Source organism: Eublepharis macularius, chromosome 1 (assembly GCF_028583425.1).
Source record: "Eublepharis macularius isolate TG4126 chromosome 1, MPM_Emac_v1.0, whole genome shotgun sequence".
In the NCBI taxonomy this organism is placed as follows: Eukaryota; Metazoa; Chordata; class Lepidosauria; order Squamata; family Eublepharidae; genus Eublepharis; species Eublepharis macularius.
In genome coordinates this window covers 177,817,727-177,922,197 of record NC_072790.1, presented here as the reverse complement: position 1 = coordinate 177,922,197, position 104,471 = coordinate 177,817,727, and the positions used below count along the sequence as shown (strand labels likewise).

The window sequence follows — 104,471 nt, the reverse complement described above, 5'->3', positions numbered from 1 at the left end:
CACATGCTTATAACATATCTATGTAAGGGATGATTTTTAAAAAAAAAATCAAAAATGAACACTTGAAGAATTTCTTGCATGGGGAAGCCTAAAAGAAGAGCAGGTCTACCACCTATACCTAAGCCGGGAATTCAGAGAATCTGGTGCATGAATTGTTACAATGGAAGTCAAATGAAAATAATGATTTTTAAAAAGATAGAAAACAAAACCAGGAGGGGGGAAAGGAATGTGGGAGGGAGTGGTTCAATGATTATGAAGATCCAGTCATTGAGAAGTGGGCTGGAGTTCGGTAGGAGTGGGCAGGATGAACAAAACTGACACATATTACGCACAAGAAAAAATAGACTCAAAATTGGCTTCCAAAAAAAGATGGGGGTAAAAGTGGCCTCAAAAGAACCAGGAAAAAAAGGGGTGGGGGAAAACCAAAAAACCTGAAACGAAAACTAAAGCCAAAAAAGTGCAGAAATCATGGGATAAATTGTAGCAATATGAGGTCAGAACCAACGGGGAAAAAACCCATGTGGAAAACCCCTTGGCTACATCTCAGTATATACAAATTGTTCCTGAAATTTACTTCTTCAGTGGCTTTACTACATGATTGGTGGGCCTGTAGGAGAAGGAAGATCAAGTAGCCAATGAAAAACAATATCAATTAAATTTAATAATTGTTAGATGTGATTCTCTTTACAAGGTCCAGTTTGTCTGATGAGTGTAACCGTAGCCACTGTGTAATTTCTTTCCTTTCCCATTTCAGAGTATGAAGTTTTATCCTGATTACATCAAACATGTGCCAAATCAGGCCATTTTTGGAAGCATTCAGAAACTTGTGCATCTGCATATTTCACAAAATGGACTTAGAGTACAAGTAACTTAGCACTTCTCTCATAGTGTTAATATTCATTCTGTTCATAATATGGTGAAGTAGAAAGAACTTCTGAATTGTATTGTCGAAGGCTTTCACGGCCGGAGAACGATGGTTGTTGGGGGTTTTCCGGGCTGTATTGCCGTGGTCTTGGCATTGTAGTTCCTGACGTTTCGCCAGCAGCTGTGGCTGGCATCTTCAGAGGTGTAGCACCAAAAGACAGAGATCTCTCAGTGTCGAGAGATCTCGACACTGAGAGATCTCTGTCTTTTGGTGCTACACCTCTGAAGATGCCAGCCACAGCTGCTGGCGAAACGTCAGGAACTACAATGCCAAGACCACGGCAATACAGCCCGGAAAACCCCCAACAACCAACTTCTGAATTGCTGCATGAATTTTTAAAGCTGCAGCTTAAAGTATAAGTATAGAAATGAGGGTAGAGGCATGCTGTAGATTTGTTAATGGTAATTGGGGGGAAACAGTTGCATAAACACATACATTCCCCACTTGTGGTATTAGCTGTTTTATAAGACTCTATTGTTTTCTGGCTTTTTAAATTTCTGTAAAATAACATGTATATTTATGTAAATACCACTTCCATTTTGCACCAGCTTTGTATATTTGTGAATACAAATTGCTTAATATTTATAGGAAAATATATTTCTTGCTTTATCAATCCACTATGAAAAAACTGACTTTTTTTTAAGTTGCAAAGATTTGCCTTTGCAATTGTATAGTTTTTATACCAAGGGATCATTAAAGGAAATATAGCCTTGAGTAAAAGACATTAAACAAACTACCCTCTTCTCAGCATTGATATAGTAATATCTTGTTCACCTATGCTTGGCTCAGTTTGATTTCTCAAGCCCATGCTAAAATGATGGTACCATTATTTCACAAATATTCATGTAATCTATTTGGTCCTTTTCTTTTTGCTGTTCATATGACTGGGTATGAAAAACAGTCAGAAGTACAGTTCAGTGTCCTAGACACACTGTTGCAGTTCTAAAAGTCACCAGATCTTCAGATGTGTTATTAACAATTACCCACTATTGTGGATAGTCTTTGCACCTTTCTTCACTACATTTGAACTTTAATTACCTCTTACCTTGAACGACTTGCTTTTAGTGACTTTTTATTCACAACTTTTTTCTTCACAGTTTTGTGCATGCTCATGCATGCCTGCTTGTCTGCCTAGTGAAGACCCTATCGTTGCATCTGACAAAGTGGACTCTTGTCCACAAAAGCTTATTCTAGAATAAAATCTTGTTATTCTTTAACTGGCATAAGATCCCTGTTTGTTTGTGCTGCAACAGACTAACACAGTTATCCCACTGGAATTACTGTTTCTGCAGTGACTTGAGCCAAAGGGTCCAAACCAGATTATTAGTAGATCTAGTTTGAAGGGACTAGCAGGCTTAGCTTGTATGCACAGACAATATCCTAGAGGGAAACATTTAATGCACAGTGAAACTGCTCAGACAGTTCTCATCACATTTCACTTACCTTGCAAGAAAGTTCAAGGAGTGTCAGCTTCCTAGGCAGCAGTTACTGTTGGCACCATCACAAGGGTTTCATACAGCCCTTCATCTGCAAGCCTTTACTTGAACAATAGCTAAGATAACCCTGAGATCATGGGTACCTCTTAAGTTCTGAATGGCATGAAATCTACATTCCCTGGTATGTAGGAATGCCAAATATACAATTCATCTGTACGCTGTTTTTGTTTGTTTGTTTGTTTGGTTTTTTAAAAAAAAATAAAAATAAAAAGATGGACTAAAAATATATATATATACAATTCATCTGCAAGATCTTTGCCCTCAAAACTGTGGATAAGCTGCTCCCTCTGTAAATGCACATTGCATACAGGATCCTAACATTGGAAGGAACTTGTTCAATGTTGTACAATACTGCAGACTAGGAACTTCCATCACCTCTGCCACCGTCACCCCACTCCATTTTTGTACTGAACATGCAAGCCTGATGAAACCTAAAAACTTTCTCACTATTTTGTGATGTTTTGGTTGGTCCTAATAAAAAGGTATATTTCTGTTCTTGTTTTTCAATTTTTTTCTATGAATCAACACAGCTACCTGCAATCCTTCTCATCACATTATTTAGAGCTATGAGAGTCTGCTGTTCCTAAGAATATCCCAGACACACATAGGCTTGAATCCTATAGAAGATGTCTGGTGCAGACAGAAAGCATTCCCACATTGGGATTTCTTCACTCCCCGTTCCTGCGACAGCCCACAATCCTATTCCTGAGGGGGAAGGGGGACCTCAAGGATGAGGGGAGAGTCAGCAAAAATCATCCCCTTCCCCTTCATTAGTGATTTAATTACTAGAAGATGTTAGTTCTACACAGGATTAAAGCCTAGCAAGACACTTTAAAAATGTCTTTAGAGAAATTGTCCTTTGTAAGCTATAGTTATAAAGAAGGAAAATATACATCCTCTGAGCTCCTAATCCTTATGTCAAATTAACTCTGACCGTGGGTTGGCCTGCACAGTCATACTTCTTTCACAAGGAGAAACCTGGGGCTGCCTTTGCATAATAGATTTGGGGTTTGTGTTGTTACACATAGTACACGTAGTTACATGTAGTTGTGTTGTTACAACATGTTGGTTGGGTGAGTCTTGCACTTGTCATGTAAGAGTCCTTTACCATCACCAGCCCTGGCCACAAAAGGAAACTCCAAGCCAAGGGAAAATGAGGTAAGTTGCTTTGTGTCCCCATTGGGGAGAAAGGTGGTTTATAAATACAGTAAATTAATAAGTAGACAAATGGCACGATGGCTGGTACTATATACTTCCATACTGGTGTGATTATTCCATACCATGAAGGCAATTTCCATCTTCTTCACAAGACGAAGGTAACATATAGGCCTGCCATATATTGCCTCTTCTTCAACTACTTTCTACTCTTTCAGTTCCGCACAAACTCATCCATTACAAGGCTCCATTGCCTCTTTTTGTAATTGTGCCTTTTGCCATGCAGCTCCCCACAGCCAGTGTCCCCAAGTACAACCGTATTTGGGGAAGGCACAGAGCTCAATGGTAGAAAGAGCAGCATCTCTACTTAAAAGCATCAAGTTATAAGTGATGTGATATATCTCCTGGAGAACCACTGCCAGTCACAGTAGGCCATACTGACCTTGCAAGACTAATGGTCTAATAGTAAGTATAAAGTAGCTAATTGTTCAGTACCTGGGGACCCCTGGATATGGATGTTACCTGAATGGAACTCCTTGTGTTGCGAGTAAGAGGGGGGAATTAGCAGCAAGGAGCAGACTGTGTGAGAAGGGTAACAAAGCGGGATACTCCACCAATTTTTACGGGGTCCCCTCCTTAAGGAGCCTAATGAGATGGGTGTTCTTCAAAGTCAAAGTAATTTTATTTAAAGGGGAAAATACACACAGGAAGTAACTCACAAGCATACAAGATTCCTAGACAGAGATTACAGGAGATAATTACCTATCCAGGAAGCGGAGGTGTTCCACAGAGGAAGAAGGCTTCAAACATCCTGCGTCTTTGGCCAGGGAGGAGGGCTCAGAGAGAGAGAGAGACTCTGAGGGCATTACTCTTGGGTCCCAATAAGCGTGTATGATTTGAATGGGGCAAAGCCCAGGTTCTTATAGGATAGTTCATGTCCTAAGGCTGGGGAGCCCCCTCAGCCATTAGGACAAAGACCTTAAAGGTCACCTCCTGGGAATGACAAAGGTTTGAGAACCTTGGGTTGGTGCTACCAGGGTGGGACAAAGAAATCAGAGTGGGTTCTCCTGGTGCTTCACAAAGAAACAGTTGCTAGTTAATGTTCCCGGAGCTCAGCTAATGAATTTAGACGCTTGATTAAATGTTCCCAGGCAGGAGGTACAAACTTATCAAAGCTGATTGATAACCCTCAATCATAGAATAGGATTCAATCACGGGAAAAAGGGGAGATTGGAATGTTTGAGTGTACCCTTATTGTCTCAACTGCACATTCCACAGCTTGGAGGGGCAGGAGTCAATCATGCCCAGTCCTCGGCATTTGCATTTACATTACAGGTATGACTCACTCTCCTGGGCAGGACTCAGCAATGCTTTGCTCAGCCAGCAGGGACTCTAATGCAAATTAAAGCACATCAGATCCAATTGACTTGTGATTTTTATATCACAAGCAGCTCTTAAAATGGCAGAGGCCGGGGTCGACTGCTCACACAGAGACCTAAGAGGCAGAGAAGCAACTTTTTTTTTCATCTTGTCATGCTATGGAACAAAAGCTGAGGAAAGCAGAAACACAAAATTAGTACAGTAACTGTAAACTAATTAGGTCTTGAGGTGTGGCATTCAATTTTTCTGAATAAATAAATACACGTGCCTTGCGTAAATCTGCCCAAATTAGCAGGCTGTACTCAATATTAAAGTTATGGGGAAACGGGGGTATCTGGAAAGCAGAATAATAATAGGAAAGGTGCTGGTTACAGCTTTGACTGATGTGGCAAGTCCAGGGTAGGAGGTAGGAGGGCATGGAAGAGATTGAATGCCACTGGAAAGCATGAAGTAAAACAGGTTAAGGTCTGGCTGAGCACAGAAATGCTGCTCTGTTTCACATGCTGCCTGCAAGCTTCCCAATTCATCTCCATATTGTTGAGGTTGAAAAGAAATGTGCTTTTTTAAAAAAATGTAAAAATCAAATATTATCTTTCAGTTCTCAGGAAGGCAAACTGTCCCAAATGTGAGACGAGCCATGTGTCGAGTTCTGTGTTTGTAGCAGATGCTGGACAGCTGAAACAAAGTGACCAGATGCAAAAGGGTTCCAGCCTCTTTAACAACTCTGCAGAATATTTCAAACTACGCATAATATTGAATTGCCTTTTCTCTGGGAAGTGGGGCTGCATAAAATGCAGCCACAGAGACTGCAATTGAAAGCAGAAAATTGGCAGAATCTAGTGACTCCAGGGTGAAAATTATTCCCCCACATAAAAACCCCCTGCTTATTACCCTGCAGAAGAAAACACAGATATCTTCCCCTCTGATTTTAGGGCAGAAATGGGGAGGGAAGGGGAGGGAGGTATTACAGAAAAACTATTGGGAAGGAAGTAGTAAGCTGTTTCGCTTGTACTGGTCTTTCTTTCTGATTGCAACCTTCCTGGCGGATTTTGTTATTTAAAAGAAGAAGAAACGGGGCAGGGGTTGTAACTGAGCATCTTGTTTATTTTGGCCCTGGGCAGATACAACTATTTTCACGCCTGCATAAAGACCTGGCACCTACATCAGCTGAAATTCCTTCCTCTATACAACTCTTCAAGGTACAGCAGCCCTGTCCTTCTCCGCTCTCTGTGGATCCCTAAGCTGAGAGTTGGCTGGGAATATAGTAACAGGTGGGGAAGGATTGTTCAGCTCTATTTATATCCAACCCCTTCTCAAATGGCTCTGCTTAGCTCAGAGGTAAATGATCACGGGTGGAGCTAAGCTGCTATGTCCTTTTCTGGCACTACCTTTCTGTTTGGACTCAGCTAACATATTTGTATATAGAGCAGATCAACTGTTTGCCTGATTTCCTTTGACATTTAATTTCAGAATTCGTATTTCTGAGCTGGGGATATCAGATTGGCTCCCCCTCTAATATGAATACATAAGTGTAGCTAGTCCTTAATATTGTACAGAGATATTTCTCTATGATGGAAGTTTTAAATGTGCTGCTGTTTGATTATCTTCCTCAAAAGGAGGGGGAGGTAGACAAAGGGTGAGCAGCAGCAGCCCAAAGTAAGTCTTGGGGAGAACTGGTTTCTGTGCTTCCACAGAAACCACCTTGATCGTAATGGGCTGCCTCAGTTACCTGAGGCGCATTTTCATCCCCTCCTTTCTCCAAGGAGCTCAGAATGGTACATACAGTTCTTTCTTCTTCATTTTATTCTCACACAACCACCCTGGGAGACAAATTAGGCTGAAAGGGTGATTGGCCAAAGGTCACCTATTGAACTTCCCTGGAAGAGTGAGGATTTGAACCTATTCCATCACAGAAACCACTACACCACATTATCTTTCAGCACGAGAAGGAAAAAAAATATGAATGCGTTTGAATCCCATTTTCTGCTGGTATATAGGAACAAAATTATGGAGGCTATCATAGTATTCAAACATCCTGAACAGTACTGAACTTCAAGCCAAAGAAGTACAAAGCAGACAATGTTCAAAAAGCAAAATTTATATGGGGCAAAACTCACAGTTAACTTTAAAAGTATGGGCACACTGAAAACAGCCATTAAGTCTCTTTGAACAGAGCCAGATCACATCACAGCATCAAATTCCCGTACAAGACTATGTACCTAGGTGTATGCCAACAGGTACAAAGGCTGGTGTGACTCCACTCCATTGATGGAGAAGGTTGGGACACTTCGCCACAGAACTACATGCAATGTTTCTGTGGAATTTCTAAAATCTTTCTATTCAGTGTTTAAAGAAATAAACAAAGTATATAGTTCACCTAACTCATGTAATCTATTGGGATGGTATAGTTAAACCCTACAGAAGGTTTTTGTATTTTCTATTTTTATCCATCCCTTCAAAAAGGAATGTTTAAATCACTGATTCCTGAGTGCAGAAAGAACAAATGATGTAGGGGAAGCCCCCCCCCCCAAATCTCAGAGAAAGCAAAGTGAATTTTGGGCTGCCTGATTAAGTGCCTTCTCATTTCTCTGCTGTGGGTTTTCACATCGTCCAGTACGTAAAAGCCTAGTGTAGCTCTTCAGGTCTTGTGAAGGTCAAGCTGAGTGGAAACTAGAACCCTCCCGTTTGTCAACAGAGTGAGCCTAATAGAGGCAGACCACGCAACTTGAGCAGGCTCAGAACCCATGCCAAATCTCTACTGACCTGACACTGACCGATCTTTTTGCGTACTAGGTAAATGGGATCATGATTTGGACTCTCTCTGCTTTAGCAGAAAGTGCAGATTATGCCTATACTAGAGATGGTTTCCATAAGACGGAAAATGATCTATGAATGTGAAATAAAAAATCCTTTTAAATTTATTGAACTTTAAAATGTGTAAGCTGTATGGATGTGTATGGATTTATCCATATAAATCTGCAAGAAAAAGGTCTAGAGACTTTTTAAAAAAGAAACCTGGGAACTAGTAGGTTGTGGCAATCAATTGCTATAAGCTAATGCTGTACTTATCGAGCAATTCCCATTTTTTAAAGACCTCTTGTGGGGGTGGGGGGGAGATAGAAAATGGTGGCTGCGAGGCTGTGTGGTTGTTCCCTTGCTACTGCAAGTGCCTCTGCATTCACAGCAGAGTTTCATGGAGAATAATCTCTGTGCAGAAGCAGCCCAAATAAATAGCCTAGGCTGAATTGAGTGAATCCATTCCACGAATGTGCAGCTCAGGTTGTGGCATCAGAGGAAGGTGCTGGTGTCAGAGGAACAGATCTGTGGAATCCAACCACTATTTATATGTTATTTACTAGATATTTGAACACAATAGTTATTTCAAACACAAAAAGCATTTACAAACAAATTTTGTAATAACCCATATTAATACACAGTATAATGTAATGGCTAATGCATGAGACACAGATCAGAGCAGCTCACGATCAAATTGCCATTTTGCCATGAACCTCACTAGGTAACTTTAAACAGTCACTGCCACTTCTTCCCTCCAGCTGCAGTCTGCATGTCACATCCCATGCCATTCTCAATGCTCCCCTTCCCCCCAGGTGCCAAGGGGGTACAAAGGGGATCAAAGTAGGAGGTGGCAATGATTCCTTCTATGAACTGTGCTATTCACTGCTCATGGTATTACGTGCAACCTTCTTCAAGTGGTGAGACGTACCAAGAGTTAGCACTTACCCAGATTGGTTCCCTTTGAAAAAGTGAATGAGCACTGAACTTAGTATTTGCTTTATTTACAAATATATAGGTAGAGCACAAGTGGAGGCACAAAGACACCTATAGGACATCTGATCAACTATTTCATATCATATCAACAGAGAAAGAGATCTTGCATCGCCAAGACACTTCAGCTAACTCCAGCAATCAGTGTCTTCCCGCCTCTAAACACCCATCTGCTCCCTCCCCCTCCAGGGATGTGGAAAACTCATCTCTTCCTTCAACAAACTTGATATTCAAGACCCATCTACAGTCTTTAAGTGACAATGCCCTCTGTGGTAATTTTGGGAGCTGTTGCACTGATTCTGACCTTCCTGCCCCTCTATCCAGTCAGCCAGGGCTTAGGGTTATAAGGCATGATGATAATTTAAGTTCTTTACCATGTTCCCTTCCCCCTTTTTTGCAGCTGCCTTGCACTGAGAGAGAGAGAGAGAGAGAGAGAGAGAGAGAGAGAGAGAGAGAGAGAAGCTGTCTGCTTTTTCCCAGATGGGAGCCAGAAAACGCAGCCAGCTTGGAAGGGGTGGATGAGGCAGGGCAGGCAAAGAATTTCACCAAGTGAGAAAAGGGAAGCTTCATCTCCCCCTGCTCCCAGGTAGAAAACAATGGAAATCCACCAGCTACAGTTTGCCTTCCACCAGCCCACCCTCCAGAGCCAAGCCGTAGGGTTTGATTTCTTTTTTTTTGCTCCTTTATTTTTTCACTTGCTTTCTATTTTAACCCTTGAGATTCCCCTCCTCCCCATGCCTTTGGAACAGTTAAAAGTTCCAAGAATCAGGGCTGTTCCGTTAAGCCTTATACATTTGTTGATTACTAAGGCCATGGCCAGTTGGTTTTTCCCTCCCTCACCTCTAAAACCTCTAGCTGTGCTGGTGAAAGAAGTAGGGTGTTTTGTGAAGGAGTTTTAATGAAACATCTGCACACACAGCAGAAGCCCAGAGTTGTGAGAGCAAGCCTGATGAAGACTTATGCGGTTCATAAGCAAACACACTCACATGCACACACACACACACACACACACACACACACACACACCTTATTGCACAAGTATAGTCCACTAGAGTGCATTAAGTTGCCCATCATGTAAAGTTCATCTCTGCCATCTTCTTCCCTCCCTCCTTTGACACATGTGTATTACATAAATAAATTTCTCATTTTTATATACAGATACAAATTATAACAGTACATACATTATTGTTTTAAAATAATCTAAGTCTGTAGGACACAAAAGCTGAGGAAATTAAACCTTATAAAAATATGTGATTTAATTCTACAGCAAAATACATTATATACACTTTTCAGAGTAGATTATGACTATAAGCTCTCCATGGTGCGTTATTACATTGAAAAAGAGCATAATTACGTAAGGACAAGCTCCGTATCATTGTTTATCACCTCATTTCTGCTCCTCTGTTGAAGTGGCACACTGTATATAGTACCAAAAACTGTCACTGGAGTTCCAGGCTGAGAAGGTCCTGGAGGTTTTTGATTGCATGTTGAGACTGGCTGGAAGCATATTCCTCCAGTCTGGGTCCCATTTGCATGTGCAGGCTCTTAGTAAGTTTAGCAACTACAGTTCTGACATTTCCACTCTTTCCTGGTAACACCCCATTGCCAATCATGTTGCTTAGGAAGTACCAAAGAACAGGAAGGACATGACGCTCCACAACCTGAAGTTTCCGTGGGTAAACTAATGCCACAAGAACTGCAAGACAGAAAACAGAAGGCCTTTACAAATTCAAAATTTATTCCACATAATCAATTTTCAGAGGTTTGTTATGTGATGCTCTGTGTCTGCACCAACATTTCAGTCACCTACTCTCCATAACTGTCTATTCATGGGGGCCCAGGACCAGTACTTCCTAGTTACTCTGAGTAGTATAGCTGTGCTAATCAAAGTGTATTTTGAGAGCATGAGAGGGCTTAGTAATAGAAGTATGGCCATTAATGGCTGTACTGGCAGAATCTTTTGTGCTGATGCTCATCAACCTTGGGGCCAGGAATGGCAGCAAAAAACAGACCCTGCTTCTTGCCCAAGTAAAGCAAGCTGGAAGAAACATAAAGCCTTTGTGTCCCACCAAAGACTGAAATTATAAAATGTGACTAGCTAATCCACCAACTACTCCGTGCACTCCCGCAGCTACAGCTCCATTCCTTGCAGAGGGCTGCCTAACAGAGAATTGTCCTCATGAAATCAGCTGCTTCAGATCTTAGATCACCTGCACACTCCATAATCTGCCAACCTCAGAGGTTCAGCAGATTGTTAATGTGCTGAAATGTCTTACACCCCAGAAATTACACCCCCCCCCCAAATGTGTACCAACAAGGTCTATTATAATTGGGTTTGCACACTGTACTGGCTCAGGGGTTACAAAGTGTCTTTTTCTGGTTAGCAAGAGGGAATGGAAAAGCAGGGTGGGAATGACTCACATCCCAGACATAAAGCCACTCAGTGCCATAGAAGCACAAAGGCCTAGCCAGGAAAAGGACAGTTGGCAACATCACACCTCTAACAGTCACCACTAAAACTACAGAGCTTGGGAGGCCTAAAGGCAAGAACAGATCTTCCTTCTGGGACAGGAAAAGAAAGAAGGTATGCAGAGGGAGAGGCAAAGCTCTCGTAAGCATTTTGTTGCTTAGCCATATATTGACTGCAAACCACCCAAAGCAGTCTCCATGTTAACCTGGATTCCATTATGAGCACATGTTGCTGTGACAGAGGAAGAGCCCCAACCACTAAACTAAAGTACTGGAGGATTTCTAAATGTTTTGTAATTTCAAGGATCAATTGCCTATCCTAATTTTCCATCATTTAGATTATGTAGAGTTAGGTTCAGAGGATCACAGTTTTATCACTTTTTCTTTTGTCCTTGCTCAGTCCATTGCATCTGCTTATGATGTCTGCAGTTTTATTTATTAAAAATTCTTTACATTTTGAATGCAGTTTGTTTGATCTCTATGACAACATTAAGTCCTATTCAGCCACGCTTATCAAGGAGTAGTGGGAGAAGGGCAGCAAGTGATCCATTCATTCACATAGTGTACAAGTGAGAGCTTGGTCTAGCTCCTGCAGTAGCTAGATCAAGTGAAGCAGGAGACACAAAAACGAGGTGAATTATTTAAGTGGAAACACTGCACTGAGAGCCTGGATTCAGACCACAATGGGGGGAAATTCCTCTAAATTCATGGTCTGTGTTGGAAGTTTTACCCACAGAGAAAGAGTGAACTGGAAATGGAGCAAGCAGGACCGGGCTGGACAGGGGATCCAGGCAGGCCAATTAATTTCCCATGTGGGCAGAAAAGGGGACTTGTTAGTGCTGTTTTCTCCACCTTGATTGATGGATTGATTTGATTCGATTTTTAGCCTGCCATCCCCATGAGCAGACTCAGGGTGGGTTACAACAGTAATAAAAATACAAGGAATAAAATAATAAAATTAGAAATCTCAAAACAGCATAACTTTCAGTAATTGAAAATACCAACACACATACATTCTGACATCCCAAGACAGGATTACAGGGTCCTTTCAGCTGCAGCATCAAGACCGTGGGACTCCATCTCCAAAGGGATATTTTCAGCATCCCCTCTAAGTTTAAGAAGTTTGGTGATGTTACAGTTGAGTTGGTTAATTCCTTACTATTTGGGGCTTGAGTTTTTAAAAAGCTGAATATGGTAATTTATTTGATGATGGCATACCTTGCAAGTGGCTTTTATTTACTGATGCCTTGCCAATTGTTTTATTTGTTGCCTTTTATCTCCTGGTATTTTACTTGCTTATGGCTCTCAGTGCTTCCAAATTTTGTTTGTTATAAATTGTTGTTTTTCACACTCTACTGTAAGTTGTTTTGGGAGGTTTTCTGAAAGGTGGGTTATGCATTTTTAAACTAAATGAATAAACAGAGAGATAAAAATGCTTTTATTTGTTAATTACATTGCAATTATTCCCTAGAGATAAATAAGCTCACACTGTGATATACAAGTAAAGGCAATTTTCTGTTTGTTTACCACACTGCACAGGAAAATAAATATGATAAAGTGCTGCTTGGTTAAAGAAAGAACTGCACTGAAAGATTTCCCGTTCTGATTTCCAGGAGGAAAAAAACAGTTTCACAGGGCATAAAAAGAGGAAATGTTGTTCATCTGTAACAAGATAAGTCTTCTCTACAGAAGCCTACAAGCTGTTGAATTAACTCTCTAATAAAGTATGCAAAAGCACATCTTTCTAGTATTTACTAAGGTTTGCTTCTTTTAGCAGACTTTGCTGGGTTATATATACCTGTAAGGTACTGCTGATATTACTGCTGGGAGATTTAATTGCTATTTTGTTGTTATGCTATAATATGAGCCTTTCATTTCAGACCTACTTTGTTGTAAGCATTCAGATAGTATATGTGAAGAGCTTTGAAACTTCTGAGCACTAGGCAAATCCTCAGTATTATTAGAAGGTAATATTAGATGGCAATTAATATTCGATATTGATTGATCATATTATTATTGACTAAAGATAATAATATGTAGAAATGTCTTGCTAAGCTATTTTTAACAAACAGCATTATCACTGCACTAACGATATGGCTGTGATTTTCTTTCTGATATATTTTATACATCACATGATAAAAAGGTATGCATAGTTCATACTGTCTGCTGCTGTGAGTAGGATACTACTATGCAAATTTTGCAATCTTTAATGTATTGTTGATACTTATGCTTTATTTCAGGTGTCTGGTTTGTTCCAGTCAAAAGAAACAGTCAATTTTTGTTTTGTAGGGTCCATGAGAAATGGTTGGAAGTGTCACATGTAAGCCACCATTCTTTCAGAGCAGTAACGAAAAAAAGGTTAGGAAAGAGCTGACTTCAATCTTCAGTTCCCGTGCATTTATTCAGAGCCTAAATACAGTGCCTTTAGGAATAGGTAGGTTAAAACTTACATTTCTTTCTTTATTATTTCTTGGATAAATTTTAGTGAATGGAGGAGCAACTGATCTTAAGTGACCTTAATTCTGCCAAACTAGAGCTTTCAACACTTCATTTCAACACAAAAATATTGTTCTTGAATGCTGTTGGGTTTTAGCAACCTATGCCATGATAGATGGCTTGGTTATTTAGTTCATGTATTGAGCTGTCTAAAGTGGCCATATCAAATTCTAAGGCTGCAGCTCTAAAGGGTATGTAGGGGGTCAAACTCCAGTGACACCACTGACCTTCTGGTGACATCTGATGAGAAAGTGACAAGTGCAATTCAGGTCTCCCTCTGCGGCTAGCAGCTCATAAAGAATGATTATAACAGGTTTCAGCATCAAAGATGAATTACAAAACTAAAATGTCTGGCAGAAAATTTACTGGTACTTTTTATCCTGGAGGAGGAAGCTTCAGGTGTGGTGGCTTTTGTCAGCATTATGGGTTAGAATCTCCAGTGTGATCTCAAGTTTAGTTTCAGGAACAGACTGGGCACGTAGTCAACAACTGCTGCTTCTCTTCTCCAAAAGATTACAGAGATGATGACATCTGGTTTTTTATGTTGCTTTTATTTTTTTTTATTTTTTTTTTAAATCCTCCTTTTCTCCTCAGGGGGACTCAGCACAGCTTACAAAAAACATCAAAATACAGTTTTAAACATACTGTAATCTGCTCTGAGCCCGCTGATGTGGGGAGGGCGGAGTATAAATCCAATAAATTAAATTAAATACACTCTCAGAAATCATCCTCATGTTATGAATTTTCATAGAGGTTAGCAGCTGAAAGTGTGCTCAAACACCTAAATAGGCATGTGAGAAGCAGAAATGAAGGCCAAATATGCCGAAGGCACTCTTGAGACTATGCTGGCCCATATACTTTAGAAGTAAGATGAAAAACAGCTCTCAGATCCACTCTGAATAGGTGTAAATGTCACTATGCTGTGCCCTCTGTGGTAATCTGAACAACTCTTTTGTTTGTTGTGGGGGAAATACCTAACCATGTGCTCTCATTTCCCATGGGCATCTCAATATAGCAAAGCTATTTGTTACCTGACAGGCGGTCCGTGATATCCTGCAGAGCTCGGCCACTGATGAAACGCACCCTGCTGGCAAACATTTGAAGCAAAAGAACATTATCTGCAAGGGACAAAAGATAATTTTGAAAAACATACCATGGAAGAAGTAGGGGGGATTGTTTCATAAAGTTGATATTTTTTTATTTAAAATTTTTCTTTAAGCATAGAGAATATCTCAGCTTTTCAGAATACTTGAATCCCACATGAATATTTATTTGATTTCCCTTCATTGCATTACTGTACATTCAAGACTTGGAGCTGCATATGTGCACCAACTCCAATGAGAGCATTATGCTTGAAGATCAAGCAAAATATCACATTTCCATCTGTGCTATAAGATCTGTGATGGCCCAGTCATACATGCATACCAGGGGTACTGTAATCGTCAAGAGGAACCTTGCACAGTACCTTCTGCCTGCCTGGGGCCTTATCAGGCCACAGACCTGTACATCCACTTACTAGACCAGGCATCGGTTTACCCACCATGACCTTGACTCATCTCCACCATTTTTCACCTTAAAATGAACCCTACATAGAAAGGGCATTGTGCTAAATGTAAAATATTTCATAAAATGTAACAATAGTTCATAGATTCCCCACCACCACCACCACCACAGGAAAAATACAGATATCTATACGTTGATATTTGTAATAAAGAGAAGCAGCCTGCTGACTGCATCATGAGGAACTAGTAAAGGAAACTAGAATCCTGGAGGGACTGGAAGCAGGTGATCTCATTGGAGCAAGAGACTGTAACCAAAGGCAGACGGCAGCTAGGGCAGGTCCTTGGCTGCAGTGAAGGAGAGCAAGTTTCAACAGTTGTTTGAATCAATGGCAGATCAATGGCAGACACCACTGCAGATTTACAACTGTTATTGGGGTATTTAGTGATAGACACACATTTTGAGTTGGGATTGCTTTGCCTTATTCATATTCAGGTGTTCAAAATCATTAAACAATTTGGTTAGTTTATTTTGATTAGTTTTAGTGACTTTTGATTAGTTTTGATTAGTTTCAGTGACTGCCAGGCCATGTAATTGGTGAAATAAAATGTACAGAAGCCCTCAGCTCCACTCTGAATTGGTGTAAAATGACATCATGCTGTCTGATGTGAACACAGCTGAGTGTCCTGAGTGGCACAAGATCATATTTACTGAGTCACTTTCTCCCCTCACTGCTCCTCCGTCACCACAATGTGGTAACAGGAACTTGAATATGGGAACAGGGGAAAGCAGAGTGCACCCGCAGATACCACAGCACAGGGTTACCCCAACCACAAGGTGGAGCCTAGTGTTCCCCTGGAATAACAACTGACTGCCAGACCAGTTTCCCAGGGGGGAATGGCAGCACTAAAGAGTGGTCTTCATGGCATCACATCCTTGCTGAGCTCCCTCCCCTCCCCGAACTCTGCCTTCCCCAGGTATGGGCCCCAGATCTCCAGGAATTTCCAAGGCTGAACTTGCCAACCCTATCACAGAAACTAGAGAATCAATGTGGCTGGAGAGCCAGAATTGTGTAATGTTAGACTAGAATCTGGAAGATCCAGATTTAGGCCAGTCACACACTCTGAGCCTAACCAATCTCACAGGGTTGTTGTGAGGAAAAAATAGAGGAGAGGAGAATGATGCAAGCTGCTTTGGGTCCTCCACTGAGGAATAAAGTGGGGTATAAACAAAGTAAATAAATAAATAAATGCTATCAGGAAAATGGCCTAGTTTGTTCAGGTCTGAAAGTCAAAGGAAATTTCATTAGGATTCCTTTCCCTTCCAAGGTTATTAAACAAAGCACAGTCTACTCTTTTTCTGATTTGTTGTTATCCAAATGTACATCCCTAGCGGTATGCCATATGGTTGTGGAAGCGGTACAATTTACAAAGGAATGTACAACAAAGCAGCTGCTCAACCTTGACACGCTTTGCCATTCAGGGCGGCCTGCAGCTCTTAAGCCCCCTGGATCTTATAATTGCCAATCAGCCTGAAAACTACCTCTACAAATATTCTCTTTGCCTCACACAAGTATCACATAGAAGAGGAGAGTAGTAAGGAAAAAGTCCTAATATTGAAGGACAAATGAGAAGGTAATGGCCAGAACAAGAGCAAAGGACACTGTGCAAGGTCTCTTCAAACAAGCGTAAGAAGGGTCACAAAAAGGATAATTCTGTTTAATGAAGAATTAATTTTCACACTGGAGGGAAAACTGAAACGGAGTTTCAATCAGAACATGACACAGGATAAAGAGTGATCAGCACTCTGTGGAACAGTAAGGAATAAATCATGTCAAATACAACCAGTGCAGACATGTACTTAGTAAAGCAAATGCTAGTTTCACCCTGCAATCTACCCCACCAAGTGTAGCTTATTAACAAATTTGAGGTAAATCTTTAACAACTATGACAAAACAGCTCAAATGGGTGACAATGGTTCTCCAAAATGTTCTGATGTTGCCCATTCTGAGAAGCCTATCTGTGACGCCAATATATACAAGACAAATGTGCTCAAGCAAGGTTTAATCTACTGGTCCACTTAGCCCAATACAGTCTTCTAACACTGATGGGCATCTTCCCATCAGAACATCATCTTAATTAGTGCATCTATGTGACAAAATCAAATAGTGATGGTGCACAGAAAAGTATTATCGGATCTTTGAATTTACTATCCATCCCAAGCATCCCAAACAGAGTGAAATAGAACTGCCAACAAATACATATAAATGGAAATAGATCTGGGAAAACGTTACCTCAAAATTAATCTTGATGAATCTGAAAGAAAATTTTTGTAAAATATTTTTCCAATGGTATCTTATACGTCATAAAGTATCAATTATATACAGAACTGTATCAGATGCTGGAGATATAGCTGGGGTCATGCAGATTTGATAAATGTGTTTTGGGCTTGTCCAAAACTTAACCTATTTTGGCAAAATGTGATTCAGTTTGTTAATGACATCTAATGCAATAATATACCACCAGATCCTAAGATCACTCTATTAGCGTATATAAAATCATTTGTATCTTCTTCAGACATTTAGTCTCAACTCTGCTTACAACTACTCAACTACTGAGACAAAATAGTGAAAATGAAGCCCCTTCTATCAAAGATCAGTTTAACAGCATTTGGAATGTAGCCTTATCAATTAATTTATTATCAAAGGATACAAAAAATAATTTCCAGTGTACAGATGAGTTTTGTGAACATTGGGCGATTTTTATTACGTACTGTAATGAAAAGGTCTGAGATAAAACATACCTTTTGCAGTATAGCATCAAGGGGCGGAGGAGGGGAAGGAAGCATGGCGACAAAGACCATTTGACAAAGGTGAATGGAATAAAGGAAGGCCATAACTTCATTGACTAACAGCTTATGGAGCATTGGCAATGTATGTGGGTCGGATCCTGATCATCGGCTGGCCCACCTGCGAGCCAATGGAACGCAGTGATTCTTCAGCCTATTGCTGAGGGGGGGAAACCAAGGAGTGGCAGCCAAGTGGGATACCATGTGGGCGTATACCCCTGTGTGGATCCCCTGCCACCTGGGAGTGAGCCTGGCCCGGTAGCCCCCACTGGGCATGCCCCACTGCAACTCACTCCCAAGATTCCTTAGGGGAACCCCTTTACTGGGAAGACTGGGCATGCAGGTCCCCATCTCCCCAAAAGGATCAGATACTCATGCCCAAACTGCCACAAGAGCCCCAAAACAGCTCCCAACAATGCTTCTATAGCTGTAGCCAGGACTTTTTTTCAGGGGGAACGTGGGGGAACGGAGTTCCGGAACCTCTTGAAAATGGTCACGTGGCTGGTGGCCCCGCCCCCTGATCTCCAGAAAGAGGGGAGTTTAGATTGCCCTCCGCGCTGCTCAGCGGCGCGGAGGGCAATCTCAACTCCCCTCTGTCTGGAGATCAGGGGGCAGGGCCACCAGCCATATGACCATTTTCGCCAAGGGCAACCCACTGAGTTCCACTACCTCTTTTCCCAGAAAAAAGCCCTGGCTGTAGCCAACCCAGAAGACCATGCCTAATGTCCTGTAACCATAACTTGCCCCCAGCTGGACAGGTGCACCCCATCTAGGTGGTACAGGGCCTCTAACCAATGAGAAATGTCTAGGTGCAGAATGAGTGAGCCCCTAGCAGCCACCACATGCTCACCCAGTACTCTCGCCAACTTCTGCCTGACTAATTCCACCCTGTCTGGGTGGATTGCCCAGTGCCAGTGACATCTCTGAAGCAAATCTGACCAGCAGAAATTAGTTTGCAGAAAGTGCTCAAACAGGTGTTCCAAGTCCTCCACCATGGTGCACTTCAAGTCCAGACCATGCTGCTTGCCAGGGTAGCTCTCGCCAAGCTGTAAAACCAGGGCATCAGGTGGACCTCAACACCTGGCATGATGACACAAGTAACGCCCATAGCATCCCTTTGACACCCAGGAATGTAATCTTGATGCGGACACTCCAGCCCATCTAAATGATACTGTATAACTGCCAGCCCACTGCACAATGCTGTGCCCACATATCCAGATAGATTTGCATGGACTTGAAGTGGCTAACAAAAATGCATGACATTAGTGGGAGTGCCCAACTGCCGGGCGGATGGAGGACCAGAAGGCACAGGAACTTCAGCAACCGATGGCCTGGATCTGAGATGAGAGGAGGCCCAGGCCAGAGGCCACGGTAGTGGCACTGATCCTGAAGGAATGAGTTCCATATTCTGCAGGCGGCAGGCTAGCCGCAGCCAAACAAGACCTGAGAAGGCAAGTGAACTGGTACCATGTCACAGGGGATAGATCAGTAAGAAGCAGGAAGGGATCATGGCACTGCGGGTGAACTGCAAAGTAGTCACTGATGGCCTGGACTGGGCAGACAGGGTCGCTGGCCATGGCCCGCAGGAAGATCAGCTCGCCCCAGCCCCTCTGGTCAGTCTTGGAGCACCAGATCATGATGGTGGCCCTGTGAGTTGAAAGGACGACATCCCGGTGTGCCAAGGCCTGCCCTAAGTGTCGGCGTGGGAGTGCATGACTAACTCACCCACGCAAAAGGCCTCAAAAATGCCAGCAGGAAGGCTGTTCAGAAAAGCTGAGCTTCAAATGAGGACTGGCATATGGCCGAGAACCGACAGATGATTCCATGCAATATTGGCAGGGTGGTGAGGCGGCGCCTATCAGGGAAAGTGGGTGTTAAGCGTCTCCATTCCTCAATGGCCCACCAGGTGGCAAAGGTGTTGCAGGGGACAGGGAAACCTGTGCCTTGCTAAAGAAAGAGATGGCTGCCAGATGTGTGCCCATGGTCCTGGGGGCCAGGCACCACTCCCGAAGATGGGTCAGATCCTGCAGAACCATGGTCTGTGATGTGGGCCAGCACGCAGCACCCCCCCCCCATGCTGGCTGCAAAAGACAAGAACTTGGCACAGGCCACTGAGTGGGCCCGCAGAGTACACAGGGTGACCTAGCTGAGTACTCCCTGTATTATGGATTGCTCCCAAGCCGCGACAAATCCTCTGGAAAGAATTCTGAAATGTAACTAGCAGATGGTACCAGGCTGAAGAATCTCTCCATCTGGAATCAAGACAGGGCATCCACCACACTTTTATCTGCACCTGCTACATACCAAGCTGAGAACAAGATGTTAGCAAAGAGACAAACCAGCACAATTTGATGAAGAAGATGCATGATCCACTCAGACCGAGAAGGCTGACGGTTCAGAACATGCACCACAGCCTGGTTGTCGCACCAGAAGTGCACCCACTTGTCCTTGAGCTGCTCCCACCAAAACACCACCACAACCAGGATGGAAAAGAGCTCTAAGGACGTAAGATCCCGCAGGCACAGCCAGGAAACACAACCTAGCATGCAAGTGCCCTATGATGGATTGAAGCTCCCTCAGGGTGCATTTCTAATGGGACAAGGCAAGGGAGATGAGATCCTGCAAGCAACCCAACTTATCAGCAGGGAGGTGGGACAGCCCAGCCATGGAGTCTAGCTCTATGCCCAAGTAAACAAGGCATGAAGCTGACCCCTCAGTCTTTTTCTCAGCAAGGGGAACCCTCAAGTCACAGGCCAAGGCCTGAAACACACACAGTCTCTGCAAGCTGTGCCTTGTCCACATACCATTTGTCCCTGAATTTAAACCCAAGCAGACAGAAATCATCAGGAAGCAGGCAAAAGGCCAACTGCACATCGCACTTGGCCATAAGGGCCTCAGTGCCACCAGACGAAACAACTGTGCGATCAAAGGACATGTATTTTACCGAGCAGTGCTCAGGGGGTATGGCCTCATTGATGGAGGAACCATTGCTGAAGGAGCATTCTGCAGCCTCCTTCTTGGACCCTTTCCTGTCCCTTTTTGAGGGAGAAGGGGAACCTCTTCCATCCTCACCCTCTGAGTTTATCAAAGTGAAAACATCCATCTCTGTCTTTTGGTGCTACACCTCTGAAGATGCCAGCCACAGCTGCTGGCGAAACGTCAGGAACTTCAATGCCAAGACCACAGCTATACAGCCCGGAAAACCCACAACAACCATCGTTCTCCGGCCGTGAAAGCCTTCGACAATACATCATCCATGTAATGGTAGTCCAAAATGCGTTCCCAAATCTTGTGGGTGAGGTGGATCCGGGAAGGGGGGTTCTCATCATCTGTGAAGGATGAAACCATTGGGAGGGAATCTTCCATGTCCCCCGTGGCCCATACCCTCCTGGAGTCCGCTCCCCTCTTTGACTGTTTAGCCTGCCAATGCAACTCCCAGGCCAGAAGGCTAGGCATTTGGACTGCAGTGGCCCAATAATCCTGCCCCAGGTTCCCGGCCTCATCCAAGGAAGATGACTCACTTGTAGATCCCCTGTTGTCTGAGTCCTCATTGCAGTGATGGGACTGCTGTAACCTCCAGAGGCCTTTCTTGGCCTTCTTCCTAGCTGGCAAGTATGGCTCTGGGCTGCTAGAGCCACTGCTTGGAGAATGTGCAGCCTTGCAGCTCCTGGTTGGCCTGCCACCTGGGAGGGGCCTGTAACAGGTTGAGGAGGAGCCGAAATTGCTGACCCAGAGGCCCTTAACTACTCCACTCACTCCAAGCGGAGCTCCAATGCCCTAGAAATCCTCTGCAGTGTGGCATGCCTCAGCACCACCTCAGCTTCCCCCCCATTCCTGGCTGCCCCTGCATGCCCACCCAACCCGCCAAGAGCCATGTGGCCCTGCAGAGCCACCATGGGGCCTTTGCAGCCCCCAGGCTTAAACAGGTGGCACGTCATGAGCACAGCCCAAGCCTGCCCAGGCCGAGGGGAGTCCTCCAACCATTCGCCAGTTTGTGTGGTCCAACCGGAAGGCTTTGACACAGAACATGCCTTCAAAGGAGCAGCCCTCACCTTCTTTGTTGCCAGCAGTCACTTCCTTTCTCTATTTTTCCCTTTCTTTTTTTATTAAAAGGAGGCAGGAGAAAAAGAGAGGCCCACAGGGCTAAAACTCAACCCACAGAAGCTGCCAAAGAGTGTTCTTGGGACAACTGAGGCACTGCCTGGAACAAGTCGCAGCCACATGTGAGAGAGCCACTGCCGCTCTGCCACATCTGCAGGAGCTACCGCCACAGCACTGAGCAGCCACAGGGGTTTCCACCGCTGATGGAGGTGAGCCACCCATGGAGGCAAGCCTGCAGAAGCTGCCGCCACAGCAAGCTGGAGCTGGAGCCGCACAGCCACTGGGGCCAAGCCAAACTGCTAAGTTGCGAAATGAAGACACTGACGTGGCCGCAACTCCATGCTCCCTCTGCCTCACCAGATGAATAAGGTGTGAAGAGGAGAGGAGGTGACAGCCCCTTTATCCTATGCTGCTGGATCTGAGAGGAACCTGCGCCACTCAGGTCTGGCACCTGTTCCCAATCTAGCGGGCCTTGATTGGCTGACCAGGGTTCAATAGGATGCCGAAGTGGCAAAAAATGGTGGCCGCCATGCCTCCACACCCCTCCCTCCGTCCCAGGTGCCACAACTCAGCCCTCAGGTAAGTCTGAGGGCCTATACTTTGCTTTTTATGAATTTTTGTAAACACCCTTTCCCTTTTTTTCCCTTCTTCGTATTTAGCTATGATGTAATGTAACATATGCAATAATACATAAAAGAAATAATTTAAATAATCCTTTGTGTGTGTGTTTTTTTAAACAACGAGTTTCCTCCCATTTAAACTGCTTTACCTTTTGCAATTTATGCAGCTAAGAATTGGCTACAGCAAAGCTGAGAAAACAGAGAACAGAAAATCAATCTTCGGTTTGGCACTCACTGTTTTCGGATGGTAATGATGTATGTGCTCTGAGCTAGACAACACTGTTATTTCAGTGATGAATAAAAAAAGATAACTGCTTACTTCAGCAGGATGAACAAATGCTTTGAAATGCTAATAAGGAGGAGGATAGGAGCTGTTCAGGGTATTAATTATTGATGATCATTTCCTATATCAGTACCTATAAAGATTTTAGTTCATCTTTAAAGCAGCCTTTGAAACTTGTTTTTAAAGAAACCATCATACACGTGTTCCACTCTCTTTTTCGTCATTCTTAGATGTGATATGTATGTTAAAACATCTGCTACTTACAAAAGCACCAATAAATAGCTGGTGTGAGTTTAACTTCAGAGCAACTTTTAGAGGAACCAAGTGATGTGCAACAGTAATGCTTTTCTTTACCTGCCCAAAATATGGTCCAATTAATGATAAATTAGTTTAGCAGTTACTAAACAACAAGCTCAGCTTTCAAAACACAATGGAAAGGACTCCTCTGAATTAATCTTGTGTAAATGAGCCCTACCTTACTAGTAATTGTAAAGGGATTTATGTAAATCCACTTTAGATTACACAAAGAATATGTAAACAGAGGTCAGAAGTATTTGATGAAAGTAACACCCGAGACCAGTTCTGACTTATAACTATGTAAGTGAATCAAAATGGAGGCGATCTGGTTTCTCTGTTAAAAAATCCCTTAACAGTAATGCATCCTAAGCAAGCAAACCTGCTATTAGATCATATAATGCATTACTAATATTTTGAGTTGTCTTTATTATTTACTCAGCAGGGTGTTTTTGAATAGCCTAATATACAGATTCCCATTTGCCTAAGCAAAGGACTAAGGGCAACTTCACACACATTTTTTCGTACTGAAAGGACATCTTCATACAGTAAAAAGTGTGTTTGCTGCAAAAAAAGTAGGACAGCGTGGTGAGTCAGATCATTGCAGCAGGGTTTGGTTTCAAGAATTTTTCCATTCAGTCATTCAGAGCTCAAGGAATCTGTTCATGGTTTGTGATTTCTAGAGATTATGAGAACAAACAGTGGGTGAATCTCCATAGAAGATATCAAGCCCATGACTGGAAAGGGGCCATGGCTCAGAGCATCAGCTTTGTATTCAGAAGTTCAATCCCAAATTCAATCACCAGTATCTTTCAGGTAATCTGAAATTTTAGTTCACCTTTAAAGCAGGCTTTAAAACTTGTTTTTAAAGCAACTAAAATACTTCGTATATTTATTCTGTTGATGTAGACCATACAGGAGGGCAAACTGGTTCATAACCCACTTAGGCAAGTCACAGAACTTAGGACACACACAATGCATCCCACATTCCCAGCATCAGTGGCTCCAATCCATACAAGGTTCATCATATACATTAATAGAGATTAAGCCAATCATGGTGTCCAGTGTCAAATAATTGATGATTCCAGATGGTTTAAGCAACTGAGCCAAAGTATAGTACTATCTACACACTTCATGGTCATTAGATGATCAGAAGAGTGAGTGAGCGAGTGTGTAAATTCTTACCAATTCCAAATACAGTAATCATTCTCCAGAGAGACATTTTGTCCTTACAAATCTAATGGAGTATAAATAATAATAACTCCATTGACTCCTCAACATTCTATGGTATTTCTGACACATCCACTGAAAGCAGTATTTCTACCACTGACATAAATCCATGTGACATGGGATTTACAGCAGTCCTTGGTTATGCAGTTATTGGCAACAGCAATTTCAGCCTATGAAGAACAACGTTTGGAACAAGCTGTCATTTAGATCTGAATTTATGCTTGTTTGTTCTTCAGAAATGAACTCAGTAAACGATAAATTTCCTTTTAAAAAAGAATACAGATTGGAAATATTTATGAACTGGAGACAGGAGAAGAAGCTGCTCAAGCCCATAATTTAGGACTTCCACAGAGTCAGCCTAGTTTAGGAAAAGGTCCCCTGAAATCAAGAGCAAGACAACTCACTAGGAAGCCCAAGTAGATGCAAACAAGGCTACCAGAAGGTTTCTTTGGATGGATACATACGACAATTCATCACAAGGAAACTGCTTGTAAAATTACCGTAATACATAACAGCTATCCTTTATTTCTGATAGCTGTGGGGGCTTGGTAAAATTCACCAGCATGTGGCCTTCAATTACACCCCAAGAACAGTTGGGCCCCATGTACACCTCTGCATCTGATGAGTTTGCAAATGACAAATGGTCATCCACGTTCAACTCTTTGACCCCAAACTCTGGGCAAGACTTACAACTTAGATGTGTCCCAATTATGAATCAGAATAGCAATGCATTTGTAACATGAAACTACCTTACTGAATCAGACCATTGGTCCATCAAGGTCAGTACTGTCTAAGACTGGAAGCCATTCTCCAGAGACTCAGGCAGAGGTTTTTCACATCACCTACTACTTATCTTTGTACCTGGAGATGCTGGGGACTGAACCTGGGACCTTCTGTATAACCAAGAGATGCTCAGCCACTGAGCCACAGCTCCTCTCTTGCATGATTGCTTTAGAGGAAAACATCACTATGAATTGAACTTTTTAAAAGAATCTTAGAAATCTTCACATTCAGACTTCTTTGGAAAAGTTGCAATGCAATTCACAGTCTCAACATACGTCACCTTTCACAAAACTGATTCAACAAGCCAAAATCTGGTTCAACAAGTGGAGTCATATTAACCATTACTAACATAGAAAGATCTGAACCACACCTCTCTCATTGCTTTAATCTAAAGCCATTCCACTTTCTTCTGCAAAGTCTACATACTTCAACTATACTCCATCAAGCATGCTTACTGAGCTGTGGCTCAGTGGCTGAGCATCTCTTGGTTATACAGAAGGTCCCAGGTTAAAGCTTCCTAAAACTCTTCTCAGTGTGGACATGTCACGTGCTACAGAATAAACTGCAAATGAAGAGGTAGAGACAAGAGAATGAGCTGTACTTCCTGCAAGCAGAAAATTAGCAAAGTAGTAAAACAGATAAGGTAGAACTTTTCTTCTTAATGTGCTATTTCTCTACATGCAGGACTTCTTTGGAGGAGGGGGGATAAATTGAAAAATGTTGCCCATGTGTATATCTGGCCTCAGCCATCTCCCCTGAAAAAAGGATTTTCAGAATACCCAAAATTCTACTTGAAATGTTCTGAACACCCCCTCCCCCCCCCACACAAAGCAATACATAAATCTCTCAGTTACCACTGAACACAGGTCTAGATAGGACATGCTTTCAATGCACTTATATCAACTTGTAATGATTCGTGATCCCCTGCCAGCCTGCAACATTTTCCCCGAGTGACCCTCTCCACAAAGGTCATCTCTCATTTCAGATCCAAGTTGGTGTCCATTCCATTTATATGACATATCATTTCTTGTAAGAATTTAGCACAGGTGAAAAGGTGGCAGATTTACAGCCCTGGAGACTGGTTTGCTCTATGTGCAGAATATATAGATCCTATGTAGCACAGTATTAAACAAAGTTATTTCCTTCTTTTACTTACTGCTAGTATATTGCTCTTAATAAAAAATAATCTGATGGATAACAGGGACATATGACTGTGGTTTTAAGCCAGCTGTATTTGAATTAGCCATACTGACATACTGACACTCCAGAATAGGAGTGGGGTCCAGATGAGTAGCAATGTTAGTCTGCCTGTAGCTGTGGAAAAGGAGTGGGTTCTCTCTCTCTAGCTTCATTAGACCAAAGCTCATGTTACAAAACAAACTTTGATATAGTCTACCCTTCAATCTACAGCATGTCAAACCTAGATCCTTTTTAACTACATCAGTCACCTCATTGTGTTTTACAAGAATAGGGAGAACAGTTGGATAATACAGACCCAACCATCTTGATTACCCAAACTCAACAGCACATTTAAGGAGGCATTACATATCTGGGTAGGGTAACTTATGGCTCTTATAGCTCTTTGATCAGATCGATCAAATAGGAGCTGCCATTTCACTGCAGCTAAAACAGAGGGGAAAGTTTTTAAGGGAGCTGGCCAGTCTTGGCTTATCGCCAACTTCTGTGATAATCACAGAAATCCTATATTAGGCTAGATGAGGCTAGCTGATGAGTCATTTCACCAGAGAACAATCCATGGAGGCATATATGGCCCTACCTTGAGGGGCATTTGGTAAGCTGAAAGATGGAATACATAGGTTATAATTTTTTAAAAAATGGAGGGCTGGGGGAGGAAATAACCATTACCTAGACTAATGATCATTTGGTCCAGAACCTTCACTGCCGCACTGTAAATCCCAGAATTCTTTGAATTTAGATTGTCAGTGACTACAGTCACTACAGAGACCATGACTGGATTTAGACCATCTTTAAGGATGGAGATCATGGAGGTGATAGATTCTAATGCATACTGGTTCACTTTCTTGTTGGAGTCCTGAAGCCTCGGGATAAATGCATCAAAGATCTGTTCATGTGAGAAAAGACAGGTAAATTTTGATATGACTAGCATAGCATGTATACAAAGAAAGTTGGGAACAGAGGTTTCCATCAAATAAATATTGGCTCATACATGACAGCACTCTTTTCCAAAGGTTTAGAGCCAAAGTACAGCAAGCAAAGCTCACGGAATAGAAATCTCTTGCCCAGCCCCGCTCCAATTTTGCTTGGGGAAGGGGGTCAGAGGGCCCTCATGAACAGTATTTGGGGTGAAATGGGGGTCTTGGATCCAACCCCCTTTCTAAAACAGTTTTCAAGGAGAAAAAGAGAGATATCATGCTACTATTAAACACATTTTATTTGTAGCATGTAGCTTAGCCCTCAGATAAACTAGTAAAGCTAAAATGGAGATCTGAATCCACCAGTCCTGGATTCTGTGCATTAAAAAGCCTCTGGCCTGGTTTTCACATGGATGTATACGTCAAGAATGGCAGTTGAAAATGTGACTTGATTCCATTGAAAAACGTTGCATATAAGATGGTACAACAGTTCCCTCTCTGGGACTGTCTCTTATGGCTCATTCACACATGCAAATTATCAAATGATATGCATGCATGTATAAATCTGCCCTAAGAATATGCCTTCTAAGTACATTTTGATTATCCAGATATAGATTAGTTTGAAGATTATAGATACAGCTGTGTGTCTCTGACCAAGGAAATCAGCAGCTGCCAAAGATCTGTGCTCTGTGGCCGAGGAGAAGTAAGGTTAATTTGCCACCATATAAAGAAATGGCACAGTTTGTTTTAAGAGAAAAAAGTGAGCCAGTTCTGCCTCATGGGTGAGCTGGCTCTAGGAAAGCATGGAAGACATTTAAGGAGTGGTATGTTATTTGGGATATGAAGCCACCATCTCAAATGGAAATAACTACTAGAACAGATTGCTGTCATATTCTTTAGAGTAATGGATTCTGTCAATCCTGCCACTGTGCTGCATCCTCAGGTGAGGCAGAACAGGGGGGAAAATAGCATTAACAACAGCTGCTGCTGTGTAGGAGGGAAATAAGGACCTCTCTGCAAGTCTTTTCAGCATCTCTGGACTGCCTCCTTAAGAAGCAAAGATAGAGATGAAGAAGGGAAAGAGGTTACAGTCAGCAATTAGGTTTTTTACAAAGATAGTTGTAGGATATGGGGGGAATACCCAGAAAGGAGTTAGCAGGGTATAGCCCATAATAAAAACTAGGAAGCAGTGACAAAATGGTGACCATTTGGGATCTGGATAAGATAGGATATTCTACAGCTGCTCCTCTGCTCTCTGAAGGCATCCCATGAGAGCCAGTGTGGTGTAGTAGTTATAGTGCTGGATCAGGATCTGGGACATCCAGGTTCGAACTCCTACTCTGCCATGGAAGCTCACTGGATGACCTTTGGCCAGTCTGTACCTCTCTCAGCCAAAACTACCTCTTAAGGTTCTTATGAGGATAAGACAGAGGAGGGAGGAATGCGGATGTAAGGCCATTTTGGGTTCCCCCATTTGGAAGAGAAGCAGCGTTTAAATAATAAAACATAAATACATTTTTCATTATTCTAGTAAATTTCTTGGTAAACAGTGATCTAGTTTGAGCAACTGGGATCTCAATTTTTCCTTGCTCCTATGAACAAAAGGGCCAAGGAACACCGATTGATATGGAGGTTTCCTCCAAAACAGCAGCAAAGTGGAACACAGCAAGAACTAACTTAAATGATTTAAACTGGATGACCTATATTAAGGCTACTGGAATGGCATGAAAATAGTCTCTGTACCTGGATGACATTTGAGGAGACAAGCTGGGGGTTGTTCTTGCAATGCTCCATCAGCAACATGATCCCTTCCATGCGTTTCTGAAATTCCTTGGCCACAAGCATCTTATTGAGCTCTTTGAGTTGTTCCATTACTTCTAAGCTGCGCAGGGATGAATGGCGAGCCATGGGTTGTGGCAGGGCTAGGGTACTGGAGATGGACCTGGTGCTGAGGAGTACAGGCTTTTTAATGCTGTTACACCTCAATGATCGATAAATGATGTTATCCAACGCTACTGTACATAGCGGGCATCAAAAGAAGTAAAAGAAACATAACATCTGAAACATAACATCTAAGTATGAATATTAAGCACAACCTTTTAATTTTATTTAATTTGCATAACCTGCTCTGTCTGCAAGGTTGTAAGAACATGTGTGCATTGTATGTGGTAACATGTAGCTAGTGATGGCCATGTGAGGTAGAAGATATTACAACAGGATAAGTGTTGAGGATTTTAACCTTAAATCACAGCTTAGGACGTTTGGACAGAGTAGGTTCTTGTGTAAATCCGCAAATATGCATTTTTTTTCACTTATAGCTAACTCACAGTTTTTCAGCCTTGAAGGATATGAATAAACAGCCTTATCTACTAAACCACTGGACTGACCATTCAATACCAAAGATTAGAATTAATCTTATATTGGTGTTATTGCCAATAGTCAAGTCTGACATTGCCTCCAAATGGAAACCAAAAACCCCACCAACAATAGCAAATTGGTATAGCCGTATATGGGACTATTTTATAATCGAGAAACTGGCAGACCACGTAGCTCAGTACAAAAATCATAATTACAAATCTTAGTTCTTGGAACAGTGGTTTCCAATCCTGGAATACTTCACGTGTAATGATACAATGTTACAGACAATTCCTAAAAGGGAATATTATAGCTTATTAATAAGTTATTAATGAAGCAAAAAGATAAATTCTTCTCTTCTTGATAATTTTGTTGATTGTAAATATTGTTAAGGGTAAGAACAGGAATGATACTAGTATAGAATTGACTGTGGAAATGTCTACTTTAATTGATAGTGTTAACGTTTGCAAAACATGTTGCTGAGTTAAAATTGAATGTTCATAAGTTGCATGTTTGTAATGTAAAAATAAATAAAAATAGTAATATAAAAAAACAGCTTTATGCTCAGAATAAATTCCAGAACAAATAGACCAGAGTTTGCAACCATTATTCTTTGGGATGCTCAAAGGTATCTTACATCATGCCTTCAGATAGCATGAATCAGAAGGTTTAGTAAAGTCATGTGTTGGCTTCTGTAATTGTTTCTATATAAACTGGCCACATCCTGTAACCTCTGAATCTTGTGGATTTGGAATTCAGAGAAATCTCCCCCCACCCCACCCTTTTCTTTTGCAAAGCTCTGAGGGTCACTCTAAACATTACTTCTTCACAAGTTCTCCATGGAGCCAACCCAGGCTTATGCAGACACACAGCAGCTTTGGGGAATGGCTTGTAAAAAAAAAGAGAGCCTAAAAGAGCTTGGAAAGCTGCTGTACTTTCTCCCAAGCTTTCCCCTCCCCATGCAAAAAGAGTGGGGAGGGAGAGAGTTTTTTGTTCTGTCTAGTCCATGTGGAGGTATTTTATGCGTGTGAGGCAGCAGAAGTGGGAAAACAGTCCCCTCCCTCACTGTTTTTGCATGGGGGAAGAGTTTGGGAGAAAGGCAGCTTTCCAAGCCCATTTGGGCTCTCCTTTTTTTATGCAAGCCATTCTCCAAAGCAGCTGTGTGTCTGCGCGAGCCCAAGGTGGCTTCATGGAGAACTCATGAAGGAAGTAACATTTAGAGCAACCCTGATTTCCAAGTTTTGAAACGTAACCTGTTTCCTTAGAGACAGGTTCTACTTGCTTACATAAGACTGATTTTTATAGGATATGCCAGTGTCCTGTGTATCCATGCAATAATGTTTTGTTTAATCCGATCTTAAGTGGTCAGGTTATTTTAAAATAAACGTTGTAATTAATACACTATTTATTGGCTGTAAAATACAGGGTTTCCCTTTGAACCTGAAACAAACAAATAAACCTCAATATCTCACTTAGAGACTGAGGGCTGTGCCCTGTCTCCAAGAACAGTATTTTGGGCTGCAGCAGAAAGGAAGAGGTGAGGAAATCCTGCTCTGCTGACAGAAATCTCTTAAGTCAGTGGAGATTTACTGCAGAATCCAAGCCTTTGTTTTGAATCCACCTGAGATATATCTTCATGGTCAACAGAAAAGCAAGCTAATGCTTCATACCCTTCATCTGAAGGCAGGCTGTCCAATGAGGTTGTCAAGCTACCACTTTTTGACCTTCTCTGGCTTTTTGCGGAAGGAGCTTGGGGTGGCTGGTCTTCCATTCCCTATGTAAACAACAAAAAAGAAAAAAGTAAGCATCTTAATTAAAATGGCTGTCTCACACATCCCAGAAAAGAATGGTTCCCAGTGTTTTCATAGCATATTGACCTTTGTAATATTTGAACAGAAGATTTGGGTACACAAACACGTACTTAATTCCCATGTAACAAAAGGATGAAAAAGAGGGTGTATATGAACATCTGATTGGACTTTTACTGCAAATATTTTTTGTGCCCTCATACTTACTTTCTGCTTAATTGTAGCCATGACATCACGCAAGTCATGTGATGGCAGACATTGCTTCAAATAGCCATCAAACTTTGAATGGGACATAAGTATGTTCAGCATCTTCCGGCCATAAAATCTAGCATAGGAAAGAGAAAGTTAATTACCAGCATTTGATAGTAAAATCATCTGCAGATCGCAATGAACCATTCAGAACCTAGGCAACAGCTCCTGTTGAAATTTGTATTGCTATTGAAATGCAATACAAATTGACATATGGTTTGCAGGTTTTTTTATTTTTTTCAAACATAAATTGTTGTAATATCCTATCATCCTTCCAGTCTTTACAGATAATAAAGTTCCCAATAACGAGATAACCAGCGTACAATTTATAAATATTAACTGATTTAATGTAGTTATTTATTTTTAAAGTCTCTATTTCCTACTTTTCATTTCAGAAGATAGCCCAAGGCATTGTCTTGGTTCTATATATGCCTATGATTTATTAAATGATATGGGTTCTGCTTTGTAGAATAGGCCCAGGGCTTTTTTTCAGGGGGAACGCGGGGGAACGGAGTTCTGGAACCTCTTGAAAATGATCACATGGCTGGTAGCCCCGCCCTCTGATCGCCAGACAGAGAGGAGTTTAGATTGCCCTCCGTGCCGCCAAGTGGCGCGGAGGGCAATCTAAACTCCCCTCTGTCTGGAGATCAGGGGGCGGGGCCACCAGCCTCATGACCATTTTCTCTGAGGGCAACCCACCGAGTTCCACCACCTCTTTTCCCAGAAAAAAAGCCCTGAATAGGCCTAAAGTAACATGGATATTAATCAGAATGAGAGCACCTTTTCATGCTATAAGATGTTCTCGGTACTCTCTGTAATATATTCGTAAACAGGAAAATTTCAGTTCCAGCCACTATTATGGTGCAGTTATCTCTTTAGAAGAACACAGCTGCAATCACCCAGCATCTTCTATGATAATGTCCCTCATGTCTATAAATAAGTTTTTCTGATAACTTCCTTCTCTTGACCTGCTTTGCCAGTACACGCAAGAGAGTTAGTCAGAAATTTAAATGCCCCTCAATTTTACTGAATTTGCATACTGCCTGCTATTTGACAGAAGAATACAGGCAACAGCAAATTGTATGAAATATGACTGTCCTAAATGTCAACTACCAAAAGTCAAAAAATCCAAATTGTTAGGCCTCCTGAAATGTATACTGAAGACATATTTCATTTATTGTGTTATGTGCCGTCAAGTTGCCTCTATAGCGACCCTATGAATGAAAGACTTCCAAAACATCCTATCATTAACAGACTTGCTTGTCTTCAATAGCTGATTTCATGCCAGGTACATTTTTACTGACTGGTTAACATATGCTTTAATTAATTTCCATGTGTCCTGACCATTATTGAAAGCCTGTGCAACATATTAAAGTTCATTGTTAATGCAAACTTTGAACTACTATAAAAATAACTCCTTTCCCCAGTTGTCATAATGGCATTGCTCTACAGCAAATGACTTGCTAAATTTTTCTAGCAAAGAAATATAGTTTTAAAAAGCAAGTCCGCTCCTTATTTGGCCAACATCATACACGCATGCTGCATGTCATGCTCTCTGCGGCAAGGACTTTATGCTTTCTAGAATGTCTTATGTCCAGCTATGAATTCTGGCTACGGCATTTGACATCTCAAGGAACTGGTTAAAATGTTATTTGATATTTCTGTATTATAAGCCTAGATTTCAAAGTAAATTTACTTTTGAAAAAATAAAAATATATATTAATGTTCTGTTCGTTGGGGGAAACAACACAGCCCAGTGGTCCATGCAACACTTATGTGGTCAGAGGGAACCAAAAATATCATACCTTAGACCGACACTTAAAAGACTTCTTATATACCCCACTCTTTATTATACACTAGAATGTTCTATCTTTCCGGAGCTGGAAAGGACACTGTTACCGTGTGTCTTGATTGCAGTCCTGAGCAAGTTTGACCAGCGTCTGCACCAGCACCTCCATACTCTCTCGGCTGCCTGAGAGCAGCTTTTCTGCCCCAATCTGTTCCAAAACTGTCAATAAGTGCTCAGCAGCACATTTTCGAACAAGGGGATTACGATGGCTGCAAAGAAATGATATCAAAGCAATCAGAGAGATGAAGCTCTTTGACCCAAAAGTAATAAAAGCTGGGTCCTGGAAAACGTGAATGGCTGGTAGCAGGAAGCACTCTACTTTGATTAGAGTAGAGGGTTTCAACCTATTTTTCCATACTGTGTCAACTTCCCTTAAAGTAGATCATCACTCAGGTGACTTAACAGGCCCTTTAAGGGTCCCCAGTGTAGTTGCCAGCAACTCTACCACAGAACAAACATATTACTTATAGCTAAGAAGCCAATTACCTTAATAGAAACACAGAGCAGCTGACTCAGTGGTAGTATAAGAATCTATCCCAATTCCCTCTAAATTTGCAATGCGGGTAATCATGGAGCACACTAAATACAAGAGGGTGAGCTGAAGGACAATGCAGCACAGCAGAGCGGAATCTGAAATTTGACAGTATTTGCAGCTACGGGGGTACACAAAGTGCTGGTCTGAGTTCACAATTTTGTTTTACATTCAACATATCATTAAGGAAATATAAATGTATGTTCATGTTAAGGGGCTACACTATATGCAGCGACACTACAACCAACACTTCACACATGTTACAGCCACATTTTAGTTGGTACATGTGAAAAAGGAAGAGACAAAGTGGGGCAAATACATATTACTTATCTGACTGGGTTCCAAAGTTATGTCCTGTAATCTAGCAGAGTTCAGAAAGCTTGATGCCATTCATACACATCCCCCAAAGAACGATATTCCCAGGACTCTGCAGTCCTAATAACCGGTCAATAACTGGGTAGCCAACAGACGTTGATGTTTTCTCTGCCTCTCCCCTCTGTTTCCATGGGGGTATGGGCATCTGGCCTCCTGCAGATGTCCCCTTTTATCTTGCACAATGCCCTGCAAGCTCTAAAGCTTCCTACCCATGCTCAGGTATTCATGATGCTTTGACAATGTGTAGGAGAAAAGGCAATTACATACTTCACTCCATTGGCCATGAGGGCTGCTAATGCTCGCAAAGGAGTCACACTTTGTGCCATGACTCCTAAGGATTGGTCAGCTGCTTTCTGGATGAATTCACTAGAATCTCCCGTCTTCTGAAGGAGGACTCGAGCAATCTCTTCAACCTCCTGATCCATGTGCTTCTTCAAGGTCTTGAACAGTTCAGAAAGGGTCCCAATAGCAAACCGAGACACTTTTGACCGCAGGTTACTAACCTGGCAAAGGAAACATTATTGAGTGAAGTATTTAAAGCCACAATATCACATTTGCAAATTCTCATACTACTACCAGAGATGTGTAACTGAACACATTAGCTGAACAACGAACAGAGCCAGAGCAATGTAGTAGTTAGAGTTGGGCATCCTGCAAGATGCTGCTGTTACAGAAGACTGCTCCATAATATTTCTCAGAGAGTAAGCTCCCAATAACGAAACAGGACTCAATTCCACAGCAGATCCTGAACTTGATACCTGAGGGATTCAGCCTATCCACCACCACTCGACTGGGCAAACAAGTAAGTCAAACAAGTAAGAAAATATTTTAACAACTATAGGCCAGAGTGGATCATGTGGTATACTTTCTTCTAAGGCCTCAGAAAGCTCCCAAGTCGAGTTTCGTTGCTGGTCCGAGCATCATTCTGCTGTTATGTTTCCTGTGAGAGACTGTCCTTCTCTTTGCCTTTAAAACACACATCTTGATAGGTTTGACAGATGGGTTGTGCTGCCAATGATCAGGAAGTGCCTGATGGATCCCTCTTTCTTATATCATTTTAGAAAATAGATAACAAAAATGCATCACCTCGTCTGTGAAAGATAAAACTGGGCAAGGGATAAAATGAAAGATGTGGCTACAGCTCTTAGCAAGAATGTCTGTAGAAGAAAATAATCCATATGCCTTTTATACACACACACACACACACACACACACACACAACACGCAAGGGACCCATAAGAACTTGTGGGAGGCATCTCATTTTCCCCTCCTCTTTCCATTTCCTGAAAGCCCCCCCAGACTCTTCCTTTTCCCCACTTCCTTCTCTCCTTCCCACCCACCAGCCCACCTACATTTTCTATGCCCTCCATCTTCAGCTATATTTATTATTTGTACCTTGCCTTTCTTCACAATGGGAAACCAAAGCAGCTCACATAATTCTCCTTTCCTCCATTTTATCCTCACAAGAATCCTGTGAGTTATGTTAAGCTGAGAGTGTATGACTGGTCCAAAGTCACCCAATGAGCTTCCATGACAGAGTGGGGATTCAAATCTGGGTCTCCCAGATACCAACCACTCTACATCTTGCTGGCTTTTGTGGAATGCCTACTGTTGAACACTAGGAAGCAGCTGGGCCTCCATATGCCGTGCAAATTGTATGGTTGCAATTAGCCTAAAGTACTCTGTTACCCTTGTGAGTTGTGGGAATTAATGTACAAAGGAGGGGCAGTGAGAGGGAGTAACTAGCAGGATCTCCACCTATGTACACAAGGATCATTCCCTTAGAGAATTCTCTGAAAGAAAGAGGCAGAAGTTCAACATGAATGGTTTTTATTAAAGGGGTAGCAAAAGTAAACACACAAGAAATTCCACACAACATACACGCAGAGCTAACTAGAAAACAGGGAGGAAGATGGAGAGGAGTTCAGAGTTGGGTGATATTTACCAGCCTAGAAGGTAGGGGACATCTGTGGGATAGCAGCTTGAGCAACCAGAAGTTTGCAGCAGGAAGAAAAAGGCTCAGACACATGTCTGAGGGTGGGTATAGGATCCAAGAACACATGCACACAGCTCTGGCCAAGGGCAGTGTAAATATACATACCCTGAGGCAGGACTGGGTGTCTCTGCCCCAAAACAATAGCTTAATGCTTAGTCCAGAGATGACAACAATAACATGGGAAAGGTTTGATTAAACCTTCCTGGGTGTTACTAAAAGTTAAAAAAGGTGATTGATGACCTATGATGGGTGGACACGAGGGGCTTTCACGTCCCTGAATAGCCCAGATTGGGAGAGTGAATAAGGGGATATCAGCAGGGTATGGATGTGATTAATTCCAGAACTCCTGGAAGATTTTTTGTCTTTACGTCTTTGCACATCTCCAGGGTGTGGGACTGATAGCCAGTCCTGCCTATGACTCACATGCCAGTAATTTTCCAACTCCTGGCCAGGGGTTGGCAACTATTTCTTGCCTTGCCAGGCAGGGTTTCTGTGTTTAAAACATCTGAGAAGAGGGGCTTATGATATAGCCATATTAATAAGCTTCCCTATTAGCGTGAGGGTCAGGGTTGACTTCTAACACTACCAGGCCTGGCCCATTAAGTCCTCCCTCAAATGCCAAAATAGCACTGGAAAGGACCCTGCCTTCTACTGACAGAAACCAAGAGTTGAAGTTGGAAATGCTGTTGTGGTTGCCTAACAATAGCCAATGAGGGCAGGGCTGGCCAATGAGGGCACATCAGTGAGATGGGGCAGCTGCCAGGGCCCATGGCTTCTGGTGAGGCCCAGTGCTTATGACTCCTTACTCATGCATCTCCTCTGATGCCTGCACTTACCCCTTCCACTGCCTCCTTGTGAGTGCTTTGTCACCTCTGCTCCCAACTGCATCAACTGCCCAGTGCTGTTTGAGAAGAGCAATTGGGTCGTGCAGAAAGTACCAGCATTCCTGGTGGCCATGACAGTGGCACTTTTAGCTGCACCTACCACCCAGCAGCATCAGGGAGAGGGTGTGTAGGCAGCTGGGTGCATATGAATAAGAGGGCAAGAAGGAGCGCCTAGGGGGACCTCTGAACACACTCTGCCCAGGGCCCCCCAAAACCTGGAACTGGCCCTTACTGAAGGCATTCATTTCTTAAAGCTACAGGCACTATTTCTATCATTTTGGAGGTCTAGCTCCTCCCCCCACCCCACCTTTTCTTTTTTTAAGATTTCACATTTTTCTGCAAACTTGGGACATTTTTCAAGTTTGTAAAAAGATCTCTCTTGTCTGTTCATGGACCCAGTTTCTGGATTTAAATATCCACATATCTAGCCACATTAAAAATTAGATAGATTATGATTATAAACAGATATTCTGAACAACTTTCTCTGTCCTCATATTTTCAAAGCATGTTTTGAGTTTACTGGGTGGGAATGTTTGAATTCTACCTACCAACAATCAAAGCTTTCATTTCCCAGAAATCAATTCTATATTCATAAGTCTGGAAAGAAAAACTGGAGTGGAGACTACAAATTACTCAAGTGGTCAAAATGCCATTATTTGCTGCAGATGACAGAAGGCTTAATAGACTTGCCAACTCCGCTATGTTAATAGTCCAACTGAACAAGCGTAGAGATGGCCCCTGTGGTTTGTTTTACCTCCTGCTTTTTTATGAGAAGGGTTTAAATGAAAGCAATGAAATCTCTCCATTAAGTGGTCAAATAAATAGCAAGGCTGTTCAGAGCAACCATGGGTGAATAAGCACCCTAGGATCCAAACACTGGCCAGCTCAGCACAGGCTCTCTAGGCATGCCACTTCCAAAGTGGGCTAAAGAAAGCAGCACTGGTGCCTGGAATTGGGAATAATTAGGCACCAAATGGGAAATTTGCAGTTCTTTCCATTTATTGTGTTGGAAACATAGGTGACATTCCAGGCAATGATATGCTATTGATAGAATACAGAGAAGAGACATGGGAAAAAAGTATTTTGAAATATGTTACACTCGGGCTTTGAAAGCCAAAAGCAAAATACACATGCATCAGTTATAAAAGATAAATGAATGCAGACAAACACACAGGACAGACTGTGAGATGCCCTTCTTAACCAAGCAATGCTTCTTAACAAGCCTTTTGAACTCTGAATGAGAATAGAAAGCAAATAAATAAATAGAAATAAATTGGTAGACAGGTAGTTAAGAGAAATATACATTGTCCAATAGATGTACTATAAAAAATCATGCTAATGACCAGAAGGGCAATCCTAAACAGAGTTACTCCCTTCTAAATGCATTGATTTCAACAGATTTAGAATGCTACAACTCTGCTTAGGATTGTACAAGTCAGCTAGACAAAGGATTGCTTTACACATACTGAGGCCATAGCTCAAAAGTTACAAAAAATAAATACATGCTTTGCTTACAGAAGGTCCCCCATCTCTAATCAAAAGATTTTAAGGCCATTTCCACACACTTTGAATAATGCACTTTCAATGCACTTTAGCAATCCTTTGGAAGTGGATTTTTTGTTCCACACATGGAAAAGCAGTTCCAAATGTTCACTAAAGAGTATTGAAAGTGGATTAGCCAACATGTGTGGAAGCAGCCTAAGTAGAAGGGTTTGGAAGACCCTCTGTATTGGTCCTTGGAAAATGGCTTGCCACCTGATTCAATGCTAGATGGACCATCAATCTGCCTGAATATAAGGCAGTGCCTTCTACCCCATCTTTATAGTTTAGATATATAACTGAAGAGGAAACATGTATACCCAAGTATGTCATAATTTTGTTTTTCTGTTGTGAACCCACTCTCAGTTACTGGCAGAACTCCTATCTTCTCGGAGATTTCTAGCCACAGCCCAGAGGATGTCTAGGTATGGCCAAATCCCAAAAGATGTTCTATGTAGATATTGTAATAGATTTCTGGAGCCTGTGTGAGTGTGTGTGCATGCGTGCACACATGTACATGTTCAAAGCACTGGATATGATATCTGACATTTAAGTAGACATCTTGAGAATCTTCCCTAAATGTTTTTTAAAGTGAATTTATGAGTGAAAGAGGTATGGAGAACAACTATTAAATGGGGGGGAGGGGTCAGCTCAAATACAGGAAGCAGAACTTCAACTTCCTGTACTTCCTGTTCTGTTTTGCCTCCCTTTTCCCATGAATAATATTCCCTGACCTACTTGGAAGCCATCTCTAATCCATATTCCATTTTTATCTTTTTCTGCCAGCACCACAGTCCTAGCCAAAAGAGAGTACCAAATTTCTAAAAGCATTAACTTTCTGAAACAGCTTCATACAAATTGAGTAAATAGATGCACATCTAATGGGTTTTCATGATCTGTTCTGTACAAAACTGGGATTTTTCTGGGCTGGTTATACACAGTGTATCATTAATCACGTCTTTTGGGTACAGGTAAATAGGATACTAAGCAGATATAAGTCTAGAGAGGTATAAAAGCTGCTCAGAGACACATTGTCTTAACAGAAACAGACTGGAACACATCAGGTAACATGCAGAAAAAGTCGATTGGGCATATGTTAAATACACATTTCCCACCTCTTTTGTAGCTGCCAAGGAAACATCATGAAGCCTACACAGAAGAAGTTCTGAATGGCAGTTTGCCAAGCATCTGATGCTGAAGAGACCTTTCTCCTTTAGCTGCCTGAGAGGCAATTATCAGAAAAATGGAGGGAGAGAAGGAAAATTATTAGTCTTGCCTGGCATTTTACAGACACAGGATTTCTAGCAGCAGCCAAAGCGTCTGAAAATAAGATGTGTCATACAAGTTACACATTGGGAATACAAAAAAGCAAAATGATGCTGAACCTCTTACATACCATGGTTTTAAAATTTGGGTGGTGGGGGGGAATCTTTTGCCAGCCAATGTGCTTGATAGAGTCTCCTATGAATTAACCTGAATAAAAGACTGTGATTTACTAGTTCCGCATGATATGCTGCATCCTTGGGAAGGGGCTGAGACTTGCCCAGCAGATTTCCTCTTGTGAGGCCCAGGAGACAACACTTGCATTTCCTGCCCTCTTCTTGCCAACAATCTCTTCTAACTCTGCCTTGCTGAATTAACAGCACCATCTCTTGGTGAATGACAAAAGGCACAGGAGGATTTTTTCTTGCTTGCTCGTGTTTCTTCAGGAATGTTCACAAGTGCAGCTTAAATCAGCATTTTTAAAAAATCAGTCTCACAGAATATAACTAGCAACAATGTGCGTTCAGTTCCTGCATATTCATACATGCCTCAGTCAAACAGCATCAGAGACACACAAGCTTGTTACCATTGGGTAGCCATAGTGGTCTGCCAGTAGAAAGCAAGATTCAAATCAGTAGCACCTTACCTTATACCCAGGAAAATATTGTTGGCCTTTAAGGTGCTACTGGACTCAAAAGTAATAAGAGGCTGTACTTTAGGGACACTATTTACTGGTGTACAGGTGACAGTATCCTAAGAGGAAAAGATTCTAGAGCAACTTCTCTCTAAATTCTACCCAAAAAAGTACAAGTAGGGTAACTAATTCATCCCAATAGAGGGATGAGAGCCAGTTTGGTGTAGTGGTTAAGAGCGTGGGACTCTAATCTGGAGAGCCGGGTTTGATTCCCCACTCTTCCACTTGAAGCCCCCTGGGTGACCTTGGGTCAGTCACAGCTTCTAGGAGCTCTCTCAGCCCCACCCACCTCACAGGGTGTTTTGTTGTGGAGATGATAATGGCATACTTTGTAAACCACTCTGAGTGGGCATTAAGTTGTCCTGAAGGGCGGTATATAAATCAAATGTTGTTATTATTATTAATAGTGTTTTAGTGTAATTGGACTCCTGATTAACTTTGCTGCTACAGACTAACAGTTTTCCCTCTGGAATTTTTGGTTTGTACCTGTTTGCAATATAAGCACCACATCAAACCCATATCCAAGCCACTGCCACTGAGAATCTTCCATATATTTTTGCAACCCCCCCCCCCCCACAACCTAGTGACTGGTTTGTACCTGGAAGTGACAATGGGGAGCTCTAGAAAACACTGCAACTTTATGGTTTTACCATAGAGTTTCTTGTAGTTCCTATAGCCCCCCCCCATTGTCACTTCCAGGTATAACCCAGAAACTATGCAGAAGCCTTTTTTCGTTTATTTTTTCTCCTACCAGTACTTGGAGCTATAGAAGACAACAGAGCAAATCCCCAGGCACATGGGAAGCCTACACAGACAGCCAGTTTGGTGTAGTGATTAAGAGCACGGGACTCTAATCTGGAGAACCGGGTTTGATTCCCCACTCCTTCATTTGAAGCCAGCTGGGTGACCTTGGGTCAGTCACAGCTTCTAGAAGCTCTCTCAGCCCTACCCACTTTACAGGGTGTTTGTTGTGGGAATAATTATAACATACTTTATAAAACGCTCTGCGTAGGTGTTAAGTTGTCCTGAAGGGTGGTATATAAATTGAATGTTGTTGTTGTTGTTGTTGTTGTTACATGAATCTAATCTGGATGTAATCAGAGCATGGATCACGATGTTCAAATCACACTTTTCAAGGAACAGTTATAGCTGGTGTATCAACCAAAGGTGATAAAAGGCACTATGTGTCACAGAGGAGATCTGGGCCTCAGCCTCTATGCCAGCATCCAACAGTACCCCCAAAGCTACAAACCTGTTCCTTAAGAGAGAGTGCAACTCTCTCCAGTACAGGCTGAGTCCTCAGTCCTCAAGCATTATGACATAACAGCAAAGGGACTGGGTGGAAGTAGGACTGACAACTTACAGGTGGGTCCTGGAGATATCCTGCGATTACAACTGAATTCCAGACTACAGAGACCAGTTCCCCTGGAGAAAATGGGTGCTTTGGAGAGTGGACTGTATGGCATTCTACCCCACTGGGGAGGAGAGGTCCCTTTCTTCCCCAAACCTCACCTTCCCCAGGATCCACCCCAAATCTCCTGGAATTTCGCAACTCAGAGCTGGCAATCATAAGCAGAAGTCACAGTTCATTCCCTTTTTCCTTACCAGTCATTACTGTTCAGCCACTTCAAAGCATCAACCAACCCCTGCTCTGGATGAGACAAGGGACGGACTTCTAAGATTTCTCTGTTTACAAGGTCTTCTTCCCATTCTGGAGAATTCAGATTTGCTGGCAAGGAGTTTGCTGTAATTTTTTTAATTTAAAAATACCCAAAACAAAAATTAATATATTGACACTAATAGTAAAGAAATTAAAATTTAAGCTACAAAAAAAGTTGTATTATATGAAGTGTACCTTCAGCTCTTCTCAGTTTCCTTATAACTGCAATTGCTCATGGACATGGTTTAAATTAGCCAAAATAATGTGTTCAGTTTTAGACATAAAGTTTTGAACTCAATTACACTTTTAACACCAGACAGATAGGTGTCCGGTATAAGGAGTGGATGAAAGGGTTATGCCCTGATCTTCAGCACATTTATTTGGAAGTAAAGGCCACGTCCTCTGTTACTAAATTGGTGGGTTGGGAATGGAGACAGAATGGATGTGTTCCGCACACAGAGATGCAAGTACATGGCCTTTCTACCAGGTGCATAGGTTGCAGATCTACCCAGATATACTCAACCCTGACATTTTTAATCTTCCAATTAGATGACACTATTTGACCTCAAACCTTAGTGTTTTCATTTAAAGGTGCTTCCAAGTAAGCAGAACCAGAATGCAAATCATCTTCATTTATTGTGAGTAGACAGCAACCTGGTCCGAGAACCTCTTTGTAATGAATAAATATATATATAAATGAAAGTACATAGTTGGATGAGCAGGTATTTAGCTGATGTCAGTCAATGCAAGTACAGTCACTTTCTTGACATTTAAATTATATGATCTTTTTCCTTCTGTGCAATATTCGCTTGACTCTCCAACATGACAGGCAGACAATGACCTCCTAAAGAGTTGTAACATTCACAACCCCTTGTACAATAGTCAGGAAAAGAGAGAGCTCCATTAGTTTTTGAAATAGTTTTATTTTGCAGAAAGCTTGCAATGCTTCCATTTTGGAACTATGCAGTAATTTGGAGATCAGGGATGCCATTTTGGACACATTTGTCCCAGGTTCCTATCTGAGAAAAAGTTAAGTTGCTAGTCCTTACGAACACAAAAAAAGTTTTTCAAAAACAAAATTATGTTCTTTTGATAGATATAATTAATGATTAACTAGAACTTCAAACAATGCAAATATGAACAACTATAGAGGATTAATATATATTTTGTAACAGGTGATGTTTCAGAGCACAAATGTTACTACTTAAGATGCAGCTTAAAAGTGAGTTTTATTTTATAAAGTTTTAAAACTATATGTTTTCTAGTAAATTAGACAGATGGCCCATTCAGCCCAGGTGATAACTGCTGTGATTGACAGTAGTGGCTTCTTTTCACCAGCTGTTACCTCAGGTCATTTTATATGGAGATGCTAGAGACTGAAAGCATACGTTCACCTACTGTCTGACTGTGCAGTCCCCTTCTAAAGAATGTTATATATCACACTCTATATGTTCACACACTTCTATCAGATTCTCAAGGCCTTTGGATTATCATGCCTCAAAGCCATCGCTCCTATTACTGCAACAAATAACTCCTCATGCAAATGATTTACTAATGTGAGCAGTGGACCACTGAAGAAGATGTCACAAAGAAGAGTACAGCTTCTGCTGTGAAATGTGATCTCCCATAAGGCCTCTCCTCCTACTTTATAATGCTTCACACTCAGTAGACAATTCATACTAGTGATTATTTTCAAATCTAAGACAGTTTTAGTAACGTCAGCCCTGGGTCTTACTTTTCTACTTGGGTCAAGGATCAAAGAAAATTCTTAACCCTGGTTTTAAAAACAGAGTCAAGATAATCACATTACTATGATTGACAGGTACTTGACAACTTCCAGTTCCACACTCTCCAATAGCAGAACCAGGATTACTGATTACTGAGCCCCTGAGAGATTGCTGTTTGGTCTGCCAAGCCACAAATTATTCTACCTTGTGTTTAGAAAGCAACTCCTATGAAGAAAGGCTTAAGATGCTGTGCAGAAGAGAAGTCTAAGATCAGATTCCTACTAACGTGTTGTAATGTGCTTTTGGAGATGTTCTCCAGGTTCCAAAGAGAGATATCATGAGGTATGAAGAACTGGCCCTGCATTTATTAATAGACTCATGGAAAAGAGCATACAGACATGCATATGAGTGTGAATGCTTTGATGAGCTGGTAAGCATGCTCATCTGATGATGTGTATCCATGCTGCATGGGCTATATCTCTGAGTTCATATTCCATTGATGGTAATGCAGTGTGGATAGACAGGATTCACACTTGTATGCACACTTGTATGCACAGCATTCACATTTGTATGCACACTTCTAGACAGACCACAAACTTCCCCATCAATCGGTCTACTAATAAACAGGTATAACATTTACAGTGAAATTCTAAGCAGAGTTACTCCAGTCTAAACCCATTGAAATCGATGGACCTAGACTGCTTAGGATTTCACTGTTAGTTGAAAGGAGAGGCTACCCAGCATTTCTGGACCCAGTGGGTAAGAGAGACTGATATACTACTTTAGTATACCACAGACTCATGAATCCTCTGTAATCTTACTTTGCCCGGCACGTACTGTTGACATCTGGCTATGAACCATTTGCAGGGTTGAAGGGGTATCTCATAGTCAGGTTCAGTATTGTCTAACAATGTTAGTGTAATGCACCTGAATGGTACAGATTTCCTTACTATCAAGACAGCAGTAGCAAGAGAAGTGCAAGCATGGCGTTAATATCTAATCACCTGGGCAGCCTTCTTTCTGCAAAGTCTAGCCATTTCGAGAGACAAGCTGCAGTCAAAGCAAAACTGAAAACTTTATTGAGATGTAAAAGTTACATTCTATTTGCAGATCATGCTGGATCTATGCCAGGGGTCAGCAGCTTCTGATACAATCATTTGAGGTATCTTTCTAGATCATCTGCCTGCATTGGGAGTTGGGGCACCATACTTTGATGGTTCTGGTGTTCACTGAGTCTAAACCCAAGTGTAGCAATGGGTGTCCTTAACAAGTGTTGGATGTAGCCACCAGACCCTCACCTCATGGGGACCCCTATTTTGATCCCCCATTTTGGTTCTAACATGGGCTTAGGGCTAGAAAATTGAGTCTGTGTCCTGCTGAAGTTAAGCTAATAGCAGTGGCAGTGAGCCATGCCAAGCACAAGGGGGTGAGTCGTTAAGCAGAAATGCAATGCAGACCATCTCCTCCCTAAAGCTCACCTCAGGCTGATTAAACTGGAGGGCTATTCTCCCCAAGGACTTTGAATAATTTGACCCTAATGAATGACCTGGGTCTCCAAGACAATGAGCAATGGACTGGCCTCAGCTAGTTCCTTCCCTTATCATAGTGATCGTACAGAAAGATTCTTGCCCTCTCCTTAATCTTCTTATTCACCCAGTCTTAGGGCTGTGTTTCTCCAAACCTCCTCTAGGAAGTATTTTTGACTTTTATGCAAACCAGGAAAACTCTCCTTTTCAATATCAGCCTCCTCCTCACTTTAAACTTGGGTGATTCTCCAGAATTAGGTTTTCTGAAAGCCTTAATAAAGGGCAGGATCTAGCAGGTGACAGAATCTTCCCAGAGACAGCCATCTGCCTGTCTTTTGTTCACATCACTGCCCCACCTTATGACTGGCATATGCCAGATCGTGAACATCAGTACTACAAGTATAGCCCACAAATTACCAATACTTCACAGCATTGTTTCCAGTTGCTGCCCCTGTGTGGCACAGGTTCCTTGGAGACACAAGCTGGTCTCTTTCTCTACACTCCACCCTTCTATTCTTCACATCAGGACTCTACAGGATTTCCACACTCTACAAGACAGGTTGCATGTTCCCTCTGCTCCCATTTTGTTTTCCCTTATATACAGGTAGCTGTGAGGTAAAGATTTTGATGTGCTGCTTTGCAATCTCTCTCTCTCTCTCTCTCTCTCTCATTTCTTGTAACAACTGTTTAATTTAGCTTATGTTATCTTAATAAAACCCATTTTCATTTTAAGAGTGGTTATTTCCCCTCATTATTCTGAGTGTTTTGCTGAATCTGGACCTTGGTATACACTGGTTAAAGATCCCCAAAATATTGCTTTTAAATACCTTACAACACACGTTTGTTCTGGGCCAGTGAGGGGACACCTCTGCTTGTTACAGGGCCTCCATGTGTAGAGCAATTCAGGTAACATGGGGTCAGTAATGGACTGGATAGCAATATAGAGGGACTGTTGTTCAAGGATTTATCAAACTGCTCACAAGTGACATCTGTAGCTCATAGTGCCACAGCTTCGGTTGAGCTCAATCTGTCTGCTCACAGAGAAAGATGATTGGGCCATAATTACCGATGCTCTAGTAACATCCAGGTTAAATTACTCCAAAGTGTTACACATGAGGCTGCCTTTGAAAAGGGTGTGGAAACTTCAACTGATAGAAAATACAGCAGATAGGTTGTTAATTTGGACTGACTGCCATGTTGCACTGAGATTATAACATTTGGAACTGCTAGGATCCTCTTTATTGCTTTATGCTTTATTGTGAAGCCTTTGCTTGTGACTGGCCTTTCTACCCAAGGCCAAGACCAATCTCAAAGTAGTAATTAGAACAGGCAGGCAGCATGAAAGCTTCGTGTCTCACCTGAAGCATGTCTCAGGAAGCTACTGTCATGGTTGATGACAGGGATGCTAGGCAGAGAGGGCCTGTTCACCCTTTTCTTTAAGGCTATTCCAACAGGAGCTCTGGATGGGTTGCTCAGGCTGAATGGAACAGGGATGGTGGCCTCACTGCTATTAAGTGGACCAGAACCTGTAGAGAATAATTTGGAAAGGTAAGCTTTACTCTTTAGTAAAGGACACATCAGCTGAAAGAACAAGCCACAGAAGCAGACATTGTTTGTTAAATGGGATGTATCCATACAGCATTAGGGCCAATATCAGTAGTTAAAACTACAGCATTAGGAACAATGGAACACAATACTTCCTCCAGTGGGTGGGAGAACTTTTATCTTCCATTATCTCTGTTTCAGAAGTAAGGTCCTGATTGTAGTATGTTGCTTGATTTTCCCAAGTTGATTTTTAATATGACCACCCAGGAGTGCATACGTGTGGAAAGTGCTCTTCATAATTGTTTATTCACATAACTTTTTGACAAAATGGTTCTTGTGAGCAGAATCCTATTGGATCCCTAGTCTCAGAATTATCTCCAGAAAAGTTACCTGGATAATGAACTCCAAATACTGCTGTCCCCTGACTATAGATATCTTTGTGGATTAAATGTATATCTTTGAATCCATTAACTGTTCAAGCAAATCTGCATATTAGTAACATAAATACATCTGAAGGGGGGAAAATATACTTCTGTTTGCTCATAGATTATGAACATATGTAGCAAGCACCATCTTAGAAGAGGCATTCCCACTCATTTGAATTAAGGAGGGGAAATGTCACTTCTCAGATGGCATCTGGCATCCAAAGTCATTTTAAAAAATAATCTGAGGTTTTTGGATGAACCAGTTATCAATCTTATTTCCAACAAAGATTTTCTACATAATAACATAATAATAACATTCAATTTATATACCACCCCTTCAGGGCAACTTAACACCCACTCAGAGCAGTTTACAAAGTATGTTATTATTATCCTCACAACAATCACCCTGTGAGGTGGGTGGGGCTGAGAGAGCTCCTAGAAGCTGAGGCTGACCCAAGATCACCCAGCTGGCTTTAAGTGGAGGAGCGGGGAATCAAACCCGATTTTCCAGATTAGAGTCCTGCCATTCTTTTTTTTTTATATATAATTTTTTTATTTTTAATTACTAACCTCAAAAACTACAAAAAAGGGAAAAAGGGAACAGGGGGAAAGGGAAGAAACAACATATGAAAAACACACACTACATCTACGAGTATTGCATTCCCTTCATAATACAATTATTTAAAGTTAAACTTTCTAATATGCTCTTAGATTGGTAGATCTTATAAAATACGAACTACAGTCAGGATCAGGTCTTCTTCCCCTCCCTGCGTCTCGGTCGCAGCTCTCTCTGAACAGCTACAATAGCTGCGCTCACTCCCTCCTCCCCATTCCCCCCTTCAGATTTTAAATCCTCTCCTTGCTGGAGCTCTTGATGATTAAACACAAAGTCCCTCAGCTGTACTTCCGATGTTATCTTGTAGGCTTGGTCTTTATAACTGAACCAGATACCTTCCGGAAATAACCATTTGTATTTTATTTCACGCTTCCTCAGAAGAGCTGCAAACCTTTTATATTTGAATCTTCTTTTCCGAGCTAAAAATGGAACGTCCTTCGATATCTTAACCTTGTTACCCAGAAAGTCCAAGTCCACATTGTAGGAATTATATAAGATGGTGTCCCGAGTCTTCTTAGATGAAAAATCGATAATAATCTCGCGAGGCAGCTGACGCTTCGTTGCATATTTTGAAGATGTCCGGCAGACTTCCAGAATATCGCTTTTTAACTCTTCTTTAGTTGCCTTTGCGGATGACGCCAAAAGTTCCGACACCAAATCCTTTAAGTTTTCACTTTCCTCCTCCTTCACATTCTGAAGACGCAATACCGTCTGAGCACGATCCACTTGTAACCCTATCAATTGATTCTCCAAAAGCTTTACTTCTTTGTTTGTTGCTTTCATGAGTACTGCGTTTTCCCGAGCAGACTGCTCTGCCCCAGACGCTACGTCTTTAATGGTTTTCACTTCGTTCTCAACTGAGCCAACCCTTTGACCGATTTCATTTAGCTTATCAACAAAGGGCTTCATAGCTTCAACGACCAACCGTTTAACCACCTCTTCAAGAGACTCTCCTTTCCCCTGCAAAGCAGTCGAAACAGATTTTCCCACAGCAGGGCTCTGCTTTTTCATCGCCATTTTAGGGGGGGGGGAGTCCGCCAACTAAGTTCCAAAACTCAATGAAGGGGAAGATGTCCGAACCTTCTTAGCTTCAACTCCCACCAATCCTTCGCATACGCTTGGAATGACAGAAGGGATTCGCTTACTTACAGGTTTTCACCTTAATTCTGCTTGTTGCCGTTCTCCATGGCCCGGCAGCACGCGATGTGCTGCGCAAGTCTGCCGGCCTCCGTAGGAGCAAACAGGCAATTTACCCCCTGCATCGACTTCAGGGGGCTCTTCCCGCAGCACTCCGGACCCTGACCCCCTCACTGGGAGTCCTGGGGGTTAACCCTCACAGGTCAACCACCCGGTCAGGCTGCTCGGGCGCTTCCTCCCGGACCTGCGGAAAGGAGCGTCCGACATGGCCGGGAAAACGAAACCAAATCGAGTCCTGCCATTCTTAACTACTACACCAAATTGGCTCTACATGGATTCACCATAGGATCGCTTTAAAAGGACACGGAAAGAAAGATGTAAGAAGAGGCCCAAATACACACAGCTCTGAGGCCAGACATTTAAGCACCTCCCACCAGCACTAAAGATGACTTGACTTTGCATCATAACCTTGTTCTGGCAGAGTGCTGACTTGCAACTTTCCCTCTGCTGCAGCCGCCCTTCTTGGTGTTTCTACTGCAGTATGATCAGTGCATGACAATTGCAATCAGATTAACTGGTGACCGAGGCCCTGTGCCTTTTATTCTTCATTTGGAGTATGCACGACTTCACAAGTTACACCCTTCAAAACCTTCAGTGAATTTAGAAAGGTGTAAATCTGTTCAGCATTGCAGTGTCAGCTTTTTCTCTGAAATAACTGCTTTCAAAAAATATGGGTGAGTGTTTAAAACAGCAGATTTCTTACTACATGAGTAAGCGTCCCCTCTGCATGAAAATTTCCTCCAGGCTATACTTTAGTTAAAATTAACTATTATGAGGGAAGCATCTCTTTTCTCTGACTGCTGGTTTTGAAGTATATGTGGGTTTGATGACAATGATAAAGTGAGATTTAGAATTCAATAATGTCCAAGGCCATCTTATGATTCAATTCATCTATTGCTAAAATAGCTCTAATCATTTTTAAAACTTTCTTTTTGTAAAGTATAGGAAAATCTTTGATGAAACATTCTGAACCAGTACCAATGATTACAGGAACAAAAACACATGATGTTAAAATACTTTGGTGAGGAATTTTTCAGCCATGAGTGTCTTATTTCAATACTATTCAGACACATTTAAGGACATGAAGGCACATTCTGCTTTTTTGCTAGAAGGATTATCAAGTTCCCTGAAAATAAGGCAGAATATTTCAGAGTTTTTCACTAAATGATCTGGAAGTATCAGTTCCTGCAACATTGACATAGGCTGTTTCCACAAGGGACTGGGAAAAACTGCCCTCACTGTGGCAGCAACAGCAAATGGGAAGGAGGGGAGTGGGGATGTGCAGCACACCATGTCCCCATGATACTTACTGCTGCCTGCACCCTTTGGTCATGTCAGTACAGAAGTACCAATGCGACAAGAGCCCTGCCCCCCCCATGACCCAGAAATCCCTCTTGCATTTGCAGCTGAGCTATACTTCACAAATGGCTTCGGTTGACAGAACCTTCTTAGTTGTGGATAAAGAATTATTACAACCACTGGCAAAGAGGTCACCTCAGAGATAACTCTAGCTACCTGAGCAATAGTAGATATTGCCTGGACAGAAAGTTCCAGTGTAAAGAAAATAGTATTTTTGCAAAGAACCATTTTTGGTTTTGCTGTTCCTTTAATAATATTTAGACTATGCTGTACTTAAGATTCACCGCCATCTTTTAGCGAATGTTCTTTACCTTTAACGGCTGCGTGACAGCATGAAATTCAACAGGTATTATTTCCTTTTCCTCTTTAAGCCTTCATACTGGGAAAGGAAGGACCTATTGCATATCAACCTGTCATGCAACAGTCAATCCAAGAATTTTTGTCGGGGGAAAAAAATAGCAACCCTGAGATTACCTGATCTCATGGCCTGATTATTTTCCCCTTTCCACAATTTACACTCTAATCTCTTCAAAGGATAAATTTGAAATCCAGGCTGACATTTCCCCCATTTAAGTAGCCACATACCTTCCTGAGCAGTTCTCTGTAGCTGGTCAGATCTATCCTTTTCTCTTTCTTTGCGCAAAAGTTCTATCTCCCTTAACTGCTTCTGACGCATTTTCTCCTGAGCAGACTTGGATATGGTCACAAGGATCTGAAGACAGAAAGGAGACGCACAGTAGTGCATGAAACAGACCTAACCCTTGCTATGTGCAAGAGTTACTGAAAAATTACTTCCATGAGAAACTGACACTGTAGCGTGACTAGGGCCTAATAACTCATTGCCTGCAAGCATGTGCAATGAAATCCCAATGGTCATTTTTTTTTTAAAAAAAGGAAAAACAAAAATGCGTAATTTGAGTGGTAAAATAGTGGGCTGGGAAAGGGTTAAGCAGCCCTTTTAAATGACCACCATTTCTCCACCTCCTCAGGAAGCAGCTTTTCCTTTAGAAAAAGTCAGTCAGGCTTCTATTATCCGCACTTGTTATTTAATGGACAGCTAGGCTCTGAGGATGCTCACAAGTAGACATGGGCATAAACTGAAAAAATTTAACGAACCAGCAGTTCGTGGTTTGGTGCCAACGACGAACTCAAACCAGTGAACCACAACGAACTTTTCCCGTTGCCGAACCGGTTCGAGGTTCGTGGGCGTCAGAACGGCCCCCATTGGAATTAGAGAGCCCATATTCCTGGGGAGTGTTTAACAAGCTCTCCTCCAGCCATTACCCAAGTTTGGTCAAGATTGCAATAGGGATCTAAGCTCCAATTAAACTCTCTCTGTCTCTCTCCCCAAAGGCTAGCAAGTAGCAAGCAACAGCTCTGTCACACTCCACTGCTTTTTATAAGCTGAGGTCCCATTGAGCAACACAGGAGGTCTGTGGTTGGCCGTCAGAGCTACCTATCAGGGTTTGCAGGGATGATATCGGAGTGCCCATGGCTACAGAACACCCCCTCCCTCCCCCAGGTGTCTTCTCTCAACCTGTAACTGCTTTGCAGCTCCGTGGTTGGAAGGAAGACCTGCCGATCAAGGTAAGCTGGGCTTCCATTCACGTTTCCAGGGCGACAGAAGGAGTGCAAACAGAGATCAGGCATTCCCCCGGCTCCATTTCCAAGGGAATTGATTGATGGTGCCTGACTGTCTGGCTTCACGAACCGTGGAAGAACGCACCAAACTGCGCCTCTAACAAACACTGGTTCGTTAGCCATGGACGCTTACGAACCGCCAGATCGCAAACGGAAGATTGAGCGGTTCGTGGTTTTTTTTGGTTCATAATGCAGTTCATGCCCATGTCTACTCACAAGTAAAGAATTATTCTTATGTCAGTATCACTAAGGCCTGTGACCTGAAGCCACACAGGGCCAAACTAAATGTGATGGTGTCCTTGTGTCAGATCCATGGGTGATGATGTCATTTTAAAGTCTGGTGAGGCAATTTAAAAATGCCACAAAAGAATGATCCTGATTTGGCCTGCAGCATGGTGGAAAGAGGTGTTCTTGTCCCACTCCAACCCCACATGCCTTTTCAAGTGCCAAAGCAGGAGCAGTAGGAAAAAAGAACAATTGATTATGCTGTGCTGCCTTGCAGCATTTTTGAATCACGTAATTAGGCTTTAAATTTATTTATTTATTTAATTCAATTTATATTCCACTCACACCAGAAGCAGGCTCAGAGTGGATCACAAGAATAAAAATCAACAGGGTAGCATAATAGTGTAAACGCATCAATAACAATTCATTAAAACAGCAGCAGTAGCATCCATGGGTCATACTTGTGGACACCATCATATCTAGTTTGGCCCACAAATACAATGGTCATCCCTGTTACTCCCATTGGCAAACCATGGATCAGCACTGAGGAAATGAGTTACACATAATGATACAGCTAAGAAAGAATTAGTGTGTGGAGGAAAGGCCATTTGCCTCCTAGTGGTGTCTAGAAAGAAGCAATAGCAATGTGTTTGTTAAGATGGCTGCTTAGGATTGCCAGGCTGTGTCTGGAACCGAGCAAGAGGGTTGGAGGCAGAGAAATGTGGGAGGGGGGCACAGCATCATTTGTACTATTATGTTACTTCTAGGAAAAACACAGAAGTGTTATAGGGTCGTTCTAAGAAATGCTGGAAACTCTATGGTAAAAACCAAGAGTTTCCGGTGATTTCCAGAGATATCCTAAGTCACTCCTGGGTTTTCCCCTGAATTGATGCTGGGTCGCAGAAATTAGTTGCCGGTAGGTAACTAAGGCTGGAAGAGGGAATAAACCTATGGCTACTGGAGTTGTTGCAGTTAGGACCACTCGGCCAAGTGCCTCTGACAGAGCAGATGTGGGGGTGCCATGCCAAAGCCATTGCGATTGAGGCGAATGCTCATAAATGGTGGTTTAAACTGTAAGTGTGAAAAGGTTCAGTCTTTCATAAGCATCTGGAATCAGTTCTTTGTGGAACCTGGAGGGATCTGCTTAAAGTCTCATTATAACAGGCGTGATCAACCAAAGAGACAACAGACCTAATGCTGAAATTGTCACACGTGTACCTCACTAACTGATTTTTTTTCTTGTCATACTTTTCTTTCCCACTGCTGTTAAATCAAGTGCTAAAAGGCATTTCCACGATCCCACCAAAAGGCCCTTATTAGAATAGGAAGGGGGAAATCAGCACATACCCTTCCATTGTTCTCCTTCCACTCATCCTCTTTTACAAGGTGAGTACTGGAGAGCTGGCAACCTTCTTTCAACAGCCCCAGACTGAGAGAGTGGGTAGTTAAAGGTAGTAAGGGTTCAGCAGATGCAGCAGCCTTCAAGGAGGTAGACAGGCTACGTCTGAAAGCAGGCAAAGAAGATTCCAGCATTCTGGTTTCTAAGGAGCAAAACAACCAACATGTTAGCATGGACAAAAATGAAACAAAAAGCATTACTGTAGACAACATAAGCCCAGAAATTATACAATATATTAATGTATATGAATGATATAAACCAGGAAGATACGGCAACAGATTGAAATAGTTCTTTATGGATGAACACAAAAAATAACGGGAGTGATTGATACCATGAAAAAAGCAAACTTTTCTACTTCTGACTAAGGGTGATGATATTAGGGGTGTGTGCATCAGGGTATCTGGAATACTTTCTGTATTTGGTATTCCAAATATTAGGGCCCAAAAGTACCAATTTAGTATTTGGATCCAGACTTTATTCAGCAATCTGGATCCATTATTCTCTATGGGATAACCTATTGGGGGCTGGGTGGCATTTTTCAAGCGAACTCCACCAAAATTGCAAGGAAGCTAATGTCCACTGTAGACAAGTTTCAAGAATACTGAACCCAGGGATCCAATTTTATGGGCCCCTGAACAAGCTGCCCCCACCCTAAGGGAGGAAAAAAATCCAAGCTGACTTTCCAGCAAAAACAAAAGAAAACACCCCGTTAATCAAAAAGGCAGGGCAAGGCAACCATTAGCCAAAGGCTCAGTCCCAACATATCAACGCACAGCAGCAGAACCACCACTTGTAGTAGTAGTATTCTTTATTACAGCACTTAGCCAGTACAGAACCACCACCTGGCACAATGTACTGGCAATGGCAAACAAATGCACACAGTAGTAACTTAGTATAAGATCTCCCTCCCAAGAAAGGCCTCGGAAAGTGAGAGGAAAGGGTAACTTTGGGTAACCCTAGTTCTCCTCTCTCAGCAGTCTACAATCTACACTTCCATTTTCTGGCTTTGAGGAACCTAGAGACACAGCTGTAGAAGCTGCCTTTCATCACTGGCCCTCCTGTTCCACCCCTGTGCAAAAGAAAGTTTAGTTAACACAACAACAACACAACAGCATGCTGCACTAGATTCATTTTGGGTCCTTCTGTGGGTGTTTCTACTTGTTTTAATTTAACATTGGCATGTATGTGGTGTGAATTCTTTAATTTCCCTAGCATCTCTCTTCCTCTTCCAATGGCAAGAGAACATTTTTGGTGCTGCTTTTCTTAACTTTCTTTCCCCCACCTTCTCAACACAGACTGGCAGACAAGTCAGGCATAAGAAGGACGTGTTCGTGTCAATCACTCTCAAAGCCCAGAGTCGGGTAACTGAAAAAGCAGCAAGTTGACCTTCAGAAAGACCAGCAGCTCAACTCTCCAGGGAAGGTGGGAAGTACGATGAGGGTTGACCATGTTCCCACATGGGAGAAGACAGACTTGTTCTGCATGCTCATCAGAGGACACATGAGAGGCCTCTGAGCCACAAGAGAAGTCTGGCCAGACTGCCTCTTTCTTGGCCCAGTAACAAGTGGCATGCAACTTGCAGGGCTCTGAAAAGTTGTCCCTGACTAAGTAGTCCCTGACTGTTGCCTTTGCCAAATCCTGGTTCATGTGCCTCACATTCCCAGAGGGCCCAAGCGCCTCCTCAATGGCCAACATTTTGCATCAACATCTCAGGAGTGGCTATGGGTGAATCCTGCACAGAAGAGGAGGTGCAACAGTAAAGCAGCCCTCCCTCTCCTCCCCTTCTGCTGGCAAGATGCACCTCTTGGCCTGTACATACTGCTCCTGCCAATAGAGCTCATCTCTGAAACTGGAGAACTTCCTGGCCCACTTGGTGATACTGCCCTTGACACATGGTCACCAACATGTATGGTTCCTTCTCAGTGAAAGGTTGCAGGTGGGACGTGATGCCCTCTTGCAGCCTTATAACAAGCACGCACACTGCTGGGACAAGGTCTGCATGTCTTGTGTCTGTGTCAGAAGGCCATTTTCCTCTAAAGCATTTGCTTCAAAGGAATGATCAGACCCAGGGTGGCTGTGTCAGACGAGACCATGATGGTGAAGTCCTTAAAGGTTTAGCAAGTGATATGCATGCTGCAATGAGAGCAGGTCCAAATGTCTGGTGTGAAATGCACACTTCTCCCAGCACCGTAAGACAACTGTGCCTTCACATGGTCCCTGGCAGTCCTTTACCATGACCTTATTCAGTGTGGTACAAGCAAGGAGTGTGTACCAAGGACAGACTTCTTGGCGCACCCTGTGGAAGTTGACATCCTCGACAATGAAAAAGGGAGTTTGTCAAGAGTGAGCATCTTGCCAATGAGTCAAGTGACCCTCTTCCCTGCCCTCTGGATCCCCCTTCTTGGCACACTACTGTCACCCCACCAAACCTTTCTGTCAGTGATGCTTGGCATCTCTTCCCTACAGGAACCATGAGAGGGACAGTGCTAGAGATGGTCATGGGACACACACACACCTCTCAGACTGCTGGCGACCGTGTGAAAGCAGCGCTCTCTCCCTTCAAAGAAGTGCCATCTGGTGGTGCTTCTTCAAGTGGTTCTTGAGACTGGTAGTTGAGAGATGAGCCAGATCTTTCCCTCTACTGATCCAGGCCCTACACAGCTGGCATAGCATGGGATCCTTCGTCTTCTGGAAGTGATCCCAGATGGCAGAAGTGTAGGGAGACCCATGTTTCCCTGCAGCAGTGGGCACTAAGGGTGTGCAGAAAAAAAAATCGGGTTTCCCGCTTTGGGAACCCCAAAGTGGGAAAAAATTGTAAATAAGGGATTTCCGAAGCGGCACACCACTCCAGGAATCACTTATTTAACCCACTTCGGTGTGCTCTGTAAATATTTGGAGCACACTGACAAACTTCCCTGCCCAGCTGCTTATTTCACCCGATGGGAGGGGCAGGAGGGGATTCCCTCCTGCTCCTCCCATCAGGAGAAATAAGCGGCGGGGGGGGCAGTTTAAATCCCACCAGCTTCAGCTGCCTGGCGGGGTACTCCCTGCCAAACTGTTGATTTGGGGGTTAAAATGCCCCTTTCCGTGCCACTGCATGTGGAAATCCTGAATCTTTGTGAATCGGGTCCGATTTGGGTATTTTTCCTGAACTGGAAATCCAAATTGCACACCCCTAGTGGGCACCCCAGGAGCCACCTCCTGTGAGGCGCTCGGAGCAAACACACTATATCTAGGGGGAGGGGGCAGAAGGAGATGGCCGAGGGCAAAGGGGTTGCGATGGCAGCACCCTGCGGGGGGGGTACTCCCTATATTTCTTCCTCTTTTGCCACCTCCATCTTGTCCTCATGCTTCTCCTTGTAAATCATACTGTTGGCCTCAGAGGAAACTAGAGAAAGCTCACTGGTAGTGATCCTCTTTTCTAATTCCTCCAGCAACCTCTGGGTCCCTGGGGTGAGCTAAAGCACCAGAAGACTCACAACCCCCAAATCCACCCCAAGGACACCTTATGATGCTGCAAGAGGACGGGCTGGTGGAAGGCAGCATCCGGTAGGGTTGCCAGCCTCCAGGTAGTAGCTGGAGATCCCCCGGAATTACAACTGGTCTCCAGGCCACAGAGATCAGTTCACCTGGAGAAAATGGCTACTTTGGGGGTGGACTCTATGGAATTATGCCATGCCAAGGTCCTTTCCCTCCCCAACTCCCTCTTTCTCCAGGTTTCTCCAGGTTTCACCCCCTAGATCTCCAGGAATTTCCCAACTTGGAGCTGGCAATCATAGCATTGGGGCAAGCCTCTTGTGCAGGTGGGGAGAAAGCTGTAGCTCTCTCTCTCCTCTCCACTCCACTACTCTTCTCCTTCATATTTCCTCCAGGGCCCCACTGGACTCCTCTCCTTTCACCCATTCTGTCTCCTCACTAGTAATACTGATACTTTCGGAGTAGGCCTACCTGAACTGTGCTACATTCCCTAACACAGCAGTAACCCACAAAATTCCCCCCCCCACACACACAATTTTGGGGTTTTTTCAATACCAAGTCAAATATCAGAAGAATTTTTAAAAAGTCTACTAGAGTCTACACCCCAAAAGTCTACTAGAGACAAAAAAATAAACAACTGCAATGTAAAACAAGAAACACCTCTTTAATAGAGGTAAAGAGCAAGTTGCCCACCCACCCCCCAAAACAGCAAGCAACTCTTAACATATTAACAATGAACAGTAGCTAACCTTTAAATCAACAAGAAAAAGCACTCCCTCCCACAAGAAAAGCAACTCTTAATAATAACACCAAGCAACTATCAAGCAAAAGCAATCTCCCCCCACAACAGCAGCAAGCAACAACCACCTGAAAACAAGCAAAAGCAATTATTAAATAAACTGAAAAGAAACTCAAGAAATTGTCGAAGGCTTTCACGGCCGGAGAACGATGGTTGTTGTGGGTTTTCCGGGCTGTATTGCCGTGGTCTTGGCATTGTAGTTCCTGACGTTTCGCCAGCAGCTGTGGCTGGCATCTTCAGAGGTGTAGCACCAAAAGACAGAGATCTCTCAGTGTCAGTGAGAGATCTCTGTCTTTTGGTGCTACACCTCTGAAGAGGTGTAGCTGCTGGCGAAACGTCAGGAACTACAATGCCAAGACCACGGCAATACAGCCCGGAAAACCCATAACAACCAAACTCAAGAAAACTTGCCCCTTTCCCCACCCTTACTCTACCTCTCCCCAACCCAACTCCAGGCCAATCCCCTCCCCCCCAAAAAAGGGTTGTGAGATGGAGTCCAGACTAATTCCGGACCTGGGGAAAAGCAGAGGGGACTTACTTTTAATGCACACTCCTGGGGCAGCATGATGACATCACTGCAGAAAATGACATCATCACGCCAATCCCCCTTCCACTTCTAGGTGCCACTCCTGTGCAGCCGCAGGCCACCTGGGCCCTCAGACTTGCTGGCTGCTCCTGAGCACTGCCGCACAGTCGCAGGAGGCCACTTGGGCACTGGGCTGACTGGTTGCTTCTGACTGGTGCCTTGCAACCAAAGGAGGGGAGAGGGAAGGGAGAAAGAGGATGTTTTCCCCAGATAGTCCCCCCAAAATACTAGACTGTCTGGGTAAATACTGGACACCTGGCAATCCTACCTGCAAATCAGGAAAAAAATGAGTCTATGACTCTCAAACCAAGCAGCAGTTCTTCAGGTGGTTCTCCAGACAAGCAGCAGCATTAATCCAAATTGCAGATCCAAAATGCAGAGGTAAATCCAAAAGACAGACTCCCAGAACAGCCAGAGGCTAAGACCCCTGATAGCACGGTCTCTGGAAATCTTACTCAAAATGGAGTCTGCTCTGAGCAAGACCTGCTTTTATGTTCTTGCAAGAATTCGAAAAAGGCTCTCCCATCAAATATTCCCTAATTGGCCAGACAAGTAGAGCTCCTTCACTAACTGGTCACTCACTCTCTGTCTCTCTTCCTCCTGCCTTTCTCCCCTCTCTGTCCTACCACCTGGGGATAAAAGCCTGGGAAAGAACAGAAGGGATAAGCCAGTTAGTTTTAAAATTTGGAATATTTGTACAATTCTAAAAACAATTCTGAGTACAAATATGAGTACAATTCTGGTTGTTCCACTTCAAAAAAGGAAATCATAGAGCTTGAGGAGCAGAAAGGGGCAATCAATATGAAGAAAAGGTAGGAAGATCTTTCCAATTACTAAAAGGCTGGAATTGAGGGCAATTTGCATTAGAAAAAGAGCCGACTAACAAACTGCATAGAAGTTATAAAATTATGTATAGTGAGGAGTGCATACAGAAAAGTATTTTGTCTCATAAAACTAGAATTCAGGCTCACTGAATGAAAATGATTGGCAAAAGATTAACAGGAATAAGAAAGGACTCCTTCGCAAAACAGAATTCACTGTGACAAAATGTTGTGAGGCTACTTCAAAGTGAGAAATTGCTGAATTATATTTTATCAGAAAGGTAAATAGTATTCATTATGTTTGTATCAAGAGGAGCTTTTCTCATTCGTTGCGGTAATTGTATTAGTTCAATAAAACTTGAAAGACTGTGTAATTGCCAGTTACTGCTACTGTGAATGGTCACTGTACTCATCTTTTATATATCTGATATTTGCATAGAAATGTTTGTTTGCAGCTCTTACATTTCATGATGGTTGCCAACCTCCAGGTGGGGCTTGGAGATCTCCCAGAATCACAGCTGCTCTCCAGAGAAAATGCTGCTGTGGGGGGGCAGACTGTATGGCATCCCATTCCTGCTGAGCTCTCTCCCCTTCCCAAACCCCACCCTCCCCTGGCTCATCCCCCAATGCCCAGTAATTTCCATATTCAGAGTTGGCAACCCTACATTTCATTGTCTTTAGGGTAAAAATCCCACTGTTTAAAATTTTTCTGTCTGCAGCCAAGGAGGACTCAGTTAACAATCAGATTAAGTGGATTCTATTTCATATAAGCTAATGCCACAGCATGTCTTCTAGTCTTTATTGTGCCACAAAGCTCCTTTTTTTGGCTGCAACAAGCATGTCTACTTCTCTGGATAATCTGAAATGGTGACTCTTGAGCTTTATGGAAAATCTAGGTAAACTGGATATCATTCTTCCTGAGAAAGAGTATCCAACTCACACCTCTTGACTGTCATTCTTTCTGAGGATAATAATTTCCACCATCTCTCCCTGCCTCTAGAAATAACCTGCATGAAACGATAGTGTTGATGACACTTCTGCCTGTATGTTCTTCATTCTTTTCTCCAGTGAGGATAGAACTTCCTGGCACTGATACAGACTGATTATCAGCAGTGCAGTTCTACACAGTTACTCCAGTCTAAATTCATTGACATCCGCTGGTTTAATCTGGAGTAACTCTCCATACGATTGCACCACAAAACTTGAGGGAAGCTGACAAGTGTCCAACCTGTGTCAGGCGTCACTTGTAGCTTGGCTCTTAGAGAGGTAGCTTGCCATTGCCTACCTTTGCACAGTAGCCCTTGTCTTCCTTGGTGGTCTCCCATCAAGGTACTAATCAATGCCAACCCTACTTAGCTTCCAACATCTGACAAGACTGGGGTGGCTTGCCCCCTCTCCAATTCCATACTGTTTTTACTTCTGTGTATTGGTGTTGCCTGCTGTTCTGTCTATTGGAATGTAGCCTATGAGCATTCTGCAGCCAGAAGCAGATCTTTCCCTGCCTTCTCTTTCTCCAGCAGCTTACCATGCCCCCCATGGCATTGCTTAGGGTTGGGGGGGCATCACTGTCCAAAAGCCATGCAAGTCCAGCATCTGCAACAAGGACAAGAAATTGAATAAGATTGTCCCATCAGCAGAGCATGCAAAGAACGTGCACCCATTAGTGATTTACTTTGTTGCTAATGTATTTTTCATGCCATTTACAGTGCTGTTTTAGTTATTTTTATCTTATTGTTTTAAGCCTCCTTGGACATATCTGGAAAGCTGGGACAAATACTTTTAATAAATATTCAGAGTGCTCTCTCACACATACCTTTGCAGAGGAGTAAGTATATTCTCAAGTGTCTCTCTCATTAAGAGGTTTGCCCCTTAGCTTCTGTGCCTGTTATAAAGCTGGATTTTACAAAAAAATAAAAAACCTGCTCCCCAAGAATCCCATTTGAACTTGGTACAGCACATCCAAATGCCAGTTTGAAAAGGGATTAGATGTGCCTCCAATGTGTAGGAGCCATACAGACTGTGCATTTGTTTTATTATTTATTTGTGTTATTTATAATCTGCCTTTCTCACTGAGACTCAAGGTAGATTACATAATGTGAGTCAGTACAGTCAATATCAGATACATTTCAATAAACTTGTAATAGGGTATATACATGCAAATTTGTAAAGATCTAAAACCAACAAAAATCCAATACAGAGCTGAAGAAATGCTGAAACAGAGCACAAGCAATCCTACAACAGACATATTAAACAACATGGGATCAGTTGCTGGCTTCCAGGTGTTAATGCAGGGGCAAAAACAGGCCTTCCTTTTCACAGAATACCTCCTGAACCAAAAGTACAAACAGTTACTGTAGTGGACAGGCCATTAAAATCCAAAGCATTCCCCAGGAGGTAGGGCAGGAGTCAGACTAAATGTAGTTATTCGCTTCATTTATACCCTGCTTTTCTCCCCAATAGGGACCCAAAACAGTTTACTTCATTCTCCTGTCCTCCCATTTTATCCTCACAACAATCGTGTAAGGCAAGTTAAGCTGAGAGTGTGTAACTGGCCATAGGTCACCAGCAAGATTCCATTGCAGAATGGGGGTTTGAACTTAAATCAGGGACATGGGCAAATTAAACGAAGGAGGTACAGAGACCCAGGCGAAAATAAAGGAAGGACTGGCAGGTTTACACCACAGGTCTGAGGCATCACTTCTTACCACTGACCTCAGTTTGCATATTGTATGCTCTTCCACTCATTTCAGACCTGTATTACATTCCTCACTTCATTGATTGAAAAGGGATTTTGTTTAAGTGATGGCATATTCTTGTGCTTTATTGTAACAGACAAGTATTTACAGCCAAGGCAAAATAAATGTCCTCCTCTTTAAAAGCAAATTAAACACCGCTTTAAAAGAATATATCTGCTGAAGTGGTTGCCACAATAAATCCCTTTCTGAGGCATTCCCTATAGTGGGCTCATTATCAGAGCTAGCAGTGTAGCCCCCTTGAAATTAGCACCTTTGACCAGGCAGTCACCCTTCAGACAGTGAGTGAAATCTCATTTTCACACACAAAGCAAGACGTGCTCACCAGCAGAGGCACAGAGAACTAACAATGCTATGGCTTAAAAGTGTTAAAGCCACACCGGAAAGTAATCTTAGTTTACACAACAATGCTATTTAAAAACCAATAGCATATTTTCTATTATTAAATGACGAGATACGAGTGCTGTTACAGGATTAGCCTAAAAAAGTGTTTTATCATTAAAACTCCCACATTAAAAGCTATCCTTTTTCTCATTCAGTAGACCAGAATTACAGGTTCATATTGTCACATACTACAGTGAACAGCACTGTGGCAACAGAAATAGATCCTGCCAGCTTCAAAACTTGTGCTCTTACCCCAAAACGTTAGCCAGGTAACAAGTGTAGGTTAACTTGTAGCCTGGTTCATGTTATCCAAGTGTTATAAGTGAAACTTTGCTCGAGTTGCATCTTACTTTCTCTTGGAAATCTGAAATTAAATTGGAGAGGTGGATCATGTGGTAAATTCCTACAATATTGCCTCTCTCCTTTTCCCTTACTTCCCTTAACTGAGGCCAATAGCGTTAACATGGAAGCTTCTCCCATGTTCTTCCACAGCCTGTGATTTCCAAATTTCAAGTATTATTGGTATGTCTGGGAGTCTAATCAATGCAAAGCTTTCCAGCTCACACATAGTTTTTGACCAGGCAGTCACCCTTGAGACAGTGAGTGAAATCTCATTTTCACACACAAGGCAGAACTTGCTCGCCAGCAGAGGCAAAGTTTGGTGTAGCGGTTAAGAGCGTGGGACTCTAATCTGGAGAGCTGGGTTTGATTCCCCACTCCTCCACTTGAAGCCAGCTGGGTGACCTTGGGCTAGTCACAGTTCTCTGGAGCTCTCTCAGCCCCACCTACCTCACAAGGTGTTTTGTTGTGGGGATAATAACATACTTTGTAAACCGCTCTGAGTGGGCATTAAGTTGTCCTGAAGAGTGGTATATAAATCAAATATTATTATTATTATTTATTTATTAATTTATTTATTTAAAGTCTATTCATCTCATCTTTCATTGCAGTTAAGTCAGCTCTCTTTATACTAAAAGGTTAAAATGCTTACACCAGTATTCTAAGAAACAGTATCCAAAATGGTTTCATAGTGTATACTAGTTCCTAAACAGATCTCTGGGTATTCACTCCAACATGTGTGCCTTGTTTCCTGGTCTCCAGACATTGATCACTCTGGTTCACATATTATTTAAAATCTTTATATGCCACCTATTCAACATGCCATACAAGAAGCCACCCAATATAGTAACAAGAAAAATAATAAAATCTTAACATTTTAAAGCAAAATAAAACAATGTAAAATAGCAGAATTGCAGTAAAAATAACAATATGATATAAAGTACAAAATAAAAACATCAAAAAGTCAGCTTCTAATACAATACACAATTTTAAGGATGATATGAAGATATAGAAATTGCTTAAGATTTTTTATTTCTTGGCTCAATCATCAGCCAAAAGGGAGACCGTGACTAAGAAATCAGAAGGATATTGACACTTGGAAGGGCAGCCATGAAGGAACTAAAAAAGATCCTTAAGGACTAGGATTTGTTACTGGAGACCAAGATAATTCATACTATGGTATTCCCTATTACTATGTATGGATGTGAAAGTTGGACAGTGAAAAAAGCTTAAATGACTAAACTGAGACTATTGTACTTTGTTCACTTCATGAGAAGACAAGACTTACTAGAAAACACAATTCTAGGAAAGGTGGAAGGCAGTAGGGAAAAAGTAAGTCCTAACGTGAGATAGATTGATGCAATAAAGGAAGCCACGGCCTTCAGTTTGCAAGACCTGAGCAAGGCTGTTAGGGATAGGATGTATCAGAGGTCACTAATTCTTAGAATCGCCATAAGTCAGAAGCCACTCACCTTACCTCTGAAGTGGAAGGAGACACAAAGCATTGCCTGAACTGACAATTGTAACATTCAGGGAGGTCACACAGATGAAGGTGGTCCCTAATATACTCTGGTCCCAGGCCACTTTGAACTTCAACAATCCAAATCAGCAGCTTAAATTGAGTAATAACAATAATAATAATAATAATATTCTATTTATATACCACCCTTCAGGACAACTTAATGCTCACTCAGAGTGGTTTACAAAGCATGTCATTATTATGGGTGGGGCTGAGAGAGCTCCAGAGAACTGTGACTAGCCCAAGGTCACCCAGCTGGCTTCAAGTGGAGGAGTGGGGAATCAAACCCAGCTCTCCAGATTAGAGTCCCGTGCTCTTAACCACTATACCAAACTATATATTGTCGAAGGCTTTCACGGCCGGAGAACAATGGTTGTTGTTAATTTTCCGGGCTGTATAGCCGTGGTCTTGGCATTGTAGTTTCTGACGTTTCACCAGCAGCTGTGGCTGGCATCTTCTCTGCAGGGCTATTGTCAGGTATAGAGTGTATCCTATTCCAGGACACTAAAATACTTGACAACACTTCCAACTACTTTGTCAGACTGCACAGGGAAGCCATCGAAATTCATAAGCATAAGCACAATTTCAACAGGAAAGAAGAGACTTTAAGAATGAATAGAGCATGGTTTCCAGTCCTGAAAAACACCAGGCTAACAAAACACTCTATACCCGACAATAGCCCTGCAGAGAAGATTAGCACATCAAGCACCAATCCATACGCAAAAGAAACTCCTCAGGATACAGTGAAGCCTCCCTCCATTAGCATTCCACACCCTGGGAAACTCTTACAGGATGACTCAGTTCAACCCCACCCCTCCTGAGGAGATATAAATGACCTGCCAACATCTTTTCCACACTGTGACACTGAGAGATCTCTGTCTTTTGGTGCTACACCTCTGAAGATGCCAGCCACAGCTGCTGGCAAAACATCACGAACTACAATGCCAAGACCACGCTATACAGCCCAGAAAATTCACAACAACCACTATACCAAACTGGCTGGTAGAGATAATAATAATAATAATAAATTTATATACCGCCCTTCAGGACAACTTAATGTCCACTCAGAGCGGTTTACAAAGTATGCTATTATTACCCCACAACAATCACCCTGTGAGGTGGGTGGGACTGAGAGAGCTCCAGAGAACTGTAAGTAGCCTAATGTCACCCAGCTGGCTTCAAGTGGAGGAGTGGGGAATCAAACCCGGCTCTCCAGATTAGAGTCCTGTGCTCTTAACCACTACATCAGATGTGTCTATATTTGCCTTTGTCTGGTTACCATACAGCAACTTTGCTTCAGCATATTGAACCTGTTGAAGTTTCCATACTATTTTCAATGATAGCCCTACATTGAGAGCACCTACTCTGGTGTAACCTGGAGCTGACAAGAGCATGGCCAGACAACCCCTTTTGAGGAAGGGCTGCAGCTGATGAACAGACTCAGCTGGTTAAATACATTACAAACTACACATCTGCAGATCAGGACCTAACATCACCTCTTGTTCTTTCCACAGGAGTAATTTGAATCTCATCTCCATGATAATTGTTAACACCAACCAAGAGATGTCTGAATTCACATTGGATTTCATTCAGTCCTTTACATCTCCATTCACCAAGAGGTCTTTGAAGACTCTTGCCTCATCATCAGTCTAATGAAACAGCCCCTTGTGGGCTTAGCCTTGCCTTCCCCGCTTTCTAGTGCCACGATTCAATTTTCCTTCTTGATTAATTACATGCTTTCAGTGGTTACCCTTACTTTGCCCTGTCTACAAATTTTGCCTGGGAGAAATGACTGTCTGTCTTTCTAGATAAAGATTTGCCAGAGAAGCTTAAGACTAGTGACTACTATGACAACACACAACTGTGAGACTCAACAACCATGAACAACTCCAGCCAGTCCTTGTGATTATTTTTCATCATCCCATCAATGGACACTTCAATTCCTTTTTCTCTCAGTGGACAGATGAACTCATGAGGCATTGTATCTGCTCACAAGTGACAAGACCTCATCACTCTGAATGCATTTGTTGTGCTTCAGTGCTTTCTTCCAGCATTACTTAAAAGGCACATAAAAGTCATACTGGAAAGGTAAAATACACTGATGTTTCTCTGCAAAGATGTGAATTCTTCAGCCTGATTAGCAGAAGGTTGCTGAGCATGCACTCTACTGGGAAACAGATACATATCTAAGCTTTCTTGTATGCATTGTAAGGCATGGATATACCCACCCATGTCTAATAAAAGTAACACCAAAGGCATCCCTGATAACAAAACATTGTGGATTATCTGAGAAAGATATTCCATATTAATTTAGCCTTCTAATAGCAACACAACCTATACTTACCTGGAACTTTGAGGGAGTTCTCTTCAGCACTGCTCACTGGATCTGACCTTAAAGCAAATGGAAGTAAAAAAGAAATATGAAGATACAGGAGAATTGAAATGGGCTTTCTAACAACTTGCTATACCAGTGAGCCACAATCCTGCAACAAGGAGCTGCAATTCACATTTCTGTTGCAAGAAGCAAGTCTTTAAAGCAGGCATGTATCATGGCCTTTTTGCTATAGGGCAAGCTGTTTTCTTTTGAAATCTGCAGGTGAGATCTTTCAACTGTGCATTGAAGAGGTAGGAGAAGGAGTTACCTAGAGTCAGAGGACTCCTCCACAGCTACAGAAGTTGAATCAAACTGTGATGAACTTAAAAGAGGTTCCTGAAAGTTCTGAGAACTTCCTCCATGTGCCTTTGCTGATTTGGGTATGGGTGGAATTAAAGCAGCACCTAAACATTTCCTGACATTCTCATTATTGCCACATAGGTCCTACAGAGAAGCACAATAGGAAAGATTAAAATTAAAACAAAAATAGAATACTTCAGTCATTAATGTTGAGTTTTATGGCCCCAACCAAGAATTCAAAAACTGACTTGAAGGAAAATGTTGTCACACCACTAAACAGTGGGAAGCCAAGACACAGAGGATGAAGAAATACAGAACTCACAGGACCACAAGACATCAGAAGCCCCATCAGCCAATGAATAGAAGGTGCTGTTTGTTTGAAGCAATCAAGGAGGCCACAACGCCATGCTTCCTGGACAGTCAGCCCAAGCCACACAAATCTTCAATTATATAGCCCACAGGAGGCTGTTCCGTGTGGTAGCACAGGAATCTGTTCTCTATGTAACAAGTGTACCCTGGGCAAATATGCAGCCAAATTTTCTGTGTCTTCTCTTCCTTTTGCCTTCTAAGAGCAAAAAATGTAATATGGTGGTTAGAAGTGCCTTTGGTGAAAAAGAAATGGATTGCTGATGACGCAAGTAGCAGCATAGTGCAAACAGAGGGAAGGTAGTACAAGGAAGAAAAAAAAATGTATCTAGCCTCGCACTCCACTTTTCATCTCTTTATAGACAATAACTGATGTATCTGCTCCAGAGAAGGGGAGACACAAATTGGTTCAATTGAATACATGTTACCTAAACTCTATTGGGGTAGAACACAAACTTTTGAGTTTCATAGAAGCAGAAATATGAGGAGCTGTGTGGCATAAAAGCGCCACTATTTCAGCAAAAGTACTTCATTTGTCTAGCTCATGACAGTGTTTGGACTGACAGTGATGTGTGAGCTCCCTCTCCTTGTCTTTCCTTCCTCCATCAGTGGAATTTCAACACTCCTTTTCTTTTGAAAATGTTATTGGAGTGAATTTATATTAGACTCTCCAAGATGTATCTATTATTCCTGCCAGACAGCCTTGAATTCCAGCCAGTTTTGTAACTCCTTTGACCTTCCATCAAAATCTGCTTCTTAGGAGTTAATTAATTTTTTTGCATTAGTGCTCCTCTTATAGGCCCTCATCAGCTCCCCAGCCTAGATGATAAGGTGTGATCACTGGATCCTTGGTTCTCTCCAAGTGCTATTTAATAATTTGTCATATCTTGCTAACTGCAAGTTATTAACTCCAAAGCAACTTCATATCTCATTGGCTGTTCATATGATCTTCTCAAGTAAGGATTTTTTTTATTCTGGAATAGATGGTTAAAGCAGTATATTTCACTTAGCTGACATGTCCATTAAATAGTTCTGGGGTAATCTGGCATGAAACAGTCTTTGTAGATGTTGGCTGGTGTTACTTCACTATCTCAATTAGAGATGGGCATGAACCAGGAAAAAAATATGAATCGTGCGGTTCGTGGTTCGTCACATTTCACACATCATGAACCACGGACTTTCACAAACCTGCCCCAGTTCGTGAACTGGTTCATTTGGTTCATGAAAACGTCCCTTCCGGGTCAGCAGAAGGTCACTTCCAGGTCAGTGAAGGTCTGCAGGAAGTCCACCCCCTGTTGCCTAGGAAAGTGATTGATTGGCGCCAGGCTGTCTGCAGCGATGAACCAAAAAACAAACCAAATGAACCAGCATAAAGTTTGTGGCGGTTCATCAGAAATGGGCTCTGACGAACTGCCGGTTCATGAACCACGCACTGGCCCGGTTTGTCACAAACGTTGGTTCATATTTCAGTTCATGCATGCCCATCTCTAATTTCAATGATACTCCTTTAGTAAACAGTGCCAGAAAGGAACAGAGCAGAGTCTTAGACAAAAATAGTAAATAAAAGCCTGCTTTTTCTTTCCTGTCAATCATTTCTAGATAGGTAAGTAGATTAGATTCTTTTTGGCATCACAACACTTAGAATTCATGAATATGTTTGGGATGCCAAACTAGTGGAGAGCTGCAGTGTTTGTGTTAAAGAAAACTCTCTTCTGTCAGTACTTCCAGTAGATTCACTGGAATCTAATGAGTTTACACATGGAGCTATGTTATATCAAGTCAGAACCTTTATCTACTGAGACCTGTACCCTCTACTTTGTCAGGCATTGGATCTACAGAGTCTCAGGAGGTCTTTCACATCACCTACTATCTCATTCTTTCAGCTGGAGATGCCAGGGACTGAGCCTTCTCCATGCAAAATGGATGCTCTACCGCTGACCTATGGCCCCTCATTTTAAAAATAGGAAAGCTGGTGAATTTATTTTAAAATATTTTTAAAAGTCATGGAAAGTAACATCTTCACTCAGAAACAAAGGTAGGCCCTCAAGGTGCAGATTAGAAGTTTGGGAAGCACTTAGAATTCATGAATATGTTTGGGATGCCAAACTAGTGGAGAGCTGCAGTGTGGGCAGGGGCAATTGGAGGGGCTTCTTGTCCCATGCTACTGCACTCAGATCCAAAGTGGATACAGTTCAGAATTAGGGTGCTTGGAGCAGCAAAATACCTTGACTACATGATCACCAAAATTAACAGTAAGAGGAACATTGTAAGGTATAAACATTGCCAGGTACACACACTCCTTCAGCACCTACTGGTGTGTATGAACCCCATATGGTTGATCTGATGGGTCATTAAGATGAATCCAACAACTTCTTAAGTTTCCCAGTGGAGCAAACAGCAGATCCCCAAGACTGTTTCAGGACACAAACTTGGGGCGGCGGGGACTGAAGGCTCTTCTCCATGTGTGCTGAAGAGCAGCTTCCAGTCAGAGTAGACTGTACTGGGCTTGACAGACCAATGATTCAGTATAAGGCAGCATCATACGTATAATTTCTAACCGATCACTCATTTTTCTACTATGTGAATATTTCATTTTTTCCTGATGCTTCTGCTGAAGACTGTGCATTAAGGCTAAATCAAACGCAACTCAGGCCAATCAGCTCGGATAATAAACTTGTCGTGTAGGCAAACTCGAGTGTCTTACTTTTTCATAACAAAAACATAATTAATTCAAATCTTTGACCCTCTTAAGTGTACAATCTTCTCATGACAAATCAATTATCTTTAGTTGACTGTACCTGCTGATGGGCTGCTGTTGATTCCAGATGATCCCCTCCACTTTTCAAGTGGCATGTGCCATTCTGCAACTCTCGATGCTCATCTGTCACCTCTGGGGAGGTGGGGATGCTCTGAATAGGAGGCATGGGTTTAGAAGTGATTAGCAGCCTTTGAGAGGCCGATCTGGAAATGGCTGGTTTCAGAGCAAGTCCCTTGGGCCCAGAGGGGTCAGCCAAGCCTGCCAATACAGAACAGAGTAGGTCATAAGAAACAGGAAACACTGGCAGGCTAATTCTTCATGGGGTAGGTTGCACAAAGGATGTTCATCTCTCTGAACTTAAGATGTAGTGAGCTACACACCATATCCTTAATAAAGGCCTTTTCATCCCAGCAAACTGCACATCCCATACTCATCTTTGCAATGATCTCCATCATCCATGATGATAGGCTGAGCACTAGCATAGGCTACAACTATAAATATGAACTGGCTGTAGGAATCGGATCCACTGCACAAGTGTATCCGATCCCTGAAACAGGCGGCAAGTAGGCATGTCCCTAGTTGATATGGGAGAGGAACAATAGTTTTTAAATCAGGCTTGTGATAAACTATACCTACTATAGCAAGATGATGTCCAAAAAAAAGAAGTAGAAAGCAAGTGTAGCTTGCATTACACCTTACACTGTTAGGTGAACTCATAAAACATTTTCATTTATTTACTTCATTTATAGACCACCTTTCTTGCTAAAACTCAAGGTGGATTATAAAAAATAAAAAACATGCTTTCAGAGAGCATAAGAGACCCAACAAACAATGCAAGAAAATTAGACGACAGTGTAGCAACCCCCCCCCCCACATTAACACATGATATACCATAAACAATGGATTATAAAAATAAAAGACAAGGCAACAAAAGCAAGAAATACATACAATCAACACTGCCATAGACTACAATCCTATTCCCTTTATGAAAGCACCCTCCTGAACCATTCTATTTATAGTACAGCTGTATTCCCTTCATTTTACATGGGTGCAATTGAATGACATGCAGAGCAAGGAATGAAGATTGGTAATGGTACTCCAACTGTATATACATTTCTTAACAAACAAGAATTTCATTGTTGCATAGTATATGAAGCACTCCTGAGTGGGAGAGGGTGGTAGAAAATGGCGTGGAGTTGCATACATCAAAGGTAAAGTCATCATACTACCCACTAGGAGCTAAGCTTGTACTCCCACAACACATTTATTCCAGTACAATGTTCTGGACTTGGACTGTACTTCTAACAAGCCTACTACAGTTTGCAATACCAACTTCTTGCACAGAGCCAGTTTGGTGTACTGGTTAAGAACAGCAGGACTCTAACCTGGAGAACTGGGTTTAATTCCCCACTCCTCCACTTGATTCCCCACTCCTCCACTTGAGGCCAGCTGGGTGACCTTGGGTCAGTCACAGCTCTTCCACAGCTCTCTCAGCTCCTCCCACCTCACAGGATGATTGTTGTGGGGAAAATAATAACATATTTTGTAAACCACTCTGAGTGGGCGTTAAATTGTCCTAAAGGGCAATATATAAATCGAACGTTGTTGTATACAATAGGCTGGTTAGCAGTTGCTTTTGCACTAGCAGCATAGTCTAACCTCTCTGCATTGGTTAAGTTTATCATTATGGTTAACAGTTGGCATACATCTAGATTTAGACTTAGAAAACAATTGAAATTCTATGTTCCCTGGGCCACATACCATAGCTCAATTTCTGTCTTCCAGGAAAAAAAATCTGTTTAAGTATCTCAATAATATGGTATTAATAAGGTTGAAGGCTCTAAGATTTAATATTCTTTGCACAAAGGATAGCTCCATATCATAATAATTGTATCAGAAATCAGCAGGCAAGAACGTGCCTTACCTTTGTTTGATGCAAGGATACCTTCGGACATCCTCCTCTTTTTCAGCTTGTCCTTGATTTGAGCAGTTTCCACGGCTGCACTGCTCGCATCCAGCTCACCAGGATTTTGTTTTGGTAGGGAGCTGGGCAGCTGAGAGAAGTCACCTAGAATTATACTATCCATTTTCTTCTTCTGAAAGCCATTCTTAGTGTCCCAACTTTCCAAAGGGGAAATGTCCAGAGGTTCCCCTTTGCCTCTCCGCAAACATGTCTGCTGCTTGAACACTGAATGAAGAGAGGCTGCAGGGCAATTTAATGAAAGAGGCTCAGTTACTCCAACTGGCTACTGAATGATCCGTTTAAGCCATTATCCATTATAGAGAATTAAAGATCCATGGTTCTTGACTGAGAGCAGAACCACAAGTGACAAAAGGCACAGGTTGGACACTTGTCATCTTCCCTCAAGTTTTGATGGGAAATGTAGGCAGCTTGGCGGAATGTTGGACAAGTGACAGTTGAAAACTCCATTGGACAGCAGTCAGAGAGCCAAGCTGCAAGACTAGGATGCCTACATTTCCCATCAAAACTTGAGGGAAGCGGACAAGTGTCCAATCTGTGCCTTTTGTCACTTGTGGTTCTGCTCTGAGGTGGTCAAAATCATGGGTGGAGTGAGGACACTGGTTACAAAAAAAAGAAGGGGCTCCTGTACCCTTACTCATCAAATAGAAAAGGGTATTTTGGCGGTGCCAAATTGAGAATTCCACATTGAGGGGGACGCGTTCTAATTTACTGAGACATCTGCATTTGAACTCACAGCAAACTGCAGCTTGACTGAAGCCTTCCCAATCTAGAAAGCTTTCGATCATGCTTTACACGGAAGGAAGAGGAAGGTTTTGATAGAAATCCACACATGAGCACAGCAACATGTGTATCAAGTGCTCTTGAAGGCCAAATCTGTTTGTCTGAATGCGGCCATAAACAGACCAACAAACCTTGTACCTAAGAAGCACCTTCTTTAGCAATGACTATAGGAGGGAAGAAAGGACCCTTACCTTAAGGGAATAATAGCCATTTAAGAATTGTTGGCAGCTAAGTATGTCTGTAGATGAGCCCAGAGGTAACATTCTTTGTCTGAATCAAGAAGACCAAGTATAAATTTATCTGCTGGATGCCAGACTAAATTTGAAAGGACCTCACTTCCCCAGTTACAAGAGTCGCAAATATCCCCCAGTCTATCCCATTCTTACCCTCATCTGCTGACATCCAGCCGTTCCCACACAGCTGCAAATTCGAATCAATGCTCCCTCCTTTCAGTGATCTGCATCCAGATTTCACTTTTGGGGCACTCCCACAATGCATTGCACAAGGGGCTTGATACTTTGCTTTAAAATAAGAGCAGCATGGATGAAATTTAAAAAAAGAAAGAATAACAACTTTGTGAGGCTCCTTCCTCACTGGCGCCCTCTCTGCCTGCCATCCCACCACTGGCGCCCCACTGCCTGCCATCCCACCAGCTCTCCAGGCAGGTGTCCTCCGGCCTCAGATGGGCAGGGAAGGGGGGTTGGCACCACCTTGTTCCTTCTCCTGCCCTGGAGCAGCACGCTCCAGCTGTCTCTCCCTGCAAAATCCTCCTCGGCCTTCACAGGAACCTGAATTTAAAGGCCTCCCCTGCCCCACCTCCCTGGCTCTGCCCCCAATCACCACCCAGTCTCCCTGACTGGCCCTGCTCCCAGCCTATCTGATAGGAGGGCTGGGTAGACTCTGCAGTCTCCTGGCCCCACCCACTCCATCCCCGCCTAGGGCAGGGTATTTGGTCTGCTCTCTGCCTGGCTCAGCCCTGCTGCTTCTGAACCTTCCCCAGTGGCTCCCTTGGCCGCTTGGGGCCTGGGCCTGCCTGGCTTGTGGTGATGGCAACCTCCTGTGGGCCTGGATGAGGTGGAGCTGTCTGGGCAACTGCAGGAGAAGACTGAGTCTGCTGAGTGGCTGCAGGCTGTTCCCCAGAGTTGTGCCTGGGCGTCGGCTGCAACTGGCCAAAGGGTGAGAGAGGCCTGTAGGGGCTCCTGCAACTGAGGTACTGCTAGAGGCTGCACTGCAGGGCCTGAAGATGGTGTCTGCTGCTGCAGGGCTGGTGGGGTGGGTGGACAGAAGGCCGGTGTCACCAGACAAACTTGTTAACTCTCCTTGTCTGAAGGCCTATCTAAATGTTTAGAATGTCAAGAACTGTTGGTCGTTTCCTGCAGGGAGTTCAGACATCTGTCCTTATAAAAGCATTTCTAGATTGATATTGCATTCCTTGAAAATCATACTGCAGTATATCGTTCCTGAGAAAATACTGGAACAGTCAAGCATGAGGGCATTCATATAGTCTTTTAAAAAAGACTATACCAGCAAGGTTATATGTCAAATAAGACGTGCTCCCATTTTCATGAATGTCACTCTCACACAATTTTTGTTCCTGGACTATTCACAAGGAATGCATAATGGCTGAATCCACACTTACCAGCATAGCGCTAAACAGTCGGAATGATAGTGTCTTCCTGGCGCTTTTTCTGGCGTCATCACGCCATGAGAGCGGCATCGTGACGCGATGATGTCATAAGACGCACCAGGAAGATGCTATCATTCCGACTGTTTAGCGCTATGCTGGTAAGTTTGGATTTGGCCAATTACTATGTGTGTGAACACACACAAGCCCTTTGTACCCCAAGGGCAATCTAGTCAATAAAACCAAATACAAAGTGTATAAACAGGTTTACTAGAGAAAGTATTTCCTCATAATTAGAATAGCTTGATTGGGCTGAATGGGGCTGGGCTGAAAGGTTGAAGGCTGGGAGGTTGGGGGAGGGTTGCATTACACCCGTATTATGGTGAGTAGTAATCTGCCTGTGGTACATGCATAAGTTAGGACTGTTAATGCTTATTGAACTCATGTTACTACCTAAATCAAATTTAACCATAACATTCCAAATGCATATGACTGACTTCAAATAATCACTGTGAGATGTTCTACATTTGCCAATGAAAAAGAGGAAGTGGATTTTAAGCGAGCTCTTTACCTGTTGTAAAATCATGTGTAGCCATGTGTAAGGAAGGGCCCAGAATATCTTTGTACATGAGACACAGCTGGATCTAGTTCTTTTTACTGGTCCCAGTACTGCTGTAGTTTCTTCCCCAGAACATTGAAAGGTCTGTATGGAACAAAAACAAACAATGCCAATCTGGATGATATGTTCTCTGTCATATTAGGCACTGGAATTCTTGAATGATTAAGGGTCTAACTACTTGTTATGTTTTTTCTGAGGATATCCCCTGATCAGGTAGAGAGTCCTGTTCTGAAGTTCTGCTCTTCCCAGGCATGCATGGACCACATTCAGATTGGGACTATAGCACATTGAGAGATGGGGCTTAGATCATTTCCCCCATGCCATTTTCCTGACTGGAAATGGCTCTGGGGGCACTATTTGCCCCGTTGTGGAAATATAATGTGTAACTTATCAGTACATGTATAACATCCAATAAAACAAATAGCAATTCCTTCAGCTGTTTGAGGTCAGAAAAATGGCATGGGGGCAGGGAATCAAAGCCTCTCCCCTCTTCGTACCATGGTCCAATGTGAACTGGGACCTCACAAAAACTGGGAAATACAGAACTTCAGAAAACACCTCTCCTCCTAACTTGAAGACATCCCCAGGGGAAATAAGTAGCTAGGCTCTTAAAGGGCTGTTTCAAACTCCATTTTTCTATACAGAAATCATTTCCATGTAGAAAAATAAAACGTTGTCTTGTGTGAAGTTGGCATGAGTATTTTTCTTGCTATGATGAGAAGCATGTTTGGGTGAAAATAGAGCAGGACAGGACTGAACTCCCATGATGAAGGATCCCACTCAGTCCCAGATGTAACATACCATTGGTTGTTGCTGGCAGGGATGTGGAGTCCTGCAACAGTATGATGGCCGGAATCTTTGAGGCAAGTGGATGCATCCATTACGACCCAGATCTCATGCCATGGATAGGCTATTTTCTGAAGCCTCCTCATGGTGACTGATTTGCATTCTGGTCTTGTTAGGTACAACCCACATTCTTTAAAAAACCACAATTTTGAGATCTGGGGCCATGCCTGCAGACATGATCACAAACTGCAATTGAGCATGAATACACGTTGCCATGTTTGAACACTTCCCTCACACCTCCTTCCCCCTCCTCTCCTCTTGTATGTGGAATTTGACTGAAAACTTTCTACTTTAAGTTCCAATTTGCCATGACGTCTGCATGCAGGTACCTCAGCAAATTGTAGATGTTTTGCTCCCTGCAGGCTAGGATTTAGTCAAGACTGGTGGGGCTCATGGAAGAAAGTGAACTCTTTGTTGGCTGAGACACATGCATTCAAATAGAGCTTGAACAAACCAGGAAGTTTTCAGTCAAATTTTGCATATTGAGAGGATGAGTGGTGACTGGAGAGCACCAGCACAACAACAAGCTGAGTTCATGCCCGACTGCAGTTTAATTACAGTTTGTTGTGATGTCTGAATGGAGCCCATGTGTGTACACATTGGTTCATTGTGGTACAAGCAATGAAAGAAAACCAATGTAAACAAACAGTAAGAAAACATGGAGGTTCATATAGAAACTAGAGATCCACAAAAGAATAATGAAAATATAACCTTGCAAAGGGGACATAGGTCCTATTAATCATGAAGTACAACCTTTCTTTGAGCTGAACTGTCAAAAACACACAGCTCTGCTTATTTTGCAACTTGTGGTAAAAGTGTATGTTAATTTAACAGGCAAGCTCAGTTATGATGATAAACACCTGGGACAATTCCACAGGCAGGCACTAAAATAGAGAAAAGCCCTTTCTACCATAAAGCAACTACAGCAAGCATCCAAAGTGACTGATTTGTGAGGGGAAAATTTGAAAAAGAATTGGATGCACTACGCATGGTTAAACCACGACAAAAGAAAGAGGGTGATCCTGAGACAGAACAACCAGAAATATTTATTCCTTCTTCCAATAAAAATGAAATATTGAGAGTGCCTCAACATGAAATAAAACATGCAAGGGCAAAATACCAGCCAATTAACTGTAAATTTAGATGCCTTGAACATTTATTAATGTATTTGTCTATTTATCATATCACAGCCTGCCAGCCATTTCTCAGCCATCTTCCCTATGTAGCAATATATTTATATTTCTCCTTTATATTATGCTCTGCTACATGAATTCCTAAATTTAATCACATGGAGATGTAGGGTATTTTCAAAGGCAATTTGGACATTTCATGCTCAAGTAATTCCACTTTTGAAAGACAGCATGCTGCATAAAAAACCAAGTGGAAGTAAGCATGGCAAACACTGAAGGGCTCATGTGGCAATCAGTTTTTGTGTGACAAAAACTGAGGAGTTCCCGCCTCTGTTCAGCGTAAGGAAACCCACAAACTGAGGGAATGGTGTGACAGCCAAGTGCTTTCTCATTTCCCCACTGTCTCATCACAGCTTTCAGTGGCAGTGACCAAGTTGATTTCATTATGGCCTAGGTCACTCATGAATGGTATAGTGAGGCAATGCAAACAAACAACTGTGCTGGATTAAGCGCTGAGGAAGCCGGGGAGGCAGAACAGGAATGTGAGGAAATATCTACTACTACTCCTTCATCTGATCTCTTCCTCCAGTTATTCAGACCCAGAATTATTCGCACCCAAAGGAGTAAGTTTGTCTCTTCCTTAGAAGGTCTCATCGTACTTAGTGAATTGGTGGATAAGATAATGAATGTAACAAGTTATTGGTTATTTAGGGCAATGGATAATAAAAGCTCTGCTTCAGAACAGTTAAAATTTCTCACACCAACAGCTTTACTGAACTGATAGGCCGTTCTTGCCAGGGAGAGAGAAAATAATTTTACTTGGAACTTCTTAATAGATGGAGAAATCTCAACAAAATGAAACAGAGCTAATGGGATGTTACCAATATGCAGATGACAGTCAACTCTATATCTTGATATCCAGGTTCCCACAGGATGCAGTAGAAATCTTAGATCGCTGCCTGACAGCTGTGGTGAAATGGCTGAAAAATAAATTAAAATTGAACCCAGACAAGACTGAAGTGATGCTTGTTGGGAAGGCAAAGATCTTGAAAGACATTGTACTCCCCATTTTTGATGGAGTTCGTCTGACCGTTGCAGACTCTGTTAAGAGCCTAGGGGGTTATACTGGATCCAGTGCTACTATTAGAAAAACAAGTTAAGGCAGCCGCAAAAAATGCTTACGACAATCTTACTCTAGCCTGGAAGATGGCTTCTTATTTTGACACAGCTGACCTGGATCCATGCTACGGTAACATCAAAATTTGACTATTGTAATGCACTATACATCGGTCTCCCATCTAAGTTAACTAGGAAGCTCAAATTGGTGCAAAATGCTGCTGTTAGAAGGAGCAAGCAGGAGCATGAACATCACTCCCATCCTACAGTCACTCCATTGGCTACCTATCAGTTACTGTGCTCAATTCAAGGTATTGGTTATTACGTACAAAGCTCTACACAGCCTTGGTACAGCATACCTACAGGACTACCTCCCTCACTCTGTTCCTCCCAGCAGCTTCGCTCATCTGAACAGGGTTTCTTGCAGGTGCCAGCCTGCACATGGGTGAGATCAACAGCAGCCCTTACACGTATTTCTCTGTGGTGGCCCCTACCCTGTGGAACGGCCTGTCTGAGGAAGTCAGGACTGGAGAGCACCCACTCGCCCAGCTTTCCGCAAACAATGCAAAACCGAACTATTCAAAAAGGCTTTTTACTCAGATAGGAGGGCGGTATTGTAGAAAGGGGGTCTCAAATGCTTCACCAATGAGTTAGGGACCATAGACTTCACCACTATGTTGCCTTACATATTATCTGTTGCTTTAAATTTGTACTCCTATTATATAGTCAGCTGGCCCCCATTAACAACTTCTGGCAACCCTAGGAATTTGTGGGTGGAGCCTGCAGACAATGGGAGTTTGGAAGGGGTGGGGCCTCAGTGGGGTATAATGCCATAAAGTCCACCCTCCAAAACAGCCATTTTCTCCAGGGGAATTGATCTCTGTAGCCTGAAGATCCATTTTAATTCTAGGAGATCTCCAGCCACTGGCAACCCTATGTTCTCCTCTTTGTATGATAGTATTTTATGGACTTTGGAATGACTGTGGCTAGAAGCAGAGACCTCTTTTTAGAAAGAGCAGCAAGAAAACCAACTATAATAGCTGTCAACTTGTGATTTAAAAGGGTTCACTAATTGTCTGGTTCTTGCTACATCATACTAATTTCTATTAATTATTAATGCACATTTTAACTATGGTCAACAGCTGCTTCATTAATTGTCTGTGTCTTTCATATTAGGATGTAGAACTATATTAATATTAATAATACTATATTGAAGGGGTCGGTCTTGTACCTTTCAAAGATTTGGCATCTCATAATGGTTTATAGCACTACTATGGATTTTTTTTAGAAAGTGAAAATAAGAAGTTTCAATGTTATATATCAAGAAATTAAGTGCAAGTACCATTTCTAAAGTGCTCAGAGTTCTGAGATGTGACTGTATTAATATTAAGCTGCCAGAACGATGCTGAAACTTTCTTTATGATATTTCAAAGTAGCCACCCATAAAAAATAGAATAATTAATATACAAATTAATTACATTAAAAACCAGTAAAATATTTTTGAACTAAATTCCCTCCAGTGATAAATTACTCATAAAAGATGTAGATCTTCAGTTTTTTCATTCTTTATCCCATGATGCTCAGAATAATTCCTTAAAGCACGTTGTTATTCCCAAAGTCACAGAGGCTACATCCAGATTCATAATGGGGCAGATCCAATCATCCTCAGAGTAGCCTTCCTCCTGCCAAAGGAGACTTCTTTCTACTTAATTTGGGAAAATATCTCCTTAGATTTGGAGGAAGGCTTCAAACTTGAGCCAAAAAGAAAGGTTGGTATAAATATGCTAATAAATACATACATTTCACTCTGTGAAGTGATAGGATAGGGGAAGGATTCACCCCAATACAAAGTAACAGAACCCAATTTGAGGAGCTTGAGTAAGAACAAGCAAGAGATCAGGGCAAACTGGTTTGGAATCCAAACCCTGGCTGTAACTGAACACCAAAATTATATGCCAGGCCTTAGGAGACCACAATTATTCATGCACGGTGCCCAGTGTTTTCACAGTACATATTGTTACTGTCTCCATTAGAGCAGCGTCCAAGAAATTCTAATTTCTGAAAGGTGGTTGATGGATTGTTCCAGAGAGGTTTTTGTGGCTAAAGAAAAACAAACCGTCCAGAACCGAGTGTATTTTTATTTGTACTTCCTTGGAGCTTGATTCTGTAAGTATCGAAGTTAACAAAATGCTTTTCATTGATCAAATGAATTTTGGAAAAGCTTTTATCCTGAAGAAGGTCAGATGGGAGGAACTGGAGATATATAGACTGGAAGACAATAAAAAGCCCCCCACTCCCTTCTACGCATCTTCAGTGTGCTAGGTACTGCTGCTGGTTTCAGCAGGGAATCAGATGACAAGGGAGAATGCTTTAGATTTTCATTAGGAAGACACTGATTTACACATACATATTCATTTCTTGTTGATTGTAACATCAAGCAATAACTTGCATGAATGAATGGATTATTGTGAATGTAGCATCCACCATGAAGTTGAACTGTACCTATTTACTGGAAACAGTCCTTCTTTTCTAATACCTGTAACTAGCAAATCATTGAATCCTGTTTGCCTTAATTTATGTACTAGCATCCACTCCATCCTTTAATTGCCCAGCCAGATAGTAAACGTCGTTGAATATGTTTGAGTTTCAGTTACAACTTGGTTCAGTGTAAGATTCAATAATCTAGTAAATATTCTAAAGTTTTTTTTTAAGGAAATTTTGCACATCCTGTTCAGAAAGCAGTGCAGAGCATATTGTTGCACAGTAAATGAACACAGCAATGTCTAATTGGGGGAAGGGGCTCATATCCCACCCCCCCCACACACACAGTTCAGGTGCTGAGGTCTGTTTTTCCAGTTTAGTAGTGGGTAAAGACCAGAGTGAAAGTAACAACTTTCTTACCATTTTATTTCTGGTCTCTTCCTCTTGTTTGGTTTTGTCCTATGTTGTGGTTGTCACTCCCCATTGATCTCAGATCAGGAAAGACAGTGGTTGTGGGCATTTGCTTCTTAACACCAGTCCCTGGCATGAGCTGCCTGGAGTAGGTGGCCAGCATACCAACCCATTTTAGAACCATGCATGGCAAGTCCCACATTATTATTATCTGTTTATAGTCTGCCATTCTCGCTGAGATCCCTGCTCACTAGTAGCCTCTCACAGAAATATTTATTTATTTAAGATATCTCTATGCCACCACTTCAGAGTCCAGTTCAAGGCCGCTTACAACTAAAAGGTCAAAAAAAATTTAAAAACACACCATTGGACAGTATAAAAACTATCCATAAAATAGGCAGACCAAGCTGGTAAAATAATATCTCTAATTAAAAGCCTAGGTAAAAAGATGTGTTTGGGCATGACACCTAAAAGAAAATAAAGTAGACATCAGGCAAGGTACCACCATACAAAATGCTGTCTTTAGTTGTCACCCACCTCAGCTCTGAAGGCCACAGCACAGGCTTGAGAGGCAGATCTTAACTGCAGGGCTGGACAATATGGGAGGAGACGGTCCTTCAGGTACCCTGGCCCAAAGCCATTTAAGGCTTCAGAACTTTGAATTGTGCCTGGAAACAGGTAATCAGCACAGCTTCTTCAGCATGGGGGTTACATGATCCCTATAACCAAACCTGACTATAGCCCGGCTGCCACATTTTAGACCAATTGAAGTTCCTGTTTTCAAAGACAGACCCATGAAGAACACACTACAATAATCTGACTTGGATCATGGGTCACCATGGCCAGATGACGCTTTTCGAAGACCAGGTATGCTTGGTGAACCAACCACAGTTGATAAAAGTCTCTATGTGTCACAGAGGAAACCTGAGACTCTACTGTAGGCCAAGATCCAGTACAACTCCCAAGTTACAAACCTGCTCCTTCGGGGAGTGTGCAACCACTTCCAAGACTGGCTGACTCCTGAGCAGCTTCTTGTCTGAATTAAGCTTCGGTTTATTGGCCCTCATCCTTTTCTATGCACCTATTGAGGACTTTCACAGACCTACTTGGCTTAGCTGTTAAAGAAAAATAGAGTCGGGTGTCATCCACATATTGGTGAGATGACACCTCACTCCAAATCCCCAGACAACTTCTCTTCGCAGTTTCACATAGGTGTTAAAAAGCATAGGGGACAAGCTGGAACTCTGCAGGACCCCACAGCATAAATGCCACGGGGCTGAGAAGTCCCCCAGCACCACATTCTATAATTAGTTGATCAAGTAAGAGCAAAACCACTGAAGCACAGTGCCCTCCACTCCAGAAGGATGCCACTGTTTATGGTATCAAAAGCCACTGAGAGGTCCAGGAGAATCAACAAGGGCACACATCACCCTCCCAGTGAAGGTAATCAATCAGGGAGACCAAAGCTGTTTCCATCCTAAAGTCAGACCTGAATCCAGATTTAAATGTCACAATAATCCAGCTCTTCCAAGAGCACCTGAAACTGTGAAGCCACCACCCATTCTAGTACTTTGCCCAAGAAGGGACTATTAGCTGCTGGGTAGTAGTTTTTTAGATCCAGGGATGCTTCTCAGAAGCACCTCTTTCAAAGCAGTTGGAACTACACCCTCTGGCAGAGAGGCGCCTCTCGGACCCAGTTAACCAATCCAGGCAACATGTTTCTATTAGCCATGAGCAGCAAGGGCCAATACTGGACATGGTGGGCCACACACTTGGAAGCACCTTGTCCACTTCAGCAGGCCTCACCAACTGAAAGTCATCCATACAACTCGGACCATGCTGTACTCCAATAACATCCTGAGACCGAACCAGTCCAGCTGTGGTATCTAAGTTGAGGCAAATGCAAGCAATTTTATCCGCAAAATGCAATGCAAAGGAATCACAGTGGATTTATATATTTTTTGGATCAACATCCTCTGGGGTTTGAGATAAGAGCCCCTTCACAACTCAGAAAAGCTCTGCTGAATGGCATTGTGCTGATACAATGGTGGCCAATGGTGGTCTATGGCTACCATTGCCGTAGATCAGGCACAGTAATGTGCTTTCACCTGTGTTCAGTTGCATTCACTTTGAGGTTTTCTCCACTTGCACTCTTAACTGCTTGCCCTACCAAAGCTCCTCAAAAAACCAAGAGAGGGCACTCAGGGGCAATCATGTCCACGGCCCAGGTTATCTCTGTATTCCACAAGTCAACCAGGGCAGCAACAGAAGCACCAATCTTGCTGACCAGAAAATCCCCAAGAGACATCAAGAAACCCTCTGCATCCATCAGCTTCCTGGGGAGGACCATCCTAATCCTCCCCCCCATCCCCCATCCTTGCCAAGGTTCCAGATTTCCATCCTTTGAAATCTTACCAGATAATGCTCTGTTCATGACAAAGACAGATTGGAAAATTCCCTATTACCAAATCATGTACCTTAAAGCAAGTGTATAACCTTCTGTATGCATAGGTACCAGAATGGTTGCCATGGCAGCCATCAAATCCTGAGCTGCTCTTACTAGGACAGTCTGAGCATGAACAAACCTCAGGGTCCTCACTCAGCACCAAGTCTGAGACTGCTTCTGTCACCCCAGGCAGAGCGATGGTTGGGCAACAGGGTTGGCAGTGTACAACAGAATCCCTGTTCTTTCCTGAGTCCCCAGCATCAGCTATATATACTCAGATTTGGGGCTCTGGCTAACAGCCACTGCCACACACACACCCCACAAAGCCAAGGCTGATGCTATACAAGCCTGGGCCTCCATGATATAAACCAGGTCTTCCTCCTGATCCAGAAGGACTGTGAAGCCAGGAGTCTTCCTAGTTGTGGATACAGCCATATCCACCATGCCCACTCCCTTGCTACCAATACCCAGTTGATGTGGTGGCACTTCAGAGGTAGGTAATAGCCTCACTCTTCCCATAGCAGCCAGCCACTAGTTGAGGGTAGGGAAACATCTAGATATCAAGCAACCTCACAGTCACGGCTTTGGTCACACACATTCTTAACAGTATTCTGCACAGAAATCCACAGGCAAAGCTTTTCATAAGAACAAGAAAAGTATCATCACCTCTCATAAGAACATAGGAGCCCTACCGGATAAGACTTGTGATCCATCTAGTCCAGCAATCAGTTTCATACAGTGGCCAACTGGTTGTGCTGGAGAACAAGAAATAGCATAGAGGCCAAGTGTTCCCCTGATGCTGCCTCCCAGCACTAGTATTTGGATGATTTCTGTCTCTGTACATGGAGGCTTTCTGAACTCACCCAGGCATAAGGAGCGAATGTGTTAAACATTGTGTGCTGTTAAAGACATAGGAATAAGGGCCAATAAGCATTTGACAATTTCATATTATTCACATATTCTGTTGTTTAACTTCCCACTGAAGCACTTTGCCAGTTTGACTAATTTGCACTATAGTTTACCCATCAGAAAGACAGAGGAGATCACTACCTACCTTTTGTGGACTTTTGATACTTGAGAGCGGAAGGGTCTTGTAAGCATTAAGATTACTCTGCATCCCCTGGCCCTTTCAGAGCCGTTTCCTGCCCTCAGAGCTAAGACAGTCTTGCAAAGTAACACCAAGCACAGAATTCTCTCCGGAGAGGGAACAGAGTAACCAGCAAACATCTCTAATAATGAGCTGAGGGAATGCCTGCCTCATATCCCTTAGAGGAGCTGAGAGTCTCTAAACTTGCTTTGTCAATGATAGGAAGATGGCATCTTTGCAAACATACTGAGGAATTTTCAAATGGGGGAGGCGTCAATTCTGAGCACACATTGCTGCTAGTGGTTGTGTTTTTCAAGGTCTCTATTCCTTTGAGATCCCACCCAGTTGGCAGAGAGGTACAAAAACAGATTTGAGTGAACTAGCTCCTCCACAGAGTGCATACCTGGGGATCTGGCGCCTCTGTCCAGAGGGGCTGCTAAGGTGAGCAAGATCCAGTCATTCAAATGAACTGTAACATTCTTCCTCTCCCCTTCCCTGTTTATGCCATCAAAATGTACAGAATCAAAATAGTGACTGGCTAATATTTGGAAGCCTTGTTCTCACTATGCAGCACCATACATATAAAACCAAGACCCAAACTTCTAGAAAGGCTTTGGATTTGGAATGTCTCTCAACTTCAAACACTTAAAACCACTCTTTTAATTACTACACCTGTCTAAAACCCATTTATCCTTGACAGCTGTGCAGTTTCTGCTTGAGTAATCCTCCTGAGCACCATCCGGAAAAACTCTGAGGCATTTGCCAGGGGCAGTTGAACAGTTACTGAATGGGATCAAGGAGCAGCCTCTATTTTCAGCCAAGGGAGGAAGAACACTCAACATTACTGTCCCTGTATATGAGACTGGAGCACCAGAAACATAACTCTGAACATGACAGTAAAACATCATTACTAGGTTTTACTGAGCTATCTGATCCTGGCTGGTGGAACTGAAGTGGATATTCTGCTCAGGCTGGAGATTACCAGTTATTCCTGGACAAGTCCTTCCCCATCTCACAAATATTTTTTACACAATTCAAAACTATTAATCTCCATGTTTGCTTTCAATAATCTCCTGGAGATTATTGACTCTATGGAGATGCCAAGCCAATCATGGAGGGGTGGCAACCTTAGCAGTATAGAACTGCAAAATTTATACTTTAAGAACATTAATGCAATTTGATTTATTAGGAAAGACTTAGTATTGATCTCTTCAGATGTAGCTAGATCACTTCTTGCAGCTTAACTTCAGGGTTTTTGTGAGGATAAAAAGGGTGTTGAGAGGGGACAACATGATTAGCACTGAGAACTCTTTGGAGGGAAGGGACACAGATATGAATGTAATTCCTTGGTGGGGGGAGGGGGAACTGGGAGCAAATTTGAACGTAAAAACCTAGGCCAGGGGACCAGGGCCGGTGCATCCATTGAGGCGGTGCCAGCGGGGGCAGGGGTGTGCGCCACGGGGCTGGTGGCGGCAGCGCTAGCAGCTGAATGGGAGGGCTGGGAAGCCGCTCCCATGTGCCGCCATGGTCTCCTGCGCAGGGCAACTGAGCAGGCAGCCTCCCGGCCCTCCCACTCAGTTGCCCGTGCTGCTGCCGCCACCAACACACAGCTGTGGGCCAGCCAGGTGGTCAGGGAGGTGTGGGGTAGCTGAGCTGGAGGGTGGGAGGCCACCCACATTGCGTCCCAGCTGCCTGCCTCGCCAATGGGGCTGCTGACTTGCAGCTGCACACCCTGCATTATGATATCATGCACAGTTACCTACATATGCTTCATTTAAAATGATGGAGATTATTGATGAAGCAGAACATATTCTCATTCAGAACACATGGCAAATATAGAAAATGAATACAGAGTGCATTACAAATGCAGCTACCACTCCACACGTTACTCTTTAATAACTGCACTTATATACTGTTCTTCTAGACAGATTAGTGCTCCACTCAGAGCAGTGAACAAATTCAGTGTTATTATCATCTCCACAGTACAGCTGGGGAGCTGGGGCTGAGAGGAGTGGCTTACTCAAGGTTACCTGCTCAGCTCATGATAATAGGATTTGAACCAGCAGAGTGCTGATTTGCAGCCTAACAACTTAACCACTATGCTACAGCATATAAAATAGATATACTATGACTGTTCACGCATTAACTGCAAAAATAGCTTTACAGGATTCCCCTCTCCCCACTTTGGTACTATGTCCTACAATTCCTGCAAATATCTAAGACAGTAAAATTCTGGTCGGTTAGTAAAACCTATTCTGAATGCATTTAATGTCTTTCAGGATCAGGTTCGTCCACAGTGACAGAATTTAAACTTATTCAGAGCTCAGTCCATAAGCTTTGGGTTGTCAAATGGCTATCATAGCCCCTTTTTCACCAAAATGCCCCAACCACTATGTGTGGAGTTATTTTGTTATATCACTTACTGTTCCTGAGGTAAATATACTCCCCCGTCCACATTTTGTGTTTAGTTTAAAAAGATAAGGAAACCAGTATAGTAACATCTTCACCTCAGAGTTTCCTCCATCACATTTGAGTGTCTGCTCAAGAGAACTACTACCTCAAACAAGGTCTTCGGTATCAGAATCTGCCTGTATGGCCCATTTGCAGCTCTCTGAGGACTGGTTGATGAGCATCCCCACATTAATACTTCTTCAGGTATTATATCAATTTCAGGGTTTTCCTGATGCTCCATAAGTCATTTTTATGGCTTCCCAGTTCTACAGAGCAATACACTGGTACATAACTAATGCTAAGATGAACTATGAAATTTCATAGCAATTATATAACACAATATGATCCTCAGCTAAGGCATTTTTTTCAGAGCAAACAGCCAAAAATGAGACAATCAAGCCTTCAGAGAGTAGCCAGAAGAGGAATCAGTTCTGCTAACTCACCTGCTGGCAAACAGAGTTTAGAAAACCCTCTTTTCCTCAGGATCCTGATATACCCCAGCTGTTAAACCTGCCATCCCTTGGAAAGCTACAAATCCTGTCTACATGCATCTTCCTCTTTAGTGCCTTTTGCCTTCCCTTAGGTCCAGAAGGCTTTTTTGTGAAAGTCTTGGATATCCATAAGGACAACCTACTGCTGCCCTAGGCTAACAAGCTCACACTTAACAGATTATACACACAGAGCAGGCAAACAGTGTCACATACCGTGAATAAACAAGGCTGCATAGCAACCACTTCTCCAAAGAAATCTTAAAATACAGGTGTGGGGAAGAGTTTTTTTTCTGATAGGTGTGTCCTTGGGAGTTTCAAGTGACCTTGAAAGAACCCCCAAACCCTTGAAAAGGCACAAGCCTAAAGTAATAGTGGAGAGGGCTATTGTAGCCAGCCACCTTCTTGTGACCAGCTCTTAGAAGCACACATACATCAACTGAACACCCCACCCCAAAACGGCAGGGACGTTTTGAATTAAACTATCTCAAGTTGGCAAAAGGGAAGAGAAATGTGACCTTTATTTACCGAAAAGATAAAACCTCTCTCACACAATCTTCCCTAATTTTTGTTTTCCTTCAGGCAGGGATTACTCATTCTATAGCACAGCTGAAAGCACAAAGAACATTGAAATTTGTATGCCATATCCTCCAAACATCCCTGTGAAGTAGGCACCACCAATGGGTTGAGGAGGATGCCCCTATAGCTTCTTGCTTATTATCATCCCCATAATACTTTCCATCTCTTCAACACCATACCTGACTACCTGGATCCATGCTATGGTAACATCAAAACTTGCCTATTGTAATGCACTATACATTGGTCTCCCATTTAAGTTAACTAGGAGGCTCCAATTGGTGCAAAATTCTTCAGCTCGACTGTTAGCAGGAGCAAGCAGGAGCATGAAAATCACTCCCATCCTACAGCAGTTATCTTATCAGTTACTGTGCTAAATTCAAGGTATTAGTTATTACATAGAAAGCTCTTCATGGCTTTGGCCCAACATACCTACAGGACCACCTCCCTCCCTATGTCCCTCCATGGCAGCTTCGCTCATCTGAACAGGGTCTCTTGCAGATGCCAGCCTGCACACGGGTGAAATCAACAGCAGCCCATACATGGGCTTTCTCTGTGGTGGTCCCTACCCTGTGGAATGGCCTGCCTGAGGAGTCTCTGCTCTCCTGGCTTTCCGCAAACAATGCAAAACTGAATTATTCAAAAAGCCTTTTTACTCAGATAGGAGGACAATATTGTAGAGAGGGGGTCTCAGAGGCAGGGCCGGATCAATGGGGGGGTAGGGGGTAGTCTGCCCCTGGCGCTGCCAAAGAGGGGGCACTGGGCGCAGCTGCCAGCCACCGAGAGCACGCTGGAGCTGGCGGTGGCAGCGTGGGTGGCTGAGCGGAAGGCTGGGAGGCCACCCATGCCATTCGCCTGCCCCACCGATGGGGCGGCTGGCTTGCTGCATGTGCAGGACAGGGAGTGTGTGGCAAGCTGGCCACCCCATCAGCAGGGCAGGTGAATGGTGCGGGCAGCCTCCCAGCCCTCCACTCAGCCGCCCGCACTGCCGCCGCCAGCTCCACAGCGGACTGTGTGCCGGGGCGGCTGGCTTGCTGCATGAGCGGCGCACCTCCAGCCCCTGCATGATGATGTCACAGAAGTGATATCATGCACTGCTGGGAACGCTCATGCGCACAGTGCACGTGTGGGGGGAAATGCTGGTCTTGGGTTGCCCTGGGCGCTGGCAACCCTAGATCCAGCCCTGCTCAGATGTTTCTCTAATGAGTTAGGGACCACAGACTTCACCACTATGTTGCCTTGAGTCTCAGTGAGAAAGGTGGACTATAAATGAAATAAATAAACAAACAAATAAATAAAATAAACACAAATAGCAAGATTACTCTTCATCTATGATCCCTGAGAGCAACCTTATCCAGCTGGATATACACAAGGTGTTCTCATTGTTGCATTCACCCCACTTCCACACACAGTGGGGTTCCAGGGGTGATACAGCTATGGTTGGTTTTCTTTTGAATAAGCAAGAGCTTTGGAGACATCAGGAAGTCAGGTTATTTTAAAATTTATAAATATACAAGGAGTGCCTAAGTGAAGACAGCAGATTCAGTATCTCACATCAGATACCCAAAGGAAGAGCCTGCACCCTCAAATGCTTCATCTCTGAGCCAGCTCACCCGTCTCTGTCTTCTTCTCTCTCTCCCCAACTCAAGCTGCTGTACTTTCACACACCACGCATACAAACACACACATGCCGATTCCTGGCCCCCTATCCTCAGCTGGTGTTTCAATGGTAGAGCATTTGCTTTACAAACAGGTATTTTCAGCTAAAAGGATAAGGTAGTAGGTGATTTAAAAGACCACCATCTGAGATCCTAGAAAGCTGCAACCAGTCAAAGTAGACCATATTGACCTTGATAGATCAATCGTCTGACTCAGTAGAAGGAAATTTCATGTGTGTGTTTCTGAAAGATCCTTTAATCTTTTGACAAGGACCCCCACGCTATATTGTAATAGACAAGCCATGGGATGTTTCTGGGTCAGCAGCACTTACTTAGACTGGGTTTCTTTTGCGTGCAAGAACACTGAAGTCCTGAGCTGTTTTTGTAATTTCTTTTTTTATAATTTACAAATGCACAAGAAGAACACAGATGGATGCAAAGAGACAATCCTACAAGCCAGCATATACTACTCTTTATTAAATTTACACAGAGAGAGAGAGATCCTGTACCCCAAGGTGCTTCAGACAACTCATAGCAAGTCTCCATCTTTCAAATTCTGTCTCTCTCTCTCTCACACACACACACACACACACACACACACACCCTACTCAGCTGGGATGGGTCATCTTTCCCAGTCTCTGATGAGCATTTCAACACAATCATTGGGAAACTCTCTCCTAACAATTAAGGCCCAATGAGGAAAGAAACATCCATAGCCAAGTAAGGAACATTAACATTCTTTTGTCACAGGTTTTGGGCTCCAACCTCCCTACAGCCAAACTATGCACGTTGATCAGAGAATAATCTGACAACAATATATTATTTCAGCCCACCAGCTGCCACTCAAACAAGCATCTCTTGTTCATTAGAGGCAAAGTAGTATAGTGGTTAGAGTCTTGGACTAGGATCAGGGAGACCCAGGTTCAAAGCCCACTCTGCCATGGAAACCTGCTAGGTGACTTTGAGTCAGTCACACACACTGAGGGCCAAGCTACAAATGACGAATGACACTTGAATGGCAAGTGTATTTCTCCCTGTTCACTTGCCCTCCACTTGCGCTCCACCCAATCCACTTGCAGTTCTAGCGTCATTCATCACTTGTAGCTTAGCCCTCAGCCTAACCTACCTCACAGGTTTGTTCTGAGGATAAAATGAAGGAGAAGAGAATGATGTAAAATGATTAAATAAACTAAATTAGAAATCTCTTGAAATGAAAGACTTGTATTTTTCCCATTGCAACCTATCCCACACCATGGACACCTACCTGAATGTCCAATTACTGCAAGTGCACCCAAGAAGGGAGAACTTATACACACACAGTATAAACATTCATTAAAACTCAACAGAAATGTATCCATTTCATGCAGTCTCTCTACTTGTCTGACCTAAAGTAACAGACAGGAATAAATATTTCAACATTAAAGATCCAAACAAAACCCTGCAGTGATTCAGAAGAATCTGTAATCTTAGTGCCTAGAGTACAATGCATTCCAAAATAGCCTCTAGGCCTAAATAGAAATGAAATAAGCTACTGATAGAAACAGCATCTTAGAAAGATGATCAGAGAGACCATGTGTGATATTCACAGTAGAACCGTCCATGTCATTTTCAGTTCTACTCGTGCTCCACTGATACCTGTTATTATATCTAGTTCTGAACAATAGCCTTGGAGTGTGGATCAAAAAATCCATTGTGGGGCCATGTACTCAAAAGGGGGGATATTGTTCTGCAAGCCTATGGGAAAGCTTAAAAATATGAAATTTGAGAGAGAAAGAGAGATTTAAAACCTCACAATAACAGAAGCAATGTCTGTTTTTTGAAAGAAAAAATGCAGCTAAGATCTCATGACACTTTGTTATGCAGCCATTTTGAGAGTTGCTAGGCAGCCCCTAAACAACATTACTGAGAATTCCAAACCTTAATCTCAATGTATGGGGCAGGGGAGCAAGACAGAATAAAAAAGGTAAAAGAAATGAGGAAGGAAAGATAAAACCAGAGGAGAAGGAGAAAAAAAGGGGGAAAGGAAAGCTGAAAATGGAGAAGATAGACAGAAAAAGGAGAGTGGGTGAGGGAGGTAAAAGGCTGCCAGTGAGGGAAAGGGTAAAATATAGGTAGGTGGGTGGGAAGAAAATGAAAGAAGAGGTGCTGCAGACACTTCCAGGGGAAAGGAAACAGGAAAAGTGTGAGGGAGAGGGGAAATTAGATCCCCCCTGAGTCCTTGTGGGTCCACCTAATACAACCTGATAGCAGATGGGTGAAGTGAATTTGTAACTGATAATCTGCATATTCTGAAGCATCAAAGTAAAATTCGTGTTTTGCTGAGTGGAATAGCCATCACACTTCTTTCAAACCATGAGAAACAATGTTAGATGTGTTCATACATTCTAATTCTGCAGTCCCATTATGTTTAACCAGTCAGGAATGATACAAAATGCAAAATGACTCCTTTTTAAGAAGTGGAAATCTTGAGCAAGGATAGGGGGAAAGAGAGTGCAAACTCTAGCAAATGTCTATAAAAGTCCATTTTTTAGGCAAACCCAAAAGTCTGAGGAACAAAAGCTGACTACTGTGCTTGTGTGTGTATGCATGTGTGCATGTGCATTTCAATACATCATCACGAGAACACCCAGAAAGAGTACAAGACAGTGGTTAGGTTAGCAACTAATGTTTTTGGAGGGCCACTTTGATAACAATGTCCAGGGTTGTGAACCAAGGTGTCAACCCCGTCTGCTCCCAGACAATACTGCTAAGCCTAATGCCACTAAGACCCTATTCTTTCCCTGCGTCCCATATACCAAAGGACTGACAACTGGAAAGACCAAACAGCATCTTTCTAAGGCCATATTTGGAGGCCCTGAAGGGCTGGCCACTATAATAAAACCTTAGGATGACATAGATATGAAAAAGGAATCTTGTGGCACCCTAAATACTGCCCACTTTTTAAAATTCTGGGTTGAGCTTTCATAGCCTAGAACTAGGGATCCCAGGTACCCACCAGTATCAGGCAACTTACCAATGGTTTGCCTGCCAATCAAAGTTCCAAGCCTCCCAGCGATCGCCCGCCACCAGCAGGGACCCTGAGCACAAGTATGGCACGCATGCTCCTGTCAGACATGACGTCACTTCCAGAAGTGATTGAGGGAGTGCCAAGGGAGTGCTTCCGTGCTTCACTTGAGGCTGATTCTCAAAGAATCAACCCTGCACAAAGGGTGAGACCACTCCTGTAGTCAGCAAAATGACATCACTTCCAGAAGTGATGTTATCACACAGAGGCTGGGAGCGCACATGAGAGATGGAGGAAGGAATGTAACAGCACCTGTCTCCTCCCACTGGGAGACCTAGCAACCCTACCTAGAGCCCACTTTGCAGACAAAATGGGCTCTAGTCCATGAAAGCTTATACTAGGGGAAAAAGTTGTTAGCCTTTTGTGGTGCTACAAGGCTTCTTTTTTTGATACAATGTTAACATTTTGATACAATGTTAAAATTGTTTCTGGTGGGTAACCATGTTGATCTGCGGTAGAACAGCAGGATTTATATCCAGGGGCACCTTAAAGCCCAACAAAGTTTTTCAAGGGTATAACTTTCCAAGAATCCAAAATACTTTTTTCAGATAGCATCTGAAGAAGAGAGCTTTGACTCTTGAAAAACGTATACTCTTGGGAAATCTTTTTGGTCTCTAAGGTGCCACTGGACTCAAATCCTCCTGGAGAAAATGGCTGCCATGGGTGGGGGGGGGGCGGAACTCTAGGGCATTATAGCCAGCTGATGGCCCTCTTCTCCCTAGGCTTTACCCAAATCTCCCTAGGCTTTACCAAATCTCCAAGAATTTCCCAACCCATAACTGGCAACCCTAGTCCTCATTTAGGTTTATTTATTTCAATATTTATGCCCTGCTTTTCTCCCTACCATAGCAGCTTACAACATTGTTCCACCCACCTCCATTTTACCCTCACAACCACCACCCTATGAGCTAAGTTAGGTTGAGAGACAGTCTCAAGGTCATCCAGAGAGCTTCAGCTTCCAGGTGGGGGCTACAGTTCTCTCACATTCTAGACCAACACTTTAACAACTACACCATGCCTTGGTAATTTTATCCTGCCAATTGCTGCAGTCTCTTCAGAATGCAAGATCCAAATTAGCCCTTCGGACACAAGCAGGTTCTCTCTTGATTTGCCCTGGGCACCAGCCTCACAATGAAACTGTACTGAGGCAAATGCCTTTTCCTTCAAACGACTGCAGTCACACAATGGTCAAATCTACAGCATGGTGTAGTGTTTAGAATGTCAGTCTAGGATGAGATCTAGGTTGGAATTACCACTGTGCTATGGGAACTTGCTGGGTGAACTTGGACCAGTCACTCCCTCTCAGCCTAACCTAAATCACAGGGTGGTTGTGAGGATAAAATGAAGGAGAGAAGACAGACGCAAACTGCTTTTGGTCCCCTTTGGACAGAAAAGCAGTGTATAAATGAATAAATAAATAAAATATTTCAAAAGCAGCTTTCCCTTTTGAACAAAACAGGCAACTTCCATGTGTCCTAAAAGAGAAAACGTTGCAGAGATTCAGACTCATTCACAGTCTAGAGCCTATTTGTAAACTTTGCTAAATTGTTACAACTCAAATCAGCTGCAGCAGCTGGGAAAAGAATCTCATTGCCATAATGGGTCATGATGACCCAAAGACTAGAGGGGGGAACTTCCCATTTTTTTTTCAGAGCAGAAGCAAGTAAGTCTGCATAGGAGAGCAAGGTTAATACTAATTAGCATCACTTGTATGTTGGAAGAATGGACAACTAAGGTTGGTTGTTGTGGGTTTTCCGGGCTGTATTGCCGTGGTCTTGGCATTGTAGTTCCTGACCTTTCACCAGCAGCTGTGGCTGGCATCTTCAGAGGTGTAGCACCAAAAGACAGAGATCTCTGAGATCTCTGTCTTTTGGTGCTACACCTCTGAAGATGCCAGCCACAGCTGCTGGCGAAACGTCAGGAACTACAATGCCAAGACCACGGCAATACAGCCCGGAAAACCCACAACAACCATCGTTCTCCAGCCGTGAAAGCCTTCGACAATACAATGGACAACTAACATTACTAGAAAGAGGAGTGAAATTCAGTTTTATATTCAAGTTCTGGAACACAACAAGCTGTTTGCAGGCAGGGCATGACCAATACCAAGCATCTTGTAGGTAGAACTGCTCATAGTTTCACTGCAAATTCACTCCATGTGTAGAATAAAAAATAACACTATAGAACTAGGGTTGCCATCTCCCCGCACGGGGTGGGGGATCCCCCAATCCCACGCTTCCCCCCCGCGTCCACTTACCTGGCTGGCGGGGGGGCGTGCTCCCTGGGGTGCCCCCTGCCCGGGTGGCGCGCCACACCCCTGGGTGCGGGGCACACTCCCGTGCTGCAAGAGCGGGCAGCAGCAGCAACGGCAGCAGAGAGAGCAGACGGTGGTGGCAAGCACAGGCCGCCTCTCACCATCACTGCTGCAGCTGCCGCAGCCCGCTCTCTCGCTGCGGTGGCCATGGCCTGCTGTCTCGCCATGGCTGCTGAGGCCCCTGTGCAGCCCGTGCCAGCAGCAACAAGAGGTGCAGCAGTGGTGGCAAGAGAGAGAGCTGCCTGCTCTTTCTGCCCCTTCCCAGCATGCATGATGTCATCACGCGGGGCACCCTTCGCGTGTTGGCGTCACTCCCAGAAGTGACGTCGTCATGCACACGCAGTCAAAACCTCAAGAGCAATGGCAGGTTAAGAGCTAGCATCCCAGTCTCCCACTGGGAGACCTGAGGGACCTGGCAACCCTATATAGAACCAATTTGATTAATCAGGGCTAGTAAAAATGACAGCAATTAATTTGTTTGGTGTACATATTAATATATATGGGTCAGAGGTAGGGTTGCCAAATCCAGCTCTGGAAATTTCTGGAGATTCAGAGGACAAGCCTGGGGAGGGTGAGGTTTGAGGAGGGGAAGGGCCTCAGTGGAGCATAATACCATAGAGTCCACCCTTCATATCAACCATTTTCTCCAGAACTGACTTCTATCATCTGGAGATCACTTGTAATTCTGGAAGAACTCCAGGTCCCAGCTGGTGGTTAGTAAACCTACAGATGGAATTGCACCCACTGGCATCACTGCAAACTTTCGTATGTTCAGGTCCCATTTGCCCAGGGCCTTGTGTGTGATGTGTTTCATGCAAAATCAGTTCAGATTGCAGACAAGGCATGTTTGGGTATAACTGGGACTTTGAATGCAAAGGTGTCTCTCCCTCCATGCAGTCACATCCAGATGAATAAATCTCTGCAGAGTCCACTTATGGAGTCCTCCCCAGCAAAAGCTGAATTGCTTAGAATCCCATAGCAATAACAGCATTTGCAAGAACTGTGGCCAGGGGCCAGGGGAGGATTCTGCAATTTTGTATAAGTTAAAAACCCTCCAGTTTTTTATTGGCCTCTGAATACAGCAACCTAAGAATTTCCCCTTTAAACCCAGCCACCCACCCCCAAGTTGCCAGCTCTTATTTGTTTTGGAAATATGTGTGCCAATTGTCCCAAGTCCTCCCTGACTTATGGCTGCAAAGATAGGCCATTAAGGAATTGGCATTCTAGTAGTGAAATCCCCAGAGGAGCCAGAGGAGGAAGAGTCAGTAGGATTTCTAGTGGGCAGTGGGTGGAACTTGCATGGTTCCTTCCTTTCTCATGTAAAGCAATAAAAACAAACTGTAAGCAAAGGAAATGTGAGTGCACTTGCCTAATATGCAAAAGAAAAAAAGTCACAGAACACAGCTTTTCACATTGCAGAAGTTTTAACACTGAGACCCAAGAGGAGCTTGCTTCTGGATCTGAACTGTGATTGACTCCCTCAAACATATCCATCCATGCCTGGCACAAAGAGGGCAAGGAATTAACTCTTACAAGCCTTTTCTTTGACTACCTCCCCACTTTTTTAAGTGTCAGAGCAGCTCATGGCAATGCATTTGGCGTGCATTCAAGTTCACTCTGCTTGGCATGCTATTCGCAAATACAGCAATTTAAAGAGTCCACTCCAAAGTAGCACAGTTCAGAGCAGTAAATAAAGCTCATTCAGCTTCAGTTTTCCAAAACTGTTCCATGCAGGCAGGAACCACAAAACAAGAGGCATACTTTCTTTGTAATGACAAGAAAAAGGAATTTACCTCCATCCTCATTCAGACATTCCTAGTGCACATTGAAGACTTGGATGCTTCCACTGTGGGGCAGACACAGCTTCAATGCACACCCCAAAACATCCTTCACCACTTAGAGTTCCCAACAGTTTTTACTAGGTGCAAAAGCTTGTCATACCATTTGCTAGGGAATTAAGCCTGCTAGCTCATAAGGAGATTCATTAATGTATTAGAAGAGTCACATCTGATTGGCTGCTTTTTTTAGGCATTTGGGAGGCAAACTGATCTGTGGGACCTAGGTGTCAGGGGAGACAAGGCAACCTGCCAGGGTATGAGCATCGAAAGGAAAAAGAAAGCCAGCACTGTTCCCTAAGCCTGTGTGCTAAAGGGGTCAATGCCAAAGTCAGTCCAAAAGCAACACCAGCTTATATGGAAGAAAAAAAAGCCACATGAGGGCCATCAATCTCCTGTGGCTTCTTACATGTTCTTAAAAGTATTTCCACCCAAAAACTAGGGGCAGCAAGGCATGAGCCAATGCTGTGCCAGCCTGTTAGTTATACAGATTCTGGGAAAGCAAGCTTTCCAGATTTGGGTCCAGTAGCACCTTAAAGATTTCCAAGGTATGAGCTTTTGAGAGTCAGAGCTCTGACTCTCAAAAGCTCATACTCTGGAAATTGAATTAGTCTTTAATAGAGATGGGCACGAACCGAAATACGAACCAGAATTAAGCACGAACCAGGCCAGTTCATGGTTTGCGAACCAGCAGTTCATCAGGTCCCATTTCTGACGAACCGCCATGAACTTTAGGCTGGCTTGTTTGGTTCATTTTTTGGTTTGCCACTGCAGACAGCCTGGTGCCAATCAATCACTTTCCTAAGCAACAGGGGATGGACTTCCTGCAGACCTTCTGTTGACCCGGAAGTGAACTTCTGCTGGCCCAGAAGTGATGATTTTCTGACCTGGATGTGATGTTTTCATGAACCAAATAAAGTGGTTTGTGAACGAGGGGCAGGTTCGTGAAAGTTCATGGTTTGTGAAATTTGACGAACCACAAACCACATGGTTCAGGTTTTTTCGGTTCATGCCCATCTCTAGTCTTTAAGATGCTACTGGACCCAAATCTTGGTAAGTTACAGACCAACTTGGCTACCCACCTGAAACTAGATTCTAGGAAAGTAAGCTGATATTGTAAGAACAGCCCTGCTGGATCAGACCAAGGGCCAAGCTAGCCCAGCATCCTATACCCAATGATCGGGCAGATTTTTTTCTGGAAGCAGAGCAATGAAGTCAACAGTTCTTGCTGTTAATTGTCTCCAGCTAACAGAGGTATACAACCTCTGAAAATGGAGGCTCCATTTAACTACCATGGCTAATAAGCATTCATAGCCCTCTCCACCATGAATTTGTCTAATCCATTTTAAAAATAGTTGGGTATCAACACATTTTATAAAAGTGAATCTGAGAGTCATGCATTGTTGTGAGAAAGTGCTCTCTTTGGAGTGTCCCTACTCTGCCAATTTATTTCATTTGATAAAATGAAACTTTCTCCACACTATTTACAATTCCCCTCTACAGCCACCCCTTTTTGCACTTTTTTCAGCTCTACAATAACCTCTTGGAGACAAGGAAGCCAGAAGAATACAGGGCATTCCGAACACACCATAACTTTATATGAAGGTATAGTGACCATTTTATTTTCAGTCCTAAGGATACCCATTATGAAATGTGCTTCCTTTATTGCCACTGTACAAAGGAATCAAGCTGCTTACCACATCCCTAAGATGTGGAGCATACAGCCAGTTCTGATGTTATTAATGTATATACATTTGGGAATATTTTGCAGCAATGTGTATCACTTGGCACTTATGTAAAAGTTCCATTCTGCTAGCACAGAACTTTCCCCAGAGCAAGGAGCTTTACAACTTCCATAAGACCAAGGCTGTTTGACCAGAAGAAAGGATTCATAGCAATCAACACATCGCTTCTCATTTGCCATTTCCTTTCCCCATCTACCCAGTTTGGAGAGACCCTTCACAAACTATTCTGGATTTCACCATTCCAAATAATGTGGTGCCATTTGCAACCAGGCTACCACACTGCTCTCACCTGACTCCAGCTCATTTATGAATAGCATCAGTCCCTATACAGACCCATTGCTTAGTATCTTCCATTGTGAAAACTCTCTGCTTATTCCTGTTTGGGTACTTAAGAGGACCTGTACTCTTATCTTAGGACAGCTAAACCTACCTAAGAGCATTCTAGTGAGGCCTGTACAGCAAGCTTTCTGAAAGTCCCAGTATATATAATGTGAAGCAAATATTTTATCTATACACTTATTGACATTATCAGAGAAGTCTAAGAAGCTGCCACTGACACTTTCCTTTGCAGATGATGTGCTGATTCCTTTTTCAAAACAGTTATTTAACAATTCTAGCCTTAATGAAGCCTTCTGCCAATACCTTCTGGGATAATTCATTAACTTCCTGGATCACTTTTAAAAAATGCTACATAAGCTACATTCTAATCTTCTGGTAAAGAGGCTGATTTTAGTTGTCAGTTGCATATTTAAAACTAGTCATTCCACATCAAGTTCGTTAAGAACACTATTGAATTCCATCTGGATCCAGTGATTTCTTAATTTGGGATTCATTCATTAGCACGGAATTTCTTCTTCTAACATGTCTCTGGCAGAAGCTCCTCCACCTCTCTTCCAAAAAGCACTGGTTCTGACATAGATCTCTAGCTGACATCTTTACAGCAAAGACCGATGCAAAGAAGAGGCAGCAATTTGAGAAGGCAGCAGGTGAAGAAGAAGCAGGGGGACTGATGAAAGGTGGATTAGTAGAGAGAGCGGTCCTGAGACATACAGGACAGCGAGGCCAGAGGGAGAAACTTGGGTGTTAGACACACACTACAAGGGAGATCTAGGATCAGATCTCCCAACATATTTTTCTCAATTAAAGAGCAGCTGCAGAAGAATCTAATCTTGACTGGGACAAAGGATTGTTTTTCCAGGGAAAATTTCTCCTCCATGTTAGCCTTGATAGGGAAAAAATACAGCCAGCCATGTTAATAGCATCTCAGGAAATGTGAAATTTCTATGAGAAAAATGGCACAGGAGAAAAGGGTAAACACTACCGCCCTTTGCCATGGCCCTAATCCAAACTGAGCTGCTATAACCATCAGTTACGAAGTTTTGTCAGGAGCTCCAGTGATGTGTAGTTCAACTTAAAAAAGGAAAAGAAAACAGAAAGAGAAATGGCCAGAGGGAAGAGATGCACTCTAGAGTTCACAGACCACTTTGAAAAGATTGACATCTCTTTGGCTGTAGCCTTCTAGTTTCTGTAAAAGGCACACCTTCACTATCCCATATGCAAGGAACTTTTACAGAAGTACTAGTACTTCATGCAGAGACCATCTATTTGCTCTTAGGATATCTTTTTTTACATTCAATATCTGTTTTAAGAACAATTTGAGCACTAAACATATGCACATCTTTGTTTTTGAGAAGGACCTTTGCACCTTGCTGTAACAATTAACTTAGTTGAACGTGGAATTGGTGGATACTACTTATTAAAACATTTATATCCTGCTTTTTGGTCACTGTAGACACTCCACACAGCTTTCATAAAATATACATAGGGGTCAAAATAAAACCCAATCTATGTTAAATATTTAAAGCATTAGCAAACATTTTGTACCAGAAGAATAAAACTTACAAAGACAGCCAGAGAAAAACAGAACAATTGCTCCTGGAATCAGGAAATAAAGGACCCAATCCAACTACAAATAAAAAGATACCCTAAAACAAGCAGTCTTCAGCTGGTTATGAGAAACCAAAAGAGATGGTGCTAAATATTTTGTTTTGTAAAATTTATATACCACCTTTGGTGCTGGTCATTGACTGAATAAATTTGACTGACTACACCATCTTTGTGCCCTTGTAAGGGCCACCAAGGCAGCTAACAAATTAAAAACATATATAATACAATCACATACTAAAGATCATTGAAACCAACAGGAAAAAACATTAAAAACACTAAAACAAATTAAAACCCGAGTTAAAATACACATACAAAAACATAAAAATAATTAAAACATTTGGTTGGAAGGTGGGATTACAGTTGCCAAGTGTCCAGTTTTGAACTGGACAGTCCAGTATTTCCCCTTTCTGTCCAGTAAAAAACTAAGAAAATGCTAGACATATAAATTTCCAGTATTTTCTAATTAAATAAGCCTGTAACTACAGTGGCAATGCTCCATGCACTCTTTCTTTCCTCTGCAGCTTGCTGAAGCAGTGCTATCTCCATCTGCCTATCTTTCACAGAAGCCAGCAAAGTCTGAAAGAACCAAATATACCACTCAGCACTCAGCAGCCAAGCAGGATGCTCCAGGAGAAATTCTATTGGAAGAAAGCTGCAAAGTTGCGTGCTGGGCAACAATTTTTTTATCAAGTATATCCAGTATTTTTGTTGAAATTATTTGGCAACCCTAAGGTGGGATCACTGAAGGAATGCCCTAAAAAACCAAAAAGTCTTCACCTGCTGGTAGAAGATGGCAACAGAAGAGGTCAGATGAGTGTCTCTAGGGAGAGAGTTTCAAAGTTTTGGTGTGACAACAGAAGTTCTCCTAGATTCTCATCCACCTAACTTCAGCAAGTGAGGGCATCATAAGCAGGGCCTCTGAAGATGACTGCAGTGGTTGGGTATGTTCATAAGGTTGTAGGTGGTACTTCAGGTATCGTGGTTCCAAACCATATAGGGCTTTAAAGGTCATCATCAGCACCAGCATCTTGGATTGTGCCCAGAAACTAGGGATGTTAGCCTCTCACTGGAGGCAGAGAATCCCCCACCCCCAGCTGCAGCCGCTGTGTTCTCTCAGCTGGCTGGCAGGGGGGAAAGTGTGGAGAGGCTGGACAAAGCACGCAGCGAAATGGCATGCACACACTCCGGAGGATCCCAATGATATAGATTCTGGCTTAAACCAGAAATGATGGGGTCTCAGTGGGGCCCATGCTTTAGGAATCGGCCCCAAACATAGTGTAAACTCAGTCACTGAGACATAGCTGAGCCCCTGAAGTGATGTAATTGGCAGCATTTTAAACCAGAGAAGAAGCCAGGAGCACCTCCCGCCCATTTCAAGGTTGGGGGACCTGGCAACCCTTCCAGAAACAGATTGGGAGCCAGTGTAGATAGGCCAAGACTAGAGTGATATGGCCCCGTCCCTACGATCCCTTGGGGCAGGAATTCCACAGTCTCAGGGCTGCCACCAAGACAGCCCTGTTCCATGATGCAACTGCAGGCTGACATCACAAGAAGGTCTCAATATGCAGTCAGGCTCATTTTGGAAAAGGTAATCCTTTTAGCAATATCATATTGTAATGGTGTAAAGGTACTTCAGTTCCATTGGCTTGGATTCACCAGAGTGTTCATGCAGTTGGAAGGATTTCTGCTCTTGGGGCATGACTTTCTTGCCTCCCCATACCAAGGCAGACAATTTATGGGTGCAGCAAGAAAGGGGAGGTGAGAAAGTTATGCTCTGAAGGCAGAAATCCTTCTATTCATGGAGATGGTCCAGTGGATCCACGTCATTGTCTCTGCAAGAGAGAAGATACTATTGCTGTTAAAAAACAGAAAGAAAATCAAGTGTAAAACCAGCCTTAATTCACTCATGGATGCCTTTTCTCTCTCATAAGAAATCCCCACCTGATTTTACTCCAGTTCCCGATTCTACCCTCCCCAAACCTAATCTCTTTACTCCATTCTGGATTGGCCAGACACATTCTCACATTTCATTCCCACTTCCCAGACATTCTCTAGGAGATTCCAGTAAATATCTGCTGGGTTATATGCTAGCAGCAAACAGAGTGTATTTGTTCATAACCACGTCATCTCAAAATACATTTTCAAAACATTTTCTGGACTAACTAAAATAACAATCCTTTAGAATTTATCTTTCTCTCACACACAAATTGGAACAGTCAGTGGGGAAGTGATCATTGGAGGTTTATTTAAATGGTCTCCACCATACTAGACAAAATGTTACTGATGAGGTCTGGCTTTATCTTTCAGGCTCTGAAGAAAATAAAACAACCGTGTTAGAACCACATATGTTATCCTCTGGTAAATAATTCCTCCCCTTAAAATTACTTCAAGTGCCCAAGCTAGTCAAAGTGAGTGAGCGAGAGAGATTATGATTCAAATACAATGAACACTGCAGTGCACATTTTACTGCATACTCAGTGAACTGTTGGCCACACAGAACACTGAAAGCTTACATTCTCCATCAACACATTACTGGGCAAGGGAAAGGAAGTAGAACTAAGTTCACATACAAACTAGTAAAGAGTCCAGTAGCACCTTTAAGACTAACCAACTTTCTTGTAGATAAACTTTCGAGAACCACAGCTCTCTTCATCAGCCAACAAAGAGAGTTGTGGTTCTCGAAAGCTTATGCTACAAAAGAGTTGGTTAGTCTTAAAGGTGCTACTGGACTCTTTATTATTTTGCAACTACAAACTAACACGGCTAACTTCTCTGGATCTATGCACATAAAAATTGACAGTTTTTATGCCCTTTGTAGGAAATGTGGATCTGCTGACGCCTTGTGCATGCAGGGCCAGCTTCCACACTCATGGAGCCCAGTAAGATCATGGATTTATTAATGATTACAAGTTGAATTTTTTCCTGGGGGTTATTGGAACTTGTATTTGGGGATCGATTAGCCCTTAATAAGTGATAATTTATTACATGCAGGTTGGAACTAGTTGGAAGGCTGATGTAATTAAATTGGGATAGAAATGTTTTTTGTGCTT

General features: G+C 42.8%; 1 protein-coding gene across 4 annotated transcripts; it reads right to left on the bottom strand.

The window, feature by feature from the left end:
• Positions 1-8,408: 8,408 nt before the first annotated feature.
• On the bottom strand, positions 8,409-88,344 carry TOGARAM2 (TOG array regulator of axonemal microtubules 2). Of its 4 annotated transcripts, none has more exons than XM_054983014.1 (21): positions 78,684-78,727; positions 76,628-76,839; positions 75,779-75,910; positions 73,970-74,104; positions 72,744-73,022; positions 70,860-71,077; positions 67,664-67,839; positions 67,366-67,412; positions 54,292-54,485; positions 51,664-51,790; positions 47,295-47,462; positions 42,629-42,767; positions 40,182-40,287; positions 34,915-35,150; positions 33,791-33,949; positions 31,850-31,967; positions 31,505-31,608; positions 29,223-29,427; positions 27,232-27,448; positions 14,739-14,825; positions 8,409-10,438 (listed from the first exon to the last, which is right to left on the bottom strand). In XM_054983014.1, exons 3-21 carry the CDS (start codon positions 75,834-75,836, stop codon positions 10,182-10,184), a joined length of 3,030 nt encoding a protein of 1,009 aa, XP_054838989.1. In that variant the 5' UTR covers positions 75,837-75,910; positions 76,628-76,839; positions 78,684-78,727; the 3' UTR covers positions 8,409-10,181. The 4 variants fall into 4 exon arrangements, with proteins under 4 accessions (XP_054838989.1, XP_054839000.1, XP_054839010.1 ...); XM_054983043.1 differs by lacking the exon at positions 8,409-10,438 and adding an exon at positions 12,586-12,617; XM_054983025.1 differs by lacking the exons at positions 76,628-76,839; positions 78,684-78,727 and adding an exon at positions 88,238-88,344.
• Positions 88,345-104,471: the final 16,127 nt, after the last annotated feature.

Coding starts and splice junctions, on each gene's coding strand:
- TOGARAM2 (XM_054983025.1), bottom strand. CDS start 75,836: ATGTACAAAGATATTCTGGGCCCTTCCTTACACATGGCTACACATGAT. Junction 74,105..75,778: donor TACACATGATTTTACAACAG/GTAAAGAGCTCG, acceptor CTTATTTTAAAG/CAAAGTATCAAGCCCCTTGT. Junction 67,840..70,859: donor CAACAGCAGCCCATCAGCAG/GTACAGTCAACT, acceptor GCTTCTCTGTAG/GACCTATGTGGCAATAATGA.